This window comes from Dreissena polymorpha, chromosome 2 (genome assembly GCF_020536995.1).
Source record: "Dreissena polymorpha isolate Duluth1 chromosome 2, UMN_Dpol_1.0, whole genome shotgun sequence".
Taxonomy (NCBI): Eukaryota; Metazoa; Mollusca; class Bivalvia; order Myida; family Dreissenidae; genus Dreissena; species Dreissena polymorpha.
The window spans coordinates 115,301,027-115,408,132 of NC_068356.1; the positions used below are offsets into that span (position 1 = coordinate 115,301,027).

General features: G+C 33.6%; 1 protein-coding gene and 2 long non-coding RNA genes across 5 annotated transcripts; 1 reads left to right on the forward strand and 2 right to left on the reverse strand.

Annotated features, from left to right (window-relative positions):
• Positions 1-17,342: 17,342 nt before the first annotated feature.
• Positions 17,343-96,970, reverse strand: LOC127868592 (uncharacterized). Of its 2 annotated transcripts, none has more exons than XM_052410461.1 (2): positions 96,841-96,970; positions 17,343-21,274 (listed from the first exon to the last, which is right to left on the reverse strand). In XM_052410461.1, exons 1-2 carry the CDS (start codon positions 96,860-96,862, stop codon positions 19,515-19,517), a joined length of 1,782 nt encoding a protein of 593 aa, XP_052266421.1. In that variant the 5' UTR covers positions 96,863-96,970; the 3' UTR covers positions 17,343-19,514. The 2 variants fall into 2 exon arrangements, with proteins under 2 accessions (XP_052266421.1, XP_052266420.1); XM_052410460.1 differs by lacking the exon at positions 96,841-96,970 and adding an exon at positions 76,739-77,012 and having other exon boundaries at positions 17,343-23,488.
• LOC127868602 (uncharacterized) lies at positions 24,410-25,962 on the forward strand. The gene is made up of 4 exons (XR_008044193.1): positions 24,410-24,560; positions 25,056-25,169; positions 25,422-25,580; positions 25,732-25,962. It is a non-coding gene; the product is annotated as an uncharacterized LOC127868602 (long non-coding RNA).
• Positions 28,241-40,182, reverse strand: LOC127868603 (uncharacterized). 2 transcript variants are annotated; one of them, XR_008044195.1, is made up of 4 exons: positions 40,091-40,182; positions 29,876-29,980; positions 29,359-29,498; positions 28,241-28,630 (listed from the first exon to the last, which is right to left on the reverse strand). It is a non-coding gene; the product is annotated as an uncharacterized LOC127868603 (long non-coding RNA). The 2 variants fall into 2 exon arrangements; XR_008044194.1 differs by lacking the exon at positions 40,091-40,182 and having other exon boundaries at positions 28,242-28,630; positions 29,876-30,071.
• Positions 96,971-107,106: the final 10,136 nt, after the last annotated feature.

The window sequence follows — 107,106 nt, forward strand, 5'->3', positions numbered from 1 at the left end:
TTGGAGCCCACTGCTTTTGAACACGCTGTCTCCTAGATGTATTGAATCTTGCTACATTGTTCCTTTAGTTGCATGCCTTTATTTAATATTAGATACATGTTAAGATTTTGTTTTGCTTGATGTAGTTCAAAAACATATTTGATTTATTTTTAGTATTTATATGCGAACATCAACTTAAGAACATGTATTTATATAGAGCATTTTGCAAATTACACTATAACTGTTATAATATTATTATTAGCACATGTACTCACCAAAAAGAAATATATTAATTATAATTATATAAGTACATTGTAGTATTTCATTATAGAGGTCAGGTAGAAGTAAACATATAATGTGCGATAGTACACAATGCCAACTGGCCATTTTAGTGCATTTTACATAACGTTATTTTTGAAACTACTATGGAATGAAAGATGTATGAATAATAAACAATTGAATGCATGCATGAAAAAATACGGCACACTATGCACTCTGCTCGAATCACCTTATCATAAGCAACATATTTTATTATTTATGAACAAACTATCATGCTGGTTGTGTACTGTTGTAGAAAAACAATTTTCATCGAATAACAAGCAGATCCAGCCAATTTATGAATAACACAATAAACAATACATTAAATAACTGCATTAATTATACAAGTGAGAGTTATTACTGTTTAGAATTGTGTTACTCAAAACGATCATATTACACTTGTGAAGAAGTTGAGTGCTCTTAATTGTGGTAGGTGTTTATTTTTTTGTTAACTAGTAACTACATTCATTTGCAGGCACTGACTGACATATACTATAATCATAATATGCATCGGAATTATCACGTTCAGCATGTTTATTGCCGGAAATTGTTATTTTAAATACTCTATGACAATGTTTGCAGGTCAGATATTTATTATGCCACAGCTGCGTTTTTTTACAGACAGACGATAAATCACTGAATGCGCGGTTCTGGAACTATCAAAGTTTAAAAAGAATACAATTATTAGTTGTAGTGATCTTGTTTATTATTTCTGTCGGAGGACTTAAATGAAAACTATGTGAGATTTAAATGAACTTCGAAGATTCTGTATAAAAACCATAATTGTGAGGTTTGCTCAGTACAATGTTGTGTGTGATGCCCAGCGGTTTGAAAAACAGCTTTTAAAATCGAAAAAAAGACAATAAAGGATACAGAAGTTTTGTCAATGTAATATTTTTTTAATAATCTGACAGATACATGCTAGTACGAAACTAATAACTATTGTTGTTGTTTTCACGTATGATACATATATTACTGATAGGTTTGTAAATCTGTGTTCTTTGATTAGTTCTACTGGAAGAGCATTTAACTTAAAATCGGCGAAAAAGTGCTTGAGCAGTTGGTGACGATAGTGGTTTTATTTAAGTAAACAGATAGTTTACGATACCAAACGCAATGGTTTTTTGTTTCATTATTATACAATAACGCTCACCACCAGATTAAGGAAATACATACCGAGTGCTGGCTTTCGATGTTTATTTTCACATTAAATACCTCCGATTAAACGTCAGGGCTCGAAATCAACGCGGGGTTAATGTTTTGAAAAAATTAAAATATGTGTAGCAATTATTTATTGATAAATGAAAATAATAATTACAATAAAATATATAATTTATGGACCCAAATAAATTCGAAACTAATATTATTTGACTAATTGCAACCGGAATTAGGCAACATATATTAGACGGATATGTTTTAAAATTGTGTAAAAAAAAAGTTATCACGACTCTTAGTGAACCAAATAATTAATTACTACATTCCTTCTTCCCAGCTGTCCTAGAAACAGAACCATTAGCGTAACAAAACGGCGGAAAAAAGTATTTAAACGCAGAAATACATATATGCGAAAAAATTGAGTGCATTTCGCCACAAAATAATGTTTTCCGTTATATATATATATTTTCTTCAAGTATGTGCATACATGTGACCTGCAAACCTACATGGTTTTATGAGTAGAAAACGCTTCAAGATGTGGTCAACAGGTCAAGTTCAGAAGGTCTTGTCACAGTAGACTTGTTTCCGCGCTATATACTAAGAATATGTTGACATTCTATCATGCAAAGTGGTATAGGGGTATAGTGGTTACTTGTGAGAAGGGAAAGAAACCTTTGAGGACAATATGTCAAAATTCAAGGACTCGAGAGCTTTTCAACAAGCATTGGGCTTTCGATGCAATCGAGCTAAAATAAATAGGTTTAAACTAAATTTCAAGGTTACATAGGCTTGTATCGGGACATTCGTTTCAACACTACATTTTGAGAATGCTGTGACCTATGATCACGCGGCTTGTTATTGTGGATTCATGGAAGAAAAAAACGAAGCATTTTGATTTGTCAGGTCACAATGAAGAAGATTAACCCATTTATGCCTAGCGTCTAGAAAAAGGGCATTCGCAAACAGCGTAGACCCAGATGAGACGCCGCATGATGCGGTGCCACATCAGGGTCTGCGCTGTTTGCTTAAAGGAATTTCTGTAAAAATAATCTAAATTTAGAAATAAATATACTAGGCATCCCTAATTTTGGAAATAAATTGATCCAATTTAGAAGGATGGGAGAGTCCACTAGGCATAAACTGGTTAAGTTTACATGCGCTCTAATAAAAAATAATAATTTTACGTGATGCCTTTAGAAAGCTTTCACCAAGGACTTTTTAAATGGGAACTCTGGTATCTTGGGAGGACAGAAAAACGCCTATTGATTTTGAGGTCAACATGTTAAAGGTCAAGAAACAGTGAATTAATTTCCGCACAAAATTTGGAAAACAATTAAACCCACGACAATTCACATTGGTTTATTTATTACTTGCGTCATAAATGGGACGCCTGTTTGGGGTCATCAGGTCAAAGATTAAGGTCGCAGAAGCTTGAAGCATGATATTGATTTCCGCACGCACAATATCTAGAAAACGATCTGACTTTTGATCATCTTAATTGGTATGTAAGTTACATGGGAGGAAAAAACGATGCCTTTGATTTTAAGGTCAGCAGGCCAAATATTACATTTCACAAGATTGTGTCCACACACTACTTGCAAAATGCTTTAGATAATATAAAAAAATATTTTGGTTAGTCTGGACGAAAAATGCCCCTTCATTAGTTTCAGATCTAGAAATCAAATGTCAATACCATAGCAACAACTTTACTGCAACTGCAATTCGGGAGTCGTTCATTGCATTTGTGTGTTTTATGCATGTTTAGGCTTAACCAATAGTCTAATCGAAGTTATTGTTACGTGGTAATACTAGAATTATTATGCGGTTCAATTTAGTTGTATCAAGTTTATTTTAAAAATACCGGTTTATTTCAAATAAAATATTGGGACATCACATATAGCAGTAGAAAGGATTTCACGACCAATCACCAAACAGTTATGTGGCCGGGCCGGGAATCAAACCCACGACCCTCGGATATATAGTCAATCGCTCTACAAAATAGCGATGATGATGATGATGATGATGATGATGTGATGATGAGCGTATTGTCTTTTTTAACCACTGAATTGTCGAATTAGCAGGATCACGATTAAACAAATATAGCAACTTCATAACATGACATCGTGTCTGTAATTGGCACCGTGTCCACAGGGCGATGGAACTTGGTCGGACATATATATATATATCGCAACAAAAGATCTATTAAGTTACGCAAATAAACAATAATATATAACATGTTGTGATGTTTTTTTAAATGTAATTCATAGTGATTTATTTAATTTCAATAATGATTAATAATCCGTTTTACAACAAACAACTTATACTATTACAATGACATATTTACAATAACATAAACATTAAATCATTATGAAAATATTGAACGCAAAATAGTATATTCATAAAAGAAATAATAACAATGAAATAAATACATTTTATAAAAACTAGAAAATGGGTGCGTCGTAATAAATTACGGCATGTGTATAAAAGTTGCGTACACGTGAATTAAAGAAGGTAATAACATGGTAATAACAGGGTTTACAAAAAACAACTCTAGTTCACGAAGTTATGACCGGTTTAGCTACAATGTATTTCTTGCGAGAGCTAGCACACTGAATGTCATTTTTACTTTTGTCTTATATAAATATAGAATACAAATAGCAAATGATTAATTAATTATACAAATAGCATAGGATTAACACATTAGTGACTACTACCAGACAGACTAAATGAACAATAATTGTTTATTTTACATAAATTCGTTTAGATTATGTTGTGTAAAAGTGTGTTTTAATTGTAATTTGTTATAAGTTGTGTCCCACGTCCAATTAAACACCATTATAATAAATATTCGAAATCTGTACAATTCTGGTTTTCACTGTTAACCAATACTAAATCTTTGTTAAAATGTACCACAAACATATCGACCACAAAACTAAATCAACGCAGACGTTGCTGACAGAGCGATTACCTCTTGGCTCGACTCGTGTATGACTATGTAAAATAAACATTTGAATTGTTTTTTAGTTTTAAATAACATTGTTACATATAATACAACAAAAATGCGTAAACACAAACTGCGTACTAGTATTTTTATGGGTTATATGTATGCCAGATAAAAAACAACAGTTTAAGTAATAGGCACAAAAGAGACGTTATTACTATACGTCATATTTAAAACACAGCTTAAAATTATTGCTTCAGCAAACACACACTTTTTAGCACCAAAATAATAAACAATAAAGTATACACGCCAACAACATTTTGAAATATAATGCAAGTTATATTTCTTTTATCAAAAACTAGCTGCTAATATAGAAGTAGTGTTTATACATTGTTAAATGATTTCATGAAATACAAGGTTTTAATAAATATACACGCACAAACTATTGGAATCGAAAATTGCAATCGGTCCAGTAACAAATAATCAAGAACGTCATAAATGCGAAATAAGGAATCACGTATATCATAAATCATTCGAATTCATAAAAAATACATAGTTTTAATTCCCGCGTTTAAACGATGTATTAAAACTTTGAAATAAATCTTGATTATTTTTATTTGCCGAAATTAAGAGCAAACTCTTTACAAAGGTACTCCCTGCATTGATAGTTTCATTTCCGAATTTTTGCCTGAATCTGAATCTATAATCTGCAAAAATATGCAGGTGACTGACTTTTTCAAGGTATTGAAACCGTTTACCATGTGTCCATAATGACTGTAAGTATTTTTCCAGATCAAAGTCTATAGGTGTATTATTTCGATTCGTCAAAGAACGATAGTTGAGCATCAAATCTTTAAAAACAGCGGTGTTCGAGTCACATAGCACACTATGTCGAATGACAAATAAACACACTGAAGACGAAGAACCTTGATAATTGTGACAGACTTCTTGGTCAGAACTAGTACTAATAAAATCTTGTTCAGCTTTTAGAAGTTTATATAGTTTTGCTTTGTTAGTCCCACAGTGTTGTCGCATGCGATTAGTGAAGCACTCTTTTAATTTCGCTTTTTGAATTCGCAACATGTCAATTAACAGTATTTTACGGTATTTACAGCGAAAATCAGTTTCTCTAGACATCTTAGACATTACATAATTCATATAAAACATATCACCCATGCGTATCCATATATTCCAATGTTGAGTTTTAAGCATATACAAACGGCTAGTAGACATCAAACTTAAAACAGTTCTGTATGTTCGTCTCAGACGAATATATAATGAATGCTTAAAAAAATCAACGTTTTGTTGAATGCATTGGAGTGCTTTATAATTTGTCCTGAAGTCTACTGGGACCGGATTTTTATTTATTAAGGATTTTCTAAGGCATATCATATTTGGACGTTTAATAAACACGAAATTGGTTTGTATCCCTCCCAAAAACAAACGATAAGCATGTGATAGTGGGGTGATATTATTTGCATCTTTGGTAATTCCTCGAATGTAATCCTCTGTTTCATGCATACCAAAGACTCGAGCCATATCCAACGGCGTGAACTTGTGCTTATTTGAACAGTTTAATATATCTCGTCCATACAGCCGCACGAGAACTTTCAATGTTGAAGTATAACCACTTAAAGCTATAAAATGTATGAGAGAAAAGTTATAAGCATTAACACTACAAAAAGTATTAACAGATATACTCGGATGGAAATTGTCTATAAGTTCCGAAAGAAAGACGTCTTTTTCAGAATACGATATTTTTAAAGTTGCGAACTTTTCATAGGTATTTTTGTTTTGTAATAGTTTCAAAGTGGTTAAGACAAGTTTTGTCATAAAGTAATTACTTGTTTCCGCGTATTGCTTTCTGAGTAAAGTACTATTGAAGAAAGAAACCTTCATGATCATGTTTGGGTCGCTTGAATTAAATGGTTCGCTAATGATTATTGGGGTCGGTTCTGAGGTTGTACCTTCACCTGATATTGTCATATGAATTATGTCAGTAATTGAAAGTGTGCTTTTCCAATCATTTTGTAAAAACCAGACTGACAAATTGGTGTTTCCTGTAATAATTGCGATGTCCAATAAATTATAACCATTTTGGTCAAAACATGATGACATAGAGAATGGATGGAAAATCCTTTTAGTAAACATGTTTTCAATATGATTGGAGGATTGGATTCCAAGAATATTTATTAAATAATGCTGCATTAATACATGCCTTTCTGCCAATTTATGATGCATGCATCTTGACAACAGTTCCTCGCAAGTTAAACAAAAGAACACAGTTTTTTCAACTGTTAAATTATTTTTGGTCATATTTGAATGTATAAAAAGTAAGTAATTCATTGTAAGAAATGCTGACTCGTCATATTTTAGAAACATCTGAAGCGTTTTTGTTTGTACGACATTACTGTATTCAACCAAATTTTTAATAAAGAATCTAGCAAGATTAAAATTACTTTTTTTAATAATAATCTTTAAAGCTCGAAAAATAGAAGTTTGTGTAAGAAGCTCGCGCTTAACCATAAATTGTGATATATTAGCAATAGCATATTCTGCGGGCGAAAGAACAAGTCTCTCATCAACCGAAGCGTTCAATGTTGGTAGCATTAATTCTCGTGTGTTTATGATTATGTGTGTCGATTTTAGTAGTGAGCGAAGAGCATGTGTAAGTGGTGTATTGCCATTAAAATCGCGCATTAAAAGAAGCATAACGGTTTCATTAGGTCGATCAAACATCAAATCAGACAGAAACTCAATGTGACCATTTTTTAAAATATAGAACATAATTGTCCTGTTAAAAGAATCAACGTCATTGATTATGTTAAAAGAAGAGACATTTAACAAGCGTTTCATCATACTGTTTAAACTGTTTAGATTATCAATATTCTGTATCACTGTCCCGTTAAAAGTTGAATGCAAGATATACCAAACCAGCGACTTCAATTTTCGGAAATTCCAGACTGAATTAAAGATGTTTATTTTTGACAATAGCCAGATGAACGCTGATTCGGCCTTACATTGTATTGCAGAATGCAGAGGCGTGGAACCATTGTCACATATAAACGTACTGTGTTCGATATCCTTCATTATTAAATATTCTAACAGCTCAGTGTTGTCGTTGCAAGCAGCGATATGAACATGAAAGCAACCTGTGGAATCTCTTTCACCAAAATTTAAATGTGCAAATTTAGTTTTAATAATGCCAATCCGCTTATTAGATGATATTACCCACGAATGATTGTACTTAATTGCAAAAGTTTCCAGCCCTTGTCCTACCTCGCAAGTCATCTCTGTTAATTGCTTTCGTTCTAATTCGTTAAGTTGGGCTACATCTTCTATTCTTGCAACAAGACCACAACGCTCTGCGGGTTGGGTAGCGTGCATATATATTGTTTCGATTATCTCCTGATCACCATATTGTACAGCTGCTAACAAAGGTGGTCGCCCACCTCTGTCTAGGCAATGTAATGTTTGTGTCTTGGAAACCGTGAGGAGTAGATGTACTATTTCCTTGTGATTGTTTCGAATGGCGGCATGCATAGCGGTTTCGCATGCAATAAGATGCCAGTCATCATGTAATGTTCTGTAACCATCTTCCATTAAATTTAATTTATTTCCTTGTAGGCGATATTGTTTGTCTTTTAACCAATGCAATTCTTTATTACATTCAAGACATCTATCGCGTACACCAATGTTTATTAAATATTTAGAAAGCTCGATGTCACCATTTGATGCAGCATAATATAAACATAGCCAATCAACTGAAAAGCTATTGTCATATAATAATTTGACAATGTCCAGCTTTTGAAATTTACACGCTAATTCAACTGGTGATATATTTAAACCATTTGCCGATTTGAAATCAAATTGATGAAACAACGAATTACGATGACTTAAAATAAATTGAACTATGTTTGTATGACCCATTTGGGAAGCAATGTCTAATACACTGTATCCCCAATGTTTGAGGTTAGTGCAAATATCTACCGCGAAATGCACACTTAATAAATTTTTGAACATAGGCTTTCTGAAGTTAATATCTGCACCGTGCTGAGCAAATGCTTGAAAATGAGTGTCTCGCCCGAACATGGCAGCTAGAAACAATGCTGATTCATTTTCATCATTTGTTTCGTCTACGTTTAATTTTTTTTCGAAAAGTATGTTTGGTATCTCATTGATATCAACGCGTTTAACAAGTCTAATAAAAGTGCTCTCATGAAAATTAATCTCATTGTTCATTATTATAAATGCGCTTAGGCGTCTAAATCTATCCTCTAAAAAGTGTCGATTATTTGCCTTTGCAATATGAACAACAAGGTTAATAATGTCAATGCCATTATATCCCTTTTCAAATAATGACATCATGTACTGAGCATTTGCCTCATGACCTATATTAAGGTTGATACGGTAATGGTCTGGCGCTAATTCAGTAAGCCAGTTTATTACAGCAAAATGAGGGATGAAAAATGTACCATTATCAATAATAAAGAAATTATTGATTTTATTTATCTCGTTTAAATAATCTGTGTTCGATGCGTTTTTAAAATATGAAAATATGCCTCCTATGTTTTCCACGGTTTTATCAAACACAGTTGTTAATAAAATCTCAAAAATAACTTTTGAATAACCGTATATGTCAGAAAAAACTCGATCAAATTGATAACTGTAATACTTGCTAAGACTCACTGAATATAAACCTTTTGTGTCACTGCTATTCAACAACGATGCAATTAGAAAGTTGGTCGTTTCCGGAAAACTTTCATTAAAGTTCACGAGTAAATAAGAACGTTTGTCCATCAAATTACGTTTCTCAAGATGATGTAATTGTACGATATGAAAATCTGTTGCTAACCTTTGATTTGATCGTAGTTTTCTACTTAAAATTATAAACTTTTTCCACTGCGGAAATTTATGTGCACGGTTGTACAACATATTCGTAATAAGATTTTCATTTCGTCCACTAATATAACATTCATCCAGTGCATCTATCAGTATTATTTTGGTTACACCTGGTAGTTTTGTTGTATTTTTCAAAGGGAAATACAAATACCTATCCAAGCAACCAGTCCCATCATTATCACAGTTCTGATCAGAATAAAAAGTAAACCACATACTTTCCTTTCCTAAATTTGAACGGAATTCTGCATGGTAATTTGCAATCATTGTTGAAATGCGACGAAGAAATACGCTTGGATGTTTAGTAGACAAAACGTCAAACTTACAGAGATGAAAAGCTATCAAGTCCTGTCTAATTCTTGCTCCTTTGTCACTTTCATTCGCACAAATCAGATGGGCCGCTACTGCAGATTTTCCGTAGCCCATATCTGCCTCCAGCAGTATACCGTGCTTGTCTGAAGTATCGTTGTACACGTGTTTCTCGATTAGGTCGAACAGCCATTCACGTCCTACCAACTTTCGGTGGTCAGAATAATATGCAAGCAGCGGAAATACCTCCTGTGCTGACCCATTTCTCTCTGATAAGCATCCTGAAATCATTTCATAAGAAACATCTAAAATAACAATAAAACAACAATTAGAATTAATAGCGTGCGTCCAGCGCTTGCAGAAAATCTTATTATAACAAAAAACAAACACAATTAATAAATTTTTCCGAAGTTTTGTCAAGTATAATATTTGCTGATGTTTAACGTCATGTTTTCCGCTGAAATCTGGTTAACAGAAACGGAAAATGTATTCGCGAAAATAGATGACGCGTAGCAAATCATTTCGAGATGCATATATATGTCTATTGTTTATTAGGCTTTTTTTCAAAGGCTTAATAATCTACGCATTCATCTATTCACTTTTTACCTGGATGATGTTTTGGTCCTACTTTATGTGATAAATGTATTCTTTTAGTCAAGTCTATTTCAATAAAAAAGCTCGATCTGTTAATTTATTTGTATGTATTGTCCTATGTGGTAATGAAAAGCTCTTAGACAGGACGGACGTATATCGTCAAGGAAAGAACAAACACAATATTTTTGATGGAAATTGGGTATTTATAATCAAATGCCATATAGTAGAAAAAATAGAACAGATTCTTTCCCTTATGACATTATGTGCGATAAAACACGCGAAAGAGGGAATTCCGTCGATAATATAAGAAGGGAGAGAACGAAATTAAAATAGGAGTAGCTGCCCCTGAAGAGATATTAGCGTATCCTTACGATAACAGACATAAATTATACAAACAAAAGTATACAATATTGGAAATAATAAGCTTAAACGAACTTTTAAGTTGAAGGCTTGTTATAATCGAATAAATGATACATGAAACTGTATGTGGCCTTACACCATCAAACGCGACTATTCTAATAAATGTTCAAATGAAAAGCATTAATTAACATCATGAAAAGATTGGACGGTATGCGACCTCAAGGAAACAAACGAGTCAGAAAGAAAAAAAGTGATTCGCATAGAATACGAGATAAAAACGAAAACACGACAGACTCCTTTTACCATCGGTCTGTGATAATAAACGAAACATACAAACACATTATGGACTAAAAACAAAAGTGCAATTTAAAAGGTTTGGCATTGAAAAATAAGTCACAATAATCATAACTTGAAAGCAATGGTGTCAACCGCCTTGGACTGTGATGGTGTGTCATTGAATGCATTAGTCTTGAACACCTTGCTCTTTTCTATGTTGTTGGTGAGGCCCAGTCCAGCTGAGTTGTCCGCTACCATAGTGGTCTTTTCCTGAATATGTTATTGGGTGTGAGAGACAAGAGCCGGTTCGTCAGCAAACTCTATGTCATCAAACTGTTTCCAGAGAGTCCACCGAATTCTGCTTTGCTTCTGGTCCGTCGAGGTCTTCATGACTCAGTCTATGTAAATGTAAATGTAAATGTGTTTACATTTTGTAATTTGATTAAGAGTTTATTCAGTAGCGTTTTACAACACATTGAAAAACATCATAAACACGTACAGAGCATAAAATAACAATCACTTTACAATAAGAAAAAAAAATCAATTATCAAGCATTTGAAAGATAAACATATAAAACAACGTGATTATTATTAAGATATATAAATCATTCATTGAATAAATGAAAATGTAAAATAGTAAACTAATAGAAATTAATACTTTATAAAATCACATTAATATTTGACTTAAACACGCAAAGAATAAAAGTATGTTTATGTGGTAGTAAACATAATCATGCATGCGTACTCGAAGTATGTAATGCGAAAGTTACTGAAACATTGAGTAAAAATCACTAAAATGATATGTTTTAAGATTCTTTTTTTTTAAATATGTTAATATTGTCAGATTTAAGAATATACGGTGGTAAATCGTTCCACAACTTTGGACCAATGGTAGAGAAACTTCTGTCACAAAATGTCTTTCGTTTGTTGAACGGGACTACATGACACCCATCCAGTCTGTCAGCGACCCCATGCCTGTGCGACTGGGTGCATACGGTGTCAGGAGTTCGTTTAAGTACCCTGATGCTCTTGAAGTATGACAGTTACACATATGACACAAAATTTTGACATTAATTCTGTATTTGATCGGTAGCCAGTGCAAGTCAAATAACGCCTGTTTGGAACTGTCAACTTACCTCCGTTGTAGGACCATCTTTGCACACATATTGTGGATACGTTGTTACTTTGTAAATTCATGATTCAGTCTATGGCCAGCAGGAACACAAAAAACAGCCTTGCTTCAATCCGGTTTCCACGTCAAAAGCGTTGGCGAGCTTTCTGCCATAAACAATTATGCAGGTCATCCCTTATAAGACTTCTTGGTGCTGTGGGTGATCTTTTCTTGCACCCCCGGGTGTCTCAGAAGTGTCCACCATATGGACTAAAGGTCAACGCTGTCGAGCGCCTTCTCATAGTCGATGAAGTTGACATACAGAGGCGAATTCCACTGCAGAGATTTTTCCAGAATGATGCGCACGGCTGCGTTCTGACCCGTTCAAGATCTCTCCTCCCGGACGCCGGTTTGTTGTTCACGAAGATTCGGATCTACTGCATCTTTCATTCGCTTCAGCAGGATGCGATTAAACATTTTTCCAGCGTTACTCCTCAGCAGATGTTGCAGGAACTGAAGTTACCTTTCTTGAGGAGCTTGATGAAGTATCATTCTTTCCACTATTTTTGGTATTTCTTCTTTTCCCAGTATCTTGTTGAATAGCGGGTAACGTTGCTCCACACTGGTATCAACGTCATCCTTCAGCACTTTTGCCGGAATGCTGTCATGTCCTAAGGACTTGTCGTTCTTAAATTGCTGTATGACACTACGTATCTCTTCTTTTGTGGGAGCGCATCGCTTGATTGAAAGATCGCTTGTAGCTGGCAAATATATCCGGTGGGTTCGAAGGTGGCCGGCATGTTGAGTACATCCTGGAAGTTCTCGATCCAACTCTTCTGTCCTTTATCATCTTGTCCCTTACTGGCTTCTCTGGCTTGGCAAGCTTTCCTGGTAAGTGACTGAGTATATGTCCTTAGGTATGTTCTCAAGTGCAACCTCTTCCACTTCTGTTGCCAGCGTCTCTATGTAGTTCCGTGTGTCTGCTCTGATACTTTGATCTGATACTTTGCTAGACGTTCCTATTAGCTTCTATGTACTCTGATTATGCTTGTCCTGCTTTCTCTGTTCTTGCTCTGATATTTTGACACTTGCTTTCATTTTTCTTCTTTCTTCAATTTTCTGAAGCGTCTCTGCTGATATCGACTCCTTGAAGGTATCCGACTTGGGGCCTAGTTCATCTCGACATGTTAAGGTCACTGCTACTTTCACGTTGTGTATTTTTTTTCTGCTCTTTGGACTCTTCTTCTAGCAGCTCCCCAATACCTTGGGAACTTGTTGGAGATAGTGACTTTTAAAAACATATCTCGTTTACAGGTGTCTTCCTGAGTAGCGGTATTGTAACAATAGGTTGGCTGGATCACGCCCTAACGTTGTCCAACTCTTTTTCAGCTTCAGTTTCCATCGGGCAACAAGAAAAGATTATTGTACGTAGCAACGTCTGCTCCTCGGTTAACGCGTACATCCTGAAGAGAGCAACGAATCTTCCTCACCATGCATAGGTGGTCCATCTGGTTCTCCATACACAGGTTAACAACCAAGTTGCCTTGTGTATCATTATTTGGTGGAAAACACTTCCACCGATGACCAAATTACTTGTGGTTCAAACGTCAGAAACTCTTTCATTGTTTACAGTCCTCTCGCCTAGCCCCAGTTTCCCCATGAACTCCTCATATCTTCGGTTGTCACTGAAGATCTTGGCGTTGAAGTCACCAATTAAAATGATGATGTTTATCTAAAGTCTGTCTTGTATTATGGTTAACAGTCTGTAGTAATGATGTCCTTCTCGTTCTCTTCACTGTCATTCGTCTGGGCGAAGCATTGGGTTGTGGCCACGTTGATCCATACTACTTTGTTAAACATTGGAGCTGAGGCCTAAAACAGTAAGACATCCAAAAAGCGCTAACGAAGCTCGCATATTATGGGAATTGGTGTGAGTAGCGCCTGTCCAAACCAGGCATACACATTTGATGAATTGACGGTATGTGTGAGTTATAAATAAATTATTGGAATACTTGCGAGACCTTATTTTAACGACTGACGATGATACATAATAACTGGTATACAAGTTTTTACAAAGAATGATGTGGGTTAACCATATGGAACAACCTATGTATGTTCCTGTAGAACTAGTTAGCTTAGATATCTAAAACGTGACAGTACGCGTAAAACTTGGCTAACGATCAGTGGGTATAGGTAAGCAAAGTAACGTAGTTTAATGAGTATTGATTCAACGTATTTGTGTGGCTGATTTTCGCTATAAACAATATTGAAATTGTCTTATAAATTGTGCATGGTGCTGAGAGTGAGAACGTACATTGAGATGTAGTATGTCCTTGTGGGAAGACATTTTCTTGAAATCAGGGACATGAAAACTAGTATGACCCCAAAGTAGCTCAGAAACTTATGACCAGAAGCATCTGTATGGATATAACGATTATCGATTATAACGGATAACTAAACTCAGGCATAAATATATCATCAATATAAGCCTAAACTGATCAACTAAAACCTTTATTAAAATTGAAAAAAAAATGCATGGACTGAAATGATAACTAAAATCAGGCACACATAAAACAAAAATCAGGTATAATACTTCAAACATATAAGCATAGCCTGAACTGATAACTAAAATCCGGCAAAATGAAAAAAAATAATAATCTGGATATGGATGGAGTCGTTGAAGAAACAACTTCCGGCTTTACACGACAATGAGCTCGAAGAGTGCGCGATATGAAACTATTTTTGACTGAATCTAGTATATCGTCACTGAGTGTATTCCATTCGGGCAAATTTCGTTTCACTACCAACGTTCGTCGTCTTGGAGTGGTGAGAGGTAATCATGGCTTGAAATGACACGTAAAGATAACATAAAACTGGACCGTTCACTAAAATCAGGTATAATATTTTACAAAGACAAATTTTGAAAAGTGGCAACACAGGTTCAAAAGTGGTGATTGTTAAAATAATTGTCTCCAAAATCCAATACAAAAATATACAGCGAGCAGAGCACACGCGGCCAAACATAAAGCGGCTAGCGTCTGTCATTTGTCAATATGGATTTATGAGAACTTAAGCGATATACAGACCAGAGTAAAAACTGAAATCACTGAAGTATAAGTGTTACAGCAAGTGTTTTAACTGCAATTAGCAAGTGGTATTTTGTTAATTTTCGTATTTACGGTCACTCTATTTTATAGAACTATCAGTTTTCTTAAACTGAAACAAACTGTCATGAAGGCCAATGACTATTATGATTACTAGAACCGCTATTTCCTAATTAATACTGTTGGACAAAAATGTTATAATTTATGTAAAAATAAGGCTTATTAAAACTTATTTAGTTACTTCTTGTTACTCATGTATTTATATACTTGTAAACGCGATGATATGGTCGATGGCACAAATGTGATACAGTTATCCAAATGATATTCTTCAATAAATCATTTACAACAATTATCCAACAAACCAAATCATATTTACTTCATTAGCATTTGTCTGACAGAATTCATGTGGAAAGCAATGATGTATGAATTGAAGTCCACTATTTTGCAAGTTGCTGCGGAGACAATCGACTGGCGCCGGGAAACCCAGAGTATCGGATAATCGGACAACCTCGCAACAAATCGTACCGGAATGACCGATCACGATGAACGAAATCCTTCGGCCTCCTCACGAAAGTATCTTAAAGTATGGACTTATTTCAATATGGACGCAGCCATCTTGGATCCCGTCACGAGGTATTTCGTGGTGATTCTAGCGAGATTTTCTGTGCAGCACTTATAAGCTTGTGTCTCCGTAGCATCGGCCCTATTATTGATTACACATAACACACGAAAATACACAAAACATGTTAGTCGACACATAACGTAATAATATCCTTCTCAAAAACGCTATGGAACTGTGTCATACAGAATACTTGAAATAATCGCGTAAACGTGTAATTGTTAATTTTGACCACAATAAATTTGTACGGCTAAGTGTATTTGAGATCCGGACAACAATGCCAATTTGCCCTATAAAATGTTCCGATCTTCTTCCGATACGGCACTCCTTCTAAAAAGGTGCCGGCGCCTTTTTATTATGATGTGTAAACGGTACAAAGGTGCTCAGTTGGTTGTTAATGTAAACTCGGTTAGAAACAAAAACTATCATAACATAAAAAAGTATGTGTATATAAAATATTATTTAATGTTAATCAATGTTCCACATTCTAATTTGTATATTACAGTCGTGGGCCTTGCATTATGCCCCTCCCCTTCAAAATAGCGGTAGTACATTGCTTGTCTCCTACCGGTTGGTCGGTCCGTGGACCATTCGGTATCATGAGAACGCTTTGACCTACTGCCATGAATGACATAATGATAATCTGGGCGGACGACGACTTCAACAGGTTACAGCTCAATGTCACAAGTTATTGTCAAAGTAAATTCGTTTCCACACAATATCTTGAGATTACTTTGACCTACTAGAATGCAAATTGGTATAGTAGTTACTTGTGAGAACGGAAAGAAACCATTTGATTTTCATGACGCTAGGTCGAAGGTCAAGGTCACAGTGTCTAGAACCAAGTAAAATATTTCCGTACAATAGCTTATGGCCATTGATCATCTTAATTGGTATGTTGGTTTCATTGGAGAAAATAGCGATGCCTATTAATTTTACGTTCGACATGTCACAGATCAAGTTTAAAAGGGGCTCATAACATGAAGAGTATTGTTTCCACACCACATACAGGGAATGCTTACGATAATATAAATTAGTGTTTATTGTTAGTCTTCACGAAGGATGGCCACATTTGTCTTTAAAATCAAGAAATCAAAGGTCAAGGTCTCAGGGACACTTTTTTTCTTAAACTGCTAATCGGAAGGCATAAATTGCAATTTAGGCATGTTTATACGGTATGTTTGCGGCATGTCCCCAACCAGTTTTGATTTTAGATTTGGCCTTGCCTTTTGAATGACACTTTGCATGCGGAAGCTTTTATATGAACTTTAATAGATTGTTGTTCATGGGTTGCAAAACATTTAAAGCAATTGTCTTATCGTATCCGTATTCATTTTAAATATAACGTATTTATACTAGAAGTATTATTATGTGGTTCATTTTAGTAGCATTAAGTTTCTTTAAACAAACGTATCGGTATATTTCTAATAAAATATTGTGAAACACATATTTACTTCTCAAAGAAAGTGTCGCAACACATGACAAATACAAAATTGTCGGATATGAATCAAATTTAAAAACAATAGGACCATTGAAACCATAACGCATTAAGGGGGGATTAAACTGGTTTCAATGCACGACGAACTAAAGAATCAATCACAAAACACGAATTGTAGAACCGCATTAACCCCGGGGTATACAATATAAACGTAACTTATCTAATATTTATTGTATTTCGTCATTTATAAAAAATGCCATAAATATTATGATTTTTTTAAATTAAATACAGAGTGATTTCAATAATTATTAATATTTCGATTCACAACAAATAACATACAAAATAGAAACATAGACTTATAATTACATAAAAACAACATTATAACGAAAGTCTTAAGCACAAATTATTTGTATTCATTAAACATACGGATAAAACATTAAAATTGAGCTCATGCAAATTTAATAAGCAACGAATTTACATGGTTTCAAAAGATAACAGTACATTCAGCTCTGAAGGTCGATGTCCTATATTTTATATTACAGATTCGAACGAGAGCTAGTACACTGAATGGTATATTTACGTAGGTCGTAGATGAATTAATTATATAAAACGCAAAGAATGAACACATGTATGTACCAGTACCATACCGACCAAATGAACTTTAACTGTTGGTTTAATACTAAATTCGTCAATAATCATTTTAATAAAAGCGCGTTTCAATTATGATAAGTAATCCTTTTGCCCTGTGTACTATTGAATAAACTGAAAATTTCTAAAGAAATAAAGAACATGACATTATGTTATCGAAATTGTTTTTTTCTCAAAAATTCTTTTGGTGACTGTAAAGCAATATATTGTCTTCGTTATAGTGTACCACAAACATGTCGACCAGAAACCTGAACCAACACAGGCGCTGAGGACAAAGCAAGTACTTATCGAACTCTGCTGTATTATCATCTTATTAACTAACTAAAATGACAAACGAAATCAATTTAAATAAGAATAGTACATGCATGAATATTTTTAATGTATATTATGTTGTATGCAGTTTTGTATAATTCAAAAAATACAAACTATAATTTTTATGTATAATAATTATGCGATAAAAACGTTCAAAGTCATAATCATACAATAAGCATCACAAAATAAATACAAAGTCAAAATATTGCTTTAGCAAACACACACTTTTCTGCACAAAAGTAATAAGCAATATGTCTTACACGCAGAAAATATTTTAAAAATAATATAATTAAAGTTTCATTTCTTTACATATTTCAAAAAACTATCTGCTGATATGATATTATTATTCATAAATTGATAAATTTAATAAATGAACTCATGAATAACAAAATTTGAATAAATACATTTTATTAAATAAAAAATGTCCAAATAGAAAAATGAACAGTAGCATTCTCAAAGTATTTTTTTAAAGTAATGAATGTAAATAATTACGCACTCGAAATCTTTTTTTAATTTTTAATTCTCTCGATTAAATGATGCATTGAAACTTTGAAATAAAATAATATTATTTAAATGTGCAAACAAAATGCTTTTACTCTTAACATAGGCATTCAATGCATTTAAAGTTTCATTACCAGTTGCTTGCCTGTATTCATAATCTGAAAAAACATGCAGGCGACTGACTTGTTCCATGTATTGAAACCGTTTTCCTTGTGTCCGTAATGACTGCAAGTATTCTTCATAATTAAAAACTATATGTTTATTGTTTTGATCCATTAAAACAAGATAGTTGTTTTCCATAGCTTTCAAAATAGCATCGGACAAGTAATATTGCAAATTTCGAATGGCAAATAAACACATTGAAAACGGAGAATACGGACAAACGTGACAGGCGTCTTGGGCAGAAATAGAACTTATTAAAACGTGTGCAAATTGTAGAAATTTATTTATTGTTACTTTGTTACCCCCGCAGCGTTTTCGTATGCAGCGAGTGGAACATTTGCGCAATTTCGCTTTAAGAAATCGTATGATATCGAGACACAGTGTTTTACGGTACTTACAGTGAAAATCAGTTTCCACAGACATCCCAGACGTTACATTATTGATATAGAGCATATCACCTTTACGTAGCAACGTATCCGCATGCTGAGTAACAAGCATTAACAAACGGGCATTAGACATTAAACTTAAAACGGTTCTGTATGTTCTTCGCAGCCGAACATATAATGAATGCTTTATAAAATCTGCGTTTTTTTGAATACATTGAAGCGCTTTATAATGTGTCCTGAAGTCTACTGAATCGGGTGTTTTTCTTAAGTATTCAGTAAGGCAAAGCAAATTCGGATGTTTAACAAACATGAATTTAGTGTGTATGCTTCCCAAAAACAAGCGATTAGCATATAATCGTGGCCTGATACTATTTGCCTCTTCTGTGTTTTCTCGTATGTAATCCTATGTTTCTTGCATGCCAAAGACTCCAGCCATATACAAAGGCGTGAACTTGTGCTTATTTGAACAATTTAGAATATCTCGTCCAAACAACCGCACAAGAACTTTAAGCGTTGAAGTGTAACCACTTAATGCTAACAAATGTGCAAGAGAAAAGTTGTATGAATTAACACGACATATACTATTTACAGATATATTTAATTGGGAATTGTTCATAAGTTCCGAAAGAAAGACATCTTTTTCAAAATACAACATTGTTAAAGTAGTGAACTTTTTATAGTTCACTTTGTTTTGTAACAGTTTCAAAGTTGTTGAGGAAAGTTCTGTGATGTTGTAAATACTGCTTTCCGCGTATTGCTTTCTTAGTATAGTACTGTTAAAGAAAGAAACCTTCATGATCTTGTTCGATTCACTAATATAAAATGGTTCAGTAATTATTAAAGGAGTCAGTTCTGAGGTTGTACCTTCACCAAATATTGTTGTATGCATTATGTCAGTGATGGACAGGGTGCTTTTCCAACCTTTTTTTAAAAACCAGACAGATAAATTGGTATTTCCTGTCATAATTGCGATGTCCAACAAATTATGGCCCTTTTTGTCAACACATGATGACACGCGTTTCATGAGGACTGGATTGAAAATTAATTCTGTAAACACATCAAATGATGGGATCTCAAGAATATGCTTAAAATAATGCTGCATTAGTAAATGCTTTTCTGCCAATTTATGATTCATGCATCTTGATAACATTTCCTTGCAAGTTAAACAGAGAAACACTGATTTTTGCACAGTAATATTATTTTGGAGTATATTTTTGTTTATAAAAAGTAAATAATTCAGTGTAAGGAGGGCTGACTCGTCATGGTTTAGAAACATCTGAAGCGTTTTTGTTTGTACAACATCACTGTATGCAAACACATTTTTTATAAAAAATCTAGCGAGATTGAAGTTCTTCTTTTTTATAATAATCTTCAAAGCTCGTAAAATATCAGTTTTTGTAAGAAGATTACGCTCTAACATAAATACTGATGTAGAAGCAATAGCATATTCTGTGGGTGAAAGAACCAGCATTTCATCTACCGAATCGTTAAATCGTTGGTGCATGAATTCTCGTACGTCTATTATTACATGTGTCGGATTCAATAGTGACCGAAGAGCATACGTAAGCGGTGAATTGCCAAAAAAATCACGCATTAAGAGAAGTTCAACGGTTTCATCAGGTCGTTCAGCCATCAAATCAGACAAATACTCGACGTGGCCATATTTTAAAATGTAAAACATAATAGTTCTGTTAAAAGAATCAAACTCATCGATTCTATTAAAAGAAGAGACATTGAGAAGATGTTTCGTAATAATATTCAAAGTGTGAAGATTATCAATATTTTGTATGACTGTCCCGTTGAAAGTTGAATGCATTATATACCAAACAAGCGTCTTTAATTTTCGGAAATTCCAAACTGAATTAAAGATGTTCATTTTTGACAATAGCCAGATGAACGCTGATCCGGCCTTGCATTGTATTGCAGAATGCAGAGGCGTGGAACCATTGTCACATGTAAACGTACTGTGGTCGATATCCTCCATTATTAAATACTCTAACAGCTCAGTGTTGTCGTTGCAAGCAGCGATATGAAGATGGAAGCAACCTGTGGAATCTCTTACTCTAAAATTTAAATGTGCAAATTTAGGTTTGAGAATACCAATCCTTTTATTAGACGATATTACCCACGAATGATTGTACTTAATGGCGAAAGCTTCCACACCTTGCCCAACCTCACAAGTCATCTGTGCTAATTGCTTTCTTTCAAATTCGTTGAGTTGGGCTACATCTTCTATTCGTGCAACAAAGCCACAATGTTCTGCGGGTTGAGTTGCATGAATATATATTGTTTCAATAATCTCTTGATTACCATATTGTACAGCTGCTAACAAAGGTGGTCGTCCACCTCTGTCCATGCAATATAATGTTTGTGTCTCGGAAGTCGTGAGCAGTAGATGTACTATTGCCGTGTGATTGTTCCGAATGGCGGCATGCATAGCGGTTTCGCATGCAATAAGATGCCAGTCATCATATAATGTACTGTAGCCATCTTTAATTACTTTATTTCCTTGTATGCGATAATTATTCTCGTTTAACCAGCGCAGTTCTTTATAACATTCAACACATCTATCGCGTACACCAATTTCTATCAAATATTTAGAAAGCTCTATGTCACCGTTTGATGCAGCATAATATAAACAGAGCCAATCAACTGAAAAGCTATTGTTATATAATAATTTTACAACGTTCAGCTTTTTAAATTTACACGCTAATTCAACGGGTGATATATTTAAACCGTTTTGAGATTTGAAATCAAATTCATGAAACAACGAATTTCGATGTTCTAAAATAAATTGAACTATGTGTGTGTGGCCCATTTGTGAAGCAATGTCTAATACACTGTATCCCCAATATTTTAGTTCTGTGCAAATATCTACCGCGATATGCAAACCTAATAAATGTTCGAACATAGGCTTTCGGAAGTTAATATTTGCACCGTGCTGAGCTAATGAACTAAAAAAAATGTATCGCCCAAACTTGGCAGCTAAAAACAAAGCTGTTTCATTTTCTTCATTCGTCTCGTCTACTTTTACAATTTTTTCAAAAAGTATGTTTGGTATCACATTGATATCATTACGTTTAACAAGTCGAAGTAAAGCGCTCTCATAAAAATGTCTCTCATTGTTAATTATTTGCGATGAACTAAGACGTCTAAATCTATCCTCTAAAAACTGTCGATTATTTGCTTTTTCAATATGAACAACAAGGTTAATAATGTCAATGACAGTATTCTCCTTTTCAAATAATGACAACATGTACTGTGCATTTGCCTCGTGACCAATACTAAGGTTTATACGGTAATGGTCTGGCGCTAAATCAGTAAGCCAGTTTATTACCGCAAAATGAGGGATAACAAATGTACCATTATCAATGTTAACGAAATTGTTAATTTTATTTACCTCCTTCAAATAATCTGTAGTGGTTACATTTTTAAAATATGAAAATATGTCTTCTATGTTTTCAACGGTTTTATTGGAAAATGTTGTAAATAAAATTTCAAAAATAACTTTTGAATTACCGTATGTGTCAGAAAAAATTCGATCAAATTGATGATTGTAAAATCTTTTAAGACTAACTGAATTTAAATCTTTAGTATCACTGCTTTTCAATAACGATGCAATTAAAAAGTTGGTCGTTTCCGGAAAACTTTCATTGTAGTTCACGAGCAAATAAGAACGTATGTCCATCAAGTTACGTTTCTCGAGATGATGTAATTGTACGATATGGAAATATGTTGCTAACTTTTGATTTGAACGTAGTTTTCTACTTAAAATAATAAACTTAATCCACTGCGGAAATTTATGCGCATTGTTGTACAACATATTCGTAATAAGATTTTCATTTCTTTCACTCATATTACATTCATCAAGTGCATCTATTAGTATCATTTTTGTTAAACTTGGCCGTTCTTCGGATTTTTTTAAAGGAAAATACAAATACCTGTCAAAGCAACCATTTTCATCATTATCACAGTTCTGATCAGAATAATAATTTAACCACATAATTTCTTTTCCTAAATGTGTAGGGAATTCTGCATGGTAATTAGCAATCATTGTTGATATGCGACGAAGAAATACGCTTGGAAGTTTAGTAGACAAAACATCAAACTTACAGAGATGAAAAGCTATCAAGTCCTGTCTTATTCTTGCTCCCTGGTCACTTTCATTTGCACAAATCAGATGAGCCGCTATTGCAGATTTTCCGTAACCCATTTCTGCCTCCAGCAGTATACCGTGCTTGTCTGAAGTATCATTGTACACGTGTTTCTCGATTAGGTCGAACAGCCATTCACGTCCTACCAACTTTCGGTGGTCAGAATAATATGCAAGCAGCGGAAAGACTTCTTGTGCTGACCCATTTCTCTCTGATAAGCATCCTGAAATCAGTTCACATAAAATTAGATGAAAGATAACAATCAAACACCATACATGTATTATTTATCATTCTATTCTGAATACGGGGAGAAAAGTTTCTTTTATAATACACGATTTCGCACAATGTCAACTATAGTTTTATCTCTTGAACTCAGGGACAACAAGTGACAATAAATTGACAACCTACAGGTCACTGAGCTTTCTCGAGAGCAAATGAAAAGATTCGATGTCTTACTAAATTTCAGAAAGATCGAGTCATAAATCAGGCTTATAAATTGGTCAATTTTTTTCTAAGATTATATCTGTTGTTAAATTCTGTGATCCCCTTGATCAAGTTTCAAATAATGAGTTACATAATATTATGACAACAAGATATTTTTGAGATTTCACGTGGTGACCTTATTGTTTTCCCCACTTGACCCAAACTCTAGGATATGGTTTAAACCAGTCAACGATATGTGCGGGGTGTGGCAGAAAAGCATTCCTAGTCCTTATATGAATATGTTTATATTGGACTGCAATTGAAGATTACGTATTAATCATTCAGATATCTGATTGCTTATTTCGGTTTTGTACACTACGTTGATATATTTGTTATATTACAAGGGAACACCACTGGATTACAATGTTATACAATAATTTTCGTATGCGATATGTTAGTTTTCTAGTATTTTATACGAGTTGCTGTTGTATACTTAGATTATGCGGAAAACAGTAAGTGCATGTTATATTACTCTATATTTCTTAAAGTCTAGCCAGACAGACCGAAGTTGTCTTCGATCATCGGCATGTTTGACTTTGGGCCAATGATCATTTGATTGTGGCGCGAGTGGGCCAGTGACTATTTTCATCTGAAGCAATTTAATATTTTTTAATAAAATGAGGAAAATAATGATTTAAGAACAACGCTGAGCTTGGTTATACACCCTTTCAGTTATTAACTGATTATAATTACCTCCCCTGAATGACGTCATCCGGGGATACCCGATTATCGACTGTAAGCAAACAAAGAGATGTCTGTTTGACAATGTGTGTTTTCAACGGTGTAAATGGACTTAAAATATGAACGAAAAGGTTTGTACTGACCTTATTATTAATAATTTATTATTTTCTTATGCAATTTTGATATTCGGTTTATAATGCTGATAAAGCAGCGGTATTGTTTTTGTCTGTTATATGTTTTCGCGAGGACGAAACGTTCAAACGAAGGATTTTTTACTGAATTAAATCCTGTTCAGAAATGTTGATATAGATTAAATAGGTGGAAATATTGACTTGTTTTATCTAAGGACATTTCGTATTCGTCAAAGTATGAACACTCGTTGGCATTTATATTTTGAAGCAACTAAAGGACGCTCGTACTGGTCTTAGTCATACCGTGCTTTTGTACCAATTGACCATTTTTTTAAATTGAAAGCCAACGGCATCCAATGCAACATATGGTTTGTTAAAAAGCTATTTGTTTGATTAGAGCTTGTACTAAGCTATACCCGGCCTAATGTGTATTAATGTGTAAAGTACAATGAATCAGTTATCATGAATGTTATGAAACAGAATTTTGTTCAACAGATTAATGACCACGACTATGCTGTCCAGTTTTACACAGCAACACCAGTATTCGACTCAAAACCGGATGGAAAACAGATTCAAGACATTACTGTATCACTCAAGAAGAAGTTGAAGGTAAATTAAATTGTTTAGTCAATTGATTTGTTTAAATAACATTTGGGAATAAAACATTTATAGACATATAATAATTAATATCAATACAAATAAAATGAAATTCTTAACCAATAGGATAAAAACACATCTTATTATTTGTTAACCACGTTTGTGGACTTTGTTATACTGATTTTAATGATCCAAAATAATTGGTAAAGTTGTTATTCACTTGATTTTTTTTAATATTATTAGTTGATCTTCATAAAATTTCAGTCTAACAGGATCTGCTGTGTGCCCAAATGTCACACCACTGGCTAAGGATTGTTAGAAGGCCATGGAAAGCCCAGCTATCATGCATTTCCAGCTGAAGATGATCCAGTTCAAGCTGTTTGGTTGAATAAAATACGAAGAGATGAAGACAGACATTTTAAGGTCAGTTGTTAGTGGTTTCAGTAAAACTTTAAATGATTTTGTATAAAGAAAAATAAAACATGTAAAGTACTATACATTTTCATGTCAGAAAAATAGTGTTGATGTGATTAAAAAAAGCACACATATTTATTTATTCTTTTTTTTCTTCCAGATAAGTCACAATACGGTTGTCTGTTTTCTCCATTTTGAACGTGACTGTCTTGATGAATCTGGATTTGCTAAGCGGAGGTATCTAAAACCAGGAGCCATCCCTACACTATTCGACTGCTGGAAGGACAAACCACATCTGTTGAAGCGAATTCAAGTGGAACGTGCAATTAACAAGATTAAAAGTTTTCACATATTTGATCAGGTCATTCTGGATTCTCTGTTTGGGATAATTAATCAAATTTGGACAGTTTGCTCATTGCTCACTCTTTTCCAAGACCCAATTATACCATGTCCTGGTGTTTAACATACATACCATTTATATGAACATCTGTTGTTCGTGTACATCATACTACATGTAGGCTAATGAAAAACCATTGGCTGTTCATGTAATATTTGTACATTTTTTGGCTTTGTATAAAGTTTTTGATAATTATCTTGATATAAGCATTGATTTAGTTACAGATTAATGCTTAAAGAGTACTTAAAGCTACACACCTTGAAATAAAGTGCATGTTCATATAGATGCAATTTGAAAGTGTGCAAAATTTTCATTAAATCTATAGTCTAGTTAGCAAGTAATTTATTATTTTTCAAACAGGAATAACTGCTTTTAAAACTGAAAGAAGGATTTCTATATTAAACACGATCATTTTTAACTTTTTAAAGCGCAAAAAAAGATGGCTTTCTACCTTGTTACCACCAGATATATTCTAGTTGGCATAATAAAATTAAATCTATAGCCTAGTTTAATAGCAAGTTATTTTTTTTTTCAAACAGTACTGCTTTTAAAACCGAAAGTAGGATTTCCAGACGTACACATCCATTTCGACAAACGCGATTATTTTTAAGTTGTAAAGTGCAAAAAAGATGGATTTCTACCTTGTAACCACCAGATATATTCTAATTGGCATAGATAAAATATGTCACTCATACTTAAATCATACATGCCATACGTCCCGGATTGTCCGGGACAGTCCCGGAAATGAAGAACTTGTCCCGCTGTCCCGGAAATCTGTCAAATGTCCCGGAATTTACAAAATCCATATATACATGTACCTTATCTTAGGCTTAACTGCACCTCGAATCTGTGTATATCTGCAGCATCTCCATGAAAATGCCTACCCGAATAGGCAGACTACGCTACGTCTCAAAATAGATCAATTAACAGGGGTCCTGTTATCATATCGATTGTCTCACGTGAACTCGCGGTCAAACCGAAAAGGCGGCATTGTTCAATGTGGTTGTTAATTGACTTTAATCTACTACGTCATTATTTCCCGCTGCGTAAGGGCAAAGGATAGTTGTTCACACATCTAAAGTCCAACATCTCTGAGTAAAAAATTAATGTGTGACTGTCCGGATTTTAAGTTGACAATCTACCTGTACTGTTTTGTTTGTATTTGTTTTATTGTGATTGGTTGTATGTATTGTGAATTGATTTGAGTTGACGATCTAACGGTACTGTATTGTTGTAATTTTTATTATATAAATGTTATAAATTAATAAAGGCGTATCAACCACTGCGCGTTACACACCGGTCTTAATAACAATAACGCAGTGACATCACCATCTATGTTTAGAACGCTTACACTGAAAACACGTGGCTTGTATCTAGTAACGGAAGTAGTAATGTTTAATTTGACGTTAATAGATCAAGTGTATTTCGGATAGGCTTTCAAACTTTTGCAATTAACGATGCAAAACATTAAAAACCGTACCAAAATGCATATGTCTATAAATATCGCTACATTTTATACATGTCCCGGAAAATCGGCAAAAGTCCCGGACAATTTAACTCAATGTCCCGGAATTGGTCTGAAAAATTATGGCATGTATGCTTAAATTTACTATGCCAAATAAGGTGTGTGGCCTTTACATAAAAATTGTATATACATCTTTTTAATCATGTTTGTTAATTTGTTTTGATTGTATGACTACTGAATAAATAATTTTGTTAATAGAAATTTTAGGTTTTTTTGGGAAATATTAGGTAAAACTAAGAAAGTCCAATGCATATTGAGACAAATCAGTACTTAAGTTCGTTTCCTGGGAAGAACCATTACTGATTCTCAATGGGGATCGAAACTGGTTGCTCCAGATTGCTTAGCAGACACCATAGCAACTATTTCACTAAGACTCTGCTACAGATTTGCGTAATCCTTTGAGTAAAAACACTTTGTAATCAATGATATAAGCTTTATTACAACAGAAATAATGCAAGATAAGCACATTTGAGTAGCATAGTTCATCACAAAACAGTATGAAGTATCATTAATTGTAAGATTAATGATGAAAGACAACATGTGAAAGCTAGAAATCATAAACTAATTTAAGGAAACACAATCTGAAAATTACAAACATTCAGATACAGGTATTGCACCAAAATGAGCTGAGATCCTATGATTATATTGAATGAATAAATGTGATTTGAGGTGAATCTCACAAATACTGACACTAAAATAACACAAAATTGAATACTTTCAAATATATTTTAGATTATTTCAATACTCTTTATTTCTGATTACCGGTTCTTCATGGAGCGGAAACACTTGCATCTAACAATTGTTGAACTGTTACGTTCAGATGTCCATGTGTCGAATACATAACCGTCATGAAAAAACACATAGCCTCGTTGAATAGGCTTTTCAACACCCAGTTTTGAACCTTTACCAGAACTTTTGGTCCATTCCAGAATGTTCATGTACGAAAAGTCTTTGAAGATCGGTCTGGTGCTTTGGGTCCATGTGCATTCTTCCAAATTAAGATGTTCTTCCGCTGTTGACACTGTTGATTGTCCTTGACAGTTCATACAGGACGACTTCTGCTTAGCTGCAAATGGCTGGTCTGGATAAGGATCCACAATTAGGATGTTATCCTGGTTGTCACTGAATTTCTTTACCCTGGAAAATATATAAAAGTAAAGATTTAAACTTTGCAACAGAACATTAAGATTTAAGGTGTTACAAAAAAAGCACTACTCCAGAGTCTGTTTCAGATACTTGTTTTCCACCTAATAAACGCCACCCCTACCTTCTTTGTGACCAAAAAATGTATAAAGACAATTTAACTAGTGGCAACCAATTTCTAATGCAGACTTAAGAGAGTAATGTAACTTATTATGTCAGGGATTTTAATTGAAGCAGAAAGCTGTGTGCCACTATGCATGTTATATACATTGTAAAGTACTTTATGCCGTGTGGTCGAGTCAGACTGACTAAACAGATAAAACTTATTTTTAACAGACTGGTTGACAGAAATATAGAAAAAATTCACAACATGAATGTGCGTTTTTAATATAAAAAGCAGGCTTTTTCCTGGCCATTTTGGGAAAAAAGCAATTGCAGGATTGTGAATTTTTCGTGCCAAAAATCAACTGATGTGGGAAAAACTAATATAAAATAACCCTTCACAATCATTCAAATTAGATGAAAAATCATATTATTCATGGTAATGTACTTTGTTAGATGTCATTTACATATAATTGAGTTAAAACAATCATAACCTCTTCTTTCTTCTTTTATTGGGAATTATTTTTTTCAAATTACAATTTAGGTTAGGGAATGGGTCCGTTTAACTGACCCGTAGATACACCAGGAAAAGGCCTGAAAAGGCGATATAAAATAAGTACCTCAAGCAAAGTTCGGCTTTTGTCTCATTCGATTTCACAGCTTGTCCCCGGCATTTCAACCATATTCGCAACTCTGTAACTTTGCATCTTTCTGGTTGAAGTTGCGGTAAAACAGCGCCAGGGACATCCTTGGCATACAGCTACAAAAAATAAAAAGGCAGGTTTTAAGCATTATTGCTTCTTTAGAAAAAAATCATGTTACTTATACAACATACAAAATTCATCATATTATTTTTTTAGAAAATGGTTTGAAATAAATATGATCGATACTGAATGTAGTGTAAGTTACATGTTTTTTTTTAAAGTGGCAATAATGCTTAAAACCTGACAGCTGAACTTGTATGCTTTCATGTTGGGTCTCTGTACCGAGTCAATATTTATTAGAGTGTATTTATGGTACATGACTATGTCCGGATATATTCATGCCACCAATGTGTATGTATTTGCATAATTATATTAATAATAAACTTAGGAGTATTTATTATAGTGAATTCACATTTTAAACAAAAAAACAAACCTTATGACAATCACAGTCGTGTACTGTTGTACTTTCTTTTCTGTTACAGGATCTGGTTCAGCCATGGTACTTCACTGTTTCTGAACATAGCATTTGGGATGATTCCTGAAAAAAACCCACATATAATGCTTTTTTTGCAGCTGATTTTTATATTATTTCAACACTTCAGTCAAACACTCAAAGAAACAAAGGATAGTTTCGGTTTTGAAAGTTTATAAATATAGAGATTTTGGTGTAAAAAACATGAAAGTTAAATGACCCATTCTCCTGATTGGTTTTCATTCACATTCTTCTACTTTCTAGTTCTATTTAAGGGGAGCCAGACAACTCGCCCCAAAGCCAACTCGCCCCAGGACAAGTCGCCCCGATAATCTGGACAAGTCGCCCTAAATATGTTGGACAACTCGCCCCAATCGAAAGACAACTCGCCCCAATTTTGTTTCTTATATATAGTATTATAGAATTTTTTTCATATAAAATTTGTTAAGTTTAATGTATTAATATTCGTGATTATTGTTTTTAGGAAATGTAGTTGTATGATGTTTTTTTTTTCATTTCATATTGTAAAACTTTGTAATTCAATAATTGTTTACATACCGGATTGCTTTTAGTAATAAATTGTTATTAGCTTTTTTATGATTGTGTTTATTAAAATAAGCCCCATTTAGTTCGTCTTGTTTTGAAAACGTGTGAAATGTTTAACGTTTATTTTGACGGCATGCTTTCATTTTCTGTTCAAAGATTGTTTAATGAGACATTTTGTATGATAGTTTGGTTTAATTAAAGAATAATGGAATGTCTTTGTGTTAGTTATGTTTTGAAAACGTGTGAATTTACGAAAATTAATTAAGCCGGCATGCTTTCATTGTCTGGTCAAAGATTGATTAATAAGACAAACGGTATGACAGTTTGGCGTGATTAAAGAATAAATAAGGTAACACGCTTAACCAGACAACAATGCTGTTTGCAAAGTAATTATAAGGGCTGACTATATATAAAGAGGGTATCTGAATGAACCCAAAGTATGTGTTTTGTTTGTGTCGGACAATACTATTTGTGACTTGGAATACGATTGCTATATAGTTGTGTGGGTTTCAGTGCATCTGCCATGTGTTCAAACATATATGTGCTTATTTGATGTCGGATACAATAATTTTCTAGTGTTAGTTAGTTTTGTGTTTGTGTTTCTGCAATGGCAGAAGTGGCAAATTGTATACATTGTGGAAAGACAGTTGGACAGAGGCAACGTGCTGTTTCTTGCGATGCCTGCGAGCGATGGCAACACATAGGCTGTGATTCTGGTAAGTAAACTTATAATATAATTATTTGTTGTGTCTTACATTTTTTAGGTCAGGCAGCTTTTGTTTTCCCATAAATAATGAATCTAAATTGTTGGATACTTGCATATTAACGGGTAATCAACCAATGTCCGTTAATCCGGTGACACAACAGATGTGTTTTACGACCTGATAACGATCATAAAACCTTTCAGATAAATGTCAGAAGTCACTGGACCGTTATCTTTGCGTTATTTGGGTGATGTATACCGCTTTAAACTATTGCTCATGGTGTAATATTGAATGTGTTTACAGTTTTTTTTACTTGTCAGTACAAATATATTTTAAACGTTTGTATAAATCCTTAGTATTGAACATTACTATCTGCTGAAATGATTGAATATTATGATAAAATGTGCATTTTATATTTATGATAAGAATTTACATTAACCTTTTATTTAATATCCTTCATGTATATACATAAGTCGCATATTTTGAAAATAATTACTTTGTCAAAAAAGGCGTGAAAACTCGACACTAAATAAAGAAATATCGTATTGTTTGTTAAGTGTATGTGCTTGACATATTTTTAAAACAGCATTTTGTTGTGGTAATTCTGACGCTATTGGTTATTGAGATATCGCTGTTGACAAAAAGCCGTTCAGTTTGACATGTAAGGTTCGTTTGTCGGGATATGCTAAACTTTAAAATGAAACAGAACCAACATATTATCAAATAAGACGAATACTACCACCAATAATGTTTATTAATATTTTTTTCATAATTGATTGAGTTATTGTAAATATCGTACTCTATGTTGGCCTCTTCTTATTGAAAATGCCTGTATACTGCCAGTGTCATGCGAATATGAATCTTATTTCTTAATATCCACCTTCACACTTTATTAGTGCCTCTAATTAAACTATCTCTATTTAAAGAACATATTACTGCGAACTTAATAGTGCCCCATTATAATACCATTCTAGCTACCGCTACCGTAGATCATATTTCAGTAAATAAGATTACTTCGGAATTATAAAATTTCGTATGCTGTGATTAGAAGATATAGAAATTTATTAACTGTACTGTGATATCCACATAAAATAATGACTTTACCTGTATTGCTAGGAATTTTACGCGTTTATAAATGCACAGAATACCTAGTGTATAACATTATTTATCGAGCGGACAGATGCATTAATCAGCGCTGGACCGCGCGTTGGGTATTTACTGTTTAGTAACATCTTAATACCATCATTTTTAAACTGATAACGGAATAATAAAAAAATCGTTAAGACAGACAGACACACAATTTGATTGTCGAATACAATCAGTACATAGCCATATAAACATTATACATATTTCAATTAAAAAGCATGTCAAGGAAATGTGATTCATAGAATTTAGTTTACTTACGGAGAATGTTCTTAACATATTCGATGCGAGTTTAATATATGAGATCTAACTTTTAATAAACAATTATATATTAAGTTAATTATTATATATGAGATCTAACTTTTAATAAACAATTATATATTAAGTTAATTATTATTACTATTGATAAATAACATTTAAGCTTTCCTATAAAAAGAACATTTAACATTTAAGGATTCTTATTTGAAGATACTGTGTACGTGCTTGAATTAAATCTTTTTCTGCATTAAAATGTTCTAATAAAGTATAAATTTCAGATTTGGCACGAATCTTTGTATATTGATAGATCTTCTATTAACCCCGGTAGTGTTTATTACCAATTATTGTCAATTAGTGTAAATTATAACATCAATCAATATGTGTCATAAATAGGGCGTACCCGAGATACAAACATGAGCCGATGTTGTCTACAACAATAACGATTGCCACACTTTACCTTTAATTGAGAATTACAGACGTGTTAATCAATAAGTGTTTTCTATCAATTACTGTAATAGATAACATCAAACAGTAGGTGTCATACATATGGTGTACCCGAGATGTAAACATACAAGTCAGAAACGCGAGTCTTACACCCATATTGGCATTTTAAAATATACTTTTGACTGCTTAACTCTAATAACATGTATAACATATAAATAAAAATGTGTCCTTTAAAGATACGTTTACACATGTGTATAATTGTTATAAAAATATTCATCCCATATTGTGAAAGTTACTGTGTGTTTGTAATGTTTTACCATTATTATATTTTTTAAATGTTTGATAATATTCATCATTTACGGACCAAATGCCTGCCTGAAAGTTGCTAGATTGAATTGAAATAAATTATTGCTCATTTGTTGTTTTTTTCTTCTGATTGTTAGAAATGTTTCAACCATTGTGTTTGAAAGCTTTTTTGTATTTTGCGCATGCGCGTGTGTGAAGACGTGAAATTCGTAGCTGTGACAAAATGTTAAAATTTAAATGGATTTAATGCAATGAAGTGAGTAAAATTTGGACTAATATGAAGCGCAACATCCATGCTAAATGTCTCCAAAGAAAAGTAAAAACTCAAAAGAAGGTAAAAAGGAAAATTCAAGTTCTAAACGAAAAACAATATCACCTATTGAAACTGAACAAGCGAGCACGGGATTCCCGCACATTTAAACCTGTCAAACAGGTTCAAACTCGAGTGTAAACAACGACGACGAAGCGAAACGTGTAAACAGGTCAACTACGCCAACGCATTTTACATTTGGTAGCACAGTTAACAGTTCGCAATATCATATCCCTGAATATAATTGGAATATGAATTTTCCGGGAGCACCACAATACGGAACGCAGTTTGGAATCGCATACCCTCCCTGCAATCAATTTGGGACTTTCAGTCAAGGCAGTCAGGTACCTCCGATGTGGGCATCCGAAATGATCGAGGACGTGAAAAAGATCAAAACGCAAGTATCAAAAATCGATAAAATTGAAGAGTGCATGAACAAAATGATCAAAAGAGTTGAATTTCTCGAAGAAAAAGTAAATTCCATTGAAACAAGTCTAAATTTCTTTAACGAACAATTTGAAATGACAAAGAAAACGTTAACGGAGTCGAAAAACCAAATCAAAGATTTTCATGAAAAGGTGACGAAAATCGAAGATACACTACACACATATGACAAAAAAATCACACAGATTGATGAAGCTACCGACAAACTTGAATTTCATAGCTTACGTGAAAATCTTCTGTTTCATGGTATTGCGGAAACGTCAAGCCAAGAAAACTGTGACGAAATTATTAAAACGCTCATTAAAGAAGTTCTCCACATCGACAAAAATATCATCCTTGACAGAGTACACAGAATAGGTCAGAGTAAACCATCTAAAACGAGACCTATTGTAGCAAAATTCCATCTTTACGAAGATCGAGAGCTGGTGCGAAAAACAGCAATTGAGCGGAGCCAAGACCTGAAAGCACTCCATCAAGGCATCGGTATCCAACAAACGAGGGGGACCCTAGAGAAAAGACGCAACAAGCAGCACTTGGTAGACCGGGAACGAGCAGCCGGTAGAACAACAAAATGGGCGGGACCGAAACTACTATCCAGAGGAGCGGACGGGAACTTCCGGGAAGTTAATATGTAGGACACTGAGAAGTTCAAAATCATCTCGTGGAATGTGAACGGACTCAATAGAAAAATAAATGACTGTGACTTTCTACAATTAATCAGCGATTACGACCTTGTGGTATTAAGTGAAACTTGGACAAGCAAAACGCAATCAACAAACATCGAAATTCAAAACTATCTTAGTGAACACATTTATGGACATAAATCATATGGGATTAAAAAAGGTCGTCAAGCCGGAGGTATTTCAATTTATTATAAAACAACATTTAAAAATAAAATAACTGTTGCAGAAAAAGATAATTATGGAATAGTATGGTTGAAATTAGATCAATCACTGTTTGATTTTGATAAAAATGTATACTTATGTTGTACATACATTCCACCTATCACTTCAAAAGTATTAAAAGACAAAGATTTTGATTTTTTTGAGGAATTAGAAAAAGGCATCGAAAAATATTGTAATTTAGGCCTTACATACATTGTTGGAGATTTAAACTCAAGAACTGGGAATTTATCAGACATATTAGAATATGGCAAACATTTAGATGGCGATACCACTTTAAATACAAACAACTCTTACTTTACGCCCACGAGTTTTCCTAAACGCATGAATCAAGATCACGTGATTGACATTCAAGGTCGCGCTTTGATCTCCATGTGCAAAATCACCAGTCACATTATTGCCAACGGTCGAGTAGCGCAAGATAAACATGGGAATTACACTTTCAGTTCATCACGTGGCCTCAGTGTAACGGATTATTTATTAATGCAAAAGGATTCGCTCGAGCGGAATTTTGTTAAAGAATTTGAAGTTCTAGACTGGACAGAATTTTCTGACCATGCAGCTCTATATTTTAGTTTAAATATGAAAAATCACACCAAAAAGACACCATTTAATATTAATGAATCTAATACAACAGAAACTAAAAAAATAGTGTATGACGAATCTAAAATTAATGAATTTAATACGTTAATAAAAAATACAATTCAAAACTTAAATACATTGTTTGATGAAAATAAAACGGTAGATGAGAAAACTAGTATTTTGACTAAATATCTTCAAGAAAACAGTGCATGCATATTCGGCAAAGTAATAAAAATAAATTCGCACAACAGGCAACATAAAAAACCACAATGGTTCGATTCAACCTGTAAAAATGCAAAAGACAATTTCAAACACGCAAAAAATGCTTTCAATAAAAGTAAAACTGATGCAAACAGACACAATTTTATTCAGCACAGAACAAAATATAACGATGTAAGACGAAAAGCAAAACACCGCTATAGAGTCGTAGAAGGGGCACGGTTAACTAATATAGCTAAAACACAGCCTAAATTTTTTTGGAAAAATATTAAAAAATGTCATAAACAACACGCGAGTATTCCCGACAACATCAATATAGAAAACATGTATGAACATTTCAATAATTTATATAGTAATGATATAAACGACATGTCCAATGAAAACATTGACAATATTCATGACAACACTAGCAACAGCGAAACAAATGATTTTCTTGACTCCCCGATAACAGAGAATGAAATACAACAAGCATTATCAACACAACACAACGGAAAATCAAGCGGGCCGGATCAGATACCAGCTGAAATAATCAAAGCTTCATACACCATCATAAAACCACATCTGACACATATATTCAATAACATATTTGAAAGTGGAAATTACCCGAAAGATTGGGGACTAGGTTACATTACACCAATTTATAAAAGTGGTGACCCAAATCAAGCAGAAAACTATCGCGGAATAACCCTAAATAATATAATATCAAAGATTTATTCACAAGTGTTATTAAACCGACTAACCAAATGGTGCGAATCGAACAAATCAATATCTGAATTCCAATACGGTTATCAAAAAGGCAAAAGTACTGTAGATTGTATTTTTATACTAAACAGTCTAATAAATAAAGTACTAAATTCGGGCCAAAAATTATACTGCATTTTCATTGATTATGCTAAATGCTATGATAGCATAAACCGTGCACTATTATGGCAAAAACTGATATCGCAAAAAATTAGTACCAAATTTGTATCCGCGTTTCGAGCTATGTATAATTCTGTTAAGGCAGCCGTTAAAATGAAATCACAAATATCCGATCATATAATATCTAATACAGGAGTAAAACAAGGAGACCCGTGTTCAAGCATACTTTTTTTAATGTTCGTCAATGATATGGTAGAGAACATAAACTCAAACATAGAAGGAATTATAACGATTAACGACATTAAGTTTTTCTTGTTATCATACGCAGATGATCAAGTTCTATTTTCGACATCACCAACATCATTAGAATCAATGTTGAATGACATTGAAAATTACTGCATAGTATCTCAACTTAAAATTAATACACGTAAAACGAAGGTCTTGATCTTTGAAAAAAGTAATCGCCATACAAATTATAACTTTTACCTCTACGGGGAATTATTAGAAATAGTGACATCTTTCAAGTACTTAGGTATAACACTATTTAAGAATGGTAACTGGTATAAAACAGCCCAAACACTAGCAGAACGTGGAAATAGATCTCTACATAAACTTTTCACTATTATTAATCAATACGAATTCTCAACACGCGAACAATTAAACCTATTTGATAAACTAGTCACCCCAGCCCTACACTATTCAGCAGAAGTATGGGGATTTACGAAAGGTAAAGAAATCGAAATAAAACATACAAAACTACTTCGAAAAATCTTAAAAGTAAACAAATCTACAAATCTAGCTGGTATGTACGGAGAATTAAGACGATACCCGCTATACATAATACGCAAATTACAAATATTCCGCTATTGGTTAAAAATACTTAAATCAAGTGATAACAGTATCACAAAAACAATATACTCTGTGATATTTAACGATGCACAACAAAATATCACATACAACCATCGAAATTGGGCGTCACACATAAGAAACACTCTTGACGAGCTTGGGTTAAGCAATATATGGGCGGATCAAACAACTATCATAAATCAAACCGATCAAACATTCATCTACAACACAATTAAACAACGTTTATTAGATACTTACAAACAAAGCTGGTATAGTGAAATAAATAATTCCCCTAGACTCATGAGCTATTGTAGATTTAAACACACTTTTGAGTTAGAACCATATCTTGATTTTATAACAAATAAGAAATACAAAACATCACTTACACGATTTCGATTATCGTCACATAGATTTGAAATCGAAAGAGGTCGTTATAATAACATACTACGCGATAATAGAAAATGTAAGTTTTGCAACGGACACGCTATAGAAAACGAGTATCACTTTCTACTTGTTTGTCCTTTATATAGAGAAATTAGAAAGAAACATTTAAAATCATATTTTCAAAGGTGGCCAACGTTCAATAAATTTGGCTTTCTAATGCAGTCGGCAAATAAAAGAGACATAATAAGCCTTGCTAAATATATTTTCAATGCTAATGAAATGCGTAATAATATAGACAATCAGTTATAATTGTTAACTTCTACAAGACATAGCCATGTTAATTTTTATTTTATTTTTTTTCATTGAATATGTTTGTATAATTAAAATAATTCTACATTTTCCTCGTATTACAGTTGATGATATAATTATATTGATTACTGCTGTACGTACTACTGTTTTTTGTAAACTTCTCTTATTGAATATTGAATCAATGTATGTTTAACACACACACTGCGTAACTTTCTGTTTTGTGGCAAAAAAGCATTGTATTATGCTTATATGCTAATAAAGGTTGTTGTTGTTGTTGTTGTTGTTGTTGTTGTTGTTGTTTGAAAGCTTGTTTCTGTGTGAAAGTTTGTGTTTAATTATTACGGATGTTTGAAATGTTTGATAATATTCATCATGGCTCATTACAACCTGTGTTTGTAATGTTTTAAAAGTATTAAAGATGTTGGAAATGTTTGAAAATATTTGTGAAAGTTTGTGTTAATTATTACGGATGTTTGAAATGTTTGATATTATTCATCAAGGCTCATTACAAACTGTGTTTTAAAATTATTTTTAAAATGAGTTAATAAATGGAAATGTTTGATAATATTTTGAATTGTCTTTTCATTCATAAATCTGTGTTATTTATTTCATTTAATATGCTAAAATTGATGCTTTGTATGTTTTCAATAAAAACAAATGTTAGTATCGTGAGTCTGTAATTGTTATAAATTATGAATAAAATTATGAATATAACACATTTCTATTTTTATTTTTTCCCCCATGTATTATTCGTTTTGTGTATTCAGCATTCCTTTTAAAGTCAAAAATGTTATTTAATACATTTTTTTCACAAAGAGTATTATATACAGGGAATAATCTAGAGTTTACTATCTATGGGTCCCTGAACTCGCAGATTTTAGACCAATGAGTCCCAGGCCAAAATTGATGAGTCCACCTTGAAAAAGAAGGGTCCCAAATTTTGAAAGATACCAAGTAGTGCAGACAATATGTCTAAATCACACTAGCTCAATAACTACATACTTGCATTAAACTTTAATAATCTCAAAAACTTGTTGAAACCAAATAAAAACAAATTCAGAGTTATCACTATCTTGTTTGCCTTTACATAGGCTATAACATTATCTGTTACATGAATGTAACCTGTTATAACATTTCAACTTGATTCAAATCGATGATAACATTATTGTTAACATCCGAATTGCGAGCCGTTGACCTACCGTTATTAAAGTTTAGATTTGTTTGTTTTGGATTAAGCTTCAACACCTTATTTCGGAGGCATTTTTTCTGTATTATTTATGACTAAGTTACACAAAGTTAAAGCAGGTTTTCATCCGGGGACTCAAGAAAATATCATAACACATTATATTTTAAAGGTCGATTCTAATTGGTTCGTATTATACATCAGCGGCTCGACTAGAGCCTATCAGAAGACTTGCTGGAGTGTTCAAGCCTCATTTGGTTAAACTCAGCGTTCATTGCTACACTTTTGACTCGTACAAAAGATGGTTCGTACTTATTGTGATTCGCGTATGCGTTAACGGATACAGTCCAGCAATGCGTCCAAGTGGATGCACATATTTCAAAACGATGCGTCTATTTTGATATTGGTGCGTCAAAGACGCGGGCGCACATGTAGATTAATCCCTGTATATATATGACAAAATGTTTCGTTGCACGCTGTCATTGGGACGAGTTGTCTTTTGATTGGGGCGAGTTGTCCAATATATTTGGGGCGACTTGTCCAGATTTTCGTATCGACTTGTCCTGGGGCGAGTTGGCTTTGGGGCGAGTTGTCTGGTAACCCTATTTAAGAATAAAAAAAGCCCCGAAATCATATAATTCCTATGATAAAATCATGATTACAAATATAAACTTTCTGAAAATAACTCGTAATACGCTTTGCTTTCAAAATTTGGCATTTTTATACAATATTTACTTTTAGGTTCCAATCCAGGTGTAATGGTATATGTACGAACATGAAATGTGTCTTGACAAAACGGAATGTTTAATGCATTTTTTCTCACTTCATCGTACTTAAAAGTAAATATACAACAAGCGATAGCTTTAATATGCGTCAATAAAATAATAAAAATAAAACATGTGTGCAACTTACGCATATATTGTGTGCATGCAAGGTACACCACAAGGGAGAGGCAAATAACACCAAAAAGCAAAAACAAAATAAAGTTTGTTTTGCAACAGTTTCTGTCCTGATTTTGTAATGTTTTAATTTTATTAACAATAACGCACCTATTAGGTATATTATGTTGAATGTCATTATGATTCAACAAATTATCTATACAAACAAACACTTGGTTTCTTTCGGTCTCATTTATTTCGTGTGGTCCTGCATGTGAGATTTTATTTCTTTTCTCCCTCAACGCATCGGCGTCTCCAATTATAGTTCTTGGAAATCGTAAACATTTTTTCCAAACATTCAAACACAAGGACAGGTCAGAGAGATTTGTCGTATCCCATCCTGGCATCATAAACACTTCAACGATATTCGTGTAGTCCATTGGCCATTCCCAAGACTTCATTTTCGTCCATTTGATCTTTTTATGAGATGAATTCATTTCAAGAAAGCGTTTCCAAGTGATACACGTTTTGCACCATCTGCAATCAAGTAAAACTCAAGAATGGATAACATGTGACTGTGTTTTACAATTTGATGAATAAAATTGATAATCATGCACAGAAACATTCAGTTTTGTTAGTAAATTCGTCACAATTTAGTGACTCAAGGAACACCAAGGATTCGCAATAACATCAATGATGTCTGTAAATAACGGATCGTTAAAGAAACAAGATTTTTGTGTGAAAATGACATCGGGCTAGTTTCGATTTTCTAAAATATATCATTTTTGTTAAATCACGAGATTATATTGGGGGTTTATCATCCGTTGTATATCAGGAATTTTGGTAAATAACGGTAATTAATAAGGCAAGTGTTCTGTATAAACATGGAACTTTTTGTTTCAAGAAAATTAAATAGAAATGTACACGAAGTCAGGAAGCACGTATTTTGATCGAATAAATAGATGACTTTCCTTATAAAAAGAAATTCAAATAATTAAATCAATACACACACATTCAAAACTCTTATCGTTTTATTTTTCACTTGGTATAATGTTAAAAAAATATTTCATGATAATTCTATGTTATCACTATACACAATATTGCTAATTGAATAATATTTGTTGTCTTAAAGTAACTTTCAGATTTTCGCTGGAAAGTTTTAACATTCTGTTAGACAATATAAGATCTCGGAAATACAGAAATGAGTGTATTTGGCAAAGGATTTAAATCTAATGAATTTCTGTAATAGCCTTATTTCGTATATTTCCGTCATCCCCAACCGCGTATGTGCTTGAAACTACGATAATTTCGCCAATATCAATATCAAAAGAACATTTTGGTCCTTATCCTCGACGATTTAATTACACTGTGGTGTAGAGGTAAGTCGTACGCCTCTGCATCAACAAGACCCAGGTTCGATTCTCATAGCAGTCAAACGTGTTAAATAAAGGTTGTATTTGTACTATTTTAATTATTTAAACTTATCGAAGAAGCATAATATAATATTGTTAATAAATACATTGAACTGTATTTTTAAAAGCTGTTCACAATGGCATACAAGTAACCAAGTAAAAATGTCTAAAGTGTTACACATTCTAAGTGTTATTCCTTCTTGATCTGTGTTAGAACCATGTCAACATATTGTTTGTGACGACAACAGGTGATCATGAACCATTCATCATTTTCAAATGTTAATTCAAACTCTCATTTGCACAATTGAACTTTTCTATGTAAACTTATGAAACATCTAAAATTCTCCATTGCAGCATATTGATAGCTTATTTATTTGTGAAAATGTGGGTACTTTTGCAAGTGAAGCTGTATTAAAACTGAACTTTTTTCTATTTTCGATCAAAGATACATCGCACAAATGTTAAATGGTAAAAGTAGTTTTTATATTCCTTCCTTCAAATTGTTATTAGTTTAAATGAATAACGGCTAGAGATTTGTATTTTTCTTGTTTTCTGAGGGAAGACCACATCAGTTTTGTGCTTACATGTTCTTTATTCAAGTTGTTACAACTCATTAACTATCATAAAGGCATTGATTTTGGATGCAGTATAATATTGTTATAACTAAAAATAGTATGCAAAGACGGAATAGATAATCAAAATGTCATATTACAGCCTTAAAACTTTAAAGCAACACAGAGCCCGCGGAAGGTATGTTTAATTAATTAACATTTAATTAATATCAAGTCTAAAAAATGCAATAAATCTACCGCCATGCTATCTTATCCAAATTATTGTTAGTTCAACGCTTTAAACCTCAGTCCATTATAATAATCTTAAGTCGGCAACTAAAATATGCATAAAAAATCAAATGTTTTCAGACATATACTTTAATCATTCAAAAAGAGTCACAAGATACGCCCGTTTGAAGGTTTTGGACAACTTGATAACTTTACCATGACCCATATTTGAACTTGACCTGCATATCATCTAGACACACCTTCTGACCAAATTTGGTGAAGATCATCTGAAAACTACTTCAATTACAGAGCGGACACCATGCTAAATGCTTGAAATGCACTAAGTGACCTCGTGTCTAGTTTTTGACCCGGCATGACCCATATTTTAACTTGACCTAGATATTGTCTAGACACAACTTCTGACCAAATTTGGTGAAGATTGGACGAAAACTACTTCAATTAGAGAGCGGATACCATGCTAAATGCTTGAAATGCACTAAGTGACCCTGTGACCTAGTTTTTGACCCGGCATGACCCATATTCGAACTTGACCTAGATATTGTCAAGATACAACTTCTGACTAAGTTTGGTGAATATCGGATAAAAACTACTTCAATAAGAGAGCGGACACCATGCTAAATGCTTGAATTGCACTTAGTGACCCTGTGACCTAGTTTCGACCCGGCATAACCCATAATCGAACTTGACCTAGATATTGTCAAGATAAAACGTCTGACCAAGTTTGGTGAAGATCGGATGAAAACTTTTTGAATTAGAGAGCGGACACTGCTGTGGACGCCGCCCGCCCGCCCGCTGCCAAGGTGAAACTATATAGTAGGGTCATATGGTGAAATGATTGTTCACTTTTTGATAAAAGCAACAAACTTGGCACATTGCAACAAACTTGGCACATTTGTAGATTTAAGTATTTTATTCAATTTTAGCTATGGACCCATCTCCAATTTTCAAGATGGCCGCCATGTTCAAGATGGCCGCAAAATTTAGGAAATTACATGTTAATGCCATGTTTGATTTAAATGTTCTGTTTTTGGCATTGAAATTAGCTGTTTTATGTTATTAATTATTTAAGATATGTTTCTACATGAACAAAAATGAATTAAATATTGCATATCAGTCAAAATGGCTTCCAAAATGGCCGCCTAACGTACAAACAATAGGATTTCCCTACTCAAATCGATAATTTCAATACGCATTGAACGTATGTTATGTAAGCAAGTGTTTTTCTTTTTTTTTTGCATTTACAGATACCTTCATTTGTATAATAGTCTCGACATATTGTGTCAGTCCTTAAATAAAGAAATAACTCAATTCAACGAGTTGACACTTCAAGACCTCAAAGCTGCCTTTAAATCTAACCGCGGTCACATCCTCCACCACATATGGTGTTGTATTCAGTGGAATTGTTCACTTTTTGATAAAAGCAATACACTTTGCTCATTGGTAGTTTAAAGTATTTAAGACACAATAGGCTATGGACCCAATTCATAATTTTCAAAATGGCCGCCATTTTCAATGGCCGCCAACCTATATAGAAAAGGAGAAAATATCGAGGTGCGCATTTTTTGTTGCGATCTTCTACAAAGCAAATGAAATATTACAATACTTTATTAATAATTATGCTGATATCAATGTCAAAAGAACATTTTGGTTCTTTTCCTTGACGATTTAATTACACTGTGGTGTAGAGGTAAGTCGTACGTCTCTGCATCAACAAGACCCGGGTCAATTATTTAAACTTATCAAAGTAGCAAAATATTGTTAATAAATACATTAAACTGTATTTTTAAAAGCTGTTCATAATGGCATACTATTTCCCCAAGTTAAATGTCTATAGTGATACACATTCTAGAAAACGTATGTTAAGCTCAATTGTTAAGATCTGTTATTCCTTCTTGATCTGTGTTAGATCCATGTCAACATATTGTTTGTGACGAAAAGAGGTGATCGTGAACCATTCATAATTTTTAAATGTTAATTCAAACACTCGTTTGCACAATTGAACTTTTCTATGTAAAGAGTTTGTAATTTTGATTCTAACACGGCACGCGACTTGTTTTCTATAGACAAAGAAGGAAATCAAGTGTGGGTTATTCTGCAATAACTTATGGGCGGAGCTTAATGTTTCGAAAATAGTTCCGAATAAATAAAGAAAATAAGGTAGTAAAATGCACGTGCTAAAACCCGCTCTTAAAGAAATGCAATAAATGTAGCATGTATATAAATGTAATGAAACAACAAATTGTATATTTGGTGATAAGTGGCATAACCACGCCTACAAAGAATGTTATTTGTTAGGAAACATAATTCAGAAAACATGTATAGCATGTCAGCTTTTCAGTAGCATCAATAAACGTGACATCATTAAGTTTCTACGATTGTTGTTTTCAATGAAAGTGACGTCATTTGCAAAATATTTATGAATAAAAACGACGTCATATGTTTGTACAATTCAATGACGTCACGAAATAGTGAACTTTGTACTAAGATGGGCGGAGTATTTAAAAATATAGTTCACGTCCTAAAGCTTGGACCAAATCAATCAGAATCGTGTTAGAATCGAAATAATATTTTTCTATGATGGTTTGTTGTCGAATAACCCACAGTAAGTTGTATAGATGCGTGTTATCAAATCACTCGTGCTTCGCACTCGTGATTTAATTCCTACGCATCTATACTTCTTACTGTGGGTTATTCGACAACAAACCATGAAAGAGAAAATATTATTTCTTAAATATCAATTAATATCAGTGAGCAATATAACTAGAGCAATATGAACTATTTCGGGTCGGTTATAAGTACATGTTTACCATACGTTTGAGCAGTAGGTGATATTTTATTATAAATACGAAATGTTTCATAAGTTTATGAAACATCTTAAATTCTCCATTGCAGCATATTTATTTGTGAAAATGTGGGTACCGTTGCAAGTGAAGCTGGATTAAAACTGAACTTTTTTCTATTTTCGATCAAAGATACATCGCACAAATGTTAAATGGTAAAAGTAGTTTTTATATTCCTTCCTTCTATTTGTTATTAGTTTAAATGAATAACGGCTAGAGATTTGTATTTTTCTCGTTTTCCGAGGGAAGACCACATCAGTTTTTTGCTTACAGTTTCATTATTCAATTCGTACCAACGCATAAACTATCATAAAGGGATTGATTTTGGATGCAGTATACCATTGTAATAACTAAAAAGCAGTATGCAAAGACGGAACAGATAATCAAAATGTCGTATTATAGCTCTAAAACTTTAAATCAACACATAGTCCGCGGGACGTATGTTTAATTAATTAACATTTAATTAATATCAAGTCTTTCAATGCAATAAATCTACTGCCTTGCTATCATATCCAAATTATTGTCACTTCAACGCTTTAAACCTCAGTCCATTATAATAATCTTAAGTCGGCAACTAAAATATGCATATAATATCAAATGTTTTCAGACATATACATTAATCATTCAACAATTAATTGTATTCAAGTTTGCCGTGTCATTGAATTTACTTTAAGCACGGCATTGAACGTTTTCAATTACCTTCGTCTGAACGTGTTTGCTATGGAACGCATGTTAACAAATCAATATCTGATCAAAGTTTATGTCAAAAGACGACAATAGACTATAGGGTTAGTATAATATATGTAGTTAAAGAAACTCTATACGAATATCAGTATAAAACACCGACAAATTAAATAACAATTTAATATGACCTTAATTAATACAAATCATCTGAAACATAATAAAAATATATTAGAATAAAAATAAACGGCATTATTTTATGTTTACTTTTACAATATACGTTAGATTAACAAGTATTTGATCGCAAAATCCTTATTTATAGCTTTCAAAAACATGTATACCAAACTTAAGCTACGAATGTTCATGAATAACTCAAGAAATCAGCGTGATTTAAATGTGGACAAATCATTTATAATTGCCTATAGAAATCATGAATATATGTACCTGTTAAAGTCCTTGTATTGTCTGCTACATTGATTGTGACACGGCTGCATTTGTCCCACTTGTTGCTGGATATCTCCGTGTAACTTCTGGAGTGTTTGTTTTGTGTAAGGCTCGAGAGCATTTCCTGTCACGTCTAGAGCTTGTAATAACAAGTATTTTGTATTTCCTTGTGCTTGATTTGACATGTCTAAGCTGGAGTCTATACTCCAGGTATACACAGCTATACTTATTTTGCTATACCACGGCGTGGTTACAGCTAGTTATTGATCTGTTGTGTGACAAGCATACCCAAGTCACAATCGTGATACATGGACAATCTTCGGAATCCTACGTAAGAAACATCTCGTTTTTTTTCGCTATCACCGACTGATTGTGACAAATCTCGCCGAAAAAGGAAATGTTATCATAGATTTAATGTAATTTGTAACCCTCATGGTTATGGATGTGTTGTATCCCAATTAACAGGAAAACATCATAAATGCACAGTTCACTTCTTTTAATAATGTAATTTAATAATGCAGCCGAATATTCAAATAATGCAGCCGAATATTCAAATAGCAGTTAATCCCAGAGTAAATCAGGATCTGAAATATATAAAACAATAAATTACTAAACAATAAAACAATAGTTCTGTTCTAGTGGCCTTAACATGTATTTTATATCACTCAACTACTCATATAAGATTCAGGTACAACAATGACAACAATAATCATAAATACAGAAACGCAGCATCAAAACCTTACAAATAATGAGTTAAAATATTTCATTCAACACATTGATACAATGTATACAATTCTTACCAATTTATGGAATTGAATCCGTTTCTCTGCCACTTCAGTCTCTCTTCTTTCAACCTACTGGTACTGTAAATTAGAGCATGCAAAGAAATATTATGGTTTTAGCTGAGTGTATAAGTTGCTATCTAAAAGTGAATTTATTAAGGTTGCAGTCTACAGTTTTTCTTAAAAATGCCCAGGCCGACAACCACTGGTCTGCAAAACACCCTCAAAACACGGCCTTAGTCACAACCTGAAAATAGATTCAGACAATATTCAGTGCAGCTTATCAACAGCTTGACCATAAAGCACAAAGCAATGCATAAAATGCTCTTTAAATTCATATCTGGGGTAAAATAGACCTTACCGGGGGCTTCGGAACTTGCCCGTAAAAACCCTATTTTTAAAAAAACGCGGCAATCAAATTTATCATTCCGGGTAACAATATGCACACAGTCGACAACATGCTTTGCACTATTACAGCGAATGCTTTCAAATTTAGCCAAACAAAATGGGTCATTACCATTGAACTTTTTTGCACTGCTTACTTATTTAAACCGACCGTTAAAAACTGTCAAATGTCGGCTGCTTTAAGCAGGAAGTACATGTGTTTGTTTCTCACTGAGCATGTGCAGATTGTTGACTAAAATCCAGGTCATTTTGTTTCGAATTACTGAAAACAAGTGAACTTACTAGAATATTGACCATTTATACTTACATTTCAGCTTCCGGAGTTAAAAAACAATTTTGTAAAGGCCATACACCTTAAATTCAGGAAACTGACCGGCGCCAGTGAGCAAATAGGGCTAAAAACTGTAGATTGCCCCATTAATTTGCTCCCATTCTGAACATTCGCGAAATCATATGATTTGAACATTAACAAGAAGGCCTGAAAAGCCCAAAGTCTCTCACCTGAGATTTAAAGGTACTGACCTGTTATGTGCAGCCCAAGATGTCATAAGAACAAATGTTCTAACCAGTTTTGATGAATAGTGAACACCCTGGCAGCAACGTTTTTCAACAGACCAGAACCATTTCCATATACATCCAAGATATCATTTAAACAAATATTCTGACAAAGTTGCATGAAGATTCATGAAGCCATATAATGAAAAATCCTCACCCCCTGGTGGCAATGTTTTTAAAGCAACCGAAACCATTTTCGAACTCATCCAAGATATCATTGGGACAAATCTTCTGACGATTGGAACATAAATGGGGCCTCTAGAGTGTTAACAAGGTTTGACAATAGCCATATAAGGAAAAATGCCCCGCCCCACGGCGGTCATGTTTTTCAACCAATTGGCATCATTTTTGAACTGGTCCAAGATATTATTGGTTTCAATCTTCTGACCAAGTTTCATGAATATCGGACAATAAATGTGGGCTCTAGAGTGTACACAAGATTTTACTAGAGCCATACATAGTTATATAAAGGAAAAATGCCCCGCCCCTTTCTGCCATGTTTTTCAAGCAAACGTTACCTATTTCAAACTCATCCAATATATCATTGAGACGAATCTTCTGACCAAATGTCATGAAGATTGGAAATAAATGTGGCCTCTAGAGTGTTAACAAGGTTTTACAAAAGCCATATATAGCCATATAAGGAAAAATGCCCCGCCCCCTGGTGGCAATGTTTTTAAAGCAACCGAAACCATTTTTTTTTCGAACTCGTCCAAGATATTATTGGGACAGATCTTCTGACCAAGTCTCATGTAGATCGAACAATAAATGTGGCCACTAGAGTGTTAACAAGGTTTTACTTTAGCCATATAAGGAAAAATGCCCCACCCTGTGGCGGCCATGTTTTTCAACCAATTGGCATCATTTTTGAAATCCTCCAAGACATTATTGGGATAAATCTTCTGACCAAGTGTCATTAAGATCGGACAATAAATGTGGGCTCTAGAGTGTTAACAAGATTTTACAAGAGCCAAATATAGCCATATAAGGAAAAATGCCCCGCCCCTTGGCAGCCATGTTTTTCAAGCAAACGTAACCATTTTCAAACTCATCCAAGATAGCTTTGAGACAAATCTTCTGACCAAATTTCATTAAGATTGGACAATTAATGTGGCCTCTAGAGAGTTAACAAGGTTTTACTAAAGCCATATAAAGCCATATAAAGAAACATGCCCCGCCCCTCTGGGGGCAATGTTTTAAAAGCAACCGAAACCATTTTCGAACTCATCCAAGATATTATTAGGACAAATCTTCTGACCAAGTTTCATGAATATCGGAAGATAAATGTGGCCTCTATAGTGTTAACAATGTTTTACTATAGCCTTATAAGGAAAAAATGTCCCGCCCCCTGGCGGCCATGTTTTTCAACCAACCAGCATCGTTTTTTAACAGGTCAAAGATATTATTAGGTTAAATTTTCTGACCAAGTTTCATGAAGCTCGGACTTTAAATGAGGCCTCTAGAGTGTTAACAAGATTTTACAATAGCCATTTATAGCCATGTAAGGAAAAATGCCCCGCCCCTTGGCAGCCATGTTTTTCAAGCAAACGTAACCATTTGCGAACTCATCCAAGATATCATTGAGACCAATCTTCTGACCAAATTTCATGAAAATTGGAAATAAATGTGGTATCTTGAGTGTAGACAATGTTTTACTATAGCCATATATAGCCATATAAGGAAAAATGCCTCGCCCCCTGGTGGCCGTATTTTTTAAGCAACCGAAACCATTTTCGAACTCGTCCAAGATATCATTGGGACAAATCTTCTTACAAAGATTCATGAAGATAGGAAAATAAATGTGGCCTCTAGAAACAAGGTTTTACTATAGCCATATAAGGAAAAATGCCCCGCCCCCTGGCGGCCATGTTTTTTCAACCAACCGGCACCATTTTTGAACTCGTCCAAGATATTATTGGGATGAATCTTCTGACCAATATTCATGAAGATCGGACATAAACAAACGTGGCCTCTAGAGTGTTATCAAGATTTTACTGTAGCCATATAAAGCCATATAATAAAAAAGTGCGCCGCCCCTTGGCAGCCATGTTTTTCAAGCAAACTTAACTATTTTCCAACTCATGCAAGATATCTTTTAGACAGATCTTCTGACCAAATTTCATGAAAATTGGACAATAAATGTGACCTCTAGAGTGTTAAAAATGTTTTACTAAAGACATAAAAAGCCATATAAGGAAAAATGCCCCACCTCCTGTTGGCCATGTTTTTAAAGCAACTGAAACCATGTTCGAACTCTTCCAAGATATCATTGGGTCAAATCTTCTGACCAAGTTTCATGTAGATCGGAAAATAAATGTGGCCTCTAGAGTGTAAACAAGGTTTTACTCTATAGCCATGTAAGGAGAAATGCGTCGCCCCGTGGCGGCCATGTTTAACAACCAACTGACATCATTTTTGAACTCGTCCAAGACATTATTAGGATGAATATTATGACCAAGTTTCATGAAGATCGGAAAATAAATGTGGCATCTAGAGTGTTTACAAGATTTTATTATGGCCATATATAGCCATATAAAGAAATTCCCCGCCCCATTGGCAGCCATGTTTTTCAAGCAAACGTAACCATTTGCGAACTCATCCAAGATATCATTAAGACCAATCCTCTGACCAAATTTCATAAAGATAGGACAATAAATGTGGCCTCTAGATTGTTAACAAAGTTTTACGAAAGCCATAAATAGCCATATAAGGAAAATGCCCCGCCCCCTGGCGGCGATGTTTTTCAACCAACCGGCATCATTTTTGAACTCATCCAAGATATTAATGGGATGAATCTTCTGACCAATATTCCTGAAGATCGGACATAAAAAACGTGGCCTCTAGAGTGTTATCAAGATTTTACTGTAGCCATATAAAGCCATATAAGGAAATAATGCCCCGCCCCTTGGCAGCCATGTTTTTTAAGCAACCAAAACCATGTTCAAACTCGTCCAAGATAAAATTGGGACAAATCTTTTTACCACGTTTCATGAAGATCGGAAAATAAATGTGGCCTCTAGAGTGTTACCAATGTTTTACTATAGCCATATACGGAAAAATGCCCCGCCCCCTGGCAGCCATGTTTTTCAACCAACCGGCATCATTTCTATTCTCCTCCAAGATATTATTGAGATGAATCTTCTGATCAAGTTTCATGAAGATCGGACAATAAATGTGGCCTCTAGAGTGTGATCAAGATTGTACTGTAGCCATATTAAGCCATATTAGGAAAAATGCCTCGCCCATTGGCAGCCATGTTTTTCAAGCAAACGTAACCATTTTCAAACTCATCTAAGATATCATTAAGACAAATCTTCTTACCAAATTTCATGAAGATTCAACAACAAATATGATCTCTAGAGTGTTAAGAAGTTTTTACTAAAGCCATATAGCCATATAAGGAAAAATGCCCCGCCCCCTGTTCTCCATGTTTTTTAAGCAACCGATACCATTTTCAAACTCATCCAAGATATCATTGTGACAAATCTTCTGACCAGGTTTCATGAACATCGGACAATAAATGTGGCCTCTAGAGTGTTAACAAGATTTTACTATAGCCATATATAGCCATTTAAGGAAAAATGCCCCGCCACTTGGCATTCATGTTTTTCAAGCAAACGTAACCATTTTCGAACTCATCCAAGATATTATTGAGACCAATCTTCTGACCAAATTTCATGAAGATCGGACAATAAATATGTCCTCTAGAGTGTTCATATGGCAAATGTATACGCAGCAAGACGCACGACGCACGACGGACAAAAGGCGATCACAAAAGCTCACCATGAGCACATTGTGCTCAGGTGAGCTAAAAACTGGAGACGATACAACAAAAGCGAATATTATTGCAGACTTCCCCCGTCCGTAGTGTCTTAATAACAGAAATCAGCGAAAGCAACATCATCCCCACATTTAAAGAAATGGGAACAACACATCATTGGACAGAGATAATTGTAAATGGGGAATATATAAGGGCATTTATTTCGCAACGTAAACCAGACAAATCCCCTGGGTTTGACAAATCTTACTCCGTGAATTGTTGGATGAGCTAGCAGAGCCATAAAGGCAAATATTTAAATATTCTGTAAAAACGAATTTATTTCCAGAAGCATGGAAGACAAACAACGAACGTCAGCTATTTACAAGATGGGAAACAAATCTTTTGCCGGGAATTACAGGCCTGTAAGCCTCACCTCAGTCGAAGGGAAAATAATGGAAGAAGTAATACGTTACCACCTAACACAATATTTGAAAAATGATCAAATTTATAACAATTTCTCTATTTTGATTTGTAACTTAAAGATCAACAAATTTGCAACTGCTTACAGTACTAGATGGAAAGACAGAATATGTGGATATCTGATCAAGCTTTGATGTGATATACATGGATTACCAGAAAGCTATCGACACTGTTCTTTGTAAACGATTGATTAATGAGCTTAAAACCTACTGAATCGGACAAGAGGCCATTGAGTGGGTAAACGAATGTCCCAACGACTGAAGTCAAAAAGTAGCAATCAACAATTCCTCATTAGTCTGGCACAATGTAGCTTCAGGAATCCCACATGGTAAGTTGTGTTAGACTCTCTTCTCTTCGGGATATTCATTAACGCTCTCACCAGCACAGTAAAATCCACAACGTATCTCTTCGCAGATGACCCAAAAATATTAATCTTTATAAATAACAGAGATGACATGGTGACACTCCAGAATGACCTTGACCGTGTCACTCGATGGAGCGAGACATGGCTTCTTCGTTCCATCCTTGCCAAATGTAAGCAAATGCATATAGGGAAGTACAACCCAGGTCCTATATTCAAGAATAATCTCAGAGAATTAGAGAATTAGAGTAAGTAAAGGAGGAAAAAGATAAAGGGGGTAATAATTGATTCGCACCTTAGTTTCGATAGACATATACAAGAAAAGTCAAGAAAGCAGATGTTCGCTATAATACGACGAATTTTCGACATCCTGGATGAGAAGACCTTAACATCCCTATATAAGTCACTGGCAAGGGTACATCTTGATTAAGGTAATTCAGTTTGGGCGACGAACAAAGGAAGGCACGTCAAACAAATAGAATGAGTACAGTGAAGAGTCTCAACGCATATTCTAGGGCTCAGTAAACTGTCATATCCAGAAAGACTATATAAGCTGAAACTCATATACCTCTATGGTACAGAGGAATAACAGGCGATATGATCACCATACCTAAAAAGTCGAAGGATTGTACGACACGGATGTAAGCCAATATATACAAATGTGGAGTAAAGAAGCAGAAAGATCCAGCGCCAGGGGAAACACTTTTAAGATATACACACCAAGGGCAAAAACAAATATAAGAAAACAGTGCTTAGAAGTGCGGTCAGCATATATATGGAATAGTCAGTCCGAAATTATTGTTAATGCACACAAATTACAAATTTAAAAAATAATTAACATAAATATTGGGAAAAACAGGCCCTAAAATTATTTTTATAAAGTAGAAATAGATATAAATATAACCGGAAGTGACAACAGAATTTCGAACATATGCAAGTTTGACAAAGAGGATCCACTGGAATCTGCATTGGAAAACGAGAATGAGTAGCAAAAAGTCATATTTAATAAGTATTACATGTACACGAACAAGTATCGAATGAAAACTGTGGTTGATTCCGGACTGGTGGTTAAAGTTTGTCTCAATTTAGGACATTTTTATCTTTATCCGGGTACACCGTTCCGCGGTCCCCAAACCACATGACCGAGCAAACAATTCATTTTTCAAAAAAGATCAGACGCTTCCCGGATCCTCACGCATAATGCTGACTAAGGCGATACAACGGGCACTCCGGTTCGCCCCAATCACGCACCATAGCAAATGTCCGCAGCACAACTTACCACTGAACATTGCAGCTATTATTCAAAATATTTTCCATTTGTCAGGAGTCACAAGTCAGTTAATTAGATGATACTACATGTTCACGCAACGGTTCTCACATGATGCAGCGATTCGGAAAGACACAATACATTTCGATATACAGATCAGTCAAAGTACAACGGTGAACTTCTGATTGTACATTTCCCCAGTTAAGTCGACTTTTCGTGTAACCGTGGCTGAAAATCTGGTCCTGCATGTAGACTATTGTGCTTCATGGAGGTGTAAATTGTATATAGTATCTGTTAGCGGAAAATGTTGACCGTCGAGGACGGCATCCAAAGACTATAGACGAATATAATAATGAGAAGATTACTATGAAATATTACTTTGTCCTGGGGGAGGCGTGCGTAGGTTCTTAGTAAAATGTCTAATACTGAAAGTTAATGCACCACAGTCTCTTACAGTAGCTAAACATTATAGCCGTATGGCAGAAGTGTGGTAGTTTTTTTACATTAAATGGTTTGAGATCCATCGACGAGGTCCTTTGTACATCTGTTTATCTATCTTCCATCAAGTAAAAATTCATCGTGGGATAAAATGAGTCATATTCAAACGAAAGTTTGAAAGATAAAACACATATTCTGTTTTAGCTTTTGATTTGCTTACTTATTTTTAAACTTCTGCGCACAGATTGGGTCAGTTTGAGCACTGCTCTTTTTAAATTCATAGTGGTGTTTATAAATCACGGACTGATGATCGATTTAAAGTTTATTTCATTATTTATTATTTAAATAATGTTTTCACCCATTTTCAATTGCGTAGGAAGTTGCACTGATTTGCATTTTATAAGAAAAGAGTTACCATATTAGAAAAAAAATGAGATTTGAAAGGATTATATGTGAATGTAGTGTCAACAAGTTTGCCAGACGTTAGGAAACCCCCCGAGGGGGGGGGAACTTCCCAAATTTTAGGGTAGGGGACTTCCGAAATATGACCCATTTTTATACTGGAACTCTGATGAAGTAGACCCATTTTGATACAAGATTTTTGAAAAGGCAGACCCTTTTGTATACGATACTATTGAGAAAGTGGACCCATTTCAATACAAGAATTCGATAAAGTGGACCCATTTCAATACTAGAATTTGATAAAGTGGACATATTTCATACTAGAATTTTAATTTTATTAAAACATTATTCTTATTGACTTTGCTATTATATGTTTATTTGTAAATTGTTATACATGTATCATACAACTTTGCCATTTAAAATTATGCCTGTATATTGTAGTCATACAACACAATAATTAGTTAATTTTCAAAGGTCAACTCTGTCTTCATTAGCATATTAAGATTTTCAAAACACATTTAAAGGGGTCTTTTCAAAGATTTTTGCATACTTTGTAGTTTGTCATTAAATGCTTATATTGATAATTGTAAACTTTGGAAATAAAAAGCTAAAGTAAAAGATCGAGAATAAAATTTTAAAAAAGAAAAAAAAGTAACCCTCAACTGGGCTCGAACCACTGACCCCTGGAGTCCTGGAGTAAAACTATGTACCATTAAGAACACTCGGCCATGCGCGCTCATGCAATGTTCAAAGTTTTTTATACTTTATATAAGCAATCCTCGTAGTTTCACAGCATATAACGACAACAACAGAACTCTCGAAATTATTCAATCGTTTCGCGTTGCAACGCTTTATAACTTTCAGGTTTTTAAATCGTTAATTAGATGCATATATTGGCTATTTTAGAGCATGGTAAATGTTCAGTATTACTGTTCCTCACAAATATCATACCTAAAACGAAAATTTGCGAATCTGAAACAACTTTTTTTTTATTTTGTCAATTTACCAAAACGTGCAAAGACCCCTTTAATATATCACGTAGCTTTGCACGTTTATAATGTGGATATTATTGCTACACCGATTTGTAAAATATTGCCTACCTCTTGTGGACAGACTTTCGTGTACCATCACTGGACGCAATAGGTTCTATTGTCACACTTCTACGTCCATCGTCATTATCACAAGAACAACATGGTAAGGGGGTCTTTAACACGGACCTTATTTTTCTTCATTTTCTGTTCTAGAGCCCCTTTGATCAATTTTACATTCTGCTCTTCAAGTGAATAGCTGTCAATTTCGGTGTTATATTTTAAGTTTACAGGACACACAATGTCTGAACACCTAACTTCACTTAACTCATTTTCACATCAAACCATAGTATCATCACTAAGATCTGTATACAACTGGAATACAAAAGCTATTTCCTTAATGTCTGGATCAGTAAATGACACTGGTTTTTTGTATTCAATGAGGCCTGTGTGCTTTCTTTGTTTTCTTATCCTTTGAATTTTCCCAATACGATGCTTGTTTTGACACTTTGGCGAACTCCCACCAGTCTGAAATTAGTTTTGTTTGTTCAAATTATTCTGTATTTTGATTTAATAATCATATAAATTATGTGTTTTAAAAGTGCATTTGCAGTCCACTACCTAATTAAGCATCAGATATACATTCATACTTGAAATGTGCAGTGTGTCTTAGATATTAATCAAAACTGCATCCATCTGAGGTACATGCTCCCACCATTGCCCCTTCCATTAGCGACACCGTTGCCACTACTAAGTAATCAGGGATCACCGAACGCAGCGATTGCGACTCAAACGCAGCTATTGCCTCTCCAATTGTTACGTCAGAGAAAACCAATGGCACCGATACAAACGGCGTGGCGATGTCTTGCACCACGAAGCTTCTCGACCATCCTTAGCGATCTGTACAGCCTAATAGTGAGGCCGTCTTACCGTCAACCAGCAACCTGCATTCTTCGACAGGAAATGAAAATATGCACACAATCCCGTCCGTCAAAATTGTACAAACAGATAAAAACAGTAAAGTTTCTGCATCTCTCTCGCTACTGAAATTTACTTTTTGATACCCATTTATATACAAGAATGAAATTTATCATACCCATTTTGATACTGATACTTTCAACTCTATATGCATATACAAGCAAACTTCTGATTTCAATACCCATATCTATACTAAGATGCTCAAAACCATACCCATATCTATACTTTAAGTCGAAAAACACACTCCCTATTTTTGGCACACCCCTATATACCCGTTTATAGGAAGTTACCCCCCCCCCCCCCCCGCGGGAGGAAGCCTTTGCGGTGAATTTTGATTTACATATGAAGGACATAATTGTTGGTTTTGGTGTATGATCGAATTATTTCGCGATAGTTTATAGAAAAAAACATATTGACGAGTGAAATGAAAATTTGATCATTCATATAAAATTGGGCGTTTCACAGTGAAGAACTTACTGTAATCAAATTACAAAAAAACGCAGTATGTTTCCACTATCAACATCAATATTCCAGTGAGTGTTTAATCACTTGACATTATACATTCATTTAATATATTCATAAACACGTGTTTACCAAACAAATGTATGATCAATACCGACACAACTTTCATTTAGATACTGTTTGGCAATATACTTAAGTAAACAATATTCGAATCTTCAATGTTGTCATTGTTCAGAAGGTAGGAAACATACACATGTGATATTAAAGCTATGTTCGACTACTTTTATTAATTTAATTGTAAAAAAAATAAAATAAGTTTCGGTCAATGATCGCATATTAATTTCACCCGTGGCAATGTAAAGGTTTTACTATGGACATTTTGAGTTAAATTGAGAAATATATCGTTGATCGACAATTTCATGACAATGAACAATATAAGATTTTATATTTGAAATTGCTGCGAAAATATATCACACATTTCATTATTTGTTCCATCAATATAATCGGTCAGTGACGTCATAAATAAGCCAAACATGTTTACTTCTTAGTTAACACACACTTTTTCGGCGTAGCTGTCTAAGCCAGCTTTTCACCTTACGTGACCTTTGTGAGCGTCCAATAGAATTCAAATAAAACTTCCCGCGGCTAAATACAAATGAATACACTTCATTGACTGTATTGGCTGATTTGAGCATTTTACACAGAACATTGGCAACACAACCGCGTTCATGTATTAAGGCATGTAACACTGTTCATTGAAGGGGATGCGGACTTCTAATTGGAGAGAACAATTTGGAATTAATGCCATGTTTTTCCTTAGTTTACGAAGCATTATAGCATTAATCACACGTCTTTAAAATTACAAGAAGCTGATGTTTACATGCCGTAACGGGGCGGTCACTAAAACGCATACGTAAAAACGCAGACGATCAAGATAATGTTGGAGGTTACATTACGCTTATTCCGATCTGCGTCGAAAGCTCTTTCCGAGCCACGTTTTCAACAAAACATCGATAATTAGGAATCAATTATTTATTTTCAACATCAAACATTAAAATTCAAAAAGCAAAACAATAATAAACACCATAATAACGGACACCAATCACCGTCTTCATGTTCCTTCTTTGTTCATATCGTATGCATTTTTCAATGTTACCAACCGTTATAATGTAAATTGTCTGCGTTTCCCGTATGCGTTTTAGAGAGACCCCGAAATTTTGCAGTGTTTAGTGAGACCCACTAAATTTGTAAACAGCGTAGTAATACTCGTCAACGTCTTAAGTAAAAAAATGTAATAATTTATACTAGTGTTTGTCTATTGCAATATTTATGTTACTGATATGTTAATTAAATGTGAAATTACTATTAATCGCTACAAGTGGCATCATAATCATAATTGTTATGGAACTATATTTCCTCACATTAATTTATGCCGGTGTACTGCGGTTGTGTATTCAAACCCAAGAAAGAATCGACAATTGCTGAAGAATTTTTCATTTCAAGATGTACACAAGCGCATATTATATCTAGTTCTTCGGGTTTTCAATGTACAGCAATAGCTCTGGCTACCATTATGTTTATCGGTTGCAATTTAATTCAAACACCCGATTGATTGACGATGTTGACCTAATTCTTGATTATTTGCTAGTATATTCCAGTTGGTTTACGGAGGTTTCGTAACACTGCAGTTTCGTCCCACTGAATTTACTGTAGAAAACGGGTAGAGGTTCGTCACAATGGTAATATATAGGTGTGAATAATACCGGGAAACTTTAGCGCCTTTGCTTGACACCTTTCTTCCATGTTAAAACAACAGTTTTTTTGTGCTGTTCTGTTCATTAATAATAATTAAATACATTTAAACTCAATATACGGTATAATAATATTATACTCATATATTTACATTTCACAACACATCCATTTATTTGCAAACAATATTACACTTAACATAAATACATCATCAAATACAACACAAATGCACAATATATTAAAATACAACTGGGCTAGATTGCACTTTACCGGTACACAGGTGTTTACCAATATCGACAAAGCGGTGGTTTGGGGGCGGTAGCCCCCGATAGTAAGACGATATATAGGATAAAAAGGATTATTAGCTGTTGCGTTAGGTGTTAGGTATACGTGTTGCGTAGCGGTAAAGTGCAATTGCCCCCTACATCTCTTCTCAATTACACTACATACACAGAAATCATTTCATATATTATGTACACCACAAACAGTGCAGTCTGACTTCTGTCTGTTATATGTCTATGTTCCTTTTCAGATGTCTTCGTCGTGGACTGGGTCGTGTGTTGAATGGGGCCAAAGCCCTCCGATGTGTCTGTATCTCCTCAGTAGTTGTGTGGTGAGGATTTCATCGTCCTCATATTTGCCCCTGGTGTCGTATAGTTTTCAGTGGATTTCCTTGAATTTCCTTCTATGCCCACAGGAAAGCGCGTGCTCAGACACTAGTTGAATCCTCAAGTCCACTGTCACCTCATTACCTTGTAGAAAGGGGATGATCATGTAGAAGCCTAGTTCGACACGCCCTGCTTGCGTATTGATTCTTCGATGCCACCCTGAAATCTTTTTTGTCTGTTTTCGCATTGCGTATCTATCATAAATTAATTCTATAATATAAAAAAAATTAGCATTTTCAAATCTGCCATATTTGTCAAAAAGTTTTGAACATGCATTATTTACATAACTCCCATGTTCATGTAAATTGTTGACATGTTTTACATATGAAGATTGTTATCAAAATATCTTTTGCATATATGTTTTTTTATATGTTATGCAGCCTTTATATTGTGAACATATATTTGCTATGATTAATTTGAAAGTCCATGTGTTCCTTAATATTACATTTTTTATGCCCACAGTAGAGTGGCATATAGCAGTTGAACTGTCCGTCAGTCAGTTCGTCCGTCCGTCCGTCCGTCCGTCTGAAAACTTTAACATTGGCCATAAGTTTTGCAATATTGAAGATAGAACTTGATATTTTGGCATATATGTGTATCTAACGAAGCTGCACATTTGAGTGGTGAAAGGTCAAGGTCATCCTTCAAGGTCAAAATTAAAAAAATACAATCGAAGGGAAGTAATAAGCTTTAAAAGGGAGATAATTTCTAAATCTGCCAAATGATGTATTAACATTTTATTTCAAAGCGGCGCAATAGGGGGCATTGTGTTTCTGACAAACACATCTCTTGTTTTTTTTATATGCTTGCAATACTTATTTTGATTTTGCATGTGTTTTTCATTTAAACATCGCAAATGTCTTGTCCTACTCATTTCCACCATGACTTACTTGTATTTCATCTATTATTAATGTCGGATTGTCCAACATTATGCAAATAAATCTTTACAATTTCCTCCAGTAAATACTTAAGTTTAATGTGACAGTACAGTTTTTTTTTACACTGTTTTGTTAATATTTCATTTACATCAGTTTCGTGTTGCATACTTTCTAAAAAGCTGATTACACCATCACTTTACATGTACATGTTTATTGTGCCTTTTTCCTCTAATGCAATAAACACCACATTGATGTATTTTGCAACATCCATAATCCTTACATAACATAATGTTTATTTCAATTTAATATCCTTGTGTACTTCTCTCAAACTATTATATAGAACATATTTACTTCCTTAATGCTAACTAGGATTACTAGCTTATTTAAAGTCCTGCACTATAAATATCTGGATTGCACTTTCGATTTCCTGTCCAGCCAAAAAAAATGTGTGAATATGTACAGGAATATTAATTTATTTTCATTTATATTACATTTGGCAACATTGTTGTTCGAATTCCACGATTTTTCACTTGTTTCTTTTTTATCTGTCTTTGATTTATTCTTATTCATATTTGCGTTTATTGATGTAAATATGTTTCTTTGTACTTTGTTCTGTTCATTTTGTTATAATGTTTTGTGTTTCTGCAAAAAAATCATATCACTATGATGCTTGCAATTTTGAGTCTTTTATGTTTACATTCTACTAACATCTTAATACATTATCTTTTATTTCATTCCAACATTTCGTTCATAGTAGTTCTCATTATCTCCTCCATAGACACCAAGTACTGGCTCTTCCCAGGAAATGGACTCAACAGTGTTTACATCTGCCTCATATCTGCCTATAATAGGCCATCCTGTAATGGTCAGCAATTGATTGTAGGAACTACGAAGTATTAGTATTTCAGTGGCAAATGTTTTCTTTTCGTTTTGAAAGTAATGTATTACTCATTCAATTATGAAATCTTGTCATTACAATACTTATTGACAATCAAACATAGAATTAATTTCACCTCTTCTTGTTCTTCATTTCTTATTTGTAAATACAGTAAATATATATTATCTTATTATCACTCACTACATTCATTAAAATACATGGTCGCTTCATTACGTCTCCTTTCACTGGTGGCAAACATAACAACATCAACGCCGTATATCTTTTTAAAGATATTTCTTGTTAAATATAACTACGAATTTATATGTGACTGGAACATATATTAAATGTGAACAAAGAAAGAGACACCACCAAGCTGTGACGAATGACTCAAGCGCGAAATGATGACATCGGGGATCAGAAAATATTTTGGTTGACAAGAAGGGCTGCCGCATATGCATTGGCTTTTTCCGTCAGGAAGAAAAAGAAATGACCAGAAAAAGAAAACAACAAACATGAAGCCTTCACGAAAGAAATCACGCTAGACTATATGAAGAAGGTCATAAAAGCGGAAGAAAATGCAATGTCCAAGCCATGGCAACATGAACCGACATAATAATCAAACACCTTAGCAATACAGCAATCCAGAAGCTGATGGACATCCCAAACATCAGCTTGTCGCTAAAAGAAGGCCGTTTCAGAAGGTGACCATTGATGTCGTCATAAACATAGAGGAGGACAACGTGTAGAAGGATGTGGTAGTGAGAAACATATCCAAGCAAGAAAGTACAGACGCTGGCAATGCTTGAAAACAATACCAATCTCTACGGATACGTGTAATCTGTATAAAAGACCACTAGCTTCATCATTGCCTACAGACTTCAACTGTTGTGGTAATGAGAAGAAGAAGAGTTGCTACCGTACTGTTTACAAACGCCATTATGCATACAAGCAATAATGAAAATCCCTTAATCGAAAAAATGTATTTATACTTTCAACGTGCCTAAATAATAAATTTTTTAATCTAACTGTTTTCCTCCTGTCCGATTGGGATATCGAAATATCACAATGATTATGTTTATACTGTGGCGATTACCAGACCATGGTAATTCAAAGGTTGTATAGCGACGTAACACGATTTATTGTGATTTTTTAAAATCCATATCCATACCTAGTAACACAAACATGACTCTGTTAAATACACACATAGCACATAGAGCACAGAACATAGTTACCCACAAGCCCACTTAATCCGGAACAACACAAATATTTTCATATATTTAATATATATAGTCTGCAAACAAAAATCAATACTTCGCAAAATGCATCTAAACGCTGACTGCATAAGCAGAGTATTGGTTGGGAAAATACATACACAGAGTAAATTATACGGGTAGTGGGGATATACATATTATAAAACGACGTTAAAAAAATACCAAAGTGTGCTAGTGTCTCAAACGAAGCTGGCATAATGTCGATTCTGTTAATGAGAAAGTCGGTGACAGAATATGCAACCTATCAAAATTCATTCAAATATTTATTAAAAAAACATACAGCAAATATTTGTTAGCAATTGTAAAGTACAAACCTCAGAGCTTGTTAAGGACCTCGGAAGGGACAACAACAGCCTGGGTATAGTGTTGGCAGGGACACGACTTTGACTCGATAAGACACTGTACTAACTTAGTAAAAACGCAACGACAGCGCGGTTGGAAGTCGACAAATCCGTTCTTTTTAGGTCCTCGTCGCGTAAGTTTTGATTAAGCTCCACGGTTTGCATCACTTTAAAAAAAATTCCATACCACGTCCTGTCAGGACATGAAGGCCATAATAAGGACGCGCTCTGGTGAGGTCGCACTAACAAGTACGGACAGGGTGGGGAGAAAAATGAGCAACCAACCGGTTATCAGAAAGATGCACGCTATAATAAATTTTATATTATTAGCTTTACTTTTTAATAGTGTTCCTCTGGACAAACAATGAATTCCTTTACAGATATTTCCCACGCATTCTAATAAATGCACTTTAATTATTCTTTGGACAACAACAAACACAATGCAGGATTCGCAAGTGATATTTTACCTGCACAACAAAACCAAGTGTAACATTTGTTTCCCGGGAGTAGGGGAGTCCTATCTGTCTTAATGCATCAGTGACAAAAGTTTTTGAGTGGTTGATCATTTGTACGTAGCCATTGGGACATGTATTCCTGCAATACTGGTCCGTTGAGATCGGTTTCATATTTAAATACATTATTGAGATTTTAAGAGATATGGATTGACTGGATTTGAGTCCAATTGACATTATCATCGTCTGTATTTAAGTCGAAATTCTTAAGAATAATTGAAAGAATTTGAAATACCGGAAGACAAATAAAGACATTTCCCTACAGAGTATGGCTCTTAACGCCTAACCGTTCTAATTGTTGCTGACTCTACATCAATGATCTTATCATCAGGCGTCAAGTTCAGCTTCTGAATGTGGTCCGGGTCACCAGCAACGATTACCTGCACCGCCTCAAACGGGATGTCATGTTAGGGCCCATGAAAACTAATCGCTCGCAAGCTGTGAAATGAATTGACAAAGACTGTGTAACACATCGTCAAGGCTTTTCGTGGTTTTCCGATCAACAGTCCTACCGAAAGTAGTATCTTTGGCAATGGTAAAGGAGCCGCCTGAAGAAGATATTTCGTACACATTAATGCAATTATGTTATGTTTATTAAATAATACCAGTCAACACGTTATCCCCATAAACGAAAATGTCATCCATCGTGTCTTTGTTCCAAAAATGGTGTTGGCTGGTTATAGCTGGTGGAAATGGCCGAATAGGAATTTTCAATATATTGGAGCCCACTGCTTTTGAACACGCTGTCTCCTAGATGTATTAAATCTTGATACATTGTTCATTAAGTGGCATGCCTTTATTCAATGTTAGATAAATGTATACATTTTTTTTTTAATTGATGTAGTTCAGAAAAAAATATTTGATTTATTTTCAGTATTTATATGTTAACAGCAACTTAAGAACATGTATTAATATAGAGCATTTTGCAAATTACACTGTTACTGTTATTACCTTATTATGAGTACATGTACTCACCAAAAAGTAGTATCTTAATTATAATTAAATAAGTATATTGCATTATTTCATTATACCAGTCTGGTAGAATTAAACATATCATGTGAGATTGAACACAATGCCAACTGACTACTGAGTATTTGAATTCATTTACAATTATGTTTTCTTTGAAACTACTGTGGAATGAAAGATGTATGCATAAAATAAACAATTTATTGCATATATGAAAGAATACAGCACATTATGCACTCTGTTCGAAACAACCTATCATAAGCAACATAGTTTATTATTTATCAACAATAGATCATGCTGGTTGTGTACTCTTGTATTAAACGTTGTCCATGGAACAACAAGTACCGGTAGTTACAGCCAATTTATTAATTACACAATAAACAAGACATTAAATAAATGCATTAATTAAACAGTGAGTTATTACTGTTTAGAATTGTGTTACTCCAAACGATCATAACACACGGGTAAAGAAGTTGAGTGCTTTTACCTAATTGTGGTAGTTTTTTTGGTTAATAAGAAACACAATTGTTTGAAGGCACTGACTGACATATACTCCTATCGTAAAATGCATCGGAACTATCAATTGTTATTCCAATTACTCTATGACAATGTTTGCGCGTCTAAAATTTATCATGCCACATCTGCTTCTTGTTTACAGACGGACATGTCAAAAATCTTCGGAGTTCATATAAATCCCACTAAGTTTCCATTCAAGTCATCGGACAGAACAAAATCACTACAACTAATAATTGTATTCCTTGCAAATTGAATAGTTCCAGAACCGAGCATTCAGTGATTTCAACAAACCATAATTTTGTGTTTTGCTCAGTAAAATGGGTTGTGTGATGCCCAGCGCTTTGAAACACAGCTTTAAAATCGAAAAACAAAGATCAATAAGGGATACAGAAGAGTTGTCAATGTCAAATTTTCTGTCAGTTTGTAACAGTCTGACAGATTTTCGAACGATACATACTGGTACGAAAATGATATTGTTGTGTATATGGCTAAAATGCATTTGTATGCTTAATAGTTAATGATTGCTATTTATGTTTTCACGTATGATACACATATATAAGAAATAGGTTTGTAAATCTGTGGTCTTCGATTATTTTAACTGCAAGAGCATTTAGCTTAAAGGGATCTTTTCACGGTTTGGTAAATTGACAAAATTGAAAAAAGTTGTTTCAGATTCGCAAATTTTCGGTTTAGTTATGATATTTGTGAGGAAACAGTATTACTGAACATTTGCCATGGTCTAATATAGCCATAATATGTATCTTTAGACGATTTAAAAACCTAACAATTATAAAGCGTCGCAACGCGAAACGATTGAATAATTTGGAGAGTTCTGTTGTTGTCGTTTAAATTAGTGAAACTACGAAAATCGCTCCTATAAGGTATAAAATACGCTTTTATGTAAGCTTGGCAGGATAGCTCAGTTGGCTAATGCGTTTTTACTTCAGGACTCTGGGGATCACTGGTCGGAGCCGTGCTGCGGGCTACTTTTTTTCATTTTTAAAATTATATTTTTGATGTTTTACTGGAGCTTTTAAAATTTAATGTTTACATTTATCAATATAAAGCATTTAATGACAAACTTCAAAACATGCCAAAATCTATGAAAAGGCCCCTTTAAAATCGGCGAAAAAGTGCATGGACAGTAGGTGACGAAAGTACTTTTATTTAAGTAAACAGATAGTTTACGATACCAAATGCAATGACGTTTTCTTTTGTTTAATCTCCAATAAATCCTTTTCAATTATTATACAATACGGCTCACCACCAGATTAAGGAAAAACATACCGAGTGCATGATTTCGGTGCTTATTTTCGAAGTAAATACCTCCGATTAAAGGTCAGGGCTCGGGCTCGAAATCAACGCGGGGGTTAATGTTTTGAAAAATAAAAGTGTGAAACAATTGTTTATTGATAAACGCAGATAATAATACCAAGAAGATATATAATTTATCGAACCAAATTCGAAACATATATCTTATTAGACTAATTGCATCCGGAATTAGGCAATATATATTAGACGGATATGTTTATTGAAATTGTGTATGAAAATAGTTGAACTAAATAATTAATGACGGCATTCCTTGTATCCCGCTGTCCTGAAAACAGAAACATACGCACAACAAAACGGCGGGGAAAAGTATTTTAACGAAGAAATACATATACATCTGCGAAAGAAATTAGTGCAGTTCGCCACAAAATAATGTCGTGTGTTATTTTTCTGGAAGTATGTGCATACATGTGACCTACAAACCTGAATGGTATAATTGGTGGAAAACGCGTAAAGATGAGATCAACAGGTCAAGTTCAGAAGGTCTTGTCACATTAGACGTGTTTCTGAGCAATATATACAGAATATGTTGACATGCTATCAAGCATAGTAGTATAGTGGTTACTTGTGCGAATGGAAAGAATCCCATTGGTTTTGAGGACACCATGTCAAAGTCCAAGGTTACAGAGGCTTGTAACAGCAAGTTCGTTTCGACACTACATTCTAAGAATGCTGTGACCTATGATCATGCGGCTGGAAACTGTGTCATGGGAGAAAAAAAATGCATTATGATTCGTCCGTTAACCATGTCGAAGATAAAGGTAACATTAGCTCTAATCAAGAAATTTGATTCCACGTGATACCTTTAAAAAGCTTTCACCTTCAACTTCCTTAATGGGAATTTTGGTATCTTGGAAGGATAGAAAGACGCCTATTTATTTTGAGGTCAACATGTTAAAGGTCAAGATCAAGGTCTTGAAAAAGAAAATTCATTTCCGTACACAATAAGAAAAACAATTTAACCCACGACAAGGTACATTGGTTTATTTGTAACTTTGGTGGAAAAAGGGACGCCTGTTTGGGGTCATCAGGTTAAGGGTCGCAGTAGCTTGAAGCATGCTATTGATTTCCGCGCAATGTCTAGAAAACGATTTGACCTTTGATCATCGTAATTGGTATGTTGGTTACATGGGAGGAAAGAACGATGCCTTTGATTTGAAGGTCGGCAGGTCAAATATTACATTTCACATGGGCTCTCAACATGAAGATTGTGTCCACACACTATCTGGAAAATGCTTGAGATAATATAAATAAGTATTTTGGTTAGTCTTGACGAACAATGCCCCTTTAATTAGTTTCAGATCTGGAAATCAAATGCCAATGTCACAGGAACAACTTTACTGCAACTGCAATGCGGGAGGCATTCATTGCAATTTTGTAGTATTTTTTACGGCACGTCCCCACCTTGTTTAGATTTCAGATTTGGACGAGCAGTTCACGTTTCATATCCATTTCAATTTCTGTACAAGTAATATTGAATGACAAATTGCTTGACCCAGTGCATAACGGAGCATCCATAAGTATTCTGCTATAAGTGTTGTTAAGGGGATGCAAAACAGCTTAACCAATAGTCTTTTAGAAGTTGTTGTTACATTGTTATACTAGAATTAAGTTTATTGTAAAAACACCTGTATATTAAAAATAAAATATTGGAAAACACAGATAACGTTCGTAATAATGTCTAAAATAAGAAGAACAAAGTCGCAACCCATAAGAGAAACAGATTTCGGATAAAGATGAAATGAAAATAGGACAATTGAAACTCGAACGCATTCCGGAGGAGTAAACCGGTTTCAAGGCGCGACGAACCATAAACTGAAGCATAAAACACGCATTTGTAAATAAATAAAAAAAAACTCGCAAAAAGAAGGTATATTTTGTTACGAAAATAAACTATAAAATAATACATATTGTAATATGTTATTAAATTTTATTCATAGCGATTTATTATATTTCAATAATTATTAATAATCCGTTTTACAACCAACCAACATATACAATATACAATATTATTACAATTATATATTTACAATTACATACACATTAAATCTTATATATTGAACGCAAAATAGTGTATTCATAAAAGAAAAAAAAAATAATATAAATACATTTTATAAAAACTTGAAAATGTGTGCGTCGTAATATATAACGACGTTTGTATATAAGTTGAGTACATGCTAATTAAAGATGCAAAGAAGATAATAACATGATAAAACAATATTTCTCTACTTTCAGTTCATGAGGTCTATGACCGGGTTAGCTACAATATATTTCTTGCGAGAGCTATCACACTTGATGTCATATTTACTTTTGTTTTACGTGAATAAAGAATACAAATAGCAAATGATGAATTAATCATACAAATAGCATACGATGAACACACTTGTGTACTAGTGTTTGTAAATGAACAATAAATGTTTGATTTACCTAAAATTCGTTATTTTTTTTAAAGTGTGTTTTGATTGTAATTTGTTATCGGTTGTGTCTTACGTCCAATTGAATGCCTTGAAAATAAATATTCGAAAACAGTCTGGTTGTCAATGTTAACCAATATTAAGGCTTTGTTAAAATGTACCAAAAACATATCGAGCACAAAACTCAATTAACGGAGACGTTGCAGACAGAGCGATTACTTATTGAGGTCGACTCGTGTATGACTATGTAAAATGAACAATTGTTTTTGCAGTTTTAAATAACATCGTTACAGCTAATTCAACAAAAATTCGTGAACACAAACTGCGTACTAGTATTTGTATGTGTAATAAGTATGTCAAAAAACATTTTAAGTAACAGGCACAAAATAAGCGTAATTACTATACATCATATTTTAAACACACCTTTCAAATATTGCTTCAGCAAACACACAATTTTCAGCACAAAACTAATACCGTAAACAATAAGTCCTACTCTCAAACAACATTTTTAAATAAATTACAAGTTAAATTTCTTCTTTTCTATCAAAAACTAGCAGCTGATATGGTAGTAGTGTTTATAACTGGTTAAATAAATTCATGAAATACAAGCTTTTAATGAATATACATGCATAAACTATTGGAATTGAAAATTGCAATCGGTGCATTCTCAAAGTAATCACGAACGTCATAAATGCGACATAAAAAATCACATAGATTAGAAATCATTCGACTTCATTTAAAATATATAGTTTTAATTCCCGGGTTTAAACGATATATTAAAACTTCGAAATAAATCTTGATTATTCAAATTTGCCTGCAATAAGAGCAAACTCTTTAAAAAGGTACTTCCTGCATTTGCAGTTGCATTTCCGATTTCTTGCATGTATCTATAATCTGCAAAAACATGCAGGCGACTGACTTGTTCCATGTATTGAAACCGTTTACCGTGTGTCCATAATAACTGTAAGTATTCTTCCAGATCCAAGTCTATAGGTGTATTATGATTCATTAAAACACGATAGTTGAGCATCAAATCTTTAAAAACAGCGGTGTTCAAGTCACGTAGCAGACTATGTCGAATGACGAATAAGCCCATTGAAGACGAAGAACCTTGATAATCCCAACAGACTTCTTGGTCAGAACTAGTACTAATAAAGTCTTGTTCAGCTTGTAGAAAATTATATAGTGTTGCTTTGGTAGTCCCACAGTGTTGTCGTATGCAATTAGTGGAACACTTTCGTAATTTCGCTTTTTAAATTCGCAACATTTCAATTAACAGTATTTTACGGTATTGACAGCAAAAATTAGTTTCGCTAGACATCTTAGACATTACATAATTGATATGAAACATATCATCTTTGCGTATCCATATATTCCAATGTTGAGTGATTAGCATAAACAAACGGCAAGTAGACATCAAACTTAAAACATTTCTGTATGTTCGTCTCATACGAATATATAATGAATGCTTAAAAAATTCAACGTTTTTTTGAATGCATTGATGTGCTTTATAATTTGTCCTGAAGTCTACTGGGACCGGATTATTATTTAAGTATTTTCTAAGGCATACCATATTTGGACGTTTAATAAACATAACATTAGTTTGTATCCCTCCCCAAAACAAACGATAAGCATGTGGTAGTGGCGTGATATTATTTGCCTCTTTGATAATTTCTCGAATGTAATCCTCTGTTTCATGCATGCCAAAGACTCGAGCCATATACAAAGGCGTGACCTTGTGCTTATTTGAACAATTTAAGATACCTCGCCCATACAACCGCACGAGAACTTTCAGCGTTGAAGTATAACCACTTAAAGCTATAAAATGTATGAGAGAAAAGTTATAAGCATTAACACTACAAAAGTATTAACATATATTCTCGGATGGAAATTGTTAATAAGTTCCGAAAGAAACACGTCTTTTTCAGAATACGATATTTTTAAAGTTGTGAACTTTTCATGGCTCTTTTCGTTTTGTAATAGTTTCAAAGTGGTTAAGCCAAGTTCTGTCGTAAAGTAACTACTTGTTTCCGCGTATTGCTTTCTGAGTAAAATTCTATTGAAGAAAGAAATCTTCATAATCTCGTTTGAGTCACTTAAATTAAATGGTTCGCTAATGATTATTATTATTACTTGTGTCGATTTCAATAGTGAGCGAAGAGCATGTGTAAGTGGTGTATTGCCATTAAAATCACGCATTAAGAGAAGATTAACGGTTTCATTAGGTCGATCAAACATCAAATCAGACAAAAACTCTATGTGGCCATTTTTTAAAATATAGAACATAAAAGTGCTGTTAAAAGAATCAACGTCATTGATTATGTTAAAAGAAGAGACATTCAACAAGCGTTTCATTCTATTCAAAATGTTTAGATCATCAATATTTTGTATCACTGTCCCGTTAAAAGTTGAATGAAGGATATACCAAACCAGCGACTTCAATTATCGGAAATTCCAAACTGAATTAAAGATGTTTTTTTTTACAATAGCCAGATAAACGCTGATTCGGCTTACATTGTATTGCAGAATGCAGAGGCGTGGAACCATTGTCACATATAAACGTACTGTGTTCGATATCCTTCATTATTAAATATTCTTACAGCTCAGTGTTGTCGTTGCAAGCAGCGATACGAACATGAAAGCAACCTGTGGAATCTCTTTCACCAAAATTTAAATGTGCAAATTTAGTTTTAATAATGCCAATCCGCTTATTAGATGATATTACCCACGAATGATTGTACTTAATTGCAAAGGTTTCCAGCCCTTGTCCTTCCTCGCTAGTCATCTCTGTTAATTCCTTTCGTTCTTATTCGTTAAGTTGTGCTACATCTTCTATTCTTGCAACAAGACCACAACGCTCTGCGGGTTGGGTAGCGTGCATATCTATTGTTTCGATTATCTCCTGATCACCATATTGTACAGCTGCTAACAAAGGTGGTCGCCCACCTCTGTCTAGGCAATGTAATGTTTGTGTCTTGGAAACCGTGAGGAGTAGATGCACTATTTCCTTGTGATTGTTTCGAATGGCGGCATGCATAGCGGTTTCGCATGCAATCAGATGCCAGTCATCATGTAATGTTCTGTAACCATCTTCCATTAAATTTAGTTTATTTCCTTGTAGACAATATTGTTTGTCTTTTAACCAATGCAATTCTTTATTACATTCAAGACATCTATCGCGTACACCAATGTTTAATAAATATTTAGAAAGCTCGATGTCACCATTTGATGCAGCATAATATAAACATAGCCAATCAACTGAAAAGCTTTTGTCATATAATAATTTGACAATGTCCAGCTTTTGAAATTTACACGCTAATTCAACTGGTGATATATTTAAACCATTTGCCGATTTGAAATCAAATTGATTTAACAACGAATTACGATGACTTAAAATAAATTTAACTATGTTTGTATGACCCATTTGAGAAGCAATGTCTAACACACTGTATCCCCAATGTTTGAGGTTAGTGCAAATATCTACCGCGAAATGCACACTTAATAAATTTATGAACATAGGCTTTCTGAAGTTAATATCTGCACCGTGCTGAGCAAATGCTTGAAAATGAGTGTCTCGCCCGAACATGGAAGCTAGAAACAATGCTGATTCATTTTCATGATTTGTTTCGTCTACGTTTAGTTTTTTTTCGAAAAATATGTTTGGTATCTCATTGATATCAACGCGTTTAAAAAGTCTAATAAAAGTGCTCTCATGAAAATTAATCTCATTGTTCATTAGTATAAATGAGCGTAGGCGTCTAAATCTATCCTCTAAAAAGTGTCGATTATTTGCCTTTGCAATATGAACAACAAGGTTAATAATGTCAATGCCATTATATCCCTTTTCAAATAATGACATCATGTACTGAGCATTTGCCTCATGACCTATATTAAGGTTGATACGGTAATGGTCTGGCGCTAATTCAGTAAGCCGGTTTATTACAGCAAAATGAGGGATGAAAAAGGTACCATTATCAATAATAAAGAAATTATTGATTTTATTTATCTCGTTTAAATAATCTGTGTTCGATGCGTTTTTAGAATATGAAAATATGCCTCCTATGTTTTCCACGGTTTTATCAATCACAGTTGTTAATAAAATCTCAAAAATAACCTTTGAATAACCGTATATGTCAGAAAAGACTCGATCAAATTGATAACTGTAATACTTGCTAAGACTCACTGAATGTAAACCTTTTGTGTCACTGCTATTCAACATCGATGCAATTAGAAAGTTGGTCGTTTCCGGAAAACTTGCATTATAGTTCACGAGTAAATAAGAACGTTTGTCCATCAAATTACGTTTCTCAAAATGATGAAATTGTACGATATGAAAATCTGTTGCTAGCTTTTGATTTGATCGTAGTTTTCTAAGTAAAATGATAAACTTTATCCACTGCGGAAATTTATGCGCACGGTTGTACAACATATTCGTAATAAGATTTTCATTTCGTTCACTAATATAACATTCATCCAGTGCATCTATAAGTATTATTTTGGTTACACTTGGTAGTTTTGTTGTATTTTTCAAAGGGAAATACAAATACCTATCCAAGCAACCAGTCCCATCATTATCACAGTTCTGATCATAATAAATAGTAGACCACATAATTTCCATTCCTACATTTGAACGGAATTCTGCATGGTAATTTGCAATCATTGTTGAAATGCGACGAAGAAATAGGCTTGGAAGTTTAGTAGACAAAACGTCAAACTTACAGAGATAAAAAGCTATCAAGTCCTGTCTAATTCTTGCTCCTTTGTCACTTTCATTCGCACAAATCAGATGGGCCGCTACTGCAGATTTTCCGTAGCCCATATCTGCCTCCAGCAGTATACCGTGCTTGTCTGAAGTATCGTTGTACACGTATTGCTCGATTAGGTCGAACAGCCATTCACGTCCAACCAACTCCCGGTGGTCGGAATAATATGAAAGCAACGGAAATACCTTCTGTGCTGACCCATTTCTCTCTGATAAGCATCCTGAAATCATTTCATAAGAAACATCTAAAATAACAATAAAACAACACGTGTGTTTCGTTTATACACTAAAAATACGTTCATGATTTCGATTACGCGCAACGTGAAGTTAAGTTTTATCATAAAACATCATTGTATAAGTTCGTGCATTTGCTTTATTAAACAAAATCAACAAGTCCTCGAGCTTGTTTTTGAGTAAAAAAATCCATATGAATTCATGTAATCAATTTATCACAATAACTGATCCGTAACGGAATTGTCGCATTTCCGACTTCCGTGTGTTTGTGCGCACACGTAAAACATGAATGGTGAAAATCAAGCATTTGGAACATCCGCTTTTAATAACAAAATATGAACAATGTAGTATGTAATATCATATTGTTCATAAGATGCTCACGATTGACTTCTTTTTTTACATTTTTTCTAATATTTGACCATTTGACCTCTTTTTTAAACCTCGTTTGCCCACATTCGAATCAGGCCTAGATATTGTCAAGTCCGACCAAGTTTCATGAAGACTGAGTTACAAATCAGTGATTATCCCATATTCTCGTACGGCGAAAGACGCTCTCAAATGTTACACACGATCTTACGTACAAAGTGTAGCGACTTAAATGACCATCTTTTCAGACGTAATATTATTACATCCCCGTTATGTGTATGCGGTCTTCAGGAAACGGCGTCACATTATTTTATCGAATGCACTCAGTATGCACATGCTCGCGGCGAACTTCTTAACACAATATCCATTTATTCCGTCCCCTGCATTCAAACTATTCTATTTGGAGACAACAGACGTGAATACCTAACCAATATTAAAACAGCTGATGCTGATCACAAACTTATAGTTAATAGTAAGCGATTTTACTCGTAAATAAGCCACAGAACGACTCTTAACCCTTTTCTCTTCTTTTCAAATATTTCAAAACAACTTTTATCTTCTTCCCAGAACTCTGCCACTCTATCCTTCACCTTAAAATGTAAATTTAAAACTTGTTTTTCACGATCGAAACACTATGCACGGAGTTTGTCTCTTCCTAATACTGTTATTATTGTGTAATGATCGAAAAACCGATCATGTTCGCCTGAAAACATTTAATTGTATTTGTTTAGGGAGAAGAACTATATTAGACATTGTCTTTCGTTCTAATCCTATTCAAACATGTTCATTGTATAAATGTTACATGTAATGCTATGTAAAAACAGTGTGTATTGCTTGAAATGAATATGTTTAAACTAAATCGGTGATGGGTGTTGTGTATTGGTAATACCTTGAACCAGATTCGAACTTGGCCTAGATGTTGTTATGATTCAGTTTATAACGATGTTAAAGCATTATAGAGTCCTAAATGTGGCTTCTAAATTTGTCACAAATGTTTTGACCTATTGAATTGGTTTTTGATCGCTATTTGCAAGATTCGGACAAGGCATCTTGTCAAGATAGATATCCCAACCAAAATGTTCCCTAAAATTCGTCCCCTATGGTTAAAGCGAGTTTGTTTTTATTACAACAATGTTTATAAGAGTTGACCTGGTGTACTAGTTTTTTTTCCCACTTAAACGCAAATTCGATCGCGGATATGCTTGAAACCGGTCATTTAAGGGGCAGAATAGCATTCTTTAGTCATGCAGTATGAGAGATCGATGTTAGAATGCAATTGCAGCTAACGCGTTAATAAATCAGATATCGAATCACTAATTTAGTTTATTTTTAAGGTTTTAATAAATTGAATTAATTATATAAATAACAGGCGAATTGAGAAGTATACTTTAAAAACCTTCTTGAAAAAATGTTACTTCTGTATTGTTATCGGGTATGTGATAGTGTTGTGTATAATACGATGAAATTTGCTCGAAAACAGAACAATGTTATCTACTAAGATTCTCGGAACACATTTTATTGTAGGTCTATAACAATATTGTTTATTACGAATAGTTAAACAACATACACTGATGCGCGATTTACGCTGAAAAAATAATGAATTCGTCTTTTAATTTTAAACTTTTTAAAACTGAAACACTGATAAAGCGTTAAAAATATGTTTGTTTCCACTAGATTGGCCGACCCTATTTTGTGCCAGCAGTAAACCTTTTTATGTCGTGCTGCAAGTTCAGTTTTCAATCGTTTTGCTAATTCAAGTCATATTTAGTCAATGAACTATATATAACGTTTGCGATACGTTTTGCTACATTCGCTCATTTAAATATCTTTAAATTACCAAAACATCATAGATGTATAAAAATTGTGAATATTTCTGGGTTTTTTGTTTAAAGATAAATGCACACGAAAGTATTCATATTTGCGCACGGACGTAATTATATTTGCTGCAATAAATGGGTTTAATATGATGAAGAAGAACATATACATGTCATAGAAATACATTCACAGACTAATAGCGTTGAAAGTTAGGGCTTACTTTTTTACAAGTACATGTAAATCATAGTACTCCAGGTAACGCTCGTACTTCCGTATTTACAGAATAAAACATTTTGAAAACGAGTTAAACAATATTTGAAAGAGTCATAATAGGTATTATGCACTTGGTGTTTACCTATTTTGTTGTATGTCGTTTCATACTGTTTCTAAAAATGATATCGCGTCAGTTGACATGTAATGTTTACTGTTACTTTTGTATATCTAACAATATGAGATTGTAATGTGTTCGTTTATTGTTTCAAATAGTATCGGTTTGTTTTATATAGATTTACCTTTCATGTATACTATAATAATTATGGTCAAAATTACTCGAATTCGACGTCTCAAAGTTGTCGTCGATCATCTGCTTCTGACTATTTGCATTACAATTTTAATGGATGAGTTTAAATAAAACTAAATGTTTTTACCTAAATATTGTTACCTTGGATTTAAATGAGAAAAACGTTTATATTGGGAATAAATTAGGTCATACCTGTCATTCCGTCGAACTGCGTTTTCGGCAAAAGAGGACGCGCAAGAAACACCAACAGGGCAAGACAGATAGCACCACAAAGCAAATATAAACACAAGTTTGTTTTGCAACAGTTTTTGTCCGGATTTTGTAATGTTTTAATTTCATAAGTAATTTCGAGCCAATTAGATATATTATGTTGGATGTCTTTATGATTTAACACATTATCAATACAAACATATACTTGGTTTCTTTCAGTCTCATTTACTTCGTGTCGTCCCGCGTGTATGATTGTATATCTCTCAACGCATCGGCTGCTCCAATTATAGTTCTGGGAAATCGTAAACATCTTTTCCAAACATTCAAACACAAAGACAGGTCAGAGAGGTTAATATTTGTCGTATCCCATCCTGACATCATAAACACTTCAACGATATTCTTGTAGTCCATTGGCCATTCCCAAGACTTCATTTCCGTCCATTTGATCTTTTTATGAGATTAATTTTGTTCAAGAATGCGTTTCCATGTGATACAAGTTTGGCACCATCTGCAATAGAGTAAAACTGGATAACACATTAGTATGTTTGACAATTGAATGTACTAAATGGATTATTTTGAAAAGAAGTCTTCGGTATTTTGTAAATGCGTGGTTGAGAATGATATTCGTTACCCTTTGGTGAGTTAAAGAAGACCATGAGGGATTTGCAAAAACACCAATGATGACTGTAAATAACTGTTGGCATCACTTATCTCAAATATCTCATTTGTGCTGAACTACGCAAATAGTTAGGTGGTTTATCTAACGTCGAACTTTGTTAATCTGATTTTTTTATGTAAATAATGGTTATTAATAAGGCAGATTTAATATATACATGTAAATGTGTTTAAAGAAAATAAGTTCGAAATATACTTAAGGATTTGAGATGAAAATCGCGAACCATGTATTATAATTAAAAAAAACATGATTGACTTGCATAATAAAAATACATTTAAATAATTTAATTAATATTCACAAAAATCTAATCTATTTATTTTTCACTTGGTATAATGTATACAAAATTAAAAATCATGGTTACTATTCAGTATCGCTATAAGTATATTGCTAATTTTGTCGTATAAGTTGTCTTAAAGAGATTTTCAGATTTGAACCTGTCTGAAAAGTTAAAACATTCTCTAAAACAAAATATGATCTCGGAAAAAGATTCATACGCGTTTCTTATATTTGACAAAAAAATCGGAAAACCTATCTTGAACTCCGTGTAATATCGCCTTATTTCGTATATTTATTCACCCCGAACGACCTTCGAGGATGTGCGTAAAACTACGATTATTTCATAAATATCATATATATCAAAACAAGATATTGCTCCTTATACGCAAGATATGGTCATCGAATTCCTTTAGGTAGTAGCGGTTATGCATACGCATTTGAATAAAGAAGTCCCTAATTTCATTAACATGCTGGAAAACTTTTTCAATCAACGTTTCCTTTGTCTATTACAATTATTTAAGACTGTTCCAAGTAGCAAAGTGGTGGTAATGAATATATTACATGTACTTGACATTTTAAAATAAAAATTGATTGTGAACAAGTTCATTTATTGCCAAAGTTAACATGTCATTTGTCTTCCATATAATAGAAAACGTATTTTAAATCCCATAGTTAATTCCTTATCTGTGAATATACCATGTACAGATGTTGTTTGTTCCGATATGGGCTGAGTATGACCATCAATCATTTCCATGTGTAAATTTAATCAGACATTGGCAAAATTAAACTTTTCTCTATGATAATAGAATATAATATAAAAAAGTAATTCTGAATATGATTGCATTACAGTGAGAATTATAATCTGAGCAATTTGAACAATTTCGGATCCGATTGCTTTCGTTTTGCGAATGCTGTACTACACCATTATCATATGTTTGAGTAGTTCATGATACGTTTATGTAATTAAGATATGTTTCATAAGTTTATACAACATATAAAATTATAAATATTTATTTAAGCAAACTAGGTTACCCTTGCGAGTGAATCTGGAATAAAACTAAAAACTAATTATGTTTGTCGATCAACGATACACCGATCATAGAAACGTCCCATGCAATATTTTTTTATTTTCCTTATGTCGCTTTTATTTTGTAATTTTAAATGACTTATGGCTAGATATTGATGTTTTCTTGTTTGCTGTTGGAAGACAATACCAGTTGTTTGTTTATATGTTCTTTATTTCTCTTGTTACAGCTCATTAATTATCATAAATGCATATAAGATGCATTATGTACAAAATATGTTTCCTAAGTATTGTCTTACCAATATTTATGTTCTTAAGATTGAAATTTGTAAATAAATTATTAAAACAAAATGCGGAAACATATTGAGGATTTGCAACTTGGAATCCTTAATTGTTTTCTTAAACTTTCATTGTGGATGCAGTAAAGCATGGAAATCAGACACATGCTAGGACAAACAGACAATCCGAATTTCGTTTTACAGCTCTCAACCCTTGAATAAACTCCGGGACGCATGTTGAATTAATTACCATTTAATAAATATCAACGCTTTTACATGCAATAACTGCACCGCTGTGCTATCATATCCACATTATTTTCACTGCAACACTTTAAAGGGACCGTCAACCAGATTGACAAAAAAGAAAAGTTCTAAAATACCGTATTTTTTACAATTATTAGTTTATATTGATTAAAATATCACGACTCGTATATAACATTACTTGAAAAAAGTTGTTAAGTTTTCATATTTTCAGTATATGCGGTAATAAAAATTCGCGATGTGAAATCGAAAGTACATCGCTAAAATAGTTGACATAACGATATACACACTATACATAACGCAAGTAGATTGATCATTTTATATATAAAATATATACAATTCACTACGCATGCACAATTCGCATTCCTGTGTTTACCACGTGACGATGATGATCAATCTACTTGCTTATTTATAGTTAACTGGTAGTTACCTGGTACACATACACAGTAAAATTTTAATACCAAATATACTGAAAATATGAAAAATTAACAACTTTTTACAAGTAAAGTAATATACCAGTCGTGATATTTTAATTAATATAAACTAATAATTGTAAAAAATACGTTTTTTTTTAAACGTTTCTTTATTTTTCGTCAATCCTAAGCCGGAAAATAAAATATGTACACAATATCAAATATTTTCAGACATATAGATAAACAGTAATTTTACAAGAAAAAAAGTATTTATTTTAATTTTCCTTATCAGCGAATTTATTATTTGCACGACATTGACTGATATTAAATACCTCCATATGAACGTGTTATCTATGTGAAACATGTTTAAAATAATTATCTTATCTTGAGTTTATGTCACCAGACGTGTAGGCGATACCTGTATGCGAATTATAAAAAGTCGATCTAATATGACCTTAATAAATACAAATTCTCTCGGGAAAAACCCGATAAGATTCTGTGAAAAACACTTTTTGAATTTTTATCAACAGAATTATTATAACTTTACTTTAAAAATGTACGATAGATTAATGAATATTTGAACGAAAAATCCTTATTTGTGACTTTCTAAAGGAACATTGGCACCAAACTAAAACAACGAACTTCTATTGATAACTCTAGAAATCAGTGCGGACTTATTATTATTTAAATTTGGACCAGTCATATATAGTTTCTATAAGATACCTGTTAAAGTCCTTATATTGTCTGCTTCCTGCAGGCGGAACATGTGGAGCAAGCGATTACGAGGAAAATAGGTTATTTGACAAATATACAAAGAAATACAAAACACTCAATGGTCGCTATTCAGTTATTAAGAATTAATTCGAAAAAACATTATAGACTATTACTTTACAAATGACTAGTCTCTTGTAAAAGTACTCATGCATTCATTTTTTCAGACTAAATGGAAAAACAACAGACGACACCCTGGCCGACCTGCTGTCGACAAAACATGGCTTCAAGCTTCGGTCACGATGATCACATATGCTGCAGCCTGTGATCCGGAAAGACATAATATTTTTTGAAATACATATAATGGTTCAGTAACTGTATAGCAGTGTATGTCAATAATAGATTCTTAATGTGTTTTCAACAATACCATGATAAATATTATTTTTGATTAATTTAACAAGAATTATTCAATCATATTGACTAATGTATTAAGCATGAGCGCGATGATTCTCGATATTGTTAATAATCGAATCAAATAGCAATGCCCGACAAACCACTAAAACACGTTTTTCCGAAGAACGCGCGTATAAATATTTAAAATTTCAACATCAGATACTATCCGTGGTCTTTTGGGGGAATATTTGAACGTCGACAGCCTTTATAAGACCACCAACCATGTAAAAAACGACATAAACACGGATCAAACCGTACCAACACGGACAAACGCGGCAGCAACATGCAATCAACACGGACTGTCACGGACAGTCCCGGCAGAGCTACCTACGAATACGGACCAATACGGCAGAGTCGCGGATAACCCCGTATAGACACGGACCAACACGGACTTGAACGTGAAAATGACAGCCAAAATTAAACTAACTGTCAAAATAGATCTTCAAGTTCCAAAAAGATCGAACAAATTCACATAAATTGTTCATAATTATAATTCAACTACATACAAAAAACATAAAAAGAATAGGTCGTTAAATCACAGTGTTTCAAGTCGTCCTTCAAGGACACTGATCAGGCTTTTGAGCTGAAGTATGTCCTAAAATATTCGCGTTGGTTCTTTGCTTTCTTTGTGGTTGAGTAAGCTCTGACATCCCATCTATGAAGGTAGTAGTTTCGCCATCGTCCTGGTATGATGTTATGATTATTCTGATCAGATACACTCGCGTTCTCATTTCCATGGCGCATTCTCGGTATAGCGTGTACCGGTAAGCAGAAACAAGACAGCACAACGCAATGCAAGATTGTAGTGTTTCGACATCGAAAGCAATGCACAAAAATCCAGAACTAGTTTCCCCACTATCCGTCGTCACTGTAAGAGTTCGTACTTGAAGACGTTTCGGAATGTGACATTTTTATAGTGAAAGGTTTAATGAGCCATTTAAGACGAATGTGTCATCCGCAACAATGAAGAACGGCGTTTGATTATCTTCGTTTGGTAAAGGTTCAGGATCAGATGCGTCCAACACCCCTTTATAGATGGTTTTTTTCAGCTCACTGTTGGTATACCATCCGTATACTCATCTTTCATAAAGGGAAATCATTTTTCTTGGATTCAACGGGACACATTAAAATAAAATGTTAATTTACTTTTTACCACTTTTGTTTTTATACCAGTCGACAAATGCTAAGTTGTAAGATTTTGATTCGCTCATTTAATTGCAAAGGGTTAACATTATCCTCTGCGCACTTATTTGACCGGTTCGAGTATGGCTCTTTCAAATCCATTTCGGTCATTAAAAACCACGTTCTGACGATCGATTTAAATAGTGTTTTATTTTTATGATGTTATTATTATAAAAATGTAATGGTTTCCTCATTTTTGGCTATAAAACATATATAAATGTGCTGTTATGTAGAACATTGCATTGTCTTGTATTTATTAAGGCAAACGTTACAAGATTAGAAATTTGTCCAGATTTGGAAGGATAATATGTTAATTTAGTGGCTACCGGTTTACCAAAGGGTAGGAGATCACTGTAGGGAATATGAGTTTATATATGGGGGATATAATTGTTGGTTTTGGTATATGATTTAATTCTTTGACATTGTTAATAGAAAATTACACATTCACGGGGGGGGGGGGGGAATACAAATTTTATCATTCACATACAAAAAATACTTGGCGTCCAATAATATAAGAAAAATATATGATTATATATTTTTACTGTCTCGAAAATATAACCATACACAATCAATACTCTAGTATTGTTCCATCAATCACTGTCCGCTACTTATCATTACGTACGAAACGGAGTAAAAAATAAAAAAAAAAATTATGTTTTTACTAACACGTTCACGAACATTTTCAACAAACAAACATTAAACCGCAACGACTTACACATACTGACAATAATTTCCTCTATACGTTTCAAACACATTGCTTCTGAAACATAATTGTTTGTTGCATAAACAGAGAAATAAAAAAAATGCAATTAAATTTAAATACTGTTTTATAATTCTCCCGTGGGGAGGTATTTAGTTTTTAGTGTGAGCGTAAGCTCACAATAATGTTGCAGAGCATATTTTGCAAATCAGTATGTGCTTAGAAGCCTTAGCTACGCTATGGAAAGACATCCACTGCCTAATGCATCAGACGACAAATGCTATGACCACCATAGTTCACCACTGATACACTGCAGTGGGTAAATATGACTAATACTGTTTAACAGCTTGGAAGACGAGATTGGCCAGTCTAGTGTTTATCATTGAAATCTGTACATATTGGCTGCTTTCAGGGAAAACGGGGCTTAATGCATGTCAAATAATCAAGGACGACATTTCTGATTTTATAATGTTTTTCGTTTAAAGATAATCTCTGGTACTGGAATGACAATTTATGCATATGCATTAAGCTCTGTTTTCCCAAAAAGAAGCTTAAATTATATTTTTTATTAATTATTTAAAAAAACAAACATCTGGACCTGTGCTTTAAGACACACTCTTTATAAATTTGAAAGGGTTGTGTTCATTTAAAAATTGCAATATAAAAAGCTATAACATAATTGTTTAAACTGAGTTGCGTCTAAACTTATACAACAGCGAATACCTACAGTGCTTCAGCGCTTTGATTATTTAATATATTTTAATACGATGTTTACATGAAGCTTACCATGAGCAGCACATGTAATTTAGGAAGGGTTATTCAATAATAACCACTGGTCGTGAGATACTAATATATATTTAATGACATATGATTCTTTTTGACACATGTTATAAATTTGCATGACTACGTCACATTATCATATAGCTTCAACACGTTTATTACATGCACATTTATCATTTAACTTCTCTGATTGGAGGTCTGATATTTATTGTGCCGAAACTGCGTTTTTAAGAAACATACTAGTATATTGAATCTTTAAAAATTCTGTAAAACTTCATTTTCGTTCCAGTCAAGCGAACCAACAGAACCAATAAACAAGAACACTATGTTTTTTATCGTTTTGCTTTGGTGATATATAGACATGAGAATTGTAAGTTTTGCTCAGTAGAATTAATAGCGTGCGTCCAGCGCTTGCAGAAAATCTTATTATAACAAAAAACAAACACAATTAATAAATTTTTCCGAAGTTTTGTCAAGTATAATATTTGCTGATGTTTAACGTCATGTTTTCCGCTGAAATCTGGTTAACAGAAACGGAAAATGTATTCGCGAAAATAGATGACGCGTAGCAAATCATTTCGAGATGCATATATATGTCTATTGTTTATTAGGCTTTTTTTCAAAGGCTTAATAATCTACGCATTCATCTATTCACTTTTTACCTGGATGATGTTTTGGTCCTACTTTATGTGATAAATGTATTCTTTTAGTCAAGTCTATTTCAATAAAAAAGCTCGATCTGTTAATTTATTTGTATGTATTGTCCTATGTGGTAATGAAAAGCTCTTAGACAGGACGGACGTATATCGTCAAGGAAAGAACAAACACAATATTTTTGATGGAAATTGGGCATTTATAATCAAATGCCATATAGTAGAAAAAATAGAACAGATTCTTTCCCTTATGACATTATGTGCGATAAAACACGCGAAAGAGGGAATTCCGTCGATAATATAAGAAGGGAGAGGACGAAATTAAAATAGGAGTAGCTGCCCCTGAAGAGATATTAGCGTAGCCTTACGATAACAGACATAAATTATACAAACAAAAGTATACAATATTGGAAATAATAAGCTTAAACGAACTTTTAAGTTGAAGGCCTGTTATAATCGAATAAATGATACATGAAACTGTATGTGGCCTTACACCATCAAACGCGACTATTCTAATAAATGTTCAAATGAAAAGCATTAATTAACATCATGAAAAGATTGGACGGTATGCGACCTCAAGGAAACAAACGAGTCAGAAAGAAAAAAAGTGATTCGCATAGAATACGAGATAAAAACGAAAACACGACAGACTCCTTTTACCATCGGTCTGTGATAATAAACGAAACATACAAACACATTATGGACTAAAAACAAAAGTGCAATTTAAAAGGTTTGGCATTGAAAAATAAGTCACAATAATCATAACTGGAAAGCAATGGTGTCAACCGCCTTGGACTGTGATGGTGTGTCATTGAATGCATTAGTCTTGAACACCTTGCTCTTTTCTATGTTGTTGGTGAGGCCCAGTCCAGCTGAGTTGTCCGCTACCATAGTGGTCTTTTCCTGAATATGTTATTGGGTGTGAGAGACAAGAGCCGGTTCGTCAGCAAACTCTATGTCATCAAACTGTTTCCAGAGAGTCCACCGAATTCCGCTTTGCTTCTGGTCCGTCGAGGTCTTCATGACTCAGTCTATGTAAATGTAAATGTAAATGTGTTTACATTTTGTAATTTGATTAAGAGTTTATTCAGTAGCGTTTTACAACACATTGAAAAACATCATAAACACGTACAGAGCATAAAATAACAATCACTTTACAATAAGAAAAAAAATCGCAATTATCAAGCATTTGAAAGATAAACATATAAAACAACGTGATTATGATTAAGATTTATAAATCATTCATTGAATAAATGAAAATGTAAAATAGTAAACTAATAGAAATTAATACTATATAAAATCACATTAATATTTGACTTAAACACGCAAAGAATAAAAGTATGTTTATGTGGTAGTAAACATAATCATGCATGCGTACTCGAAGTATGTAATGCGAAAGTTACTGAAACATTGAGTAAAAATCACTAAAATGATATGTTTTAAGATTCTTTTTTTAAAATATGTTAATATTGTCAGATTTAAGAATATACGGTGGTAAATCGTTCCACAACTTTGGACCAATGGTAGAGAAACTTCTGTCACAAAATGTCTTTCGTTTGTTGAACGGGACTACATGACACCCATCCAGTCTGTCAGCGACCCCATGCCTGTGCGACTGGGTGCATACGGTGTCAGGAGTTCGTTTAAGTACCCTGATGCTCTTGAAGTATGACAGTTACACATATGACACACAATTTTGACATTAATTCTGTATTTGATCGGTAGCCAGTGCAAGTCAAATAACGCCTGTTTGGAACTGTCAACTTACCTCCGTTGTAGGACCATCTGTGCACACATATTGTGGATACGTTGTTACTTTGTAAATTCATGATTCAGTCTATGGCCAGCAGGAACACAAAAAACAGCCTTGCTTCAATCCGGTTTCCACGTCAAAAGCATTGGCGAGCTTTTTGCCATAAACAATTATGCAGGTCATCCCTTATAAAACTTCTTGGTGCTGTGGGTGATCTTTTCTTGCACCCCCGGGTGTCTCAGAAGTGTCCACCATATGGACTAAAGGTCAACGCTGTCGAGCGCCTTCTCATAGTCGATGAAGTTGACATACAGAGGCGAATTCCACTGCAGAGATTTTTCCAGAATGATGCGCACGGCTGCGTTCTGACCCGTTCAAGATCTCTCCTCCCGGACGCCGGTTTGTTGTTCACGAAGATTCGGATCTACTGCATCTTTCATTCGCTTCAGCAGGATGCGATAAAAACATCTTTCCAGCGTTACTCCTCAGCAGATGTTGCAGGAACTGAAGTTACCTTTCTTGAGGAGCTTGATGAAGTATCATTCTTTCCACTATTTTTGGTATTTCTTCTTTTCCCAGTATCTTGTTGAATAGCGGGTAACGTTGCTCCACACTGGTATCAACGTCATCCTTCAGCACTTTTGCCGGAATGCTGTCATGTCCTAAGGACTTGTCGTTCTTAAATTGCTGTATGACACTACGTATCTCTTCTTTTGTGGGAGCGCATCGCTTGATTGAAAGATCGCTTGTAGCTGGCAAATATATCCGGTGGGTTCGAAGGTGGCCGGCATGTTGAGTACATCCTGGAAGTTCTCGATCCAACTCTTCTATCCTTTATCATCTTGTCCCTTACTGGCTTCTCTGGCTTGGCAAGCTTTCCTGGTAAGTGACTGAGTATATGTCCTTAGGTATGTTCTCAAGTGCAACCTCTTCCACTTCTGTTGCCAGCGTCTCTATGTAGTTCCGTGTGTCTGCTCTGATACTTTGATCTGATACTTTGCTAGACGTTCCTATTAGCTTCTATGTACTCTGATTATGCTTGTCCTGCTTTCTCTGTTCTTGCTCTGATATTTTGACACTTGCTTTCATTTTTCTTCTTTCTTCAATTTTCTAAAGCGTCTCTGCTGATATCGACTCCTTGAAGGTATCCGACTTGGGGCCTAGTTCATCTCGACATGTTAAGGTCACTGCTACTTTCACGTTGTGTACTTTTTTTTGCTCTTTGGACTCTTCTTCTAGCAGCTCCCCAATACCTTGGGAACTTGTTGGAGATAGTGACTTTTAAAAACATATCTCGTTTACAGGTGTCTTCCTGAGTAGCGGTATTGTAACAATACGTTGGCTGGACCACGCCCTAACGTTGTCCAACTCTTTTTCAGCTTCAGTTTCCATCGGGCAACAAGAAAAGATTATTGTACGTAGCAACGTCTGCTCCTCGGTTAACGCGTACATCCTGAAGAGAGCAACGAATCTTCCTCACCATGCATAGGTGGTCCATCTGGTTCTCCATACACGGGTTAACAACCAAGTTGCCTTGTGTATCATTATTTGGTGGAAAACACTTCCACCGATGACCAAATTACTTGTGGTTCAAACGTCAGAAACTCTTTCATTGTTTACAGTCATCTCGCCTAGCCCCAGTTTCCCCATGAACTCCTCATATCTTCGGTTGTCACTGAAGATCTTGGCGTTGAAGTCACCAATTAAAATGATGATGTTTATCTAAAGTCTGTCTTGTATTATGGTTAACAGTCTGTAGTAATGCTGTCCTTCTCGTTCTCTTCACTGTCATTCGTCTGGGCGAAGCATTGGGTTGTGGCCACGTTGATCCATACTACTTTGTTAAACATTGGAGCTGAGGCCTAAAACAGTAAGACATCCAAAAAGCGCTAACGAAGCTCGCATATTATGGGAATTGGTGTGAGTAGCGCCTGTCCAAACCAGGCATACACATTTGATGAATTGACGGTATGTGTGAGTTATAAATAAATTATTGGAATACTTGCGAGACCTTATTTTAACGACTGACGATGATACATAATAACTGGTATACAAGTTTTAACAAAGAATGATGTGGGTTAACCATATGGAACAACGTATGTATGTTCCTGTAGAACTAGTTAGCTTAGATATCTAAAACGTGACAGTACGCGTAAAACTTGGCTAACGATCAGTGGGTATAGGTAAGCAATGTAACGTAGTTTAATGAGTATTGATTCAACGTATTTGTGTGGTTGATTTTCGCTATAAACAATATTGAAATTGTCTTATAAATTGTGCATGGTGCTGAGAGTGAGAACGTACATTGAGATGTAGTATGTCCTTGTGGGAAGACATTTTCTTGAAATCAGGGACATGAAAACTAGTATGACCCCAAAGTAGCTCAGAAACTTATGACCAGAAGCATCTGTATGGATATAACGATTATCGATTATAACGGATAACTAAACTCAGGCATAAATATATCATCAATATAAGCCTAAACTGATCAACTAAAACCTTTATTAAAATTGAAAAAAAAATGCATGGACTGAAATGATAACTAAAATCAGGCATACATAAAACAAAAATCAGGTATAATACTTCAAACATATAAGCATAGCCTGAACTGATAACTAAATTCCGGCAAAATGAAAAAAATAATAATCTGGATATGGATGGAGTCGTTAAAGAAACAACTTCCGGCTTTACACGACAATGAGCTCGAAGAGTGCGCGATATGAAACTATTTTTGACTGAATCTAGTATATCGTCACTGAGTGTATTCCATTCGGGCAAATTTCGTTTCACTACCAACGTTCGTCGTCTTGGAGTGGTGAGAGGTAATCATGGCTTGAAATGACGCGTAAAGAAAACATAAACCTGGACCGTTAACTAAAATCAGGTATAATATCTTAAAAAGACAAATTTTGAAAAGTGGCAACACGGGTTCAAAAGGGGTGATTTTTAAAATAATTGTCTCCAAAATCCTATACAAAAATATACAGCGAGCAGAACACACGCGGCCGAACATAAAGCGGCTGGCGTCTGTCATTTGTCAAAATGGACTTATGAGAACTTAAGCGATAAACATACCAGAGTGAAAACTGAAATCACTGAAGTATAAGTGTAACAGCCAGTGTTTTTGCTGCAATTAGCAAGTGGTATGTTGTTAATTTTCGTAATTACGGTCACTCTATTATATAGAACTATCCGTTTTCTTAAACTGAAACAAACTGTCATGAAGGCCAATAACTATTATGATAATTAAAACCGCTATTTCATAATTAATACTGTTGGGCAAAAATGTTATTATTTATGTAAAAATAAGGCTTATTAAAACTTATTTAGTTACTTCTTGTATCTTATGTATTTATATACTTGTAAACGCGATGATATGGTCTATGGCACAAATGTAATAAAGTTATCCAAATGATATTCTTCAATAAATCATTTACAACAATTATCCAACAAACCAAATCATATTTACTTCATAAGCATTTGTCTTCCAGAATTCATGTGGAAAGCAATGATGTATGAATTGAAGTCCACTATTTTGCAAGTTGCTGCGGAGAAGATCGACTGGCGCCGGGAAACCCAGAGTATCGGATAATCGGACAACCCTCGCAACAAATCGTACCGGAATGACCGATCACGATGAACGAAATCCTTCAGCCTCCTCACGAAAGTATCTTAAAGAATGGACTAATTTCAATATGGGCGCCGCCATCTTGGATCCCGTCACGAGGTATTTCGTGGTGATTTTAGCGAGATTTTCTGTGCAGCACTTATTAGCTTGTGTATCCGCAGCATCGGCCCTATTATTGATTACAAATAACACACGAAAATACACAAAAAATGTTAGTCGACACATAACGTAATAATATCCTTCTCAAAAACGCTATGGAACTGTGTCATACAGAATACTAGAAATAATCGCGTAAACGTGTAATTGTTAATTTTGACCACAATAAATTTGTACGGCTCAGTGTATTTGAGATCCGGACAACAATGCCAATTTGCCCTATAAAATGTTCCGATCTTCTTCAGACACAGCACTCCTTCTAAAAAGGTGCCGGCGCCTTTTTATTATGATGTGTAAACGGTACAAAGGTGCTCAGTTGGTTGTTAATTTCTCGGTAAGAATAACGATTAAATTAGTAACATGTTTATCTAAACTCGGTTAGAAACATGTTCTATCATAACATAAAAAAGTATGTTTATATGAAATATTATTTAATGTTAATCAATGTTCCACATTGTAATTTGTATATTACAGTCGTGGACCTTTCATTATGCCCCTCTCCTTCAAAATAGCGGTAGTACATTGCTTGTCTCCTACCGGTTGGTCGGTCCGTGGACCATTCGGTATCATGAGAACGCTTTGACCTACTGCCATAAATTACATAATGATAATCTAGGCGGACGACGACTTCAACAGGTCACAGCTCAATGTCACAAGTTATTGTCACAGTAAATTCGTTTCCACATAATACATGTATCTTGAGATTACTTTGACCTACTAGAATGCAAATTGGTATAGTAGTGACTTGTGAGAACGGAAAGAAACCAATTGATTTTAATGTCGCCAGGTCGAAGGTCAAGGTCACAGTGTCTAGAACCAAATAAAATATTTCCGTACAATAGCTTATGACCTTTGATCATCTTAATTGGTGTGTTGCTTACAATGGAGAAAATAGCGATGCCTATTAATTTTACGTTCGACATGTCACAAATCAAGTTTAAAAGCGGCTCATAACATGCAGAGTATTGTTTCCACACCACATACAGGGAATGCTTACAATAATATAAATTAGTGTTTTGGTTAGTCTTGACGAAGGATGGCCACATGTGTGTTTAATATCAAGAAATCAAAGCTCAATGACTCAGGGACACCTTTTTTCTTAAACTGCAAATCGAAGGGCATAAATTGCAATTTAGGCATGTTTATACGGTATGTTTGCGGCATGTTCCCACCCAGTTTAGATTTTAAATTTGGCCTTGCAGTTCTAGCGTTTTATTAATGGCATCGTCTGTGTGCATGTTTTGAATGACACTTTGCATGCGAAAGCTTTTATATGTACTTAAATAGATTGTTGTTCATGGGTTGCAAAACATTTAAAGCAATTGTCTTACCGTATCCGTATTCATTTTAAATATAACGTATTTATACTAGAAGTATTATTATGCGGTTCATTTAAGTAGCATCAAGATTCTTTAAACAAACGTATCGGTATATTTCTAATAAAATATTGTGAAACACGTGAGATGTTCATAATTACTTCTCAAAGAAAGTGTCGCAACACATGACAAATACAAAATTGTCGGATATGAATCAAATTTAAAAACAAAAGGACCATTGAAACCCTAACTAGAAAAGTGCAGCTTTATTTTCGTCATCATTTGAATAAGGAATAAGACAATTTCCTTTTTCAATCTGAATAAGGAAATAGGTTATCATTAAATGAAACTTATTAGGGATGTACTGCAATTAATGTTTTTTTATACCCAACCTGCATTAACAATGATTTTGATTTATTTGCTGGTCTATTTTGTTTATTTTGATATTTTATTTAGTAGGAACATGCCAGTTACTTATTCGATTTGAATAAGGAACAAGGAACCAGTTCCTTATCCGAATACGGAAATATGTTATCAATAAATGAAACATAGTAGAGATGTACTGCAGTTAATGTTTTTGATACCCAACCTACATTGACAATGATTTTCATTGATTTATTGGTCTCTTTGGTTTATATTAATATTTTGTTTAGTATGAAAATACCAGTTCCTTATTCGATTTGAATAAGGAATAATGAACCAGTTCCTTATTCCTTTTTCAATCCGAATAAGGAACTATGTTATCATTAAATTAAACTAAACAGAGATGTGCTGCAATTAATGTGTGTTTGATACCCAACCTACATTTACAATGATTTTCATTGATTTATTTGTCTCTTTGGTTCATTTTAATATTTTATGTATGAAAAGGCCATTTCCTTATTCGAATCGAATAAGGAATAAGGAACCAGTTCCTTATTCATTATTCAATCTGAATAAGGAACTGGATTACCATCACTTAAAACTTAGTAGAAATATATTGCAATTAGTATTTTAAATGTACAACCAATATATAAATAATATGTTCATTTATATGTGGTTAACTTTGGATCAATTTTATTGATGTTTAAGTAAGAAATTGTCAGTTCCTTATTCGGCTTGAAAAAGGAATGAGGAACCAGTTCCTTTTTCTTTATTCAGCCGCGAATAAGGAACTGGATTATAAATAAAAACAAACATGTTTAAATGTACAATATTACACTTTTATATTACATGCATGTAAAATAATATTATATTCTTCAGGTTTTGTTAATGTGAAGTTAGTATTCGAATTAGAAAATATCGGTTTGGTTTAAACAAGAAATCCTATGCAAACGCGATGAAGAAACGTGAATATATAACGTAATACATAAAGTAAATCTATTCAAGTTATTTTGTTTTGATTTACTTCAGAAATAATTGAATTATTGTTCTTTAAAACCATATAACGAATATGTAACGCGTGAATAAGGAATAAGGAACAGTTCCTTATTCCTTATTCGAATAAGGAATAAGGAACTAGGAAAAAGGAACCAACTTATCACACATACGAATTAAGGGGGGATTAAACTGGTTTCAATGCACGACGAACCAAAGAATCAATCACAAAACACGAATTGTAGAAGCGCATTAACCCCGGGGTATAAAATATAAACGTCAGTTATCTAATATTAATTGTATTTCGTAATTTATAAAAAAAAATGCCATAAATATTATGATTTTTTCAAATTTAATACAGAGTGATTTCAATAATTATTAATATTTCGATTCACAACAAATAACATACAAAATAGAAAAATAGACTTATAATTACATAAAAACAACATTATAACGAAAGTCTTAAACACAAATTTTTTGTATTCATTAAACATACGGATAAAACATTAAAGTTGAGTTCATGCTAATTTAAGAAGCAACGAATTTACATGGTTTCAAAATATAACAGTACATTCAGCTCTAAAGGTGGATGTCCTATATTTTATATTACAGATTCGAACGAGAGCTAGTACACTGAATGGTATATTTACGTAGGTCGTATATGAATTAATTATATACAAAATAAAGAAGTGAAACTCCAGCTGCTGGAGCAGTATTGAATTTTCATTAAAACAATTAGTTGGTCCTTTATTTAAGGCAAGTGACCGATTGCCCAAACAGTACAAAACAGCACAATACAGCACAATACAAACCAACATAAACACAAAATATGAATAAAGCTGGGGTCACCGCCTTGGAACGGTCAATGCAAAGCATTGGGGGTTTTAAGCATAGAATGAACACATTTATGTACGAGTACCATACCGACCAAATGAACATTAACTGTTGGTTTAATTCTAAATTCGTCAATAAACATTATAATAAAAGCGCGTTTAAATTATGATAAGTAATCCTTTTGCCCTGTGTACTATTGAATAAACTGAAAATTTCTAAAGAAATGAAGAACATGACATTTTATGTTATCGAAAATGTTTTTTCTCAAAAATTCTTTTGGTGACTGTAAACCAATGTATTGTCTTCGTTATAGTGTACCACAAACATGTCGATCAGAAACCTGAACTAACGCAGGCGCTGAGGACAAAGCAATTACTTATCGAACTCTGCTATATTATCATCTTATTAACTAACTAAAATGACAAACGAAATCAAGTTAAATAAGTATAGTACATGCATGAACATTTTTAATGTATATTATGTTGTATGCAGTTTTGTATAATTCAAAAAATATCAAACTATAATTTTTATGTATAATAATTATGCCATAAAAACGTTCAAAGTCATAATCATACAATAAGCATCACACAATAAATACAAAGTCAAAATATTGCTTTGGCAAACACACACTTTTCTGCACAAAAATAATTAATAATATGTCTTACACGCAGACAATATTTTTAAAATAATATAATTAAAGTTTCATTTCTTTACATATTTCAAAAACTATCTGCTGATATGATAGTATTATTCATAAATTGATTAATTTAATAAATGAACTCATGAATGACAAAATTTTAATAAATACATTTTATTAAATAAAAAAATGTCCAAATAGAAACATGAACAGTGGCATTTTTAAAATATTTCAAAAAGTAATGAATGTAAATAATTACACACTCGAAATCATTTTTTAATTTTCAATTCTCCCGATTAAATGATGCATTGAAACTTTTAAATAAATCATTATTATTTAAATGTGCTAACAAAAGGCTTTTACTCTTAACATAGGCATTCAATGCATTTAATGTTGCAGTACCAGTTGCTTGCCTGTATTCATAATCTGAAAAAACATGCAGGCGACTGACTTGTTCCATGTATTGAAACCGTTTTCCTTGTGTCCGTAATGACTGCAAGTATTCTTCAATATAAAAAACTAGATATTTATTATTTTGATCCATTAAAACAAGATAGTTGTGCTCCATAGCTGTCGAAATAGCATTGGACAAGTAATATTGCAAATTTCGAATGGCAAATAAACACATTGAAAACGGAGACCACGGATAAACGTGACAGGCGTCTTGGGCAGACATAGAACTAATCATAACGTGTAAAGATTGTAGAAATTTATTTATTGTCACTTTGTTACACCCGCAGCCGATTTTCCGTATGAAGCGAGTGGAACACTTGCGCATTTTCGATTGACGAAATTGTATGATATCCAGAAACAGTGTTTTGCGGTATTTACAGTGAAAATCAGTTTCCACAGACATGCCAGACGTTACATAATTGATAAAGAACATATCACCTTCACGCACCAACTTTTTCGCATGCTGAGTCACAAGCATTAACAAACGGGTATTAGACATTAAACTTAAAACAGTTCTGTATGTTCTTCGCAGCCGAATATATAATGGATGCTTTATTGAATCTAAGTTTTGTTGAATGCATTGAAGTGCTTTATAATGTGCCCTGAAGTCTAATTGATTCGGTGTGTTTCTTAAGTATTTAGTAAGGCATATCATATTCGGATGTTTAATAAACATGAATTTAGTGTGTATGCTTCCCAAAAACATACGATTAGCATATAATCGTGGCCTGATACTATTGGCCTCTTCTGTGTTTTCTCGTATGTAATCCTCTGTTTCTTGCATGCCAAAGACTCGAGCCATATACAAAGGCGTGAACTTGTGCTTATTTGAACAATTTAGAATATCTCGTCCAAACAACCGCACAAGAACTTTAAGCGTTGAAGTGTAACCACTTAATGCTAACAAATGTGCAAGAGAAAAGTTATATGAATTAACACGACATATACTGTTTACAGATATATTTAATTGGGAATTGTTTATAAGTTCAGAAAGAAAGACGTCTTTTTTAAAATACAACATTGTTAAAGTTGTGAACGTTTTATAGTTCACCTTGTTTTGTAACAGTTTCAAAGTGGTTGAGGAAAGTTCTGTGATGTTGTAATTATTGGTTTCCGCGTATTGCTTTCTTAGTATAGTACTGTTGAAGAAAGAAACCTTCATGATCATTTTCGATTCACTAAAATTAAATGGTTCAGTAATTATCAAAGGAGTCAGTTCTGAGGTTGTACCTTCACCTGATATTGTCGTATGTATTATGTCAGTGATAGACAGGGTGCTTTTCCAACCTTTTTTTAAAAACCAGACAGATAAATTGGTATTTCCTGTCATAATTGCGATGTCCAACAAATTATGGCCCTTTTTGTCAACACATGATGACAAACGTTTCATGAGGACTGGATCGAAAATTAATTCTGTAAACAAATCAAATGATGGGATCTCAAGAATATGCTCAAAATAATGCAGAATACGCTCAAAATAATGCTGCATTAGTAAATGCTTTTCTGCCAATTTATGTTGCATGCATCTTGATAACATTTCCTTGCAAGTTAAACAAAAAAACACTGATTTTTGCACAGTAATATTATTTTGGTGTATAATTATAAAAAGTAAATAATTCAGTGTAAGGAGGGCTGACTCGTCATGGTTTAGAAACATCTGAAGCGTTTGTGTTTGTACAACATCACTGTATGCAAACACATTTTTTATAAAAAATCTAGCAAGATTGAAGTTATTCTTTTTTATAATAATTTTCAAAGCTCGTAAAATATCAGTTTTTGTAAGAAGATTACGCTCTAACATGAATACTGATGTAGAAGCAATAGCATATTCTGTGGGTGAAAGAACCAGCTTTTCATCTACCGAATCGTTAAATCGTTGTAGCATGAATTCTCGTACGTTTATTATTACATGTGTCGGATTCAATAGTGACCGAAGAGCATACGTAAGCGGTGAATTGCCAAAAAAATCACGCATTAAGAGAAGTTCAACGGTTTCATCAGGTCGTTCAGCCATCAAATCAGACAAATACTCGACGTGGCCATATTTTAAAATGTAAAACATAATAGTTCTGTTAAAAGAATCAAACTCATCGATTGTATTAAAAGAAGAGACATTGAGTAGATGTTTCGTCATAATATTCAAAGTGTGAAGATTATCAATATTTTGTATGACTGTCCCGTTGAAAGTTGAATGCATTATATACCAAACAAGCGTCTTTAATTTTCGTAAATTCCAAACTGCATTAAAGATATTTCTTTTTGACAATAGCCAGATGAACGCTGATTCGGCCTTACATTGTATTGCAGAATGCAGAGGCGTGGAACCATTGTCACATGTAAACGTACTGTGGTCGATATCCTCCATTATTAAATACTCCAACAGCTCAGTGTTGTCGTTGCAAGCAGCGATATGAACATGGAAGCAACCTGTGGAATCTCTTACTCTAAAATTTAAATGTGCAAATTTAGATTTGAGAATGCCGATCCGTTTATTAGACGATATTACCCACGAATGATTGTACTTAATGGCGAAAGCTTCCACACCTTGCCCCACCTCACAAGTCATCTGTGCTAATTGCTTTCTTTCAAATTCGTTGAGTTGGGCTACATCTTCTATTCGTACAACAAAGCCACAATGTTCTGCGGGTTGAGTTGCATGAATATATATTGTTTCAATAATCTCTTGATTACCATATTGTACAGCTGCTAACAAAGGTGGTCGTCCACCTCTGTCCATGCAATGTAATGTTTGTGCCTTGGAAGTCGTGAGGAGCAAATGTACTATTGCCTTGTGATTGTTCCGAATGGCAGCATGCATAGCGGTTTCGCATGCAATAAGATGCCAGTCATCGTGTAATGCACTGTAACCATCTTTAATTACTTTATTTCCTTGTATGCGATAATTATTGTCGTTTAACCAGTGCAATTCTTTATTACATTCAACACATCTATCGCGTACACCAATTTCTATCAAATATTTAGAAAGCTCTATGTCACCATTTGATGCAGCATAATATAAACAGAGCCAATTAACTGAAAAGCTATTGTTATAAAATAATTTGACAATGTTTAACCTTTTAAATTTACACGCTAATTCAACGGGCGATATATTTAAACCGTTTGAAGATTTGAAATCAAATTCATGAAACAACGAATTTCGATGTTCTAAAATAAATTGAACTATGTGTATGTGGCCCATTTGTGAAGCAATGTCTAACACACTATATCCCCAATGTTTTAGTTCTGTGCAAATATCTACCGCGATATGCAAACTTAATAACTGTTCGAACATAGGCTTTCGGAAGTTAATATTTGCACCGTGCTGAGCTAATGAATTAAAAATAATGTCTCGCCCAAACTTTGCAGCTAAAAAGAAAACTGTTTCATTTTCTTCATTCGTCTCGTCTACGTTTACAATTTTTTCGAAAAGAATGTTTGGAATCACATTGATATCATTACGTTTAACAACTCTAATTAAAGCGCTCTCATCAAAATTTCTCTCATTGTTAATTATTTTTAATGAACTTAGACGTCTAAATCTATCCTCTAAATAGTGTCGATTATTTGCCTTTGCAATATGAACAATTAGGTTAATAATATCAATGACATTATCCCCCTTTTCACATAATGACAGCATGTACTGAGCATTTGCCTCGTGACCAATACTAAGGTTTATACGATAATTGTCTGGCGCTAACGTAGTAAGCCAGTTTATTACCGCAAAATGAGGGATAAAAAATGTACCATTATCAATGTTAATGAAATTGTTAATTTTATTTACTTCCTTCAAATAATCTGTGGTGGTTACATTTTTAAAATATGAAAATATGTTTTCTATGTTTTCAACGGTTTTATTGGAAAATGTTGTTAATAAGATTTCAAAAATAACTTTTGAATTAACGTATGTGTCAGAAAAAACTCGATCAAATTGATGATTGAAAAATCTTTTAAGACTGACTGAATTTAAAATTTTAGTATCACTGCTTTTCAACAACGATGCAATTAGAAAGTTGGACGTGTCCGGAAAACTGTCGTTGAAGTTCACAAGTAAATAAGAGCGTATATCCATCAAGTTACGTTTCTCGAGATGATGTAATTGTACGATATGAAAATCTGTTGCTAACTTTTGATTTGAACGCAGTTTTCTACTTAAAATAATAAACTTAATCCACTGCGGAAATTTATGCGCATTGTGGTACAACATATTTGTAATAAGATTTTCATTTCTTTCACTAATATAACATTCATCCAGTGCATCTATTAGTATCATTTTTGTTAACCCTGTCCGTTCTTCTAATTTTTTGAAAGGAAAATATAAATACCTGTCAAAGCAACCATTTCCATCATTATCACAGTTCTGATCAGAATAATAATTTAACCACATAATTTCTTTTCCTAAATGTGTACGGAATTCTGCATGGTAATTAGCAATCATTGTTGAAATGCGACGAAGAAATACGCTTGGAAGTTTAGTAGACAAAACGTCAAACTTACAGAGATGAAAAGCTATCAAGTCCTGTCTTATTCTTCCTCCCTGGTCACTTTCATTTGCACATATCAGATGAGCCGCTACTGCAGATTTTCCGTAACCCATTTCTGCTTCCAGTAGTATACCGTGCTTGTGTGAAGTATCGTTGTACACGTATTGCTCGATTAGGTCGAACAGCCACTCGCGCCCAACCAACTCCCGGTGGTCGGAATAATATGCAAGCAACGGAAATACCTCTTGTGCTGATCCATTTCTCTCTGATAAGCATCCTGAAATCATTTCATAAGAAACCTCTAAGAAAAAACAATAAAACAACACTTGTGTTTCGTTTATCATTATACACTAAAAAAAATACTTTCATGATTCCGATTAGGCGCAACGTGAAGTAAAGTTTTATCATAAAAACATCATTGTATAAGTTCGTGCATTTGCTTTGTTTAACAAAATCAACAGGCCTCGAGCTTGTTTTTGAGTAAAAAATCCACATAAATTTTCGGATCTTAGCAGAGATTCGTGTAATCAATTTATCACAATAACTGATCCGTAACGGATTGGTTATTTTCGCATTTCCGACTTCCGTGTGTTTGTGAGCACACGAAAAACACGAATGGTGAAAATTAAGCATTTGGAACATCCGCTTTTAATAACAAAATATGAACAATGTAGTATGTTATATCATATTGTTCATAAGATGCTCACGATTGACTTCTTTTTCACATTTTTTTCTGTATTTGACCATTTTATCTCATGTTTTACCTCGTTTGCCCACATTCGAACCAGGCCTAGATATTGTCATGAGTAACTCTCCGACCACGTTTCATGAAGACTGAGTTACAAATCGGTGATAAGTGTTGTGGATTAGTAATACCTTGAACCAGATTCGAATTTGGCCGAGATGTTGTTATGATTCAGTTTATTATGATGTTAAAGCATTTTAGAGTCCTAAATGTGGCTTCTAAATTCGTCACAAATGTTGTGACCTATTGAATTGGTTTTTGATCGCTATTTCCGAGATTCGACAAGACATAGATCGTGTCAAGATAAATATCCCAACCAAAATGTTCCCTAAAGTTCGTCCCCTATGGTTAAAGCGAGTTTGTTTTTTATACAACAAGGTTTTTAAGAGTTTACCTGGTGTATTTGTTTTTTCCCACTTAAACCCAAATTCGATCGCGGATATGCTTGAAACCGGTCATTTAAGGGGCAGAATAGCATTTTAGTCATGTTGTATGAGAGATCGATGTTAGGATGCAATTGCAGCTAACGCGTTAATAAATCAGATATCGAATCACTAATTTAGTGTATTTTTAGACGTTTGAATAAATGGAAATAATTATATAAGGAACAGGCAAATTGAGAAGTATACTTTAAAAACCTGCTTGAAAAAAAAAAGTTATTTCTGTATTCTTAGCGGGCATGTGATAGCGTTGTGTATAATACGGTGAAATTTGCTCGAAAACAGAACTGGCATACTATATAACGTATTGTTTGGCGATAAGCACGTTTAATGTTAGTATTCAGCTGTGTACCTGTACAGAAAAACGTTTTAATATAACTAATACTTTAATATTTTATGTTATCTACTAAGATTATCGGAACGCATTTTACAGGAGGTATATAACAATATATTTTTATTACGAATAGTTTAACAAAATACACTGATGCGCGATTTACGCTGAAAAAAATTATGAATTCGTCTTTTAAGTTTAAACTATTTTAAACTGAAATACTGATAATGCGTTAAAAGTATGTTTGTTTCCACTAGATCGGCCGACCCTTTTTGTGCCGGCACCAACAAATTTTGTGTCGTGCTGCAAGTTCATTTTTCAATCGTTTTGCTAATTCAATTCATATTCACTTAATGAACTATTACATTTGCGATACGTTTTGCTACATTCGCTCAAATATCTTTAAATTACCAAAACATCATACATGTATAAAGATTGTGAAGATTTCTGTTATCTTTTTTTAAAGATATAAATGCATACGAAAGTATTCATATTTGCGCACGGACGTAATTATATTTGCTGCAATACATGGATTCATTATGATGAAGAAGAACATATACATGTCATAGAAATACTTTCACAGACTAAAAGCGTTGAAAGTTAGGGCTAACTCTTTTACAATTAAGTGTTAATCATAGTACTCCAGATAACGCTCGTACTTCCGTATTTACAGAATAAAACATATTGAACACGAGTTAAACAACATTTGAATGGGCCATAATATTTTGGTATTTGGTATTTTGCACTTGGTGTTTAGCTATTTTGTTGTATGTCGGTTCCAACTGTTTCTAAAAATATTATTGCGTCAGTTGACATGTATTTTTGAATGGTCCTTTTGTATATCTAACAATATGAAAATGTAATGTGTTCGTTTATTGTTTCTAATTTTATCAGTTTGTTTTATATAGATTTACCGTTCAGGTATACTTTATTATAATTATGGTCAAAATTACTTGAATTCGACGTATTAAAGTTGTCGTCGATCATCTGCTTCTGACTGTTTGCTTTACATTTTATTTAGATCATATAAATACAACTAGATGTTTTTCACATAAATATTGTTTTCTTGAATTTAAATGAGGAAAACGTTTATATTTGGAATACAAATTGGTTATACCTGTTATTCCGTCGAACTTCGTTTTCGGCAAAGGTGGGTACGCAACACACACCAACAGGGCAAGACAGATAGCACCATAAGGCAAATATTGAATAAAGTTTGTTTTGCAACGGTTTTTGTCCGGATTTAGTAATGTTTTAATTTCATTAGTAATTTCGAGCCTTTTAGATATATTATGTTGGATGTCTTTATGATTTAACACATTATCAATACAATCATATACTTGGTTTCTTTCAGTCTCATTTACTTTGTGTCGTTTCGCGTGTATGATTTTATTCCTTTTCTCTCTCAACGCATCGGCTACTGGAATTATACTTCTGGGAAACTGTAAACATCTTTTCCAAACAGTCAAACACAAAGACGGGTCAGAGAGGTTAATATTTGTCCTATCCCATTTTGGCCTCATATACACTTCAACGATATTCTTGTAGTCCACTGGCCATTCCCAAGACTTCATTTCCGCCCATTTGATATGTGTGCAAGATGATTCTTGTTCAAGAAGGCGTTTCCAAGCAATACACGTTTGGCACCATCTGCAATCGAGTAAAACTGGATAACACATTAGTTTTTTTGACATTTGAATGAACTAAATGGATTATCATGAAAAAAGCCTTCGGTATTTTGTAAAGATGGTTGAGAATGAAATTCGTAAGCCTTTAGTGAGTTAAAGAAGGCCACAAGGGATTTACAATAACACCAATGATGAATGTGAATAAATGTTCACTTGGCTAGAGGATTTGTTGTGAAAACGACGTCGCTTATCTCAAATATCTCATTTGTGCTGAACTACTCAAATAATTAAAGGGTTTATCATCCATCGAATTTTGTTAATATGATTTTTTTGTAAATAATGGTCATAAATAAGGCAGATTTAATATAAACATGTTCATTTGTTTAAAGAAAATAAGTTCGAAATATATTTAAGAATTGGAGATGACAATTTCAAACCATGTATCATATTCGAATACATTGTTGACTTGACAATTGTTAATAGTTTTATTTGATCGTTCGTCAAAAAGTTGTAACTCTGTTACTCTTGTATCTTCAATGCAATTGAGTAATTGAATAGTAATTAAATTGAATGCGTTTTAATTCCCTTTTATTATTGTTTAATTTGAGTTACAATGCTATGACGTTAAATTTTATTTACACTTAAATGTATTATGAATATTGCTGGGCCAAGTGTGAGGTTGAGCGCTCTATAACCAGGTTTAAACCCCCAATGCTTTGCATTGACCGTTCCAAGGCGGTGACCCCAGCTTTATTCATATTTTGTGTTTATGTTGGTTTGTATTGTGCTGTATTGTTCTGTTTTGTACTGTTTGGGCAATCGGTCACTTGCCTTAAATAAAGGACCAATTAATTGTTTTAATGAAAATTTAATACTGCTCCAGCAGCTGGAGTTTCACTTCTTTATATTGCATAAACAAGCTCACTCCTATATATCCCCCTAAACTTCGTTTGTGTGGGTATAAAAGACATTTAAATGATTTAATAACTATTCACAAATTACAAATCACGGTTACTTCTCTTTATCGCTATTAGTATATTGCTATTTTAGTCGTATCAGTTGTCTTAAAGAGATTTTCAGATTTGAACCTGTTTGAAAAGTTAAAACATTCTGTAAGACAAAATATGATCTCGGAAAAACATACATAAATGTTTTTTATATTTGACAAAGGACGCTAATCTTAAGACGTAAAACCTCTTATGAACCTTCGTGTTAGATCGACTTATTTCGTATATTTCTTCACCCAAACGACCTTCGCGTATGTGCGTAAAACTACGATAATTTCTTTAATATCATATCAAAACAAGATATTGCTCCTTATACGCAAGTTGATGGTCTACTTCCTTTATGTAGTAGCGGTTATGCATACGCCTTTGAATTAAGACGTCCCAAATTCTATTCGAAAGACAGGAAAACTTTTTAAATCAATGTTTCCTTTGTCTATTACAATTATTTAAGACTATTCCAAGTAGCAAAGTGGTGGTAATAAATACATTACTTGCAATTTTAAAATGAAAATTGATTGTGCACATGTCCATTTATTACCAAAGTTAACATATCACTTGTCTTCCATATGATTGAAAACGTATTTTAAATTATCAGTAATTACTGATCTGTGAATGTACTATGTAAACATGTTGTTAGCTCCGATATGGGCTGAGTATGACCATCAATCATTTTCATGTGCAAATTTAATCAGACATTTGCAAAAGTCAAATATTCTCTATGATAAAAGAATAAAATATATATTTGTTATTACGAATATCAATGCATTACAGTGAGAATTATAATCTGAGAAATTTGAACTATTTCGGATCCGATTGCTTTCGTTTTGCAAATGATGTACACTATGTTATCATACGTGTGAGTAGTTCATGATACGTTTATATTATTAAGATATGTTTCATAAGTGTATGCCACATATAAAATTCTAAACTGGAGGATGGTTATATCATAGTTATTTAAGCAAACTAGGTTACCCTTGCAAGTGAAACTGGAACAAAACTTTAAAATAATTATGTTTGTCGATCAACGATACATCATAGAAACGTTCCATGCTTTAAGTTTTTTTATTTTCGGTATGTTGCTTTTATTTTTAAATGACTTGTTGCTAGATATTGATTTTTTCTTGTTTTTTTTTTGATAATGGAAGACAACAACAGTTGTTTGTTTATATGTTCTTTATTTCTTTTGTTACAACTCATAAATTATCATAAATGCATATAAGATGCATTATGTACAAAATATGACACCTACGTATTACCTTATTGATATTTATATTCATTATATTGGAATTTGTTAATAAATGGTTCAAACAAAATGCGGAAAAATATTGAGGACTGGAATCCTCAATTGTTTTTTAAACTTTCATCGTGGATGCAGTTAACCATGAAAATCAGACACATAAAGACAGCCAGGCAATCAAAATTTCATTTCACAGCTTTTAAATCTAAAAAAAAACCGGGGACGCATGTTGAATTCATAAACATTTAATAAATATCAATGGTTTCACAGGCAATAACTGCACCGCTGTGCTATCATATCCACATTATTTTCACTGCAGCACTTTAAAGGGGCTTTTTGACAGATTTTGGCATGTATTGAATTTTGTCAATAAATGCTTTATATTGAAAAATGTAAACATTCGATCAAAAAAGCTCTTGCAAAAATCAAGAATAAAATTAAAGAAAGAAAAAAAGTATCCCTCAACTGGGCTCGAACCTCTAACCAATGGAGTAAAAGTCTATCGCTTAGACCACTCGGCCATCCGTGCTCATACCATGATTGTTGTATTTTGTACTTTATATACGCAATCCTCGTAGTGTCACAAAATGTAACGACAACATCAAAACACTCCAAATTATTAAATCGTTTCGCGTTGCAACGCTTTTTAATTTTCAGGTTTTTAAATCGTCAAAATGTGCATATAATGATTATTTTAGAGCATGGTAAATGTTCAGTATTACTGTTTCCTCACAAATATCATAACTACAACAAAATTGGGATTCTGAAACAATTTATTTTTATTTTGTCAATTTACCAAAACGTGAAAAGATCCCAATCTCAAGTAGGAAACTAAAATATGTACACAATATCAAATATTTAAGACGTATATTAAATGTACAGTTTTTTTAAGAAAAAAGTATTTATTTGTATTTGTCTTATCAGCGAATTTATTTTCAGCAAGACATTGACTGATTTTAAATGCCTCCCTTTTAGCGTGTTATCTTTGTGAAACATGTTTAAAATAAATATCTAATCTTGAACACCAGACGTGTAGGCGATACAAGACTGTATGTGGGTCATTGAAAGTCAATCTTATTTTACCTTAATGAATACAAAGTCTCTGGAAATAAACCTATAAGATTCCGTGATTTTTTTTTCAATTTTTATAAACAGAATAATTATTTCTTTAGTTTTAAAATGTACGATAGATTAATTAATACTTAAATCCTTATATATTTGTTACTTTAAAAAGATAAATTGGCACCAAACTAAAACATCGAACTTGTATTGATAACTCTAGAAATCAATGCGGACTTATTAGATCTTATATTATTTAATATATTAAATATTTAACTTAATATGACCGGTCATATTAAGTTTCTTAAAGAAATCATACATACATACATATATATATATGTATATATATATATATATATATATATATATATATATATATATATATATATATATATATATATATATATATATATATATATATATATATATATATATATATATATATATATATATATATATATATAATATTGATGCACATGACATTTTAGCTTTAACACGTACCTGTTAAAGGCCTTGTATTGTCTGCTACATTGATGTTTACAGGGCTGCATTTGTCCCACTTTTTGCTTGATATCTCCGTGTAACTTCTGAAGTGTTTGGTCAGTGTAAGGCTTGAGAGCTTTTCCTGCCATATCTAGAGCTTCTATTAACACGTATTTTGTATTTCCGGTTGATATCGAGGATTTTACTTCATTTGACATTATTTTAGCTGGAGTGGAGAGCTTAATTAGTAAATCTTAAAACGGTTTGAGTACAGCGTATTATTGATTCGAAATGTGACTATAATACACAAGTCACAATCGTGATAAATTGACTCAGGAATCCTACGTAAGATAGATATAATTTTTATTTCGGAGCCATCTTGGCTTGATACGCCCAATGCTTGATCCGACTCTTGTTTAACGCGCACTGACTGTATTAAACGCACACATTGTATTGTCATACTTTCTGCCGAAATGTGATAAAAAGAGCATTATGAAAGTGCGTGTGTTATACGTTTTGTCCTTTTATCCAAACAGTTTTCATTTCCGATATTATCTCACCACATTGAAAATGAACCCAAACCGGAAGTTAAATTTAATTCATTGCATATCGCGATGTGAATATAAATATTTGTTCAGTTTAAGAAAGAGAATCGAAAAAAGACAATTGAGTAATTTTTTAGAGTCGCTCTCGTTTTGCTGATCAAAATGCGATAAAAACTGGTAACATGTAAAAGGTAAATAAATTACGTTCTTATCAACTACATATATGTACAATATTTCCCCCCTTATCTATTGTTCATATAGTGTTCCTAAGTAACTCAAAAACTTTTATGAGTATTTCCCATGCTATATCGTCTGTTGAAGTTTTCACAAGAAATTAACCTCCGCCGCAGTTTAAGTTTTAAGGCTATTGATAGCATGAAATTGAAAAGTCCAATCAAATTAGAATCCACTACTCAAGAAGAACCTTATTTTCAAGACAGCGGTTTGACACTATCAACGCAATCGATTATTTTGATGTTTACAGACGATAAAGCTTTGAAACCAAAGCAAATATCTTAAGACCAAGGTTAATGATTATTTTTATAATGATTCATGGTCATATAGTTTTCATAATATATTTGTGAGGTAACGTTTTTATGAAAGTTACCTACGACTCAAGCGGAATATATATCAATACCTATATATATATATATATATTATCAATATATATATATATATATATTTATTGACTATGGAAACAGTTTCGTTTGCTTATAGATATGGTGTCAGCCTATTGATTTTTTAAATATTTATTTAAGCCACATTGGAGCTAAAGAAACTTTAGCAAACGTGTCCTGTAGTGTTTTCTTGACACATGTGTCGCGATGTCAACAAATACTTTAAAAAGCGACATG